The sequence below is a fragment of the Brachyistius frenatus genome, unplaced genomic scaffold, assembly GCF_029030835.1.
Source record: "Brachyistius frenatus isolate BFR_SWC_R1_liver_20210118 unplaced genomic scaffold, ASM2903083v1 Contig_131, whole genome shotgun sequence".
NCBI lineage: Eukaryota > Metazoa > Chordata > Actinopteri > Embiotocidae > Brachyistius > Brachyistius frenatus.
In genome coordinates, this window is record NW_027210730.1 from 30,001 (window position 1) to 160,000 (window position 130,000).

Genomic DNA, 130,000 nt, shown 5'->3' on the forward strand with positions numbered 1-130,000 from the left:
GGAATAAAAGATGAGAATGAAAAGAGGCAAAAATGAGTGTGGACTTGTTTCCCTTTGAGAAAATGGATTTATTTCCGAACGGCACTTCTCTCCATATTGTGATGAACATCGAGAAACATGAGGTCAGGTGTTGAACAAAGGAAGCATTGATTATTTTTATGTGGATTTAAGGAGAAAACCATGAAAGCTTCTGATCTGCCTTGATGATCGTTATATTTTATGTAGAATTTTACTAACATCACATGAAAATTATTCTGTTAAACCTAAAAAAAAACATTCACACACACAAAACAGAAAAAGGCTTGTATGAAGCTAACTATCTCAGTCACTCACACAGACTCTTTATAAAAGAGTTCGTAGCTTCAGGTCTGTAAAACGGTTCTGATCCAGAAGTGTCTTCAGCTGCAATACCAGCGAGTGCCACTAGAGGTCGGCTCCAAAAGGCCTCCGGCTCCATAGACTCCCATTCAACTTCTCTCATCAAATCCAAAGTGAATAAAATGTGTCCATCAGTTATCTCGGTGTTGTTAGCTAAAGTCACTCCTTCTTATTAGTTTTCTGGAGGTCCATCTGAAAATAATCCCTCATTCATTAGAAAAGAAGATTCAAGAAGACCTGTTTTTGGGGGCGTGTCTGTTTGATTGACAAGCCTGTGGTGCAGTCAGGTTACAGCTATTGGTCAGAGCCACCGCTGACTCCTCCCCCAGCTCATCCAAATATGGTCACTTCCTGCTCCAAACCGCTCCGAACGAGCAAGATGGTGACGGACAGAATCTGAACTGGAGGATTCATAACGTTCACAAACCAACGATGACATCACTGATGGTCTGAACACACTCACCTCTATGTTTCTCCTTCTGCTGTTTCTTTGACTTCATCTTCTGAGCTCTCCTCAGCATCAGGAGAGCTGTGTGGCTGTCTGTGAAGCCCCTGCAGACGACAGGGAAACTAATGTCAGGCAGAAAACCCCATTTGATAAAATAAGAACACATAAAAGGTCATCAGGAAGACAACATGCAGGATGAGACGGTTTACCATTCTTCCAGGATCTTCTCTGACCTCTCAGAGAGACGGCTGAGCACTGAGGTCGAAGCAGCAGATTTACCCCTGAAAACATTAAGAGATTATTGTTCTTAAAAATACTGTTTAATTTAAAATGCCACTAAACAAATTTATACACAATTATATTTATACAGCAGAAATGATATTAGCACGACATCAAGGAGATCAGCACAGAAAGCTTCTTATTGTGTCATATTCTTTCTCCTCCTGAACCCACTTACTGATGGCTAAAGGCTACATCACCTAAACTGAATGTGTGAATCAATGTTGTTGATCCAATCATAATGCAAGTATATTAAATATGGACATCATTTCAACATAACTGTTTTGTGCTTTAATATTATCTGACTGCGTGATGTTTGATGTTATATTTCACGCCTTTAGTGCAAGCAGCTCAGTACGTGTTTGACCCACAGTTACGTTTTACAGTTCAGCGACAAACAACAAGAAACTGCTGTGGCAGAGAAGGTAAATTTCATAATGTTTATTGTTGTCATGACGACAAAAAACTTAATGGAAGTGTTAACTTGAGATCTAAATCTAATTTGGAAAACACTCCTGTGGGTCGGTTTTCAGGGTAATTAAAAAACACCAAACAACAAAATACTACTTCATGCAAATCAGAATTACCAGTTGGTAAAATATATCACAAGTGAGAAGATGAGGAGCCCAGTGAGGCGAAGCTGGCAGCACATTCATTAAACTCTTACATCTCTTTGGGCTTCTGTTAGAGGCAGAATCATGTTGTGTTCCAGATGATAGACTTCCCTCAGCACACTAACAAATAGTGCTCTTCCATGTCAGGACTCTCACTATGTAGTACACCCTCCAAAACATCTGCAGCTTCAATTATTTTACCCAGAAATCAACGTGTTTTTGTGTCCTCTGTTTAACACTCAATAAACACACTGATTCTTCTGTCCAGCAGCAGCAAAGAAGAAACACTTCAGCTTCCTCAGACACTTCAATTTGAAAATTATTGTTGACCCTGCCCCTTCCACTACGTAGCCAAGATGGCGACTGTTCTGAGTGCATCGTCCTGGTACTTGTGGTGCACTGCATGTTTCTGTACTGACAGTGTGAACGCACAAAAAAAAAACGTACCAATGAACACTGTTTTACAACTGTGACTACTTGAATATGTTTTTTCTCTGTTTCTAATGTACTCAAATTATTATGTAAACCACATGAAGACGTGTTTTTCTACCTGTTGGGACTCTGTGGTGAAACTCTGTGTGCAGCCGAGGCCTCGTGTTGCTCCTCCATCCAGGCCTGCTTTGGGCTCCGTGGCAGCGGTGGTGGGAGTTTGTCCTGGGAGGAATGAAGAGAGCGTCCAGGAGGCTGAAATACACACACAGTATGAATCATTGTCAGCGTTAATTTACAACTATCATTGTATTCAACTAGATCTTTAATAGCTTGCTTTTAAGAAACACTATTGTCTTTATCTGCCGTGATGCTGGAGCTTTAAATGGAAGAAAAGTTGACGCTCCATCTCGAGAACATACGAGTCATCTGAAGACCTCAGGGAATATGAAATATAATGTACACAATGATATCCAGTCACATTTAACTCAAGTGCCTATTTTCATTTTAGGTATTTGGCCGACACCTTTAACTAAAGTGAGTTTTCACACTGGAGGAATGCTCATCTGTAAGTCAAACGAACAGCTTAACTGCTCTCCAGGTTCCCGTTTCTCTTTGTCCAAGCGCTAAATTGTTCATCCCCGCCTTTGATGTGCACCTCCGTGTCAACACATCGAGGCCGGCCACGCCAGCAGCTGCACCACATCAGCTGGCCTGAGCCGGCTACCATGATGTACAGCGCTGAGCACGCTCCAAAGAAAAGATCCAACGAGAGGTAAACGAAGGAAAAGAAACAGGACGACGGTCCCGCCGGCGTGAAAAATGACATCTGCTGGTGCTGAGCAACCCTCAGCCCTCCAGGAAGTAATCTTGTTTTTCCAGGGAATAAATTTAAAGATCAATTGGAGGGGGGAGGGGAAAATCCTGGAGGGGGCGATGAGTGAGCTCAGAAAGGGACACAGCAAGAAAATAACTCTTTGTTGACAAGACATAAACTGGTAAATCCAAAAATGTCATGTCCACTTTCACTATGACGACAGCCCACCAGGTCTGGAGAATATCTGGTGATATTCTGGGACTTCACCTCCGTCACAGGCCGACGTCTGGGAGGTGAGTCCTCACAGAGCGTCGCCGTCCAGCGCTTCTCCAGCGCCGCCTGTGTAAAATATAGGACTTTTAATATGTGCATCTGTGGACCGTAACAGCAAAGAAAGCTTCCTCAGAGTCAAACACATATATATTAATCGACATAATATATAATAGATAATGTTCTATACATACATACAGCAGTATCACTGATCGACCCTGAGTTTTTCCTGAGTTGCTCAGTCGTGACACAAAATCTTGAAAGTTTTGTGCAACAACAAATGGTGTATGATATCTTTTTGCACAAACATGACAACAAACAAAAATGCAAATATGCTTAAAAGCTCAGAAATAAAAAAAAGACATTTATGTGAAAATGCGGGTGTGTGAACTTTGAAATGTGAAAAAAGGCAGATTTATCCAATCCTGAATCGTTCACAAATGCTCGAATGGGAGCTCAATACTGATGTGACGTCATTATCTGGCAGCAAACAACTACTGCATCATAATGGAATAGCATGCTCTTCAAAATAAAAGCGCAGAAGTTCTGCAAATTCCAAAATATACGTTTGGCTTTTTTGCCACTCACTAAAAATGTCCCTGTGACCCAAAAGTAGGTCATTAAGACCAACTGACATACAATATATTATACAGTATAAAGTGATTATAAAACCTGATATTGAAGGTTATTCAGTGTTGACTGGCTTTAAATGACAACTCAAGTTTGTGAATGTGAGTTTAAAAATATGTGCATTATTCTTTGTATACTTCTTCTGTATTTGTGTGTAAACCTGTGTATTTTGGCACATGCACAGGTTTGTGCCTCTGATGGGGGTGTGTGTGGGAGGGGGGGGGGGGGTTACTGACCCAAGAAGGTGAAAAAACAGGAACTTGTGTGCATACCTCATCAAAGACAAATTCATCCACGTCCACCTCCTCCAAGGTGTCGTCCTCTCCGGCGTGGGTGTGTGTGACGGCAGCGAGAGCAGATGCGAGCCTCCTCCTCAGAGTGACGCCCCTCCAGAAGGCCTGGAGGTACCCCGGAAAAAAAAGAGAGAAACTCTCCATGAATCAATGAGCAAACGTAAATATTGTATGTTATCCCATTAGGGAGATAAAACATGTTAACCCCTCTTTTAATTGCTGAGTGCTCTGCTGTCTGAACTCTGCGTGACTCCGGGCTGCTCGGAGACAAATGGAGCTCCAGTGTGCCTCTAAATCCTCCAATTCCCAACGGGCCGGGGGGGCACACTTCACTTCAAGTCGAGCCGCGCAGGAATTCTACAACTCTTACTACCGCACAATCTGATTAATCACTGCACACCCCCACCCGCCCCCTCGGAGAGCCCTGAAGGACTCATCAAACACTCTCTGTGTTGAGCAGGGATTTGAGAGGGGTGTTGAGTAGCGTGTTTTTCAGAACAGCAGCTTACACCTCTGTGCACAGGATTAGCCCAGTAAGCCTCCGTAGCACGTAGGAGGCCTGAAGGTCAGCGTTCGAGACGGAAAACGGACATTTTCAGGCGTCCACTGAGACTGAGTGACTTCAGCCACACAGAATACGATGCCGTGTTCCAGATGACAGACTTCCCTCGGTACACTAACTAATACTGCTCTTCCATGGCAGGACTCTTACTGTGTGGTGCAGGAGTTTTGACAGAGTAGTGTTGTTTCAAACTGACAGGAAATGACCTCATTATGTGACCACATCAGCCTCCAAAATATCTGCAGCTTTAATTATTTTACCCAGAAATCAACGTGTTTTTGTGTCCTCTGTTTAACACTCAATAAACACTTTGATTCTTCTGTCCAGCAGCAGCAGACAAGAAACACGTTGTGTTCAGGAACAGCTGCAGCTTCATCACACGCTTTTAATTTGAAAATCCTTTATGGCCCCGCCCCTTCCTCTACGGAGCCAAGATGGACCGTTTAGGGTGAAAAGTGTTTCACACTTCTTCTTTGGAGCGTTCTGAGTGATTCATCCTGGTACTGGTAGTGTTCTGATGGTTCTGTACTGACAGAGAGAACACACTGATGCACTCAGAGTAGAGAGAGTTAGTACACAAGTACAACATCTGGAACACAAGAACAACATCTGGAACACAAGAACAACATCTGGAACACAAGTACAACATCTGAAACACAAGAACAACATCTGGAACACAAGTAGAACATCTGGATCACAAGAACAACATCTGGAACACAAGAACAACATCTGGATCACAAGAACAACATCTGGATCACAAGAACAACATCTGGAACACAAGAACAACATCTGGATCACAAGAACAACATCTGGAACACAAGTAGAGCATCTGGATCACAAGTACAACATCTGGATCACAAGAACAACATCTGGAACTGTTTGGAAAAGTTTGCTGTATTTTTTGAAACTATTTTCTGATCAATTAGATAATTGATGAAGCAAAATCCAACTGATCAGCTGTTTGATATTTAGTGTGAAATAGTTGCTGCTCTGTTGAACATAATGAACACGGAGACCCGACGGAGGGATTCACTGAACAGGAATGATCATTATCAGGATTTGATTGATTGAATTATTGCCAGCTGTCCTCGATGACAGTTTAAAAGTGGTAAAGTGAATGATTAAAGCATTAATTTGTAATTTAGTTATTGCTGGCCTCGTCTCCCTGAGGTTAACCTCCCACATGTTTTACCTGGATGACAGCGGCTGCGTCGTGTTGGCCGACAGCGTTCCTGCTAATAAAGGACGATCCCGACTCTGGCTCTCCTCCATCTCCTCCTCTTCCTCCTCTTCCTCCTCCCTTCTCTACGATGGAGGGTGCATTAATGTTCCCATATTTCTGTCTGTATTTCCTCCAGCGCTGTTGAATCACGACTGCTGCTGTGCTGCTCCAAAAAGGACACACACACACACACACACACACACACACACACACACACACACACATACACACACACACACACACACACACACACACACACACACACACACACACACACACACACACACACACACACACACACACACACACACACACACACACACTCAAAGTCAGGGATATACTCCACATGATGTCATAGCACCTTCATCTTTCAAAACATGAATTTATTAGTGAGCAGACATCTGGAGAGTTTCAGGCTGTGCAGAGCCGCCCTTCATATCAGAGATCGATGGCCCAGATACCATCATGCTAATGAAGAAGCTGCGTGTTAAAATGAAGAAGGTCTTCAACATCTTCTGCTGTAAATCAAACTGAGGAGGCTCCAATGATGACAAATTCTCTGCAGCAGAAACTAATAAAACGTGGAGCTCCTATAAAAAGAATGATACAAATTTTTTTGAGTGTTTGCTTTAAGGCAGCAGTGAGAAAAAAAAATCAGCTGATGGGTCGTTGCCAGTGTCGTGTTTAATGGATGTACAGAAGTCGACGTCATGGACTCAGATCAAACATCTGGTGACTTACTGTTCGAGGTCTTGACGGTTGGACGAAGTTTTCAGATTGAAGCCAGTTGTTTTTCCGTTTGTGCTGCTGGAGTCATCAGGGATGACCGTTGGCCTCGTCGTTGGTGCCACGGCAACGACGTCCAACGGGTCACTCCGACGCTCCTCACACCTCCCGTCGCTGCATCTGATGTCCTCCTTGCTTGTAAATCTTTGCTTGTTGGTCGACTCCATTTCTGGGTAATCAGAAACCCTCTTCGTGTCCGCTGTTTCCTCCGGCGTCGCTCGGTCATCGGGCACCGTGGTGTCACCGTATTCGTGGGCAAACCTCTGGTCCTCGGCCAGCTGCAGAGTCACAGTGAGGTGGTGGCAGAGGTCGCGCACAGCATCCGAGGGGGAGGAAGCATCGCTGTGGACACACACACACACACACACACACACACACACACACACACACACACACACACACACACACACACACACACACACACACACACACACACACACACACACACACACACACACACACACACACACACACACACAGACACGTTAGAGCTTCACACTTAAAACCAACTGCATCTTATTTGTTGAACATTTTAAACGTACATTGAAAACCCACCTCTTTTTAGACTTGTCTTAATTTTTCTATACTTCCTCTTCAAATTTCCTTTTGATCTATATGGTTTTATTTATTTATTTCATTCACACTTTCACACCTTCTATCATCCGTTTAGCTGCTTTTACATACTATACATAAATTAACTGTAACTTTTATCTTTTTAATGCATTGTCCTAATTTTTTTTTACCCGTTTTTAGTTCCTAGTTCTTATCTCACCCTATTTCATCACTCTTATTGTCACTCTAGCTTTTAATCTATATTCTACATTTCTTTTATCTCGTTGGTCTCAAAGTGTTTTTTAAATTGCCTTATTTTCCTTTTTAATTTGTTTTTAATTTGTTTTCAAACTGATTAGATTTTTCTGGAATACGACTGTCTGCTTTATTATTGGCCTGTCAATCATCTGTTAAGCCCTTTGAACTGCACTAAGATGTACGAAAAGTGCTATTTCCAGTTTACACGACTCCCACTCAAAGCTACTCATTGTAGATTCATGTGAACTGAATCTTGTGAGTCTGACATGTCCATCAAGTCCACAAACACATGACTTCTCTTTTAGGAGCCATCACCAAAGTAGCAGCACCGCTTAAATGTCAGGAAATTTGTGACCATGATCTAAATTTGTGGATTTTAATAAAGTTACTAAGAGCATCAGTTTTCCACTTTAATGTAAGTGGTTGGTGTCTGTGGTGCTGATTGGTCCAACACTGCGAAATTAGTAAACCGTCTTCAAGCTGTGGATCAATGGACCGTCTTACATACTGTACGGTTCAGTATTTAAACACAAACCTACAGAATGAAAAGTCACAAAATTGTTCTGTTTCAAATATAGAGTCTAAAAGCAAAGTTATATAACCAAGAAATCCCACTGAGGGAGACACCAGGTGGGTTTTTCCTAAAAGCGGTATATTTTCACATACTTTTGAACTATTATCACTACAGTATTAATTTTAATAAAAAAGCACTGTCTGCCATAAAAATTATCATCACCAAACATTGATAAAACAAAGCTTATAGTAAAGCTATAGTGGCTAAGGTGCTGTGAAAAAACGGAATACCTTCAATTAGAAGACTCTAAATAAACTTTGTTTAACAAAAAAAAAAAAAAGACGGAAAGAGATCTGTGATGTTATGAAATTAATCATTCAAAGAAAAATGATGGAGGCAGTTACAGTTTGAACTAAATGCTTGAAAGGTAATAAAGTTGAGGTTCAGAGTAATTTAGTTTAAAGCACACTGTTATAAAATAGAAGAAGAGAAGCTTAATTCAACATGATTAATTTAACCCATTATGCTGCAACACACATTCATCTAATCATGAATTAATGGGATATCATATCTTTTTATTTATTTTTATTAGCCAGGTTTTCTGAGGTATGTACTCGTGTGTGTGTGTGTGTGTGTGTGTGTGTGTGTGTGTGTGTGTGTGTGTGTGTGTGTGTGTGTGTGTGTGTGTGTGTGTGTGTGTGTGTGTGTGTGTGTGTGTGTGTGTGTGTGTGTGTGTGCTCTGTGTGTGCCCTAATACCATATAATGTCTCTTTCACTGAGGGATAAACTGACTACAAAGCCACCTCAATGGAGACTTAATTAATCCATTAGCACTGCTCCCCCCCCTTCCCTTCACCTCCCCTCGCCTCCCCTCCCCTCCCCTCCCCGTCCTCCACCCTGAGGGGGCCGAGACTCTCGGTCAGTCTGGAGGGATCGGCAGCCTGAAGTAGCACAGCCTCTTCTCTACAAAGACCCGGCTCTTCTCTCAGTGGGACGAGAGGGAGAGGAGTCGGGAGGTCCACCAGGACTGTGACCCCGGTGACCCCCCCTCCCTGTACCTGCTGGTTCACTGCAGGGTCACAAGAGAATCAACAAGAAAGCAGGAAATCATTATATAACATGACAGCTGCAGTATTCAGTGTTTGTGGCAGGAAAGTGAAAATTACAAAACCTCCACCAGTGAATTCAGTCAGCTCACCAAGATCAATAAAAAGTGCTCGAGTGTGAAACTTAAAAACTAAAAGCAAAAATATGGAAGTGTTTTGAAAATGAAAAGTTGATTTAGTTTTGAAATGCCCAAAAAACTCCTGTCCTCACTGGACACGAGGACGTCCTCTTGTAACATGAACCCAGAGATCGCAGACAGAATCCACAGCACACTCAGCTGATGCTAAAACGAGGCTTCAGGGGTCAGAGGTCAACCAATCAAGGACGCATCTTTCTTTTTAGTGAGTAAACTTTGTGCAACTCAGACTGCTAAAACCACTGCTGTTGGTTTTAGATAGATTTTTAAAAAAAATTAAATCATCTTTGAAGCAGCCCAAAGAGATGCATTCATATTTAATAATATGCAGCGTATGAATTTACATTCAGAGTGAGCGTTCAGTGCCAAAGCAGTGGATCTGACCGATCTGATTGGAAACCTGACGATACTACGTCCCGCCCACCGATAGCTGTAACCTGACTGCACCACAGGCCTGTCAATCAAACAGACACGCCCCCAAAAACAGGTCTTCTTGAATCTTCTTTTCTAATGAATGAGGGATTATTTTCAGATGGACCTCCAGAAACTAATAAGAAGGAGTGACTTTAGCTAACAACACCGAGATAACTGATGGACACATTTTATTCACTTTGGATTTGATGAGAGAAGTTGAATGGGAGTCTATGGAGCCGACCTCTAGTGGCACTCAGCGGTATTGCAGCTGAAGACACTTCTGGATCGGAACCATTTTACAGACCTGAAGAACTCTTTTATATCCAGTCTATAGTTGTTACTTGATTTTTGACTCTGCGGCAATTAAAGGTGACAAATAAACAAACAAACAAACAAACAAACAAACAAACAGTTACATCCAAAGACTTTAAGGTCGTTCTATTTTTCTGAAACTGTAACAAGACAAACACACAGACTGTATTTCTCAACAGATAATGAAAAGCTACTCTGTGCTGACCAGTCACCTCACTGCCTGTTGCTGTTGTTCCAGCGTCTCTGACTGCTGGATGACCGCGAGCGTGGCGCTCTCTGGTCACGAGGCCTTGACCCCGAGGGGGTGGAGGGTGGAGGCTGGAGAGTGGTGTGGAGGGTGGGGGGTGGAGGGTGGTGTGGTGGGTGGAGGCTGGATAGTGGAGAGTGGAGGGTGGGGTGGAGGATGGGGTGCAGAGGGAAGATGGAGGTATTGCAGCTGAAGACACTTCTGCATCTGCCTCATTTTTCAGACCTGGATGCTACGAACTCTTTTATATCCAGTCTGTGGATTTGTCCGAAGCCTTAGACCCTTAAGTTCCACACACCCACAAAATGTTTTGATTAAATGACATTTGAGGTGAGATTGAAGGATATTTCACGATGATTCATGGGTCTTAACCATGGAAACATGCAGAGGCACATTTCAGTCGCTCTAAACATTGTGAAATAGAGGCATATTGTTCGGAACATCGTCTCCAGCCTCCCTGTAAAATAGAGTTGTGAAACTATATCCCTGATACACCCCGTAGTTTCCACCGTACAGTCAGCGGTGGACTGGCGTGTGGCTCTCGGCTCACCTCCCCTAAACCTCCGTCTGACACCGGGTCAGGCCGGGGGTTAAATGGCTCTGTTGGCTCTCGCAAAGCCGCCAAAATGGCTCATTGTCCGGAGGCCGGGGGGGTAGAGGGCACACAGCGAGGGGTGAAAGGAGGGGAGCGCCCCCCGAGCCATAGGAGTCCTCGGTGTGACCCGCGCGAGCCGCCGCCGCCACGTTTCATCTTTTGTGCTGTGTAATTTGGAAAGGTCAGGAAGATAAGCAGAAAGTTGACCGCTGCTTTAAGCGCTGGTGGTCCGGTGCAGCGGAGTGTCAACGTGTGCGGAGGCCAGTGACACTGAAGGACTAGTGAAAATAGATGGACGTTGTCTTTAGGCTCACTACGCCCTCCGTATCAGACATAACAAGAAGATAGCTGACATTCCTCCCTGCCTGATGTCTGTGAGGCCGACAGGCTGAGCAGCACACGATCAGAAAGTGAAATATAACCTCCGGTAAACAGGTTTGAAGTCATTGATAGTGTCTCATCCTGTTCACGTTTATTCTGGTTTATTATCTGAGCCTGTTTGTCTTTTAAAGAGTTTAAAAAGTCCTTCAGTGTTTTGTTTTGTTTTTGCCTGCAAGTTTCTTTTTTCTTCTCCTGAGAAAAACTATCAATCAAAGAAACAGTATCTACTGGCCAAAATCATTTCAACACTTCCTGATAAAGACAGACACTAAACATACAGGAAGTAAAAAGTTAGATAACACAGAGAGGAAATACTATCTGTGAAAATGGGACGAGAGTACATCTCGCCAAAGTGTTTGATACACCCGTCAGTCAACTACAGGATACCGTGTCAGTGTCATGTTTTACCTGTGGAAAGGTGTGAAAAGCACACATATGTATGACCAGAGTCAATGAGGGAGGTCATGTGACAAGGTACCAACCAGCAACCATCAGTGAGGTCACTAACCGTAACCACATTGACCCAATCTATGATCTTTTGGGGTTTTAGTGCCTAAACCTAAAGCGTCTTCCACTTTTCACGCATAGGCGAGACAAAGCGTGACACTGACACGCTCCTCGAGGACCGATAGGTGTATCACAGAATTTACTGGGGTGCTATTAGGATACTGCAAACATAAATTTAAAAAAAAAAAAGACATCTGAGCTGAGCAGTTATCACTTTCCTCACCGTGAGCTGCTTCAGAAATCAGTACTGTAGACATTTTAATATACAAATACAGATGATATAAGTGTGTTATATACCTCATCTAAGAAGCTAAGCGAGCTGCTAGAAAAGGTAAACAGTAAATTTTGGACCCACATTCCCTGACTACTGGTGGGACCTGAACTCATCCACATTAGACTCAATGCACAGTGGCAGACAAGCAGCCGGTTGTGTCCTACCTGAGCTCCCTGCTGTGACGCTGCTGTAAGTCCCCAGTCTGCTGAAGCTGAGCCTGACAGAAGGTGAGGAAGCAGCCTGAGGCCGAGCTGACCTGCTGAACAGCAGGAGGCGAGAGGACGGAGTCCGTCTGCTGGCTGTCAGCGGCCCTCAGGCCAGGCAGCGCTTTCTGCAGAGCGGATCTGAAAAGGACAGCAAGCAGGATGAAATATCAAATATATCTGTATTATCAAAACAAAACAAAACTACTTGGCAAATTTTTCAGCCTTGACTCTATTTTTATGCATATTTCTTCCATTCTTACTAATATATTTAAACATGTCACATAACTATATTTCAGTCTACAACTGTACTATTGCTGCTACTTTATGTAATAGTCTGTAATGACAGTGATCACAGATAGTGGAGGCCTTTGGGAGCGTTCGTAATACATAAACAGGACTTTAAAAAAAGAGGTTGAAACTACAGAAACGTTTCACAATTAAACTGAAGTTCTTTACTTTCTTTACTTATCCTGTCAGAAACAGACAGCAGCACAATTAACAACGTACAATGAAAATAAAGAATCAATTACAGAATTGCAACATATCAATTATGTTAATCAATATTAATCAAAAGCCGTCAACATCAGGGATCGAGCAGAACAATACCGAAACATCTGGACCCAGATGTGGCTGCTTCCAAGTCACTTAGAGTTACTTTTATTTTGTAAAATTCAGTGGACAGTTACAGAGGTTCTGTCACGCCTACAGAATAAGACATGAGGCTTTTATTACAGGGCATCAGTGAATAAACCTTTTTTTCTAGTCAACAAAAAGTCTAACTTTTTTAGTCGCAGACATTTTTGTTCTGGTCAATTACATCACTTATTAAGGAACTGATAAATGTACCAAGTTGTCAGGTGATTATCGCCGTCTTACTGAAAGCTCCTATTTATATCTGTGTAACTCAGCAGGTGGGGCTCTGAAGGGTTGGAGCAACCATGTTTGGTGAAGTCACTCATGTTGCTGTTTACTGAACATCTTGTCCTGTGGTCCAACGACATGCGTGCACTCGATCCCCCGGTTTAAACGACGCTCTCAGCGATCTGGCTTCACAGTCTTGTTACATTGTGAGAAAGTTAACTATCACATTTATATTGTTTTCTGAAAGCGTAGCTGCAGGATGACAACCCTTCCAAAAGGAGTATGTGAGGTAGTATCAGCCCTCCACTGTGAGTCTGGGGGAGAGATGACCGCTGCCCGAGGTTAAGGATGTACAAGCGGAGGAATCTCAACTATCCGCCAGAGAAACAGGCTCCGAGCATCGAGCAGCGCAGCGCCGGCCAAATGTGGTCTGTGTTCAGTGGGAAAATGTGGAGCTGGAAACTCTACAGGACACCAGGGAACAGCCACAATAAAATCTGCAAAAAAATACAAGCCTTCAGGCTAGAAAGTCCAGTTTTTAAAACATTAAGAGCTGGGTTCTTCAAATTTGATTCCCAGAGTACCACATGCTCTTAAATCCTGCCGACCACGTCACCGGAGGAGGATAAAGCATGCTGGGGTCAAACTTTTCATTTACTGGTTCAGATGGATTCATAAAGAGTGCGTTTGTGAATGTGTGAGTTTGTCTTTACGTGTTTCTTGTTGTCCCACTTCATTGGTTTTGAATCTCACCAGAGGCCTGTAGGAAGCTGGTTAACACTGCTGTGTTAACAAAAGCAATGATTAGTGCTCACCGTCCTTAAACTAAAGAGGTTTTGTACAAATATAACTATTCTTTCCACTATAGATTCTGTTGGATTGCTTAAAACAAATAATTTGACATCATATTCTGTACCTCATGAATAAAGATGAAGAGGAGAGAATATATCGTAGAAGAAGTAAACAAAGAGTAATCCTTCTGGTTCAAGTTTAGTGAACTGATTCAGTTATGGACTGTGTTCTTCAGACCCGACTACCACCCTGAGACGAAGACATGTCCACAGAGGACGGGATGTGTGTGCTGTTACAGGGACGCAGGTTTGATGTGGGTCCCTCCAGCACACATTAGGATTCGGTTGCAGCCCTTTGGGCATGTTGTGTGGCTGGCTGTCTTCAAATGAAGCTCCAAACCCAAACAGGACCTTTTGTGGTGCAGGAGTGTAATTCAATTCAGAAACAGACGCCACTTAAACTCACTTATGAGAATGCAAAGGAGACGTATGTAGAAAATAAAAAGATGCCACGAGTTGTGGAGGTTTACAGCGGAGGATTTTAAGTTTTCTTTGTTTGAGCAACTTTCTGTACACTGATCATCTCTGCAATAACTTAACTTGCTCAAACTGTTTAAATTGTACATTTGTCAAGACCAATCATCAACCATCAGTGATGTCATTAACCATCAGTGATGTCATCAACCATCAGTGATGTCATTAACCATCAGTGATGTCATCGTTGGTTTGTGAACGTTATGAATCCTCCAGTTCAGATTCTGTCCGTCACCATCTTGTTAGTTCGGAGCGGTTTGGAGCAGGAAGTGACCATATTTGGACGAGCTGGGGGAGGAGCCAGCGGTGGATCTGACCGATCTGATTGGAAACCTGACGATACTACGTCCCGCCCACCGATAGCTGTAACCTGACTGCACCGCAGGCCTGTCAATCAAACAGACACGCCCCCAAAAACAGGTCTTCTTGAATCTTCTTTTCTAATGAATGAGGGATTATTTTCAGATGGACCTCCAGAAAACTAATAAGAAGGAGTGACTTTAGCTAACAACACCGAGATAACTGATGGACACATTTTATTCACTTTGGATTTGATGAGAGAAGTTGAATGGGAGTCTATGGAGCCGGAGGCTTTTTAGAGCCGACATCTAGTGGCACTCGCTGGTATTAAAGCTTAAAGCTCTTCTGCATCGACCTAATTTTCAGACCTGGAAGCTACGAACACTTTTTCTATCCAGTCTGCAGTCAAAACTGGTGATATGACTTTAATAAAGTAAAATAATTCACATTTTAGATGCTAGGAATCATTTACAGCTACATCAACTTGAATCTCTGCTAAATTGATATACATTTATTTCCCCTTTGTGAGGGAAACACTCTTCTCAGCTCACATTCCTTCATCCTCCTCCTGCCCATATTTCATTTAGTGAAGACTTCCTCCAAAACAACGGCCCTCAAAGTGGCCCTGATTAATCAGCTCCAGTGTTTTCTTCGTCTGCGTCTCCTGCATCACTGGCTGCTCTGCAGGGAGTGTCATTCTTAGCGCTCGCCTTTTGGTGCTTTAATTTAGCCGATGTTATCGCTGGCTCGGGATGAAAGAGGCCGGGGCAGGAGGGTGGAAATACTGGGGGTTAATTCCACTGTTGGCACTGCAGGTTAAGTAAAGTTCAATGAAATATTGAGGTAAAGTTTCAGTTCAGGCTTAAGACAGAAAGACCACAAGCAAGCTGTGTTTTATGGTTATTCTGGACAGAGAAAAGTCCACTAAAAAAGTAAATCTACAAATAAAAAATGGGATTTTACATTAAATTTGTCAGTATTATTGAACCCGGTGGACATTAGTACATAAGACATGAAAGTTTGACGCAATTTGACACTTGATTTTTCCCAGTTGTAATGTTTAAAGTTAAAGATGATCAAATCTGAATGTTCGGGCCTTTTAGAGGGGCGTGTATAGTTTTTCATATTTCAGATATTTTTCTGTTGCTAAATGGGTGTGAGTAACTCTGAGGAGCCAAAATAACTGTAATGCAAACCTGTGCCCGCTGACATCACTGCTCACGACAGCCCAAAAGAAGCTAGAGGAATATCATCGCATATCTTTCATATAAAATCACTGCGACTGTCTTAACGTGGGTGAAATATTCAGGCACTGTAAGTGAATGAGCAAATTGACAGTAAAAAGATAATTTATTTTTCTGCTGTATCAATATTTGGGGAATTAGAAGCACTTAAAGCTGCGTACGTACGCACAGATGTCGGTGGAACTGGGCGGTAATCTAATAGGCAGCACGGATCACAGTGGTAATCCTGGGAAGTGGACAGGGAGGCCTGTGTTGGGCTGGAATGTTTGGACTACCTGAGCCAACACAGCGAATGTGTGACAGAAACACCAGCTTTCTTCACCGGTATGTTCCTCTGAACATCCCTCACGGCGAGTGATATTTCAGAGTGCAGGAAACTGAAACTGAAACTTTTGTCCAAAGAATTTCCAGGAAGAACTGTGAAAATGTCTAATTACTTTATCTTGATGTGAAACAGTGTCGCAGGTAGTGCAGGAGGAGAAGTCTAATTACAGAGCGTTGGGTGCATTCAGATTAAACTAATGCAACAGCGCCGTGCAATGTGTCCTAAAGTCAGATGCATTCAGATTATTGGTAGCCTCCTGCACCCAGCCATCGCCTCACCTCCACCCACGCTCCTCCTGAAGAGGATTCCCCGTCAGGTGGACTTCACGCAGGAACCAACTTCCTTCCAGACGGTCGCACACGTCCTGCAGCTCTGAGAGAGAAACGGAGGAACAACTTTGTCGTGTTAATGTCTGTTTTTAAATCTATTCCTCAGTTCGGTCACGTGAGGCCACATTAATGTACGCAGCCGACATAAATACAGTCATCACATAAAACACATACAAAGGGAGTAAAGGGGCTGGAAAAGGAGAAGGAATGTGATGAGCAGTGGAAATGGAGGAATTTTAAAAAAGTCAACTACCATAGGAACAAAAATAATATGAATCTTAACTTAAAGTTGCAAAGTGGACAGCAAACAAATAAATAACATAAAATCAATGAATTGAGTATTCGTACACATGCATGCTAAACACTGAGATAGCTTTATGATGGACAGGGGACGAGACATCATGTTACCTGAGAGGCAGTTGAATCTAACATCCAGACTTTCAAGCGACACAAAATCAGACATGGAGGGCAGCTCAGTGATTCTAGGAAGGAAAGACACAGATTATAAAACCACGTTCAAAGCTCCTCACCGTTAAACATAGAAACTCTGAAATGTTTTGTGACTGGTTTTCAGGTTGGCGAGGTTGCACAAGTCACCTAAAAATCCCCAAAACATTACATTCAAAAAAGAAAAGAAAAGAAAAGAAAAGCCAAACATTGAGTATGCGTTATGTATCACATAAGAAACGGAGCCGTTACCGGTTGTGAGCGGCGGAGAGGTGCTGCATGAGCGGCAGCCAGCAGGCAGCGAGGCCCTGCAGGGAGGAGATGCTGTTGTCGTCCAGATGCAGCTCTCTGAGGAGGACCTGGTTGTTCAGACCCGGAGGCTGATGGAGAAACAGGGAGACGATGTCGGTGGACATCGGTCACACGGAGAGGTTAGACTAACTTTACACTGCTGCTGCTGCTCCAGCAGAGAGTTACCCCATCCATCACTGTCAGCTGTTCCAGTCCTGCTAGTCATCAGTGTCGGACACAAACGATTTACACTGTAACACCAACTACTTCTGTTCTTATGAGCTTTTATTTTGCGTGAATTATTTTCCTTCAGTTACCTGTGCATGAAAGATTTTCAATTTTAGATTTTGTCTTTGTATTTATTTATCATCACGTGTGAGATTTCATGATCTTAAATTCAAATTTAGAGAAATCTGGTGCGCACGTATTCCTAAACAGCACCCTGTCATTTGGCCGAGGTGGCAGCATCAGACTGGATTGTACATTATGACTGAAATTAAACCAGCTCATATGCATTTGTAACATTTTCTAGCTTTTATTTTGAAGGTTTGGCACCACTGCCAGATGTTTTTGATCTCTCTGACAATAAATCAAATGTTCTAGAAAAGACAGAAAATAAAAGAAGAGAGCAGAATGATGTGCACCAATCACAGAATGATGTGCACCAATCACAGAATGATGTGCACCATCAGATCCAGTAGTTCCTTTGGTCATCAGCTGTTTACCTCCGTGAGGCTGTTTCCTCTCAGGTCCAGAGTGTGCAGCAGAGCGCTGCTCTCCAGACCCTCCACGCTCACCAGGTGGTTGTGTGAGCAGTCCAGGTGGAGGAGCGTGTACACGTTCCTCAGCCCTTTGGTGCTGATCAGCTGGTTGTGATCCACCGACAGTCTCTGCAGCCTCCTCGCAGACTCCAGACCAGCTGTGGAGGAAACGAAACCGAGAAGCAGCTCAGGGTGAGACTCAATATGAGCAGAAAACAAAGACTGATCATGTCTAAAAAAAAATATATACTGTCCAAACTACTACAGTTTATAGCATATGTTTAACATGGGGTCATGTGAATCAAGTCCAGGGCTGAAAAGAAGACAGATGCTGCCCCCTTGTGGACTATAGCAGACATGAAGTCTATTTATCCAACTACAAACAGATGAAGAGCTCATATTTGACACAATCACACATCAAAAAGACAATTCTTTATATTTGATTTGTTTTCTTCCTTTCTGAAACTGAGTTCATGTTTAATGATGTATAATAAATGTTCTGGTTCTCACCGATGCGAGTGATGGAGTTGTGCGAGAGGTCGAGAACGTCCAGATTGTCGGCGCCACTTAAACCGTGGATGGATGTCAGTTTGTTGTAGGAAAGTCGAAGAACTCGTAAACTGCTCATGTCCTCACAGTCCACCGAGGAGATGTCGTTTTCCTACGACAGAACAAATGTCATCTTTAAAAAAGGTGTAGCTCAGCAGCAGTGAACTGATGATGCTCCGACTCCGTGTTCACCTGCAGATCGACGTAGCAGAGCTCTGCTAACCGGCTGAAGCCCTCCACGGACCGGAGGCCACAGCGTCTGAGGGTGAGGGACTGCAGCTGGAGACACTGGGCGAGAGTGGACAGGCTGCAGCCAGGCAGGCCCTCCAAGGTCACCGTGGTTACCTAAAAGAGAGACAAAGATGTTTCAGGGATCAAGAGTTACCTGGATTTAGGAGACAAGGTGTGACTTTTATTAATTTATCACTGATTTGCTGATATATTTGTTAATTTATCTAACGACGTATATTTCTGAACTCCTACATTTTTGAGCATGAGATGAAAAGACAGCTGATCTGAAATATTTGATATTAAATATGCTCCATCCGAGCATTCGTTACCTCTGTCAGGGACCTGCAGCCTGTCCTCTGCAGCAGAGTGTGTGTGCAGAGCGGAGGCAGCGTGCCGGCTCCGGCGGCTCTCCTCCGACTCCTGACGGACCCGTTCTGCTTCCTCCGGTTCTGGAGGGACAGTTCGGACCAGGAGACGCAGTCCTTCATCCAGGAGAGCCTCCTGTGCTCGGTGTGCTCTGGGAGGCTCGCCGGTAGAGAGCAGGAAGAAGAGGAGGAAGGCTTCCCTGCTGGATCCTGTTGGTCCGTAGTTTGGTACCCGGAGGCCTGACGGATGCTCTCCTGCTGTGGTCCAGTATCAGAGCCGCTGGCGCTGACGGTGGACGTGTCGGGTCGAGGACGAGGGCCCGAGGACATCCATGTGGAGCTGTCCTCTCCCTGCGAGGTCACTGAGATCCCAGTGCTGTCGGCATGCTGAGATTTCAAGCTGGTATTTTCTCTTTTCTCCTCCTGTTCAGTTTCCTGCTTCCTCTCTCGGTCTCTGTTTTCTTCTTTGTCTTTTCTCCCATGATGCAGCTCTTCTGCCTCTATATTTCTTGTCTCGTCCCCCTTTTCTCCCACGCCATCCTTCTCTTGGTATTTTGTCACCTGTTGTTCCAGCTTTCTGTTGTTTGCTTCATCACCTTTATCCCCCTCCATTTCTTCTTCTGTGTTTCTGTACTCCTCTTCTTCCTTCTGCCTCTGAATCGGCTCTTCCTCTTCAGTTTTCTTCTCCTCTTCCTTCCTCACGATGCTTTTATTGTCCACACTACGTCCCCTGTCTTCGTCCTTCTTTCTTTTTTCTTCAACTCCCTTTAGTTGCATTTTATCTTCTGCGTTTCTAGTTTCTTCTTCCTCTCTCCTCATCTGTTCATCCCTCCTCTTCTCCCTTTCCTTTCCTCTTTTTCCTTCCTCCTGCTTCATCCTCACCTCGAGCTCCTTAGATAGTCTCAACTCTTCCTCATCCCTCTTTTTCCTCTCCTCTTCTTCTGTCTTTCTCAGCTCATTGTTCAGCTTTATCTCTTCTTCATTTTTCCTCATTTTGTCTTCCATCATCTTCATCATGTCTTTCCTCTCCATTTCCTCCTCATCCTCTCTTTTCCAACTCTTCTCCCTCTCTTTCTGATTCTCCTCCTCTTCCTTCTTCCTTCTCTCCTCCTCTTCCTTAGATCGCATTTCTTTTATTTTTCTCTTTTCCTCCTTCTTTGTCATCTGTTCTATGTTCTTTTGTTCTTCTACTCTTTTCATCTTTTCCTTCATCCTCTGCTCCTCCTCCATCTTTCTCCTGTCCTCTTTTTCTTTAAGTCTCATTTCTACAATTTTTCTCTTTTCCTCTTCCTCACTTCTTTTCCTCTCTTCCTGTATTTTCATCTGGTCGTCCTCTTGCCTCTTCCTCTTGTCTTCCTCCTCCTTTTCCCTTTTGTCCTCCTCTTCCTTCTTCCTCTTTTCTTCTTCCTTCATCCTTTTCTCCTGCTCCTCCTTTTTCTTTTTCTCGTCCTCTTGCTTCCTCCTCTTCTCTTCCTCCTCCTTCCTTTTCTTATCCTCTTGCTTCCTCCTCTTCTCTTCCTCCTCTTCCCTCCTCCTCTTCTCTTCCTTCCTTTTCTCATCCTCTTCCTCCTTCTTAATTTTCCTTTCCTTTTCTTTTCTCCTCCTCTGCTCCTCTTCGATCATCCACCTCTCTTGCGCCACTCGTTTTTTTAAGTTACTGATCACCTCCTGATTGATAAAGATAATAATTCGATTATTATGTGCTTTGAAATACATCAAACAAACTACAAACAATACAAATATTCATCAGAGTGGAAGAAGAAGCTGGAACCAGACTTCTGCTATTTGAACTCTGTGATTTATCACCACAAATACCTAAACACGTTTCCACTGATTTCATTCTAAGTACTTTAAATATTGATTAATTCCTATAAATATAAAATCATAAATACTTCATTTACAGTGGGAACCTCTGCAGCATGTCCATCTGCAGGAAAATGTAAAAGCACCTTTCAGACGTACCTGCTGAAGCAGCAGCTCCTGCTCCAGCTTTTCCTGAGCTCTCCTCTCCATCACTTCAAGTTCCAGCTGATGAAGCTGAAAGCAAACAGGAGATTTATTTACTTTTAAACATCATCATACACGATGACCTTCAACGATCTCTTAGACTCCTTAGAAATAAATGGTGTGTTGCGTTCTGTTTTCTGCGTCATATCTGGTTCTCTGCGCACTTGACAAGTTGAAGCAGTTTTCCTGTTGTCTTTATTGACAGTCTCATTGTATGTTATTATACTTCTAGAAATGACAGGCAGAATGAGTCTCAGTAAAGAACACCGGAGGGCAGCAGTTTGCTCAGTGTCAGAGATGAATACTAGACATACCAGCTACTATCAGCCCTGTAAGAGATGAATCTCTATAGAGAGGATTACATACTCACCTGAAATGGGTACCAAAATGTATTCACTGCTACATAAAGTATTATCAGGACCAGTACAGAGTCACTGACCTTCTCCACCTCCATTATCTTCCTCAGCTCCTCCTGGAAGTCATTTTCTCTTCGTCTCCTCATCTCCTCACAGAGCTGCTTCTCCTGCTCGGCCTCACACTCGCTGATTTTCAATGTCGATGGATTCTCATTCTCCGAATATTCATCTGCTCCAGCTTCACCTGTGATGAGAACATGTGACATGAACTTTTGCAGTGGTAAGATAAGGAGGAGGAGAGCCATGCATATATGCAACTGTACGTTCAGATCTTTCCCTTCCTGCTCTGTTAACTTCCATTAAACACGAAACAGCAAAAGCAAACCAGCTCAAATAAATCCTCTCCCAGTAATGATGTGGGTATAGTAGAAATGATCACAGTCAATTAGTAACAACTATTACAGTCATGGTGTTCTCGTTGGCTCAAACACTCGACAGCTTCATCACCATCAACTTCAGGCTTTCACTTGTAAATTTAACTTTCAGTTCTCTGCTCTAAAATTGGGATTATGTGCTTCTCTGTGATATTGTTCCACATGGATGAGAACAAAAACAAGACAACAGTGACCTCTTGTGGACGGTTGTTCTGTTACCAGAGATGTTTCAGTGTATTATAGGATTTTGAACAAAGCCTTAACAGTGGAATAAAACATGTTGAATTTACATGTTGGCACTTTGTCATAAGAAAATACTCATAATGATTTTAAGTGCCAAAACCAATATTATTTGTCATGATTCATGCTGTTTATTATTTATAAGCGTTGTTGACAAGTCTTAACCAATATTTGATGCCATATTTAATGGAAATATGCACGTAAAAAAACAAAGGTGACCTATGACGAAGAAGGATTTCACCATTTGTAAATTCTTCTGTTGACACAATTTCAGTAGAATGAAATTAGATTTTTAGACAACACTTTATGAAACTTTGTTCTCTACCTTCATAGTTGGGACACACTCGTCTCCCTGTTGGACCGTCGTCAGTCTTCTTCTCTTCTTTCTTTGTTTTAAAAATAACCTGCATCAGTAAAACCAAACATCTTAGGTCGTGTGCATTTGTATTATGTATTATGTCCCACAGTAAAACACCTGAGATTAGATTGAGAGAGACACATCTACCTGCTCATTCAGTGGCATCACATCTTCATTGAGCTCACCGGGCAGATTCACCACACCGTCTGTGATGTGAACCAGTAAAGTCACAGAAAGCACAAATTCAATCCACCAAAATGAAATCATGAGATTGAATGACGATGTCATACCTTCAAGCTGTTCAAGGAGGAGTTTCTCACAAACTGCTGCTCTGCTTTTTGAGGCTGTAAAGTAGCTGAGTAGAGCTGCTGGGATCTGATCTGAGGCCTGCAGGTAAATCACAGGGTAAATATAATAATATTATTCACAAGGTAAATATAATAATATTATTCACAAGGTAAATATAATAAATATTATTCACAGGGTAAATATAATAATATTATTCACAAGGTAAATATAATAAATATTATTCACAGGGTAAATATAATAATATTATTCACAAGGTAAATATAATAATATTATTCACAAGGTGAATATAATAATATTATTCACAAGGTGAATATAATAATATTATTCACAGGGTGAATATAATAATATTATTCACAAGGTGAATATAATAATATTATTCACAGGGTGAATATAATAATATTATTCACAAGGTGAATATAATAATATTATTCACAAGGTAAATATAATAATATTATTCACAAGGTGAATATAAGAATATTATTCACAAGGTGAATATAAGAATATTATTCACAAGGTGAATATAAGAATATTATTCACAAGGTGAATATAAGAATATTATTCACAAGGTATATATAATAATATTATTCACAAGGTGAATATAAGAATATTATTCACAAGGTGAATATAATAATATTATTCACAAGGTGAATATAAGAATATTATTCACAAGGTGAATATAATAATATTATTCACAAGGTGAATATAATAATATTATTCACAAGGTGAATATAATAATATTATTCACAAGGTGAATATAATAATATTATTCACAAGGTGAATATAAGAATATTATTCACAAGGTGAATATAATAATATTATTCACAAGGTAAATATAATAATATTATTCACAAGGTGAATATAAGAATATTATTCACAAGGTGAATATAAGAATATTATTCACAAGGTATATATAATAATATTATTCACAAGGTGAATATAAGAATATTATTCACAAGGTGAATATAATAAATATTATTCACAAGGTGAATATAATAATATTATTCACAAGGTGAATATAAGAATATTATTCACAAGGTGAATATAAGAATATTATTCACAAGGTGAATATAAGAATATTATTCACAAGGTGAATATAAGAATATTATTCACAAGGTGAATATAATAATATTATTCACAAGGTGAATATAAGAATATTATTCACAAGGTGAATATAATAATATTATTCACAAGATGAATATAATAATATTATTCACAGTCCACCATGTTGTTTGATCCTGTTTGTTATGCAGTGGTGTGTGTCCACCACATACTTCACTCTCATGAATGTTCTTCATGTTTTGAATGTTCTTCATGTTTTGAATGTTCTTCATGTTTTGAATGAATGTTCTTCATGTTTTGAATGTTCTTCATGTTTTGAATGTTCTTCATGTTTTGAGAACCAAATAAAGACTGTCTGTGTGGAGGAGGAACGAACCACCTGACACTAACTGTAACGTTACTTTAAGGTCACAGAGTTCGTCACGAGCCTGTCGGACTCACCGCCGCCTCCTGACATGAACACGTGTCCTGCTCCCCTGCGGTTACATCAGATCCATCAGAACACGTGTCCTGCTCCCCTGCGGTTACATCAGATCCATCAGAACACGTGTCCTGCTCCCCTGCGGTTACGTCAGATCCATCAGAACACGTGTCCTGCTCCCCTGCGGTTACGTCAGAATCAGAGATGACGACATGATTCAGCTCCTCCGTGATCGACTCCATCTCATTAGCATCCGTCATGGTTAACGTTGAACCACCGCGACCGTTTACCGTCTGGGAGTTGCGTGAAGTCGGTTCTAAGTGCTGACACACTTCATGTTTGTGTGATAAATATTCCTCCTATGATCTGAAATGCTGACACACTTCATGTTTGTGTGATAAATATTCTTTATTCTATTCGTCGAGGCTAATTTAACACATCTGCTAACTACCTTAAAAAGACGGAAAGCGCGTCTCGAGGAACCTCAGTCTCCATGGAAACGGCACTGTGAACAACGTAGTCTCGTAAGGGACAAACTAAACAAAACGCAAAAGTGTTCTTATAGTGCGCACTTGCAAAGCAGCGTTTAATACTATTACAACTTATTTCTTTAACAGCTATCCATATCATTATTTTAATTGAAGTCAACTTGATTGATATTTGACATTAAATTTAAATCCTCCAGTCAGTAATATGTTGTTTTCTGTAGGCCAACGGTTAAAAGGCAAAAAGAAACACTTCGGTATTTAAATCATGAAGTAAACAGGCTTGGCCGACCTATTTTTTGGACACAGTGTTATTCAGATCTTGTAAATGAAAAGACTGGGTGTCATTATTCTCCCACAGAAGCTGTCAAATGTTCCCCACTTGCCAAGTGTGTCACACTTTGGCAAACTAAGCAACATGAGAACAGCAGAGCTGTTTGACTGCTGCGCTGCTCGGTGAAAATAAAATGTAGTGTCAATGACTTGTGTGGGCATTTGGTCAGCCGGCTAGAAGAGGTCAGTGAGCCTGAGAGCGTGGAGGTGAGTCACCGGACCACAGGGACAGAAATGTGTCGGGCTGCGAACAATGCACACGTTTTCATGGCATTTGTGATCACAAAGACCGGTTCCTCTCTCCCGCGGTGACTTGTGTTGTCCTTCTCTTTGAGGAGATTCCAGTGGCCCACACAGGTTTTCCCATACACATTCCTGACGACTCTCTAAAAAGGAACCCAGTCTCCTTCCTCAGAGTTTCAAAGAGGAACAGCTTGTCCTCCATCCCAAACTGTTTGGTCAGGAGTCAGTGAGGCCGACTCTCTGTTCTCCCGACGCTCCTGGATGGAAACAAAACAACACGACGGCGCCACATCGGACTCGTTTTTCCTTTAAAGGCTGAAACTGAATTCCACAGTAACAATGACTACAACCCTGATGTGGCACAAGGTCAACACCTCCAGAGTCTTCACAGACACACTTTTACGAAAGGTCACCGCGGGTCAGAGCACAGCTTCAGTCCCGAGGCTGACGCGCAGACCAGGACAGCTCGGTGCTGCCCCCGTTGTCGGAGTCAAACTGCCCATCCCTTATGTTTCATTAGGTCCTCTAAGATTCATTGACCAAGTTCAATTGCTCAAAAAGGCTCCATCAGCAAGCCTTGTCTGCTCCGATTAGTGCCAGGCCCTTTGTCGGTGGGCAAGGTGTCCGTCGCTTTTGTTCAAGTGCACGGAGCCCAGACAGCGACCAGACAGGACCGAGCTGCAGATTTACACAGCAGATTACGGCAGTCAATGGCGGCTCCAGCCCCAACGCAGCGGCGGTTTGGATAGCAGCCGCGTGTTTACACTGTCAAGGGGTTTTCTGTTACTGGTCTGTAGCCATTATCTTGGCACCCTATCGGGCCCATCGTGTCCATCTGGGGGCTTTGACGAAATAAGGGATTGGAGGGGGAAAATGCCCTTTAACTTTCTCTTATTCTGAAAGGTTTACATTCATTAATAAACCATCTATGCTGAAATAAACACAAACAAAATTAAAAATTAAATTTCCCCACCAGAAACAAACTCATATGTGAACTGAAGCTGACATTTCGACTCTTCTCCATGGACTGATCCAGATTAAAGGCGTCTGAGAGCAAAGCGACCTGTATAGACACCTGGTAGTTTAAACATATCATGCGCACGTGAGGAGGGGGGTATTTAAACTATAATCCTGCACAAATGCCACTGTAAACCGAATCACTCCTGTGAGGCATGCTGGTAACTACCAGCTGTAGAATCACATCTTTCTGGTGCGGTCGATACTCGGTGTCAGTTCTACCTGCAGGACAGCAGCTGAGACCGGTGCAGTTCACCCGGTTCATCCTCAACGTCCTGACGGAGATTATCAGTCCCTCAGAGGGCTGACAACAACGGTGAATCAGGCGGACTTGGATTGCCTTTCAAAGTGAATATCAGGCCGCCAGTGTGACCTTAGTACATCTAAATCTGCTTCAAACGACGGCAGGACTACTGGAATCAGAAGTGCCTGACGAGCGCTCTGCAGGGGGTTCGTTTACTCCACAGATGCACACTTCTACCAGCTTTTATTCATTACTTCATCTCACTTATTTGTTTAAAATTCCATATCTATGCAAGTGATATCACAAGTTTTTGCACACGTCTTCTTTGTCTAACAATCACATGCTGAGAACAATGTTCGTCCTCGTGGCTATCGGCGGTGTCACTGATAACCAGCGGCTCAATGAAACGTTTGCTCTTTTATTTCCTCCACTGGGCGACTGAATAGTGTTCATGTCTTCAGAGCTTCCCAGTATGAACTCAGAGTTTTGTGTGTGGAGTGAAACAGGCTCTCAGTGAACACAGAAATCAATACATGGGAATTTAAATAAAATAAAAAGATATGAAATAGAGATGAAGCTCTGATCTGGATTTCTGCAAATGTACAAGAACTATTAAATCTGATGTAAACAGTTACAAGATTGTTGTGTACAGGAGGTATTTTACTTTTATATCAGTGTTGTGAGGCTGTTGATGGAACTTTTCAAGAGCCAATAGCCTCGATTTTAAACTTTTCATTTATTTAATGTTATAAATAGAGTTTTTCAAGCTAGTAAATAATTTAATGTTGGATTTAGACTTGAGATTTAAATGTGTTTGTTTCTGCAGCCCACTGACGGGCCAACATTCACTGACCTGCATCTCTTTTACAGTCATTATTTTGTATATAATGTTGTGCATGAGTTTCAGTCCGGCTTTAGAGCACATAACAGCACTGAAACAGCACTTACTAAAATAATCAGTAACCTCCGACTGAACTCTGATGAAAATAAGGTCTCAGTTCTGATCCTGTTGGACCCGAGCGCAGCCTTTGATACAATTGGCCGCGATATAGATAGATAGATAGATAGATAGATAGATAGATAGATAGATAGATAGATAGATAGATAGATAGATAGATAGATAGATAGATAGATAGATAGATAGATAGATAGATAGGTAGATAGATAGATAGATAGATAGATAGATAGATAGATAGATAGATAGATAGATAGATAGATAGATAGATAGATAGATAGATAGATAGATAGATAGATAGTTCTATTAATCCCACAAGGGGAAATCTTTTCAAAATTTGATCGTGATCAATCATCTTGAGAAGTTGGTTGGTCTGTCCGACAGTGTCTTAAATTGGTTCAAAACATAGATCAGAGAGACAAAGTTTTATGTCAGCATTAGAGATCAAGAGTCAGAGAAACATGAGGGCTGCTGTGGGGTTCCACAGGGCAGCTGCCTCGGTCCTCTACTGTTCTCACTCTACATGCTGCCACTGGGGAACATCATCAGAGAGCACAAGGGTTGTTTTCATAGATATGCAGATGATACACAATATGCAGCTATGTGCTCCATCACTGAATGTCTTTAAGCAATAAATAAATGGATGAGCAATAATTTCCTAAAATTGAATGAGGATAAAACAGAAATCCTCCTCGTCGGCCCCAAAACAAAAAGAGACATCATAGAAAAGTATCTGGCCCAACTAACTCCGTGGGTACGATCAGAGGTAACTAGTCTGGGTGTAATCTTACACTCTGATCTAAGTTTTAAGGGAAACATTAACAAGGTGACCAAAACTTATTTCTTCCATCTTAGAAACATAAACAAGGTGCCGTTTATAAATCAGACAGATGTTGAAAAGTTGATTCATGCCTTCATTTCTAGCCGATTGGACTACTGTGATAAACTTTTTACTGGCCGACCAAAGAAAACAACAGAGAGACTTCAGCTCATCCAAAACTCTGCAGCTCAAGTGTTAACCAGAACCAAGAGGAGAGAACACATCAGTCCTGTTCTGGCTCCACTGCTTCATATCATAAATTGAATTGTAGAGAACGACCCAAATCAAGTCCACTTGCATTCATTTTTATGCATTTTATCTGTTTCTTATGCATTTTATCTGTTTTATCTCATTTCTTTTCTATATTTTTAAATGTTCCTTTATATTTGTTTTTATGTGAAACACTGCATGTAATTATTTTGCTGTGAAGCAACTTGGGCTGCATTTCTTGTATGAAAGGTGCTATACAAATAAAGTTTATTATTATTATCATTTATTGTTAACACCCCCCCACACACACACACACACACACACACACACACACACACACTGATAGACACACATGATGCCTGAGAGGGATGAAAGACCCATAGAGAGAGCAGCAGGTCCAAGTCTGACGGGCTCTGCAGGTCCCATGACTTGGCCTGGTGTCACAGGACAGTTACTGGGGGGGATGAGGAGGCTTTAATACAGTTAATCCTCACTTTCAAAAATCATCTCCACCTCCAGCCAACAGCCAACAGGCCGTGTGTGTGTGTGTGTGTGTGTGTGTGTGTGTGTGTGTGTGTGTGTGTGTGTGTGTGTGTGTGTGTGTGTGTGTGTGTGTGTGTGTGTGTGTGTGTGTGTGTGTGTGTGTGTGTGTGTGTGTGTGTGTGTGTGTGTGTGTGTAAATGTCTTGGTGGGCCTGGATGTTAGTACCTCTCAGGTTCAGAAGTTGGTGTGAAAAACACCTTGAGCTGACCGTGAGTTTAGTTCATTTTAAAATTACTCATCTCAAACGTGTCCAACCTTCTATCTGCTGCAGGAGTTTGAAGTCTGACCTCATAAGTCCTTAAAGCAGGGTTCATTTCTGACAGGTGGCCTCACCATTAAACAGCTAACACATAGGAAAGGACAGTCCTTCACACCTACAATCACACGAGAGGGCAGTTTAGAGTCTCCAAAAACCTGCAGGACTCAACAAGGAAAATATTACACCTGGTGGCAAATCCATCCATCCATCCATCCATCCATCCATCCATCATCTTCCACTTATCCGGGTCGGGTCACGGTGGCAAAAGGCCAAGCAAGCTGACCCAGACTTCCCTCTCCCCCACAACATTTTCCAGCTCATGCTGGGGGATCCCGAGGCGTTCCCAGGCCAGCCGGGAGATATAATCCCTCCAGGGTGTCCTGGGTCTTCCCCGGGGTCTCCAGCCAGTTGGGCGTGCCCGGTAAACCTCCAGATGGAGGCGCCCAGGAGGGTCCTGATCAGATGCTGAACCACCTCAGCTGACTCCTTTCGACGCAAAGGAGTAGCGCCTCAACTCCAAGTTCCCTCCTGATGTCCAGCTCCTTACCCGATCTCTAAGGCTGAGCCCGGCCTCCTACGGAGGAAACTCATTTCAGCCGCTTGTAGCCGCGACCGCGTTCTCGTGACCCAGAACCCAGACCCAGAGCTCATGACCATCGGTGAGGGTCGGAACGTAGATCGCCCGGTAAACTGAGAGATTTGCCATCCAGCTCAGCTCCCTTTTCACCAACACGGTCCAGTAGAGCGCCTATTGTACTGCTGCAGCTGCACCGATCCGGCGATCGATCTCCTGCTCCATCCTCCACCCTCCACCCTCCACCCTCCATCCTCCATCCTCCCCTCACTCGTGAACAAGACCACGAAATACTTAAACTCCTTCGCTTGAGGCAGGCACTCCGTCCCCACCTGGAGGGAGCAATCCATCGGTTTCCGGCAGAGAACCATGGCCTCAGATTTGGAGGTACCAACCTTCATCCTCGCCGCTTCACACTCGGCTGCAAACCGCCCCAGTGAGTGCTGGAGGTCCGAAGAGGCCAACAGGACGACATCATCTGCAAACAACAGAGATGTGATCCCGAGACCCCCAAACCCGACGTTCTCCTCCCCCCGGCTGCCCCTAGATATCCTGTCCATGAAGGTCACAAACAGGATCGGTGACAAAGGACAGCCCTGGCGGAGGCCACGCCCACTGGAAACGAGTCTGACTTATTGCAGAGAATACGAACACAGCTTCTACTGCGGTTGTACAGAGCCCGGATGGCCCGTTGCAACGGCCCGGCACCCGGTACTCCCGCAGCACAAAAACCCCCAAGGGACCCGGTCGAAAGCCTTCTCCAAGTCCACAAAACAGATGTAGACTGGATGGCTAAACTCCCAGGCCCCCTCCAGTAGTCCTGCGAGGGGAAAGCTCTGGTCCAGTGTTCCACGATGAGGACGGAATCCACGCTGCTCCTCTTGAATCTGAGGTTCAACAAACGGTCCGAGTCCTTTCCAGCACTCTGATATAAGCTTTGCTCGGGACGCTGAGTAGTGTGATACCCCGATAGTTGGAGCAACTCTCCGGGTCCCCCTTTTTGAAAATGGGAACCACCACCCCGGTCTGCCGGTCCATGGGCACTGTTCCCGACCCCCATGTGACATTGAAGAGGCGTGTCAGCCAAGACAGCCCAGCAATGTCCAGCGCCTTCATCATCTCAGGGCGGATCTCATCCACCCCCGGCGCCACCGAGGAGCTTTCTGACTCTCTCAGAGACCTCTGCCAGGGATATGGGTGCGACCCCCCCCCAAAAAAAAAAATCTTCAGACACTGCCTCCTCTCCAGAAGACATGGTGGCCGGGTTTAGGAGTTCCTCAAAGTGCTCTTTCCACCGCCCGACGATGTCCCCCGTCCGAGTCAGCAGTTCCCCCCTTCCCACCTCCACCCCCCTGCTGAGAACCGCTTTGGGTAGTCCCTGCTTTCCCTTCCTAAGTCGTCAGATGGTTTGCCAGAACTTCCTTGAGGCCAACCGAAAGTCCTTCTCCATGGCCTCCCCGAACTCCTCCCATGCCCGAGTTTTAGCATCTGCGACCACCGCAGCTGAAGCCCTTGTGGCCTGCCGGTACCTGTCAGCTGCTTCCGGAGACCCCTGAGCCAACCAGGCCCGAAAGGCCTCCTTTTTGAGCTTGACAGCTTCCCTCACCCCCGGTGTCCACCACCGGGTTCTCGGGTTGCCGCCGCGACGGGCACCGATGACCTTCCGACCACAACTCTTAGCGGCCGCGTCCACAATAGAGGCTTTGAACACGGTCCACTCGGACTCCATGTCCCCAACCTCCCTCGGGATGTGTGAGAAGTTCTTCCGGAGGTGAGAGTTGAAGATCTCCCGGATAGGTTCCTCGACCAGACGTTCCCAGCTCACCCTCACTACACGTTTGGGCTTGCCAGGTCTTTCCAGCTGACTTCCATCTGATCCAATTCACCACCAGGTGGTGATCAGCTGACATCTCTGCTCCTCTCTTCACCTGAGTGTCCAAGACATACGGCCGCAGATCCGATGATATGACTACAAAGCCGATCATTGATCTCCGGCCTAAGGTGTTCTGGTACCAGGTACACTTATGCTCAAACATGGTGTTTGTTGTGGCCAAACTGTGACTAGCACAGAATCCCAATAACAAAACACCACTGGGGTTCAGATCAGGCAGGCTGTTCCTCCCAATCACCCCCTGCCAGGTTTCTCCATCTGTGGTTGTATTTATGGTGGCAAATCAAATCAATAAATACAATCACAGGGAAACCATGAAAGATCCAACCTGCCAGTTCTGCAGTCTGACCACCAACCACTGCACCTGCATGCATGTTAGAATCTGGTATTAAAATAATGTTAAAACCAGACTGTATGTAAAAGTGTTTGTAGCTTCCAGGTCTGAAAAATTGGGCCAACTAAAAGTCTTTGTTTGGAAGGAATGGCCGGTGGTTAAATGTGTTCAATGGCACCAGACTTATAAATAATGTGTCTTTTATGTTCCTGTTAGACAGGTGTGAGATTTACGGTGTAGTGTGGAGGCGTTTCTTTCTCTCGCATGACGTTAAAATGTGAACACTGAAACTTTCCTCAGTACACCAACAAATAGTGTAATAATAACACAGACTGTTTATAAAAGAGTTCGTAGCTTCAGGTCTGTAAAATGGTTCCAATGCAAAAGTGTCTTCAGCTGCAATACCACCGAGTGCCACTAGAGGTCGTCTCCAAAAAGCCTCCGGCTCCATAGACTCCCATTCAACTTCTCTCATCAACTCCAAAGTGAATAAAATGTGTCCATCAGTTCTCTCGGTGTTGTTAGCTAAAGTCACTCCTTCTTATTAGTTTTCTGGAGGTCCATCTGAAAATAATCCCTCATTCATTAGAAAAGAAGATTCAAGAAGACCTGTTTTATTTGTTAGTTTTGATGGTTTTGTGGATCAGGCCTCCCTGCTGAATGGTAGAGCTGAGAATCAGTAGCGGTCTGTAAAAAGCTGCCAGGTTAACATTAAGGGCTGTTGTGCAATTGCACCATTGTTAAGGTGTATAATGTAGGCATGTTTTTTAGCGGTATACATGTCTATTTATGTTTATATGCTTATTAATGTTTGTTTTTGTGTTTGTACATTGAGAGAACAAGTTACATCGGGAGCCAAATTTATTGTCTGTGTAAACATACCTGACCAATAAAGCTGAGTCTCATTCTGATTAATAATGTTTCATGTTTGTTAACTCAACAGAATATCCAATGAAACCACCAGTACAGTGTGATGAGAGTGTTTCAATAACTGACTGTTCCTACATTGTTGGTCTTTGAGCCTGCAACACTAATCGTTCACAGGTTCATGAAAATACAAAGAAGTCTTAGAAGAATAAGAGCTGAAACAAAAGATGAAGCACCAGAAATGGACCATGAGATGACAGGTCATTAACAAGCATGACCCATCAGTGATGTCATCATCCATCAGTGATGTCAAAAACCATCAGTGATGCCATCGTTGATTTATGAACATTATGAATCCTCCAGTTCAGATTCTGTCCGTTACCATCTTTGCTAGCTCGGAGCGGTTTGGAGCAGGAAGTGACCATATTTGGACGAGCTGGGGGAGGAGCCAGCGGTGGATCTGACCGATCTGATCGGAAACCTGACGATACTACGTCCCGCCCACCGATAGCTGTAACCTGACTGCACCGCAGGCCTGTCAATCAAACAGACACGCCCCCAAAAACAGGTCTTCTTGAATCTTCTTTTCTAATGAATGAGGGATTATTTTCAGATGGACCTCCAGAAAACTAATAAGAAGGAGTGACTTTAGCTAACAACACCGAGATAACTGATGGACACATTTTATTCACTTTGGATTTGATGAGAGAAGTTGAATGGGAGTCTATGGAGCCGGAGGCTTTTTGGAGCCGACCTCTAGTGGCACTCGCTGGTATTGCAGCTGAAGACACTTCTGCATCGGAACCATTTTTCAGACCCAGAAACTACAAACACTTTTGTATCCAGACTGTGGTCGTTACTGATCTTTGGTCAGTTGCTCTACAAAAGAAAAGATACAGATTGGAAATAAATCCCTGAAGGGAGAGAAAACCATCCTCGACTAGCCCACCGTTAAAAACACTTCAACTCAGACAGACACAACACGGTGGGAACAGATAGCATTCATCACCGCTTTGTGTTTCCATTCTTCTGTTGGCCGTCTGAACTTCTCATGGCCTTCTCATGTTGACGCAGAAACACAAAACTGCATCAAGGCTGTTGCAGTGAACGTCACCGCTGACTGTTTTCTTTTGTTTTATCACATCAGTCTTTACACCGCCTATCACAGCCTACATTTGTGTCTGCCTTTCAAAGCAGCACATGATATACTGTATACTAAAAAAAACTTCTCCAGACAATAGCACAAATGGTTTGTAAGTGAAAGAGTTCAGTGTGTTGCTGTGATGTTACAATAAGCTAAATATAAATCTACATCACAGGGTTGGATAACAGTTGCAGGATGTTACGTCTTTATTTGTGGTCCACACACTCTGAAGTTTTATGTTTGATCGTCCTGACAGTTCAAAATTCAGCTTCCACTGAAACTGACCTGACTTTGGTTTCTTTTTGGTTTACTTAATATTCATATCAAAAGTAATAAAACATCCCATCTTTAGTTATATAGTTACTTGTTCAATGACAGGAATTGAGCCAAATTAAATAAGTTGAATTTCATATGTGAACATTTTGAACTCGGTATATCTCCATCATATAGCTGATGAGTTTTTACACTGTATAATTAAAAATTAATGAAAAATATGTAAATGAATAGTCACATGCACAGAACGGGGGGAAGCCTTTGTGAGAAAGTTTTCCAAGGTACTTCAGGACCTGAGTTACACACATTTGTTTGAGCAATAATATTTTCTTTTGCAGAAAAACCGAAACAAGGAGCTAAAAGACACAAAAACACAGCTAACTGCAAAGTCAAGTGATAACTGCCAAATCACTAAGAGTGGCTCTTTTCTCATACTGTCAGCTGATCCTTTGTTCATAATAGATATGTTAATTAATTTTGTATGTTTTTTTTTAACCACAAGTTTTAATGTTTCCAACCAAGATAAAAGCCCTGAGTGGGAAGAATCATCAAATCACTGATTCCCTCATTCATGCTGCCTCTGGTTGATCCCGATTGGCTGACAGCTTGTGAAAACAGATACACCTCAACTTTCCATCCGAGGTCTGGGAGGGATGAACCGGTGACGGCCGGCCGGCGTCGCCTTACCGAAGTCAGGGTCACTTCATGAAGAATTCAACAGGCGAGCCGCCATCTGTGACGGGCTCCGTGTTTACCATCAAATCACAACAGAGGAAGAGGAGGGAGCAACGCCTTCTTCATCACCTGCTGGAAAACAACCAGGATCAATCTGGGACTCATGCAGTATGAACAGATATTTTAAGAACAGGACAGAATGAATTGATGTGTCCTAAATATAAAGTCACAAAGGAAAAACCTGCAGATTACATAAATGTACCTGACATCTTACCAAGAAACCAGCGGTGACCGTGACGTCGATGTGGTTTACTTCACTTTCATCAGATTAATGTTGAACTCTGCTGATGAGGCCGTTTTATGCTGAAATAAAGCAATTTCAAGATAAATGTGATCAAGCTTAACAACTTTATAGATTCATTTTCTGTCGTTGTGTAACTTCAGCGGTTGTTTGGTCTCCTGAGGGACATTTGTTTTGGGCTACTTTACTTTTTTCTTTCTTCCATTGTTTTCCAAATTCCACATTTCAGAGGTCCAAAGTTGAGTTTAAAGGAACTGTACGTGATGTATATTTGGTTGCAGAGCCCTCATGGTGCAGCATCAAGTCTACAGACAAACTACAGTAAATGTTAAGTATCTTTATTTTGGCTTTTAAAGCAGCTGCATTCAATTAATGTTTGTTACAAAGGTTTTCTGTAATCAGTCTCTTTTCCAGCAGATAAAATGCTCAATAGATTTTATTGACTTCTGAGACCTTCCAGTCTCCGTCACTGATGAAAGCTTTGATGAATCGAGCGGTGTGTTTGGGTTTTATTGTCTTGTTGCAGGATGAAGATTCGATGAGACTGGAGGAAGTGACTGAAATATGTCTGTACATCTATAAATGTGTCCCCCATGTCTCGCTGATGACTCATTGGAACAGTTTCTTTCTCCATAGTTTGACTCTCCATTTCATCATAAAGGTCATTTTTTTTCTCTCATCTGTCCATAAAACGATGCTCCGGAACCTTTTGTGCTTGTTTTTGTATGTTTTGGTGAATCTGATCTCATCTGTTGTTTCCTGCTGCTGATGAGAAGTTTACATCTTTTTATAGTCTGCTCTTTAAGTCCTCCACAGACTTTAGACTGAGAAACTTTCACACCGTCTGCCTCTCGACTCGTGGTGATGTCAGTGAGAAGTCAGTCGGTTCAGTGTGAAAGCAGCAGCAGAGCGATGAACGACAATGACTGAACGCTGGGGTCAGGCACTTATACCAACTTCCTGTTTCATTTCCTACTCAGTTCACACATATGATGAAATATCTGCAAGTAGTTGCACGATGGTGACAACTGATTGGCAAATGTTAACATGCCAACACACTAAACTGAGGTATTGTACCTGGTAAATATTGTAACAGCATCCTGATGTTAGCTTTTAGCTCAAGCTTTTGCTCAAACACGCTGAAGAGGAGAAAAACCTGAGAAAAATCTGAATGCACCAACAGAATTAACGTGAGCATTGGTTTTCTATCTCTGCTCTCAGGGTTTGCTGATGAGATGGAGGCTATTAGCAGCGATCAATAAGTCTGCTCTCACTGAGCTCCAACACAGGGAGGGAAAACCGCAGTGAGCAGGCGATGCAGCGAGGACGACAGGATGACAGGATGTGTTCATGTCAGGACCCCACAGACACACAACGTCTGGTTCGTCCAACCGAGGAGGGTTGGAAACAGAAGTTTATGAACGGGTGGTAAAATAATTCAAAGACTTCTTGACAGCCACGGTGAGAGTTGTGTGATGATGCACCTGAAACGTTGTGTGTGGATACCATAGAGGCATCGCACGGGGCAGCTCAGGACACACCTGGTTTCCTTTCTGGGACAAAAAGAAAGCAGGTCAGAAATCAGATTAACCAAAGTTAGAAAACAGTCAGTAATTCATGAGATTCAGGTTATGACATCTTAAATTTGATTTCTCTTGGAAGTTAGGACTTGTTGTGCAACAAATGTCTAATAAATCGGTCAATATAACTTTGAGAGTGAAGCAGTGCGAGACATCCTCCCTTACGTTTCAAAAAACGTCATTTTATGTCACTTTCATTAATAATTTGGTCAAAAAAGCAGAGAAACCAAGTGGGGTGTGTTTCCTTTTTCTGTTTTTGATATTTAAAATAGAGAGAGGGTCCTTTCTGTTTGTAGGGAGGCTGATCCAGTTCTCTGCTTGGGAAAGGTCTTTTTCCATCGTCACATAAAACCTTTACAATAATGTTGAAGTCTGAGAATATAACAAACTGCTGTTATCAAGGATTTTAAGACCAAGTTTGGTAAATCTCAACACACGTCACATAATTCAGTGGGTGGAGCTCGTACCTTAATGTTCACATGAAAACATGTCACCTTTATTTTGTTCTATCATTTAGGGAGAAAATCATAATTATGCATAAACTATGAAAGACACACTGCCTTAAAAGTATATGTTGTAAAATATCATTCGGTGCTTTCTTTAGAAATTCAAAAGGTGCTCAGAGGAGCTGAAGGTGTCTGCAGTGAAGGTCTGAGAGAGCATCAGCGGAGGGTCCGAGACTTCAGACATTCACCCGAGAGAAGTTTCCACAAAACATGATAAAATATGATCACTTTGTTTGACCTTCAGGTGACATGTGTTAAAAGCGCTGCATAAAATGAAGTTCATTACTGCATACTGATAGAAACTTTAGCTGAGAGCACTTTGAGTATCACTTATTTTCTGTCAAATTAAAGGTGCTGATGGATCCTGAGGAGCAAAAGATGTAAACTGATATGAACAATGGCACTAAAGATTTCCATTGTATAAAATAGCTTGGATGACATGTGAAGGCACTTCTCTGAATTAAATAGAACATTTATTGATTATATCAATTGAATTAACTTGCATAATACTAAATATGTTTGAAATAAACTGTGGCCAAATTATAATATTTCGTGTTATTTCGCCCGATGTGCAGAGCTTATTTCTGTCTGGTCTACATATAAAACACGCTGGAAGATTGAGCCTCTGGATGATGACGAGCAAAATGCTGACCTTGAACCAAAACCTGCCTTTTTACAGGTTAAACAACAAAAAACAGTCTTTGTTCCGTCATTTAAAAATGTTAAGAAAATTAAACCGTATAAAGTCAAAATTATTTCAGGTCCAGTGATGAAATCAGCGTTTATAAACAGAGGCACATTGCATCTTCCGAGCCAGCCCCTTTCCTTGTTAGATGTGTAGTAGTGGAATGTACCAAATATCCAGGTAGGGGGGGTGGTTAGGGATCACAAAAAGATCATTTCAGCTAAAACCTCAAAAGTATAACAGTGTATAAAAAGCAGTGTCAGTTATATTGTATTTATGAGCGATATCTGATCAACTATTTTACGGTAAAGACTCGTTAACCGGCTGACGTTGGCGCGTCGGGGGGCGGAGAGGCCCCCGCAGGAGTTGCGCACTTCCAGCTTGAGGAGTCTGGCGCAGAAGTCTGAAGCCGCACTCACCGGCAGGAGAGCAGAAGGTGATGATGCCAGCTCCGTGCTCTCACAACTTCATTCCTTGAGACGCATCGTTTCAGAAGAGGACGCCTGGTTTTACGCCCAGGTGAGTCTCCTCCTCGGCGTCTCCAGCGGGGTGTGTGTGTGTGTGTGTGTGTGTGTGTGTGTGTGTGTGTGTGTGTGTGTGTGTGTGTGTGTGTGTGTGTGTGTGTGTGTGTGTGTGTGTGTGTGTGTGTGTGTGTGTGTGAAGGAGGGAGGGGGGTGACTGAGGTACCAGTGCGCAGGATGAAGCTGGCGAGTGAATGATGAAACACCTCACATGGATGTCATGAAGACGCAGCGGGAGGGAGGACGGTAATTTATGATTTATGCGCATTCTTTAGAGAACACATTGTGCCCCAATGGAACAACGAGCCACATAGCACGCGCTGTTTCTTTATTTCAACCTATCGCTCCGTTTGTGTCCCTGTAAAAGCACCGGCCTGCTTTATTTCACCAGCAGTCCTGAGTCATGTGCAGACAAATAACAAATAAAACCGCCCGGGTTTGTCTTTGTGCGTTGAGTCGGTTGAACCCAGTCAGACCTCAACTGCCGTTTTGTGCCTGAAGGTTACTCAGCATCTGCGCTCCTTTTGGCTGCTCGTGGTGCTGGATTATGAAACGGCGGCCTTTGCCTCATACGAACCGGGCTATTCTGGACACGGCAAAGGAAATCATTTAATCACTTCATCCGCCGCTGGGTGTAAGAAAGGGAGGCACGCCGAGGTTCGTGGTCGCATCCTAATATTAATGATGTAAATGTGTCTGTAACGTGAAATACAGACGCTCTGAGGGATGCTGAAATTTAGGAGACAAGGATGTGGCGCACCTCAATCCTCCGCGTGCCCACACCCTTCATTCTCTTCCGATGCTGCTGGTAGGATATATTAAACTATATAAATAGATAATTGGTCAAGTTGGTGGTTTCCACTCCCTGACAGCTGCAGGGGAAAAAGACTGTTTGGGTTTGTATGCAAATGTCTTTGTCCTCTCAATTATTCAGGGGCCGGAAACGTGATAGTCTCCACACCGACCTGACTCCGTCCAGTCAGCAGCCAGGCTGCTGCTTGTTGTAGTTGTTAGAACAATGACTGAGAATAAAAAGGATCCCCATTCATTGATTTTGCTGCCTGCCATGTGACTTCCATGTGAGAAATAACTCAGCTCTGTGGACTTATTCCCAATCAGCTGAGGTGTTTTGGAGTACAGAGTAAAATATGTGATTTATGTTTTATAAAATGAAAGTAGGATTAAATTTAGACACTCCACTGTTCAGGTTGTTTAGTTGAATTACGGTTTGTTCAGTAAAATGTCTGTTTCATCTGTCTTGACTTGGTTTTACAGTTAGAAACCGGTTTATAAAAATGTTTTGTATGTACGAATTCAACTCAGACAGAAATTCGTGAAGGAACTTCGAAGCTGAAACTGTCTTTTAAAGTTCTCACTTGTCCTGCCAGCGTACTCACCACCTGCTTTCTTCTCTGGCCCACAGATATCTGGTGATAATGAATGAATAAATCACTTCCTGCTCGCTGAACCTTTACAGACTGTCTCGAATCCCTACGGGCCCTGAACACCTTCCAGCTCGCCGCTTTGCGCCGTCAGAGTTTGTAACTTTTCACAGGCGCCTCCGCTGCCCTCCCAGCCCGCCAACCAGAAAGACGTTCCACCCCTCGCCGCCGTTTGCTTTATCAAATGCCCAAAAACAGCAAGGCCGTCAAGAGAGAGCTTGACGACGATGTCACAGAGTCTGTCAAGGACCTGCTTTCCAACGAGGACGCCTGCGACGATTCCTTCAAGAAGAGCTCGCTGATCGTCAACAACCATGAAGGTGACGGGAAAGAGTGCGACGTGGAGGAAGGCGGCTCGGACGGCGAGGAGGAGGAGCGCCCGGCCTGGAACAGCAAGCTCCAGTACATCCTGGCCCAGGTGGGCTTCTCTGTAGGCCTGGGCAACGTCTGGAGGTTCCCCTACCTGTGCCAGAAGAACGGAGGGGGTGAGTCACACACACACACACACACACACACACACACACACACACACACACACACACACACACACACACACACACACACACACACGAGGGGAAGAGCATCACCTTAGTGGTCATAAATGACCTCAGAACGGAAGCGAACAACACGCCGTAAATATCTCATGACTCTTGTGAATGAATCAAACAGAATCCAGCTGTTCTCCAGCTGCACGTATGACTGCTTTATTACATCATGTTCATCAGTGTAGTTCTGCAGGAACAAAGACACTCACAAATCCTTACAAATCTGCTCCAGTCAGCCCTGTTAAAGTTACTGCATTACACTGTTACTGCAAGCTAAACACTTCCTGTCTTTCAAAAATAAAAACCCTCTCGTGTTTCATTTAGGCAGAAACCTTTCATTTCTGAACAAGGCTTTTATTGTGAAAGGTTTGCAAAAACCCTTTGGATGAGATATCCAGGACAACTGATGAAAACAGCAGGGTTATATTGTTGGTTTATTCAATGAAAACAATAATAATATAGAGTAACTGGATGTAAACCTGCTACTGTAGGAACAGTATTCAGAAACAAAGCCTCACTTTCACACAGACGATCATGAGTTTTCCTAGTTTAGATCTGATAACATGTTAGTGACCAGAGTGAAATCCTGACCTCCGGAAACACGACACCATCGCTACGACGAGTCCAGCAGAGCGAGAGGACGAGTCAAACCGTCCACTTTCAGCTGAGATGTCAGGAAACCCGGCGCTGCTCAGGAGCAGCGAGCACGTAGAGGAGGCCGTGAGAGTCGACATGTTTAACTCACCGAGTCAGAGTTGACCCACACGGAGAGTTTTAAAGTTCACACAAGGTGCCACATTAACGCAGAACAACAACGTCAAGGGTTAACTGACTAATAGTGCTAAACTATTCCAGAAACAAGCAACAGACAGGATTGAAGTCATACGTGGGTGTAGAGGTGTGACATCAGACAGACTCACATGAACAGCCGTCAAATATTAATGACATCAGAATAACTGTGGCGGCAGGACATGTTTCTTCATGTCCACAGACGAAGCACAAAACATCACAACATGACACCAGCATCAAAAACAGGTCTGCACATCTGTGTGTTGCAGATGTTAACAAGATAAAACAGAGCAACTCTGAAACTATGCAGAAGACAAACAAGCTTTAAAGAAAAACTCTGTGATCTGCTTGTTTTTTTAAATATGCAAAGGTGGAACCCAGAAATAGAAATCTTTGCTGAGACACCAGAAGTACTCTTCTTTTAAAAAATGTCTGAACATGAGACGTTCAGGGACAGTAAGGAGTGTCTGACTTCATGCAGCTGTTATCGTGATGCCGTGTTTACCATGTGTTTACCATGTGTTCACCATGTGTTTACCATGTGTTCACCATGTGTTTACCATGTGTTTACCATGTGTTCACCATGTGTTTACCATGTGTTTACCATGTGTTCACCATGTGTTTACCATGTGTTTACCATGTGTTCACGATGTGTTCACCATGTGTTTACCATGTGTTTACCATGTGTTCACCATGTGTTTACCATGTGTTTACCATGTGTTCACCATGTGTTTACCATGTGTTTACCATGTGTTCACGATGTGTTCACCATGTGTTTACCATGTGTTTACCATGTGTTTACCATGTGTTTGCCATGTGTTTACCATGTGTTCACCATGTGTTTACCATGTGTTTACCATGTGTTTGCCATGTGTTTGCCATGTGTTTACCATGTGTTCACCATGTGTTTACCATGTGTTTGCCATGTGTTTACCATGTGTTCACCATGTGTTTACCATGTGTTTGCCATGTGTTTACGATGTGTTTACGATGAGCAGCAGCGTCCGTTTCATCTGGAAGTTCGTTGACGGAGGCTGAAAGTTGACACCTGAAAGAAACACATTGTTTAGAAAGACGAATCGGTCATCAGGTCACTGCGTCGACACGCTGTGTTCAAATGGCTGTCTGGAAACACACGTGCAACATACATGTACATTTTGATGACAGTCGTGACAACCTGCTGCCAACAAGCAAGAAGTCCTTCGTGCTTCCAATCCAACAACCACATTCAAATCAAAATCACATTTCCCATAATGCTGAGCATTGTTGTGTTTACACTCTGAGGTGTGTGTGTGTGTGTGTGTGTGTGTGTGTGTGTGTGTGTGTGTGTGTGTGTGTGTGTGTGTGTGTGTGTGTGTGTGTGTGTGTGTGTGTGTGTGTGTGTGTGTGTGTGTGTTTCCCTGGAAGGTGATGGGGTGTTGCACTTCCCACCTGCAGATTATGTAAAGCACCCGTCTGCCTCCGCAAAGCTGATTAAAGCAAACCGACTGACGTGTCGGCCAGACAGACGAGACTCGACACTCGTTAATCATCAGATCCTGTTATTATAGCTGAAATCACAAAGGAATCAGTCACAAGTCTTTTGTAAAGTGGATCAGTACAATTTAATGAAATATAATGTGACATATATGAGAGTTAAACTGTATTTCAACCAAAAATGCAGCAAAGTTGTTTTTAAGTGAACGTGAAGCTGTTTCGTGTCTTTGTTACACAACATGTGGTCTTCATGAACTCTGATAAAAGTTACACAAAAAAACAAGAAAGGAACATTTCAATATTTAAGTTTTTCAGTTGTTTGAAGGTAAAAGCTGCAGGTCAGTGGGAGAAGCTTCTGTGAGGGGGTGATGGATGAAGTCAGGTCGGGTGTGTGTGTGTGTGTGTGTGTGTGTGTGTGTGTGTGTGTGTGTGTGTGTGTGTGTGTGTGTGTGAGAACAGTCATGTTTTCAGTTCTGTTTAAACGGCTCTGGTCGCTGTAATTAGATTAAAGTGGCAGATCTGGGACTGGAACAGGTCTGTGTGTGTGTGTGTGTGTGTGTGTGTGTGTGTGTGTGTGTGTGTGTGTACTCGTGTGGCTTGTGAGGACATTCTGGACAGTTGTCCCTTCAGGGCTGCTGGAGGGTTCAGACTTGGTTTACTTGACACCACTGAATGTCCTCACAAACACTCTTAAATGTTTCTTTGGTATTAAATCATACATGTAGTTTATATTCCTGTGAGGTTAAACTGTGTAGAAACTTGCAGGTATCAACATTCTCCAATGATCCGAACCACCATGTTTCTGTGCACAGTGTCTCCGTCATTGAACTACAACATCGATTTCCTTGAAATTTGACAAATAATTTGAAACAGTGTTGGTTTAAAGGACTTTTCCTCCAGTGTCACCATCAGGTCAAAGTTTCAACTCCTCCATAATTTGGTTTACGACAAAAACAAACGACATTCCCCTCAACGAACGTTGTGTTTTGTGCCAATTAGCAAATATTAACAGCCAACTTGCTAAACTGAGGTAAAAAAAAAAAAAAAGCTCTAAAATGTTAACGTCGTACAAATATAAGTGTGGAACTCCGAGCTTGTTTTTGGACCTTCCCAGCAACACTTTTAGACCAAACCTGAGCTGGATTTTCTTTTTTTTTCATTAAAACTTTATTTACAAAACACAAGCAAAAAACGTTCGACATGCCGGAGTATGATTCCATGTTCAGTTTCACATTCTGTCCAAACTACATGTGGACGTTCTGATCTCGGTCCACACTTTTACAGGTTTAATTAATGTTAATCTTAAATCTGTCCAATAGAAGATTATTTATCTTCTATTCAATTGTTAACAACTCAAACATTTGTAAGTTGGACGGTGTGAATCATTTGTCTTTCAATGTGGCCGTTGCCACCTAAAGTGGAAGAACCAGATGTTTGTGTTCTGGAAGGGAAGAAAACCTGGAAACTAATTCAAGGAACAATGAAACAAGAATGAAGCGCGCTGTGTGTGTCTGAGGAAGCTAGAAGCTGCTGGACAGAAGAATCAGTGTGTTTATTGAGTGTTAAACAGAGGACACAAAAACACGTTGATTTCTGGGTAAAATAATTGAAGCTGCAGATGTTTTGGAGGCTGATGTGGTCACATGATGAGGTCATTTCCTGTCAGTTTGAAACAACACGACTCTGAAGCTGAAGACACTTCTGGATCAGAACCATTTTACAGACCTGAAGCTACGAACTCTTTTATATCCAGTCTGTGTTCTTATTACACTATTTGTTAGTGTACTGAGGAAAGTTTCAGCGTTCAATTTCACGTGAGACAAAGAAACGCCTCCACACTACATCGTAAATCTCACATCTGTCTAACAGGAACATAAAAGGAACATTATTTATAAGTTTGGTGCCATGAACACTTTTAACCACCTGCCGTTTCTTCCAAACAAAGACTTTTAGTTTCTCTTCATCATCATGTGTCTTCAGTCTCTCTGTTCAAACGTATTCCGACTGTCACAAGTCTTCGCTGTTTTATTGCACCGCATTATTACAGCTCGGCTTAATGTCAGTTATTCACCCTGAAGCTGTAACTCCAGAGAGGAGCAGCGTCTGCGTGATGTGCCCGCAAAGTAATCCCACTGTAATTTAGGTAATTTTATATCTTTCCTGTGATTGGACCACACATCACGAGAGGGGAAACATTATTAGAGACACACAGCAGATGTGTGCATTACAGAGGCTGCCGTCTCTTTTTAGGACCTTTGAAGGCATCTTGTTCAGGTCTGAGTTTGGATGAAGCGTGTTGCAGATAGAGAGATAAAAAAAAAAAACGGATGTGTGTTCTGCTTCTAGGAACTGAACCGGTTATCTGATGACGGTTTCTCCTCCTTCTCTTTCATCTGACTTTTTGTTTGGTGTTGTTCGGTTTACAGGAGCGTACCTGGTGCCATATCTCATCCTGCTCATCCTGATCGGCATCCCGCTGTTCTTCCTGGAGCTGGCGGTGGGCCAGCGGATCCGCCGGGGCAGCATCGGGGTCTGGAACTACATCAGCCCTCGTCTGGGGGGCATCGGCTTCGCCAGCTGTGTGGTGAGTTAATACATAATCACATGATCAAAATCACTTCGCATGGCCCGTTCTTCTTCTGTGGTATACTACGTCCCGCCCACCGATAGCTGTAACCTGACTGCACCACAGGCCTGTCAATCAAACAGACACGCCCCCAAAAACAGGTCTTCTTGAATCTTCTTTTCTAATGAATGAGGGATTATTTTCAGATGGACCTCCAGAAAACTAATAAGAAGGAGTGACTTTAGCTAACAACACCGAGAGAACTGATGGACACATTTTATTCACTTTGGATTTGATGAGAGAAGTTGAATGGGAGTCTATGGAGCCGGAGGCTTTTTGGAGCCGACCTCTAGTGGCACTCGCTGGTATTGCAGCTGAAGACACTTCTGGATCAGAACCATTTTACAAGCCAAATGAAAAAGAACGAAAAGGAGGCGTTCAAAGCTGCTTTTCTAGGTTTCCAGAGTTTCATGCCAATAAAAAGTTATTCTTCTTTGTAAGGTGTTTGTGTGCAGTTAAACTATGATCAGGCCTTTTTCTTTAATAGGTACATAAAGAGAACACAAGAAAACAATTAAATCACAATTAGGTTCAGTTCCAGGAGAAGGTTGGACCCAAAAGCACGGCTCGAAGTCAAAGAAAAGATTTATTAAACCAACAAAAGAGCAAAAAGAGAAGCAGGATGGGTTTGATCTAACAGGAACGAAAGGTTCAACTGAAGTAACAAAAGAAAAACAAACCAAGAGATGCAAATGAACTCACCCAGAAATGAACTAAAAATCCACAGAAGGGAAAAGGAAGGTAGCTGAATGAACACGAAGTAAAACCTGCAGAATAAATAGTGACCGAGGTGATTGGAGAGGGAGAGCAGCTGGGGACGATCAGGTGACGGCAGGTGAGGTGGGCGTGGCCTGCAGGTAACACAGCAGGGAGGGAGAGAGAGAGGACCACACTCAGAGACTTTCAAAATAAAAGAGGAAACGTTGGACTGGAAACAGAAGACAGGTGCAAACCACAACAAAAGTAACTTTAAAACTGAAATAATGAACAAAAAACGGATCAAATTGTACGAGATCATGATTATTAGTCGTTCCAGTGGTTAAACAGACTCGGTCTCCTCGGTTTTACATCCCTGAAATCTGGATAAAAGTATGCTATAAAAAACATTATGAATATTGAGAATTGTGAATCATGATGCGAATGTAACGAATTTTAGTTAATAATCAATAATAATAAAATCTTGAGTAAGATTAACAGAAATAAAACAGGCAATTTGTAAAAAAAATTGATTAAAATTTGTATTTAATAATGATTAAAAAAAAAGGAAAGTTTTTGTAACCTGAAACCACTTCACGGGATATTTGGTGTCTCTTATTCATTCATGAATATCTAAATGAGTAAAAAAAGAAAAAGGGAAGGAACATGTCCTCATTATTCGAAGGTTCATCGTCTCCTCGTGTCCAAACGTCATGTTTGCTTCTGTATGTGCTGATTTACACGCGTGTGGCGTTAACGCGACTCTCCCGCCTGCAGGTCTGCTTCTTCGTGGCGCTCTACTACAACGTCATCATCAGCTGGAGCCTCTTCTACTTCTCTCAGTCCTTCCAGCAGCCGCTGCCGTGGCACGAGTGTCCGCTGGTCAAGAACAGGACCAGCGCATGTAAGACAGGAAGTCACCTCTACGAGCCGGGAGTCGTTCGATCCCAGATAAATGTGCGTTCTGTCCGTAGATGTGGTGCCGGAGTGCGAGAAGAGCTCGGCCACGACGTACTACTGGTACCGCGAAGCGCTGAACATCTCCGACAGCATCTCCGAGGGCGGAGGACTCAACTGGAAGATGACGCTGTGCCTGCTGGCGGCCTGGTCCATGGTGTGCCTCGCCATGATCAAGGGGATCCAGTCGTCCGGGAAGGTAAGGACGGTCGGACGTCGTCCCGGAAGGAAGCGGGATGGAAATAAAAGGCATTTTCTGGCCGAGCGTTTTGGAAAATGTTCTCACACGTGATTGTCTCACTTCGGCCCGCCGTAACGGGACTTGACCCATTTCCCGATGAAGCGGTGTCAGATATGATTCTTGGAGCTCGTGTGATCTCGTGTGGGATTTTTCCGGCTCAGCTTACGTCGGCTTAGTGCCACAAAGCTGACAGCAGCGTGACGAGCGTCCGGAAGGATGAGTCCGCCGGCGAAAGGTTGTCGTTTGCTTGCAAACTCGCCGCGCTCCTCGTCTCTTTTAAACATCGTTTACAGATGATCTTTATCTTCACACACTTTCTGGTATCACATGTCGAGCATGAGCCTCCGACGTCAGAGTCAAGCCCGCGCTAACTGGAAAAGTGCTCGTACTTTTTGATCTTTCCCGAATCAGCTTTGATGTGGAAGTTATTTCATTTTGATATTAAGTCGGGCTGCAACAAAGAGTGCCGTCAAAATTAATACGCTAGATCTGATTGGATCCCATTTCTGTATGTGCAGCTGAGGAAGGTGCTGCAGGATTTCTTAGATGACTCATAAGATAGAAGGAACTGGACGCTGGTCTGCAGCCCAGCTGGTGTTTTAGCCTCTTCTAGCCCGTTGTTTTGGTTGTTGCTGCACATTTATTGAGTTTCTGTAGGAAACTGTGTGCACCAGGAAACGCTACGCCGAGCTGCCGAGGACCAAACGGTCGACAGGCTGCTGATTATTTGATTTGATTTGATTTCTTTGGTAGTGTTGGTTAGTGAGGCGGTGAGATGACTTCCTGTCTCCTACAAACCAGAAGTTATTTGTGACCCTGTAAGACTACAGGATGAAGGTCAATATGTATATCAGTGATAAGCCAGCTCGGTATGATGGCATCTCGTTGTTGTTTATTTTTTTGTTGGTTGTCGTCGCGGGTGGCGTGTTTCTGATCTTTGTTACCGGAAAACAGCTTTTAGGAGAATTACCGCCACCTACTGGTGGTAGTGACACATTACTACTGAACACCAGGGAAAAAACACCAGACGGTCACATGAAACCTCAGTTTAGTGTCCGACTGTGTTTTTATCATTCGGACACTAAAGTGCTTTTTTTTTTTTTACAGCATCTAAAGTGAACGAACAGAAATCTCTCGTCTCCAGGACGTCTGGTTTCCTTCGCTGTCACCAGCTAAATGAGTTTGTCCACCTTTGATGCGGACATTGTCCTCTGCTCAGCTGTTATCCCAGCAGCTGTCTCGCTGCTTCTTTGACTCGCCGTTCACCACGACGGCCACTTAACACAACAAGATGGATGTCTTCTGCCAACAGAGGCGCTTTAATCTCTGCGAGCCGCACCCTGCTGCAGGAAAACATCCTGAGAGCCACGAGGTTTGATCAGGATCTCTGGTTTTAACCAGGAAGATATAAAGAAACGCTGAGACAGATGTTTCTGGAGGCTGATCAGAAACCGGACGAGCCGCCGGTCGACGCTCCAGTTTGATCCAGATGGACGTCCTCCAGCTACCTGCTGGGTCTGGACGGACTTTTGAGTCGGGCCGAGTGGAGCCGGGCGTTAACTCTCCCCTTAGAGGGGGGGGCGTTAACTCTCCCCTCGGGGGGGGGGCGGGCGGGCGTTAACTCTCCCCTCGGATGGGGGGGGGCCGGGCGTTAAAGCGTTGAAGTTTAACCAGCAACGTGTGATACAAAAGAATATTAATGCCCTTTCTCACCCGCGTACACACAAAGGCCTTTCTGAGGAGTACCCCTCCTGCGATCTGCATTTCTATCCATGTGTGTGTGTGTGTGTGTGTGTGTGTGTGTGTGTGTGTGTGTGTGTGTGTGTGTGTGTGTGTGTGTGTGTGTGTGTGTGTGTGTGTGTGTGTGTGTGGGCATGAAAAGGGATCAGACCATTTGGTTGCCATGGTTATACGCACGCTCTTTCGGCTTGGCTTGATTGTCAAGTGTTAAATAAAAAGGGGTGTAGGAATGTTTTTGGCTTCTCATGTGGAACAGACTTGATTTTGTTGAAATTCAATACAAGTATATCCAATCTGCCGAAACCATTTAAATTGAAATCTTTTCTTTATCGTGCCAGATGAAGTTCGATCTTTTTAGATGTAAAATATCTGCAAACTTACCGACACACTGTGGATGAAAAAAATCACAACAAGCTCAGGAAAATCAGTTTATGACAATAACCGTTCAGTTTCCCAGAACGTGACCTTTGCGAGCAGCACCTGCCGTCTGCCACCACAGATAATCTTTCAAAATAAAAGCCCCATTTTTGATCAAATGTAAGACGGAGTCTGTTTGGTTTTGTGCTGACCAAGGCTACGAACGTGTTCTCAAACAAGAGCTGCAGCTGAAGACACGTTTTCTAATGATGACGTGGGAATTAATATTTCACTTGAAAAGTATTTCAGTTGAATTTATGTTCAGAGCAGTGTTTCAAAGCTGCGATGTATCATTTCACAATTAAAACAACCGATTTCTGGTCATCAAGTCTGAAACATCCCTTTGACAATGAAAGGAAGGAAACTGGTCGCTGCACCGCGGGAGCGTCCTCTGTCCGATTTCCTTCTGGATGTTTGGGTTTCAAAATAAAGCCCATTATCTAAAAACAAAGCTGGAGGACAATCCTCTCAAAATAAATGTTACAATAATCCGAATTACAAATTAGAAACGCCTTTTTTTTTTTTGCCTGGATGTTTCATTCATGCAAATCCATGAATGAAACACCGGTTCCCTCTCTGAATCACTCACCGGGCCGGTGACTCAACCCTCAACCATCTCCAGGCGTCTGCAGCCCCACCCTCCAGCGGCCCGCCAGCCGCAATGCAGCGGCTGAATGAAAGGGCGGGACGAGGAGGGAGGGGGGGGGAGGGAAGGGGGTGAGGGAGGGAAGGAAGGAGGGAGCAAGAAGAAGACAAGAGGCCCGGCCTGATCGGACAATGGGACAAAAGCTGATTTTTGTCCCACCTGTGAAAGACAGGCAGCGGATACCGGTTCTGACCCGGGACCTCTGGTTCTGACCCGGGACCTCCAGTTCTGACCTGGGACCTCTGGTTCTGACCCGGGACCTCCAGTTCTGACCTGGGACCTCTGGTTCTGACCTGGGACCTCCAGTTCTGACCCGGGACCTCAAACTTTGTCTTAACTGTCATTGTAAATGTGTCCTTTATAAACATTAAACTAAACGGAAGTGAGCCGGTTTCACTTCCTGTGAAATAATCAGAACTGACTTCCTGACAGCATGTTTGTCTGTGTGTGTGTGTGTGTGTGTGTGTGTGTGTGTGTGTGTGTGTGTGTGTGTGTGTGTGTGTGTGTGTGTGTGTGTGTGTGTGTGTGTGTGTGTGTGTGTGTGTGTGTGTGTGTGTGTGTGTGTGTGCTTACAGGTGATGTACTTCAGCTCCCTGTTCCCCTACGTGGTGCTGATCTGCTTCCTGGTCCGAGCTCTGCTCCTGAAGGGCTCCGTGGACGGGATCCGACACATGTTCACCCCGAAGGTACAACAACACGCATGAAGTTTCTAACAACACGTTCAGGGCAAACAAAGACTCGTTGTTGTGATCTTATTGTATGTTTCCACAAGATACATTTCCTGTTTACACTACGTTATACTTCCTGTTTACATTTCATAAGGAAAGTCTTTGACTTGTTTTCATTATTAGTCACTTAACATCCCAATATTTAACATTCGCTCTGACTTTACCAGCAGCAACATTACAATACTGCTTACATGGTATATTAATGAATAATAATAATAATAATAAATCTGCGCTGTAATTGGCCGGCTGCTTGCAGCAACCGACCAATGGCACCTCGGGCCTCAGAATCATGTCGCCATGGAAACAGGAGTTTTTATGTAACCGAGCAGCCAGACAGAGACGCGCGTCTTCGTCTGGTGACCGGCCGACATCCTAACGATTTCTAACGTCCCGCCGAGCTGCGCGACATGCGTGTGACATGCGTGTGACACAGAACCGGCACATAGACAACTGTCAGGAGGCAGGATGGTTCGCGGAGAGCCAGGAAAATATTATTGTGAAGATGTAGACGATAATAATGAGATGAAAAATATGCATCTTTAAAGTAATTTAGTCAGATTATCGGATCAAAATGAAAATGAACTTTCAGCTGTTCATCAGTTTTTGTGCTGCAGCTGGTTGAAGCACAGAAAGCAGACGAGATTCACTCAGTAAAATACATGAAACAAAAAGATCATACGGTCAACATAATAAAACTGCTCCCAGATTTAAACACACTTCTGTAATCTACAACCGTTACTGAATGTTTATGTTTTATCAGGCTGCAGTTTATAAGAATCAAAAAAAGATCAAATTATTGTGTTTAAAATGACATAAAACAGGAAGATAAGAGACTTGAATCTTTATTTGGTCGTGTGCTACATCTACCTGATTTCTGTGAATGTTTCACGTTCTTCTGAATAACGTGCTCTGAAACACGCGTGTGCTCGTCAGCTGGAGATCATGCTGGAGGCCAAAGTGTGGCGCGAGGCGGCCACGCAGGTGTTCTTCGCGCTCGGCCTCGGCTTCGGCGGCGTCATCGCCTTCTCCAGCTACAACAAGCGCGACAACAACTGCCACTTCGACGCCGTGTTGGTGTCCTTCATCAACTTCTTCACCTCCGTGCTGGCCACGCTGGTGGTGTTCGCCGTGCTCGGCTTCAAGGCCAACATCATGAACGGAAAATGTGTCGCTCTGTGAGTACGAGCCGCCGCACGCCGCAATCAGTCGATTCAGCCATCATTTCGTTGTGAGGAAAACAAATTGGTAACTAAATTCCTTAACTGGACAATCAGCTGTAAGTCAATATGAAACCTTCACGTGATGTCGGGGGTTTTCTACGTTACTGTAAATTTTATGTTTTGAAATTTGCGACCGTTCAATCAAAGAAATGGTGAAATGGTCTTCTGCTTCTGTAGCGAAAAAATGTCCCCTCGGGGATTAATAAAGTCACTACCTACCTACCTAACCTAAAATGATGAGATGAATTAATGATGAAAATAGTTGAATTATCTATAATTATATGGTTTAAACAATTCATGTTGTTTCTGAAGGATTATTGTTGAACCTCCTGATCAAAACTTTATTCTTTTGATCATTTATAACATCTTTATGTTCTCCAGGAACACCAACAAGATCGTGGCGTTGTTGGGGAACGGCGTCGAAGCGAGCCTCATCCCCCACCACATCAACCTCAGTCAGGTGGGTCAGGTGAGCGTGGAGGACTACCATCAGATGATCGAGGTCATCAGAGGAGTGAAGGAGGACGAGTACCAGAAACTGGGCCTGGAGTCCTGCAGCATCGAAGACGAGCTCAATAAGGTGAAACAGAAAGTCACCATAGAGTCGCTGATTTCAAAGAGTCCTGCGCTCCAGTATCCATAGTAACGCACTATTTAGATAGATAGCTGTAACCTGACTGCACCGCAGGCCTGTCATTCAAACAGACACGCCCCCAAAAACAGGTCTTCTTGAATCTTCTTTTCTAATGAATGAGGGATTATTTTCAGATGGACCTCCAGAAAACTAATAAGAAGGAGTGACTTTAGCTAACAACACCGAGATAACTGATGGACACATTTGATTCACTTTGGATTTGATGAGAGAAGTTGAATGGGAGTCTATGGAGCCGGAGGCTTTTTGGAGCCGACCTCTAGTGGCACTCGCTGGTATTGCAGCTGAAGACACTTCTGGATCAGAACCATTTTACAGACCTGAAGCTACGAACTCTTTAATATCCAGACTGTGTTATTATTACACTATTTGTTAGTGTACTGAGGAAAGTTTCAGTGTTCACACTTTAACGTCACGTGAGAGAAAGAAACGCCTCCACACCACATCGTAGATCTCACATCTCTCCAACAGGAACATAAAAGACACATTATTTATAAGTCTGGTGCCATTGAACACATTTAACCACCGGCTGTTTTTATGATGAAGTAGTAAAACATGCTACATGCAACAGTACATACTTTTTAAGGGTAGCTGCAGTCCGTACTAAAAGTTAAAAGAAATAGTATGAAATTTGGAACAAAGGGGATAAAAATCCATCTAGCAGCACGTCTGAATCTCCCTAAAGAACGTGTTTCATCTCGGCTGTTTGATTAACACAAAAACAGAAATCTAAAATGTTTAGTTTTACAGTAATATCATGTTGCTGTTTCACAATAAAAGCAGTCAAGGAAAGATGGAAGTATTTAAGTCTTCATCACATTTCTAAAAGGTGTCTGTCTCAGGTAAAAGCTCACCTGGTGAGTCTCTGGCTGTGTTAACTCTTCCTCCTCCTCCTCCTCACTAACAGGCGGTCCAGGGAACCGGCCTGGCCTTCATCGCCTTCACAGAGGCGATGACCCACTTCCCGGCGTCGCCCTTCTGGTCCGTCATGTTCTTCCTCATGCTGGTGAACTTGGGCCTCGGCAGCATGTTCGGCACCATCGAGGGCATCCTCACTCCACTCATAGACACCTTCAAGGTCCGCAAGGAGTTCCTCACAGGTGAGGAGGCGTCGACCTTGAACCCGAGTCAGGTCAGAGGAGACCGTCTGAAGCCTTTCTGTGTCTGTGCTGTCGGTTCAGAGGTATTTGTGTTGTGTAAAGGGACGGTGAGACCGTAACGCATGTCCCAACAAATGATGTAATACGTGAAAATAAATCCTCCATGTGGGTGAACGAGGGTTGCGACATGTAGCCTGGTTGTGTTGCATGTTGAGGTGAGTTCAGTTGAATGTCTAAGAACTGTGAAGCAACTCCTGCAGGAAACAGAGCGTCCATGAACTCCACAGATATTCATCAACACAAACTGAGGCAGTCTGCAGTCCAACGGTTCCCTCAGAGAGGAGGAGATGAATATTATACAAGTAGCTCCGCCCCAGAGATCTGATTGGTCAACTGTACATTTGGAACAAATCATCATGACATCACACACAGTAATTTAATGTCATATAATATGTAATATAATATAGTTTCTACTTGTTATAGTTCTATTAAATGACCCATTTGGTGAAGTCGGGTCTCTTTTGGTCCTTTTTGGTCGCTCCGAGCACCCGTACCGTAACACCACGGATAGTCACGCATTTACAGTCCTAGAGGAGGCTAGCTGGACCGGTTTGGTTTGAACACATGACACGGAGCTAAAATGTTAAAAACACATGAGAACATGGATATCTTTGTTCACCAGATATCTTTGTTCATCAGATATCTTTGTTCATCAGATATCTTTGTTCACCAGATATCTTTGTTCACCAGATATCTTTGTTCATCAGATATCTTTGTTCACCAGATATCTTTGTTCCAACCAGACTGAACTAGCTGATCAGTTTAGTGTTTCTATGTTCTGTATTTATTCAGTTGGAGACTAGAAATCCTCTCTGTTGCTAGGTGGTTGCTAAGGGTCCGACTACTTCCTGGAGTAGTAAACATTGCGTACGTTACATAAGAGTCTACTGATTGTTTTACAGTTGTTAGTCATACCCCGTGTTGCCATGGAAACGGAGATCGCAGTAACACAAAGTTTGTATATTTTGAGAGCGAATGGCTCCACGATGTGACAATAACGACGTTAAAGGACGTCCCAGGGTGTAATATTGCCTAATTTAAGGGAACGATTGGAGAGAAGTTGTAGAAGTTAACGGGTTTGATGAACGATCCTGTCGGCTCGGTGGACGAAGTCGTCCCGCTCTACTTCAATATACCAACTTTATCTCTGTACGTACATCAGATATGAAAGTATGTCCGTCCTCTGCCTCTCAGTGGGATGCTGCGTGTTGGCCTTCTCCATCGGCCTCCTGTTCGTTCAGCGCTCGGGGAACTACTTCGTCGCCATGTTCGACGACTACTCGGCCACGCTGCCTCTGCTCATCGTGGTCGTCCTGGAGAACGTGGCGGTCGCGTGGGTCTACGGCATCGACAAGTACGTACACAACGTCATCATCTGCATATTGGCATTAAAAAAAAAGTACATTAAATTCCCCACTTGTTGAATCAGACATCTTATTGGCAGTTCGAACTCATCGGTGTTTTTTTTTTTAAGGATTTAAAGGTAAAATATGAAGTCATCGTGTTTATAAAGCAGAAAAATGAAACTATGGTGAATTCTTGACCACAAACATGTGATCTCACCTCCCGCTGCTCGGCTTTGTTTTCCTCAGATTCTTTGAAGACCTGAAGGACATGCTGGGCTTCACGCCGTACCGCTTCTACTACTACATGTGGAAGTACATCACACCCATCCTGCTGCTGGTGCTGCTGTGCGCCAGCTTCATCCAGCTGTCCATGACGCCGCCGAGCTACAGTGCCTGGATACAGGAAGAGGTGAGATCACGTCTGGGGCGCGGCTCTCCCGGGACCGGGGATCAGTGGACGGGAGGAGTCCTCCGACTCGGTTGAACCTGGAACGAGTAGAAAGCAAATGAAAGGATTCAAAGTTCAAAGTTTTTGGAGGTTTCTGCTGATAAACATGTTTAGACGTCCTTTAGCTGGAGGACAATCAACAGGATGTGGTCGACCACGCAGACGCTGCAGCACCTCGGTGGTTATTTTAAAACCTTCATGATGTGGAGCAAAGGCCAAACCAGACAACATGCCTCCACATGTTCTCTTTAATGCGTCCAGTGAGGCTAAAACGACTCGGCTCAGCAGAGCAGATAATCAGGATCACCTGCAGCTGATTGAAGCTCCTGAGGGAGCTCAGTGATTGGTCACCAGTCTTTCAGGTAGACACCTGAAACTCAGTTAAAACAGTCCAAGGAACATCTCCGAGTTTTTATCAACCAGCAACCATCAGTGATGTCATCACCCATCAGTGATGTCATCAACCATCAGTGATGTCATTGTTGGTTTGTGAACGTTATGAATCCTCCAGTTCAGATTCTGTCCGTCACCATCTTTGTTAGTTCGGAGCGGTTTGGAGCAGGAAGTGACCATATTTGGACGAGCTGGGGGAGGAGCCAGTGGTGGATCTGACCTATCTGATCGGAAACCTGACGATACTACGTCCCGCCCACCGATAGCTGTAACCTGACTGCACCACAGGCCTGTCAATCAAACAGACACACCCCCATGAGAGTTGAATGGGAGTCTATGGAGCCGACCTCTAGTGGCACTCGGTGGTATTACAGCTGAAGACACTTCTGCATCGAAACCATTTTTCAGACCTGAAGCTACGAACTCTTTTTTATCCAGACTGTGATTACTACAAATAAGGGCTTTCATGAGACTAATTTAACAATAGACTTAACATCTATTTATTTAAATGAGATAATTACTTTCAGCAGTCTTGTATCTCCATGTTTTTATTAAGTAGTATTTAGGAGCTCAGGTGGGTCACGTCACCTGAAACTTCTGCTGACGTCATAAAAAAAGTGATTTCCTGAAGTTGTGACTCACCACGACTTCCTGTGTCTCCTCCAGGCCACAGAGAAGACGCTGAACTTCCCTCCGTGGGGCATCGTGGTGTGCATCTCCCTGGTGGTGATGGCCATCATGCCGGTGCCCGTCGTCTTCGGCCTGCGCTACTTCAATATCATCGACGAGAGCGCGAGCGGCCTCTCCACCGTGTCCTACAAGAAGGGCCGCATCATCAAGGAGAGCGCGCGGGCGGGAGAGGACGACGACACCAGCCTGATCCGGGGGAAGTCTCCCAGCGAGGCGCCCTCGCCGATGCCCGGCAACAGCATCTACCGCAAGCAGAGCGGCGGCGGCGAGGCGGACACGGCGCCCAACGGCCGCTACGGGATCGGCTACCTGATGGCCGACATGCCGGATATGCCCGAGTCGGACTTATAGACTGACTGTGGTTGTAAGGCCTCCCCCCCATCCCCCCTCCGGCTGGCCGCCTCCACCCTCCACCCTCCGCGTGCGTTTAGTCGGCCGTATCTTCAGTGTATTTTTCACCTGTTCTGTATATTCTCTGTAGATATAGTCTGCTCTCTTCTTTGTCGTCTCTGAACCTTATATGACTGTCTACCTTAAAAAGAAAAAAGGTTTGGGTATGAAATCCTTGTGTGATCCTTCACCCGTTTGCTTGGCTGTGTCCCCCCCCCCCTCCTCCATCCTTGGAGATCCTGCAGGAGAGAATAGGTGTAAGCAATAAGGTGGACCTACTGGAACAAGAGTCTGCAGAGGAGCAGGTCTGGGAGTCAGGAGGTGTGTGTGTGTGTGTGTGTGTGTGTGTGTGTGTGTGTGTGTGTGTGTGTGTGTGTGTGTGTGTGTGTGTGTGTGTGTGTGTGTGTGTGTGTGCACATCATGACCCCTGACCTCTGACTGCTGGCCAACAACAAGCACTGAGATTCAGTCTGTAGCAGTGAAGCCGCTCTGAAAGGAGACATGACGCGAGATCATTTTCCTGGAAAACGTTCAGGTCAAACTGAGAATGGCCTTTAAAAGAAAAACACCCCCGTGATTGTCTGAGACAAAAGTGTGCCTAAGTAATTTATATTTGTTTATAGAATACACCACGGATGTTGTATATTTAAAGTATTCTGTAAATATAATATAAATATTATAAATATATTTATCTGAATAGTTTGGATATCAGATTGCAGTGTTTTTAAGGTTCAGACGTACTTCAAATCCTTTAACTCTCGTCTCTTTGTTTTTTACTAATGTGCTGTCAGTGTTGGTAAGGATTGAGTAAATAATGTAAATAATTTTTTCCATGAAATGGCTTCAAATGCAAATGTCTTTTTCCCCAAATTAAAGATCAAATATGGTCCAAACCCTCAGACTGATGTTTTCATTGAAGCAGATTTTTGTCTCTTTGATTGACAGTTCTTCTCAGGCTGTATTTCAGGTTAAATAAGATGTACGCCAACATTACTCTAAAATTAGACATCAAATGTACAATATTCATTTTTAGAAATAAAACTGGAAACAAAACTTTGCAAAGAAAATCACTTAAACGTTTACACTTCTTCCTCTGCTATTGTTTGTTTGGTAAACATAAACAACATAAACAAACAAAGAGCCTCGGTACATAAAATAGTTTTTACTGACTTGTTCTGTTTGACATGATGACAAATGGTGACTTTAGAAAACAGGACATGGAAACACGTAGAGAGCAGGCAGCATTATGAGAAGTCCTTCATCCTGTTCACTGGTGTGGAGTGATCAAGCTCACTGGTAAACAAACAAACAAACACAAATACTCATGGAAATAAATAATCAACACTTTTTTTCTTTTGGCTTTTTTTTTTTTTTTTTCCCAGTTTCTGTTTGTCTTCATAATCCAAGTAAACAAATGTGTATTTATCCTGAGCAGGACGTAGTGGATTTGAACATCTGACCTTCCTCTCAGCCCTGATAACAATAACAACAACAATAACAATAACAACAACAACACAAATCAAACGTCTTTGTCCCTTTTAGAAAAATGTCTCTTGTCAAAAATTAAACTGAGATTGTCTTCATGCAGTGAAACATGGTTCAGGATATATTTAGTGTTCATTGTCAACAAAATAAAATAAAACATGTTGATTGGTTGCCGTGGGTTTCTGTCATCAGGGAACTGAAACGTTTCTGAAACTGTCCCGTCAGCGTGTCACAGCGACGCGTTGATTCCTTTTCACTCTGGAAAGAAACTTAAAAATCAAAATGATGCAATTAACTGTGTTCAACTTGCAAACTCGTTGTATGTTTGTAAAACAGTTTAAAGAACTTCATCTTGTCTTGTAAAATGACAACGTGATGAGACCATCTCACCACACGGCTTCACTAACATCAGATACGTGCTCCTAATAAACAGAGTGGCCTGTGTGTTGTTTTGCTGGCTGATAATCAGCGTCTCCTGAGCGGCTGTCAGAGCGGAGACATGAAAGGAGTGAACTCGAGAGCAGAGACAGGAAATGAGACGGCAGGCGACAGGTGGAGTCCTTCGGTGTGTTTTATCGGAAACGTGGGTGAAGCTGAAGGAAACTAAAGAGAGCTGAAGTGGTCGAGGGCTCCTTCAGTGTGGTTGCCATGGTGATGCCTGCAGTAGTGTCTCTTTCTCTGCTCTGACAGTACAAATGAACATATATGATGATCTCCGTGTCACTCATACAAACAGGTAGCATGTTTACAGTGCTGCTGTTACTACGACAACCACATCTATTTCTACTTGTAATGTAACATTGAATGCAAATATGCATCACTTCATTTTTTTATTTGGAACAAAAGGTACAGTCGTGTAGTTTGTATTTGGTCTGGTTTTTATATTTAAATACAAACCAAAAAAAACCCTATTCTTATTGATACCATTTATACCCACACGTATAGACACTGCTCTGTCTAAAAACACACACACACACACACACACACACACACACACACACACACACACACACACACACACACACACACACACACACACACACACACACACACACACACACACACACACACACACACACACACACGTGAAAATGTATAACTATGATTATTAATATTGTAATATACAACATTCATTTATATATTATAGTATACATAAATGAATATATATATGTTTTTGTGCATATGAGTGTGAATGTGTGAATATACATCATGTGTATAGTTGAAGTTTAGTTGACTTTAACCACTAAAAGTCACTAAAATACTTCATACTTCATAGTTCTGCATTCCTGCCTCTCCAAGTTAAATGTTGTACTTTAATAGTTTCGGCAAAGACACAAACATAAACCCTTCATACAGTGTAATGCATGTTATGCTATATATTTAAAGGAACCTAAATAGTTGCTGAAAAGCATTTAAAATTCTGCTTGCATGTAAATTAGCAGGCTAATCAAAGCTTAGCTATCATATATTTATATATATATATATATATATTTCCCTTCCTGCTCCTCTTCTTTTCCCTCTCCGTGCTCTCGTTTGTCTTTGCATCACGTCAATAACCATATTTTGCTGTTTATGTCATTTTTGTGCTCACGTGTTTTGTTTTGGAAAAATATATCCAAAATACTAATAATGACAATAATATCTGAAGAGATAATAACACCTAATAACAGTAGCTCAAGAAATGAGGGGACTTTAAGAATCTGTTACAGTCCATCAGATCAGTGTGCTGTGATTTGACCTGATTTGATTCTGATCACTTTATTTCAAAATCCTGATTGGTGCACAGGAGTGTGTGATGTCATGTATTTAAGAAAAAGGGTTTTCACATACAATTACACAATGAAATGCAGCTCACTATTGTCCTACCACTTTAAAACAATGACCTTTAACAAGTTATTTGCAGCGTTGCTATAAAAAGAGCCAAATGAGCAGATGTGCGTTGCGGTGAAGAGATTGAACATACGGACCGGCGGACTCAGAGCTGGTGGAGCTGCTCTCTCATCCTGGCTGCGATCTGCTCTCTCTTGGCGCAGTGCTTCTTCAGGTCTTTGACCTCCATCGGCAGCGTGCTGTTCCACACCATCAGCACGGACTCCTCATCTGAGAGCCGGCACACAAACACACACTTCGGACCGGTCCAGAAGAAAAAGTCACGCGACTGTTTTTATACAAGTGTGTCACAAACAACGAACCGTCACACTCACCATCGTGACTCTTGTCCTGTGGGAGTCTGCGGCCCAAAGCCAGCACCACGTTCTTCCAGTTTAGTGTTTCTGTTCATGAGATAGAAATAGAAACGTTAATAAGAGAGTTCGTAGTTAAAGGTTAGTACACAAACTAATACAAAGAGAGAGCAAACTGTGAGCGGCATGCTGAGTCGCTTCAGCACAAAAACACCATGAATCCAAAACAAAACAGAAACCAGCTGTTTAAAAGCTTTTTGTTTTCATCCACTCACAACTCTGAGCTGGAACACTTCAGTATATAACCAGAGGAACAACAGCACATATTTGCTATTTCAGATTTTTAGACCAAAAAGAAAAGTTGTACCGTAACGAATACGAAGCAGATCAGTGAGAGCGTCCAGGAAACACCACTCACATCTCTTAATGTCCTGTGACTGTCAGCGTTTCACATTAAACATCAACAGGTGATGTGTAACAGTCGGTTGCATTAGACAGCACAGGTCTCAACATCCAGTATGAAGCTCTAATCTGAAGTGGAAGCTCAACTAAATCTTTTTTCCTTTGTAATATTGATACGTGGGCAACATGGTGACATCCCTGAGTGTATGAGGTCAGCCTGTGGTGTAAGAAGGAGGTTTTCTGTTGGTGTTGTCATAACAACACTACATCCACAAGATGCATGAAGACCTGAGGACCAGATCAAAGTAACACTGAGTAACATGTGAGGACCCACGTATGAGTGCAGAGGCGATGCAGCGGACCGAGTCGCAGTGCGGTCCCATGACCTGCAGCGTCTGGTGCTTGGAGAGCTCCAGCAGCAGCAGGTGGCCCCCCCTAGTGCCGATCCAGAGAGCTGCAGCGCTCTGCACCAGCAGGGCCTTCACCGTGGCCCAGGAGGGCGACGCCTCGGAGGGCAGCTCCGCCCCGCCGCCCTGCCGGCCTCTGCGGCCGGAGTCGTGTCTGCAGGGAGAGGACATGTTAACACACTGCGTATGAAACATGCCAAAAAAAAAAAGACAATGTGTGTGTGTGTGTGTGTGTGTGTGTGTGTGTGTGTGTGTGTGTGTGTGTGTGTGTGTGTGTGTGTGTGTGTGTGTGTGTGTGTGTGTGTGTGTGTCTGTGTGAGACCTGATAATCTGAGCACAGTTGATGCAGTCCACCATCCTCTCGCTCCTCTTGTCCCAAACCTCCACGGTCGGCGTCCCGGCTTTACTCAGGTACACGTATTTATCCACAACCATCCGGGACACACACGCCTCACTGCCCTGGGACCGCTGCTGCCTGGACACACACACACACACACACACACACACACACACACACACACACACACACACACACACACACACACACACACACACACACACACACACAAAGACCTTTTTCAGCTGCGTCCAACAACCTTCTCCTCTCCAACCTGCATGTGAACTAAATCTTCTTCGCCGCCTCGTATTTCCACGTGACTCCGACTCACTGGGAGACGAGGCTCGGCCTCGTGTCGACGGTCTTGACGACGTCGTAGTCGACGGCGAAGGACAGGATCTTGGTCCCGCAGCCGGCCCACACCGACCGGCTGTCCAGCGAGTGCCCCGACTGACCCAGACACATGACGGGCGTGTTGACGGTGCCCACGGTCACAGTTTTCACCGGCTGGCCGTTCTCCTGCTGGGAGGAGCAGAACGAAACCAACGTGAGGTCCAAAAACTGCAGAAATCATCTGAACGCAATATCAGAATATAAAAAAAAGAAGACAAAAGAAGCAAAATGCTTCTCTGAGAACAAACACCGTGGCTCCTATATTTATTACTTATGTATTTAAGAGATACGACTTTATTAATCCTGCAGAGGGGAAATTTAAGTTTAAGAATACAGGTAGGAAGAGATAAGTACACAGAAAGAAAAATTACAAATACAGATGGAATAAAAAGAAAATAATTTTCTGAAATTTTTTTAAATAATAAAAACCAATGCATAAATAAACACACGCAAGCAAGTTACGTATACAAAATAAATGAAACACCTTGATTATTTATTGTTATATTTATCCGTGTTTATTTACCTTGAGAACAGAGTCCTCATAAACACTGAGGATTCCATCTGCTGTTCCAACCAGCAAATAATTCTTTCTTTGGCTGGAAAGGAATCAGGAAGAAGCAAAACCATCCTGTTACACACTATAATATACGCACTATAATATACACATTATAATATACGCACTATAATATACACACTATAATATACGCACTATAATATACGCACTATAATATACACATTATAATATACGCACTATAATATACACACTATAATATACGCACTATAATATACACATTATAATATACACATTATAATATACGCACTATAATATACACACTATAATATACACACTATAATATACACATTATAATATACGCACTATAATATACACATTATAATATACGCACTATAATATACACATTATAATATACGCACTATAATATACACATTATAATATACGCACTATAATATACACATTATAATATACGCACTATAATATACGCACTATAATATACGCACTATAATATACACATTATAATATACGCACTATAATATACACACTACAATATACGCACTACAATATACGCATTATAATATACGCACTATAATATACGCACTATAATATACGCACTATAATATACACACTATAATATACGCATTATAATATACGCACTATTCACTGCATATATAACTGTCACATTTTAATCTGACTTTCTGGATGTTCCCTCACATAAATAATCATTTAACACATTGTACTTACATAAGAAATTCAAATAGGTAAAAATGACGTATCAAAATTACATTACTATGTATTTACAAAAAATAGGAGGAATAGACGTAAGCTCCTTTTGATCAGTGATCTGTCATCAGTCATCAGTGATCTGTCATCAGTCATCAGTGATCTGTCATCAGTGATCAGTGATCTGTCATCAGTCATCAGTGATCTGTCATCAGTCATCAGTGATCTGTCATCAGTCATCAGTGATCTGTCATCAGTTATCAGTGATCTGTCATCAGTGATCTGTCATCAGTGATCAGTGATCTGTCATCATCAGTGATCTGTCATCAGTGATCAGTGATCAGTCATCAGTGATCTGTTATCAGTGATCTGTCATCAGTGATCTGTCATCATTGATCTGTCATCAGTGATCTGTCATCAGTGATCTGTCATCTGTCATCAGTGATCTGTCATCAGTGATCTGTCATCAGTGATCTGTCATCTGTCATCAGTGATCTGTCATCAGTGATCTGTCATCAGTGATCTGTCATCTGTCATCAGTGATCTGTCATCAGTGATCTGTCATCAGTTATCTGTCATCAGTGATCTGTCATCAGTGATCTGTCATCAGTGATCTGTCATCTGTCATCAGTGATCTGTCATCAGTGATCTGTCATCAGTTATCTGTCATCAGTGATCTGTCATCAGTGATCAGTGATCTGTCATCAGTGATCAGTGATCAGTCATCAGTGATCTGTCATCAGTGATCTGTCATCAGTGATCTGTCATCAGTGATCAGTGATCAGTCATCAGTGATCTGTTATCAGTGATCTGTCATCAGTGATCTGTCATCATTGATCTGTCATCAGTGATCTGTCATCAGTGATCTGTCATCAGTGATCAGTGATCAGTCATCAGTGATCTGTTATCAGTGATCTGTCATCAGTGATCTGTCATCATTGATCTGTCATCATTGATCTGTCATCAGTGATCTGTCATCAGTGATCTGTCATCTGTCATCAGTGATCTGTCATCTGTCATCAGTCATCTGTCATCAGTCATCAGTGATCTGTCATCTGTCATCAGTGATCTGTCATCAGTGATCTGTCATCAGTGATATGTCATCAGTGATCTGTCATCAGTCATCAGTGATCTGTCATCAGTGATCTGTTATCAGTGATCTGTCATCAGTGATCTGTCATCAGTGATCAGTGATCAGTCATCAGTGATCTCTTATCAGTGATCTGTCATCAGTGATCTGTCATCAGTGATCTGTCATCAGTGATCAGTGATCTGTCATCAGTGATCTGTCATCATTGATCTGTCATCAGTGATCTGTCATCAGTGATCAGTGATCAGTCATCAGTGATCTGTTATCAGTGATCTGTCATCAGTGATCTGTCATCATTGATCTGTCATCATTGATCTGTCATCAGTGATCTGTCATCAGTGATCTGTCATCTGTCATCAGTGATCTGTCATCTGTCATCAGTCATCTGTCATCAGTCATCAGTGATCTGTCATCTGTCATCAGTGATCTGTCATCAGTGATCTGTCATCAGTGATCTGTCATCAGTGATATGTCATCAGTGATCTGTCATCAGTCATCAGTGATCTGTCATCAGTCATCAGTGATATGTCATCAGTCATCACTGATCTGTCATCAGTGATCAGTGATCAGTGATCTGTCATCTGTCATCAGTGATCTGTCATCAGTGATCTGTCATCAGTGATTAGTGATCTGTCATCAGTGATCAGGCAGCAGTTTGTTTCACACATGCTTACGTGCCGTGAGGGTGCACATGGAAGTACAGCGAGGTGACGGAGTCGGTGACGCTCTGCAGATGGTGCCAGGTCCACGTGTCCCGCGTGCTGATGACCACCAAGGAGCCGGACTGGGTGCCCGCCACCAGCCAATCACAGGCCTCGTTTGGGATTTGAACCGTCACCAGGCCCAGGACGGGACTGGTGTCGACTTCCTGTTTGAAAGGAGAGAAGGCGAACTGTTAGGTGTGCTCGTTATAATAATATTCTTTATTGTCCCGAGAGGTTTTCTAGTGAGGGTTTTCCCAGTGGAGGTTTTTCCAGTGGAGGTTTTCTCAGATGAGGTTTTTTTTTAGTGGAGGGTTGTCCAGAGGAGGTTTTTTTGAGTGGAGGGTTGTCCAGAGGAGGTTTTTTTGAGTGGAGGGTTGTCCAGAGGAGGTTTTTGCAGTGAAGGTTTTCCCAATGGAGGTTTTCCAGTGGAGGTTTTTCAGTGGAGATGTTCCCAGATGAGGGTTTTTTGAGTGGAGGGTTGTCCAGAGGAGGTTTTCCAGTGGAGGTTTTCCCAGACAAGGTTTTTTCCAGCTGGGGAGATGGATGTCTGGGCTAACGAGTTAAACCTGCTGCCACCTTGACACGACACCGGAGTCTTATTCCATTCGTCATTGAACAAAAAATCGAAGCAAACATGAAAATGAGCAGATATCGAGTCCTGAGGTTAAACAATATGTCAGTACCTGCGTGGTGGACGTGTTGGTGTCCAGGTCCACAGCTGTGATGGAGCCCAGCCTCTTGGTGCTGCTGCCGCCACCGAGCCAGGCAGTGTGACTGGACGACACATCACTGCTGCCGGAGCTCAGCGTGAAGCACTCAGCGTTGAACACCCGCGGGACCACCAGCTCCCTCATTAGACACAACATCTCACCTGTGTTCAGCCGATCAAACACCTGCACACAAAAATAACTCATAAAACGCTCTCTTTAAAGCTGCATTCTGGTCTGTTACATCGTGTCTGTGTGTTACCACCACTGGGGGACGCTTTGCCCCAGCTCATCTCTCCACTACTCTGTCCTCTGTGAACTACTTGACCTTTCTCAGAATAAATGAGAGCATTAGCAGCATCGGTTAGTGTTCAGGTCCTGACCTGAGCGGATGTGGGTCGATCCTGTGGGCTCTCCCTCAGGCAGTCCTTCATCAGTGCCTGAAAGCCGGGCCAAGGTGAGCAGCCGTAGTGTTTCACTGGATCTGTGCACAAAGCAATGGACAGTTCAGAAAATGCTCTTTAACTTAATTATCTATTAATAAATATATGAAAAAAGCACATAAAAGTAAAATAAGAGATACAATAAAAGCACAATCCCGGATTCAAGAGGACGACCCTGACAACAACATTTTAGACACAATGACACAGTGTCAGGACAATCATGGAGACAGCTGTTTAATGTTGTAAAAACTTGATATGGTTTTGTCCCACAGACTGTATGTAAGTGTTCGTAGCTTCCGGCTCTGCAAAATCAGGCCGATGCAGAAGTGTCTTCAGCTGCAATACCAGCGAGTGCCACTAGAGGTCGGCTCCAAAAAGCCTCCGGCTCCATAGACTCCCATTCAACTTCTCTCATCAAATCCAAAGTGAATCAAATGTGTCCATCAGTTATCTCGGTGTTGTTAGCTAAAGTCACTCCTTCTTATTAGTTTTCTGGAGGTCCATCTGAAAATAATCCCTCATTCATTAGAAAAGAAGATTCAAGAAGACCTGTTTTTGGGGGCGTGTCTGTTTGATTGACAGGCCTGTGGTGCAGTCAGGTGACAGCTATCGGTGGGCGGGACGTAGTATCGTCAGGTTTCCAATCAGATCGGTCCGATCCCAAACTCTGTTCAAATATGGTCACTTCCTGCTCCAACCGCTCTGAACTAGCAAAGATGGTGACGGACAGAATCTGAACTGGAGGATTCATAATGTTCACAAACCAACGATGACATCACTGATGGTTGATGACATCACTGCTGGTTGATGACATCACTGATGGTTGTTTTGTTCTCATATTACTATAATTTGGCTTTGAATGATGCCTGATGATTTAATCCAGCATCAAGTTAATGAATACCAACTGTAACACAAACGATTTAAAAAATTTGACCTTAATCATCTCTAAAAACATTATGAGCATCAGCACAGAACATTAACAGCAGCATCAGTCCTCCGTCGGACAGAAAGACATCGTCGGTGTCTCCCGGTGAACTCTTGAATTATTACCTGGCAGTTTTCCCTGCACAGCAACTTCATCAAACTCGCTGGGGAACTTCATGCCGTCGGAAATGCGCTCGCCGCAGGTCAGGAGGTCGTAGAGCAGCAGGCCGAACGAGAACATGTCGGCCTGCTGGTTGTAGATGACGTTACCGCGGGCGACCTCTGGTGCTCGGAAACCTGCCAGATACACAGAAATCAATATAGAGCAGCGTTATCGAAAGTGTTACACCACACTTTTATTAATGTTTCATAAAACTGCCAGATCTAATGGAAAAAATACACGACTTTCACTGAGAAATCTGATTTGTAAGGGTAACTTCAGAGAATTACGTCGAGCTACTGTTAAACATGTTTAACGACTCATCAGCAGGCATCTGACCTGGTGTGCCCTCGGAGCTCCTCACTCCCATGCTGCAGCAGTACTGAGCGATGCCAAAGTCCGTGATCTTGGCAATGATCTCCGAGTCGGTCTTCAGGTTGAACAGCAGGACGTTGTGGGGCTTCAGGTCCCGATAGATGATCATGGCCGAGTGAAGGTACCTGATTCCACACATCCACCAACGACACAGTGGGGTTAGTTTTCAAAGTCCTTCATTTTACCCATCATGTCTGTCCATCTTGAACAGAAAAATCAGCTTCATCAGGAAAGATGAACACGGACCTTAATTTGTGTTAGGGAATTCCTGCTTGATTTTTTTTAGCGGTGGATCTGACTGATCTGATTGGAAACCTGACGATACTACGTCCCGCCCACCGATAGCTGTAACCTGACTGCACCACAGGCCTGTCAATCAAACAGACACGCCCCCAAAAACAGGTCTTCTTGAATCTTCTTTTCTAATGAATGAGGGATTATTTTCAGATGGACCTCCAGAAAACTGATAAGAAGGAGTGACTTTAGCTAACAACACCGAGAGAACTGATGGACACATTTTATTCACTTTGGATTTGATGAGAGAAGTTGAATGGGAGTCTATGGAGCCGGAGGCTTTTTGGAGCCGACCTCTAGTGGCACTCGCTGGTATTGCAGCTGAAGACACTTCTGCATCGGAACAATTTTTCAGACCCGGAAGCTACGAACACTTTTATATCCAGTCTGTGTTCAAAACTACAACCCTGTTTCCAAAAAAGTTGGAAAGCTGTAAATAAAACGTGAATAAAAGCAGAATGGGATGACTAAACTTTCTACCTGAGTCCGTCTGCCACCTGCAGGGCGATCCTGTGCTGCAGCTTCTGGTTGAGGCTGCCGTTCTCATGTTGGAAAAGGGAATCCAGGGACCCTCGCAGAGCCAGCTCCATCACCAGGACCTGAGGAGCTGAGCCGGCCGCCAGCAGGCCCACCAGGCTGGGGTGACGCAGACGACCCAACACGGCCAGTTCCTGGAACACAGCCAGGGAGATATGTGAGGAGGTGAAGGAAAGATGCACTGAAGAGCAGAGTCGGGACAGTTTCACAGGTTAAAATAATCGACAATATTTCAGAAGTTGTCATCCTGTTAAATATGTGGTTGAGCCGTGAGGAGAATAAAAACATCTGCATGAGGGAGCGGAGAGTTTCTGAGGCACATTTACCTGTCTGAGGAGTCTGTAGATGTAAAGCTCAGACGCATGCTTGTTGAATATTTTTACAGCTACTTCTTCATTTTTATAGACACCTCGATACACAGTTCCAAAGCCACCGTCCCCTGTAAACAAAATATGTATTTATTTTTGCATTTCATTTAACAATATGAAAGGATTCCAAAAAAAAACTTGATCCGAAAAGTAAACCATTAAACTGTTTGTTCTAATAATATGGTATCTGATAAAAACCACGTACCCAGACGGTTTTCTTTAGACAGATCTATATCCAGCTCTTCACTGTCCAGTACTGTCCCTGCAGGCTGGTCACTGAGCACCAAGTCGGGGGCAATCTGAGAGATGGGAAGTGTGTAGCGCGGATTCTCCAGGTTCACCAGCAGAAAATCTGGAATCAATACTTTAATTACTGATATTATCATTTTCATGGAATAAAAAAAGGATTCATGTCTCAGTACAGGCATTGATCTTCTGCTGTGATCTGCAGAACGTACCGTTGTCGAAGTAGGTGAAGAGGTCTTCCAGCAGGATCTTGCTCCACTCCTGGCCGTCCTCAAAGCTGAACAGGGCCCACTTCTTCAGCAGAGCCTCTCCGCTGCCGTGCATGTCGGTGTTGAGCAGGCCGGGGAACCACTCCTCCAGCAGGGAGTCGATGTGATCCACCACCTGACCCAGCAGCACGCGGCCTGGGGGAAGAGAAGGGAGATGGCGGGTCAGGTTAAAAAAAAGAAAGCAAAACCTGAATACGGTCCTTTAGGTTTACATACTCTGTTAGAACCAAACTACATTTGTTCTGGCATCTAGTTTCTCAATTTTCTTTCATTCTTCCGAGTCTAAAGATCATTTCTAGATATCTGAATAAACTGCAGCACCTTTACATGAAGAGGGAACGGTTATCCTGACAAAGCTGGAGGGGTTGTGCTCCACCGAGGTGGCCTCCACCAGACAGTACGCCTCCGGAGACCAGTTCAGGTAGATGCCTCTCCTCCAGTAGATCCGGTTGGGTCGGACCGTTTTTTCTGGACAGGAGAAAGACTTTATTCATCTTCCTTCTTTAGATCTGTAGCAGTAGCATTGAGTGTGCGCTCAGTTCACCTCTTCCACAGAGCAGGTAGGAGGAGAACTCTAGCAGGCGGCTGATCTGCCGAGACCAGTAATCCATGGGGAAGTAGGGCATCTCGTACAGACGCACGATCACCTCCGAGTTCTCGCAGTGAGGCAGCTCTATCACCGGCCTGTGCTTGGACAAACTGTGGATGATTGGATGACAGGTTAGACTGACAGTTGTTGGTGTTCTTGTTCTGTCTTTCTGAACAAAGACACGATACCTGCTGGGTATCAGCAGCTGTTCGTCGCCGAAGGGAAGCGCGATCTGAAACTTCTCTAGCAGCTTGAAGAACTGCGTCAGGTGGCTTTTTGGGAAACATTTGGTCTCAAACAGAAACTTTTCCACCACCGAGCGCTGAACGACTCCTTTAGGATGCTCCCGGAAGCCACAGCTCTTCAACGTCAGCTTCTGCACAGAGGACAGAGGAGACATGCGTCTGTGGACCTGAAACTAACCGACCGGTCTGGTGACAAAATCAGGCCTTTGGATCTCGGCAAGAATAACCTAGTTTTGATAAAGATGTAAACTTGTCATTCTAAAAAAGATGTTATGAAAAGTTGTGAAAAGTTATGAAAAATACTTTAAGAGGAATCAGAACATCTTGATCTTTCCTGGATCTGAGAAGACCAGGTCAAAACATTATGTCCAGCTGGAGCAGGTTTATGATGCTACACAGCTTTTAATTAGAAAAATCGACCAATGGCGTCCTACCTGGGAGAGGATGTTGCACAACCACTGAGGGTTGATGAAGTAGAGCTCCTGAAGCTGGAGTGCAGGATCATCAAAGTGCAGCAGAACTCCTGTAAAACATTACAAATAAAGTGTTGCTCCATGGATCCAATATCACTGGATATATAAATTGAAAACTATTTATCCTCCCACCAATATCTTAACAAACTGAAATTTATACAATAAGAAATCAGTCAACCAGTTTTCTGTCTGCAACATCCGACGCTGCAGAACTCAGTCCCTCTGAGATGTCGGTGATTGTTTTGATCAAAATGTTTGATTTTATGGTGGATTTTCTCCAAAATTGTGATGTAATTTGTGGAGTATTAAGTTAGTTTTTTTTGCATAAAATTGGGGAAAGTCGAGATAGAAAAATAATATTTTTTTTTAATCACTACCTGATAAAGGAATAAATCTGTCATCACTTCCTGTGATAATAATCATGCTGCACATCACAGAAATATTTTAGTTCTCATCTTTTTTATGTATTTATTGAACTTAGAGAACCGTGGAGATAAAAGCTCCTAAAAGGTCCTAAAAGGTCCTAAAAGTTCCTAAAAGGTCCTATAAGCTGCGTATGTTTCCAGAACAGACCGTCTGTGACTGGAATATAGAAACAAGGACTACATCAGCCTTTCAAAATAAGAGCTTTAGATGCTGTTTAATTCATGTTCATTCAACACATAGACCTGCTGGATGAAACCAACAAAGAGACGTCTCTGACAACTGGACGTGTGGAGAAAACTCATTTAACATCCAGTAATATGGAATCACTTCCTCTGATCACAAACATTTAATCACATCAATTTAATGTGAAGACCACATTTCACTTCCTGTTTCTCCTCTTGTTCCTGTTTCTGCGGTGAACAGAGTTTTATTTGGAGATGAAAACAGGAACAGAGACTTTCTGGTTGGGAATGAGGAGTTATTGTTAATAAAGTTATTTATCTTTTTTAAAAGACTGGATTACGAGGCTGTGACTCAAAGAGAATCGAGGCTGTACCAGATTTGATCATGATGGTACTGTGAGTGCTGAGGTTGATATTTATGAATTAGGATACTTTAAAATAAAACTACATTCGTCTTTTTCAAAGCCAAACATTAACTAAAATATTTTTTGGAGGCTTTTTCATGTAAAAACTAGCAGCAGTGTTTTTGAGCGACTGACCAACTTCGCTGAGGAAGTGGATGGCGTGAGGCAGCTCGGCCTCGTCAAGCTGCAGCTGACTCTCCTGGATGAGCTGCAGCAGCTCGTGGTGCCTGAGGACGGGGAACTCCGGGGGAACTCTGGTCCTCTCTGCCAGAACCCGGCGCTCCAGCTCCACGTAGCTGTCCGGCACCAGCTGACCCATCACCGGCTGGCCCTGGATCTGTGACGGGGGACAGGGGGCGGCGAGGTGAAGCCAGGAGAAGAACTGAAACACCTCATCACCTGCTGGCGTCCTCCTACCTTGAAGTTGGTGACCTCCCGGGCGATGGCCTTGCGGAGTTTGGCCACGGTGTCCGAGTCCTCGCAGACAGAAACCATGTGATAATCCCGGATGGTGGGGAAGCCCTGATGGTTCAGCAGCTCCGCTCTGATTTTACTCAGGCAGGCCTGCAGCTGCTGCTCCTCACTCACATCTGTGTGGGTTCCCACCAGAATGACTGGAGACAGCGGAGCCACTGCCTAAAAGAACACACATACACATGCATTTCATTTTCTATCGCCCAGCTCAGTCGGCACCACAGTGAACTATTGGTACCAACAATTCTTCTTTCAAAATGAGCCCCAAAATTTAATTTTTTTTCTTAATCATGAAAACTTTTATCCATAAGAAATCTCTCAGGAGAAAATGGATGAGAGCAGAAAGTCCCACAGTTGAAGACTGGATTCATGTGATCAATGACAGTTTTGTGATGCAGAAACTAACTTTTGTTCTAGGACTTGAACAAGAAAAGTTTGAAAGCCATTTCAAATCTTGGATTGATTCTGCATCCTCATTTAGATTTTACGTATTCCAAAATGCTTCTTTCAGCCACTCCTCTGTTCAATGTTCATATTTTTTGTATGTATTATTTACAAGGTGTACTTTTAAGTTGGTTTACTTTATTCTTTTTCCCCTTGTTAAGAGTATGTAAACGTGTTTTTCAAGCTAATGTTTCAGTTCTGTTCCAAATAAACATTTTAATTAAAAGAAACCAACAACAAAAAAACTTTTATCCACTTTACAAAAAGTCTTCCAGTGATGTGAAAGTTCTTTGAGCATTTTACCAAAAAAACTGATTTACAAATGAAGCAGTCGACGCCTCTACTGTATGATGGTGATTCAGACCAATTTATCAATTAATCAGTTTACCAGATAAATATCAACTAAATTATAGATTTTTGGGGGGGATAAAAACAATCAAAACAAAATTTACTTTAAACTAAATTACTTTGTTGGATGGTTACATTTGCTGTGCTTTTAACAGTAAATAAGGCAGTATTGTCGGACATGTTTCACATATATAGTCCCATATAAACACCCAGACTTCTATTCTTCTTTTATTATAAATAACATATTGTGCTATTTGTTTCTTGAAACACTGGTTTGAAAAGTATTACATCATAGTGTCTGGTGTTCGATGTTAAAATGATGCTTTAGTGAAGTTTGACTAACTCATATTCAGGTTAAAGTGTGGTTGGTGCCTCACCTTGATGTTGAAGAGCCACGGTTTGAGAGCGTCCACCTGACTGGCTCCTTTGCTGAGGTTGTACACCACCAGGTAGAGAGCTCTGGATGTCAGGAAGTGAGGGTGAGAACCGCTCAGCTCTTCTCCACCTGTGGAATATAGAAGCATTACGAGTCATAGGATATCCAATATATCTGAAATATATAATATAATAGCACTCATCTTTAAAAAATGCTGTGTTTTCATGGTTATCTAACAGCATGCAGCAGTAAATCCCTTTAGACGAGGCTCACTAAGATTCTCCGTGATCATGTGGTCGGTGAAGAAATGAGGTCAACATTTAGACATGGTAATAAACATTACTTTTATAACAGCTGACAAGTCGATGTGTTGTAACTTTTTTTTTTTTTTTAAATGCAGTAGAGATATTCATCCAGCTGTTCTGATGACACTGTTTGAATCCACTATTTTATAAGTTGGATTCAAATCTATTTATTAAGGTCACTTTTTCAAAAGAATCTTACATGAAAAATATGAATCAGTATGAGCTGATTGACGAGGTGCAGCTGAGGCACAAAGGCTGACTTTATATGTTTAAGATGTTACGTACTAATTTGACCCTAAAACACTGGATCCCATTCACCAAGAAATTTCTTCTTAAAACCAATTAATGAAGTTTGAAGCATGAAGATTTTAGCGTTCACCACGGTTTTCTTATTTGGGATTTTTTTCTTGGGTAATAACAAAATTTACACACATTCATTACTTTAACAAGCTTTATGGTTTTGAATAAACACTACAAGGATCAGACAACAGACAGCTGTGAACTGCTTGTTTGTAAATTAAAATTAATTTGACTTTTACAATGTGATTCTTTAAATAATACAATTAATCTCAAGAAGGAAACACATCAGTAAAAAAACCCCGAGGTTTCAGTGTATCCAGGAGCATCTGGGATCAGACAGTTAAACAGGATGTGGATGCAGGTCTGGAGGTGCTGCTGCAGGGCGGTTCAGTCTGCAAGCTGCAGGTTCTTTTTATATCATTGCTTTTGCGCCTGAACGAACAATCGCATCCCATGCATCTTTTATTTTTGAATTATTTTACATCCAGTACTTGCGCTACTCTTTTAAATATGACTGCTCTTTTTCTGTTCACTTCCTACAGTCTCATGCCCTTTTATGGGCATTGGCAGGGTGTTTACTTATGCTATTTAGGAACAAATGAAGCGCTTTTTACTCATGAGGACCGAGGGATTCATCAGTAGAAGACACAAATGTGTGGTTTTCAGAACACGTCGTGAATCTGACGAAGACTTTTTCAAATTTAAGAGAAATCTTTGTGAATGAGGCCCGGTGCCATCCAAACATACACGTTCTGAAAATGAGTCTACCTGAAAAGTCCCAGACGTTCAGCTCCATCTTCCTGTCCCGCTCCCTGATGGTCCAGTCCCGGACGTCGATGCCGGCAGCGGTCTGCTTCGACTTCAGCTGGGAGCGCTTCATCTTCATCAGCTGCTGGATCAGGGAGGTCTTCCCGCTGCCCGCATTCCCGACCACGATGAGCTTCATGCGGTGGTACGGCACCGCTTTCTTCAGCCGCTGCTGCAGGAACCTGACAGAAGAAGAAGAAGAGGGGTGGAACAGACACTGCATGTTTAAGTATGAATTTCTTCTTCTTCCATAAAAACAGGACTGAACTGAGGGAGGTGAACATTGCACAAATAGACTTTCTGATGATGTAAGGTGGCATTCAAAGAATATTTAACTCTATCGTCTACATAAAGCTTGCAGACCTGATGATGTCTTTGGTCTTGCTGCCGATGAGCTTGAGGTCCAGCTGCAGCCGAAGGCCGTCCAGCGGCAGGTCCCACAGCCGGCCCAGTTTTCCCATCTCGTCCGGGAAGGAGCGCAGGTTGGTGTTCCGACTGACGTCCAGGGAGGTCAGGCTGTCCAGCAGGCCGATCTGTGGAGGGATCTGGAGGCAAAGGACACAACCATCACAGCTGCTTCATCATTTCATCATCCTCATTTTCATTCATGAGCCGACCTCCTGTCCTTTACCTCGGTGAGCTTGTTGTCACTCAGGTGGAGTTTCTCCAGTCTGACCCACTTGTAGATCGACCCGCTCAGGTCCAGATCTCTGATGCAGTTCTGACTGAACATCAGCTCTCTGATGTTGTTGGACGCCCAGAATCCCGGGCCGGGCAGAACAGAGATGTTGTTGTTCCTCATGTCCACTGACTGCAGGCTGGACAGACAGAAGCATTAAAAGGTGAAATCTGTGAAGATTATTATCACGAAACCTACTGACAGGCAGAAGCGGAGGATCTGACTTACTTCAGGAGGTCGAGGATCGCCTCGGAGATGAAGGTGAAGCTGTTATTTGCTAGTTTCAGTGTTGTGATCTTGGAGGGCAGATGTGACAGAGAACCTGGAGAGGACAGTCAACATCTTTTCATGTTTTTACATCATATAATATGAAGGCAGAACAACTGATGCTGAATAAGTTCAAATCACATAGATCTCCTCGGACCTGTCTCCCTCTGTTAGTGTGAATAAAAAACACTCACAATGGTCAGGTTTGCTCACATATGTTCTATCCTGTTTTGAAATGAAACTTTTTTACAAAGTAGGCAGATGAAAAAAGCACAATGCATTTTTTTATGGCATCTTTTGGCTTTGATTATGAGCTGATGGTACTCACAGATTTTGTTCGTGGAGGCATTAAAGTTTTCCAGTTTGGGGCAGCCGGTCAGGAAGTCCGGAGAAATGTTGTCCACGCTGTTCTTGCTCACGTCGAGCAGCTTGATCTCGGGCAGACACAGAGGCGTGGACAGCTCTGTGATACTGTTCCTGGAAAGAGAAAACCCTGCAGTTAAACACAGATACTGAAAATAAAACGGTTATTTGTGTTCAAACATCTGATGTAACATTAAGAATAAAAAAGAGTGAAACTGGTTCAAATATTTTTACATTTTCTCATGAAGAAAAGTGATAACTCGAAAAGAAATCTGTTACATATTCCTCATGATTAATATTCAACAAAACATTCTCTTTCTAGTAATCTTTTACCATAATCTTGACCCATTTAACTGAACTCCCTCTAATCACTGCAGATGTACGCTGCTTTCTGTTAATATGTAAGCAATTGTTGACATTTTTATTCACTTCCTTCTTTCGAGAAAAAAAGTCCAGAGAACTTTGTTATGTTGCTTTGTTGTTGTCATAGAAATGAGCACATCAAAACAATACAAGTGACATTAATGTGAATTCACTTCCTGAATGCCAGAATGAAGACAGTTTCTTCTCAGAATATCAGAACTGGTGGCACAACCAAGCATCAACCATCAGTGATGTCATCAACCATCAGTGATGTCATCAACCATCAGTGATGTCATCGTTGGTTTGTGAACGTTATGAATCCTCCAGTTCAGATTCTGTCCGTCACCATCTTTGCTAGTTCGGAGCGGTTTGGAGCAGGAAGTGACCATATTTGGATGAGCTGGGGGAGGAGCCAGTGGTGGATCTGATTGGAAACGTGATTATACTACGTGATTATCTTATTGCTTCTGTATGCTGCTGTAGCGAAAAAATTTCCCCTCGGGGATTAATAAAGTAAATACCTACCTACCTACCTACCTACCACCGATAGCTGTAACCTGACTGCACCACAGGCCTGTCAATCAAACAGACACGCCCCCAAAAACAGGTCTTCTTGAATCTTCTTTTCTAATGAATGAGGGATTATTTTCAGATGGACCTCCAGAAAACTAATAAGAAGGAGTGACTTTAGCTTACAACACCGAGATAACTGATGGACACATTTTATTCACTTTGGATTTGATGAGAGAAGTTGAATGGGAGTCTATGGAGCCGGAGGCTTTTTGGAGCCGACCTCTAGTGGCACTCGCTGGTATTGCAGCTGAAGACACTTCTGCATCGGAACCATTTTTCAGACTAAGTCCTCTTTTAAATACAGTCTGTGGCCAGAAGGTGTAAAAGGAATTCATTTCCTAGCAGCCTACCCTTCCATAAACAGCTCCTCCAGCTGGTCCACGATGCGGCCTAGCTCGTGAGGGAACGTGGCGATTTTGTTGAAGGAAAGGTTGAGCTGCCTCAGAGACGGGCAGGTGACAGCGGGGTCGAAGGTCAGCAGGGGGCCGACGTAGTTACGGGAGACGTTGAGCGTGCTCAGAGACGGCAGAGACAGCAGCTCCTCGGGCAGCGACTGGAGCTGGTTCCCCTGCAGGTCCAGTCGGGTCAGACTCTTCAGACTCTGTGACAAGAAAAAAATAAAAAGCTGCAGCGTACATTTCCTTCTATCCTTCGAGTCTCTCGGCGACTGGTGTAATGATCAGATATGTTACCTGGCAGAGCGCAGAGGGGAACTCCAGCAGACTGTTGTGGCTCAGGTCCAGACGGAGGAGATGCCACAGCTGCTGCTGGACAAAGTCGTCGTCCAGCAGACAGGACAGAGACACCAACTCGTTCCCGGACAAGTCCAGTAGGCGGATCCTCTCCTTCGGCAGAGCGGCGGAGGTCTCAGACGGCCGCACTGAGGCGGAGAAACCAGAGCACAATCATTAGTTATTACTTCAACTTAAACCAATTATATAAGACTAATGTGTAAATATCAGGAAAACAGAAGTGTGTTCTGAAACATATTCCACAAATTTCAACAACTACTTAGCATTTATCATTATGTTTCCTACCATATATCACTACATAGATAAGATAAGACTTTAGGTAGGAAAGATAAGTACACAGACAGAAAAAACTACAAATAAGCATACAGAAATATGAATACAATAAAAATAAATCTGTTTTTGGAGAATTTTTTTTAAAAACCCACAAAAAACACGTGTAAATACACACACAAGCAAGCTATATATAAACACGTAAAAAATAAATTCACCTATACAGTGAAATGTAAAGAAAAAAATAAGTCTGAAAAAAGTCATCTACTAACAAACAGCAAGTAAGAAGAGAAAAAGTTGATATCAAGGTGTCCACGAATTTGAATTCAATTTCTTTACAATGTAAAAATCCCTTAATACACTTTACAATTACAGGGAATAGAAAAACAGACATCACACAATAAATGATCAATGTTAAACTATCAATATCCATGTTCAGGAAGTGTTAAAACAACATGCAGTGAATAGCAGAGGGGTTATTTTAACTAAAAAAACAAAACAAATAAATGATAAAAAAGGAAATAAGCTTCAAACATTAAGGAAAGTTACACAACAATCAACATCTGTAGAGTCTGTCAAATTAAAAGTAAAGTTTTACCTTTTTGGCTCGAGCCGTTCCTTCCGTATCTTCGGTGTATCGGCTCGCTGTGCTCATTCTCAGTCTGAAAACTCTGGACATGAAGACGGGAGGACGAAGGACAGTCAGAGCGAACAGTGAGGGAACTTGGATTACATTTATAGTTGTGTTTACATGAGAGTTTGTGTTTCACCTCTGCGCTGGCATGTCTGCGACGTCCCGGCTTCCTCTTGACGGACTCCCCCCTCAGCTCCTCGGATGAATTGTTGTGCGGCTTTGGAGACAGAGCGCCAGACAATGAATCGCTTCCTACCAAAGGAAGAACACAATAAAGAGGTGAGCACTTCAAATCAGAAACCACACTTGAGGTACAACAATATTCTTACAGCTCCCAAATATATTTCATGCCATTTTTCAGCTTTTCTCACCAAAGCACCATTTTATCATTTTTGTTTTTCTAGGATTTTGCTACCACTATAAACCCTATATATTGTATTTTTTAGAATTAATTTACTGATATGAAAATGCTAAGCAAAAACAAAAAAATCTTCAGAGAATTTCATATGATGATGAATCCATTTAAAACGGTGAAAACAGCACGCTGCCTGCATTGTGTGTAGATGGTGACGTAGCTGTTTAATGTGAGATTAATTCATTATCAACTTTAAGATGTTTTTGATAATAAACAGATGTGAGTCACTGAGATGAAAAACGTACTTTTGAAGTACAACCCTGTTTCACAAAGATGTTGGGACGCTGTGCAAAATGTAAATAAAAACACAATGCAAGGATTTGAAAATCACCTAAACGCATATTTAATTGCAAATAGACCAAAGACAACATATACAATGTTGAAACTGAGAAATTTGTATTGTTTTATGAAATATATCTGATTATTTTGAAGTGTTCCTGAGCCCATGCAGTGATTTCCACTCCAGAATAGTGTGTTTTTAATGCAGTGCTGCCTGAGGGCCCGAAGATCACCACCATCCAATATTGGTTTCCAGCCTTGTCCCTTGTGTTCAGAGATTTCTCCAGATTCTCTGAATCTTTTAATGATATTATGAACCGTAGACGATGAAATCCACTAATTCTTTGTAGTTTTACGTTGAGGAACATTATTCTTAGATTGTTGAACTATTTTCCAACACAGTCTTTCAGAGTGGTGAACCTCTCCCCATCTTCACTGCTGAGAGACTCTGTCTCTCTGAAATCATCTTTTATACCCAATCATGTTACTGATCTGTTGCCATGGTAACCTGATTAATTGTGAGATGCTCCACCAGGTGTTTTTTTTTTTTTTTTTTTTTAATCTTTATACAACTTTTCCATCTTTGCTGATCCTGTCCCAACTTTTTTGAGACGTGTTGCTGCCATCAAATTCAAAATAAGCAGATATTTTTCATAAAACAATAACATTTCTCAGTTTCAACATTTGATATGTTGTCTTTGATCTATTTTCAATTAAATATTGGTTTATGTGATTTGCAAATCTTCACATTCTGTTTTTATTTGCATTTTACACAGCGTCCCAACTTTTCTGGAAACAGGGTTATAAAAGGTCACGTGCCAACTGAACATATTGATTTATTAATAGTGAGACTAATCACAAGTAAAAAAAAAAAACATCTCAAGACACTTTACCGTCACTCTCCAGGTCGTCGTTAAGAAACAAGCTGTCTTCTGTGGAGACGAAGCTGAAGCTGGAGTCGTCACTCTCGTCAGAGATGTAGCCCGAGGTCAGACACGGGTCGGCCATCGACCTCGTGGGACCGTTCACGCTCTTGGACTTCTGGATGGACTGGACGTACCTCGCCAAGCTCATGCCTTTACCTTGAAGACAGAGAACAGGCACACTCAAATCAGGAGTTCATTTCATTATCAGTTAAGAAATCAAATAATTCTTTCAAAGGACTTCTTGAAGAATAACGTGAACTCTTCAAATTGATTGTCTAACACCAGGAGGTCATTTATAGTCATATAAAGGAAATGTTCCTCACTGCTGCTGCAGCGTGGATTATAAGTTCTGCCTCTGTCGGCCAGCAGGGGGCTCAGCCAGCCGGCGTTCAGGCGGCCCAGCCTGAAGCCGCCCAGGCAGACGGCGCTGTTCTGGAGGTCCAGACCCAGACGGCCCAGCAGCTGGATGACCGTCGGCCCGTCACCCCTCTTCACGCTCACAGCCAGAGCCCTGCGGAGCTGCTGCTCGTGGGCACCGCGGCTGAGCAGCAGCTCCACCAGCTCCAGAGGTCCACCCCTCTCACACACCTGAAGAAGATCTCAGTATCATTATCATCACCATAACTGTTGGTTCTTCTGTCAATGAGAAGGACCGGGAATCAAAACTGAATTCCTGAAGTATCATATTGGCATTCAAACAACTCCCACTCTTCTCTATCGGACTATAAAACATCTACATGTGGCCACATGCCCATCACAAGTTACCAGAACCAAAAGTCATGTTTTCAAAATTTCAAAATCAAAAATGCCTCTTTTGTTTAACAAACAGAAAAGAAGCAGGAAGTATTTAGTATTTCTATTTGATAAATGACAAACAACTTAATTTGGTTAATTGACCAATAAAGTGATCTTCTATATTTTTCAGCATTATCCTAAAATACAAGTTTGTTGTCAGAATGTTATTCAGTATATTAAAAGATTTTTTTCCAGGGTTTGTAATCCAAAGAAATGTCCCCCTTCCTTCGGCATCAGTGTTATTTTGATTTTCAAACTCCATTTTTGGTTTGTGTTATTGTATTTTTTAAGAAACTGTGACGGTCTTGCGTAGATTTCCTAATTGTCACGTTCTCGGAGCCAGTTTGTGATGAACGTGGTGATATTTAGGCGACATGACGTTTCCAATTTTTACAGTCTTTAGTTTAGCATCTTAGCATGCTGGAATAAGTGCAGCTAAAGATAATGGGAATTCATTTTGTAGATATTTGGTCATAAGCCAAAGTGAAGGACAAAATTTTAAATTTGACCAGCTGGTGATGCTAAATTAAAAGTTATTACAAGACATCCTGTATATGACTTGTGGGGTTCCTCCTCTGGGGAACATGAATATCTTTCAAATTTCATGGCATCATCAGTCTGGACTGAAGTGATGGACCAACAAAGATGGTACCGTTCTGGATGTTTTGGAGATAATAAGCTAAAAGAACGCAGACTGATGGGAGTGAAAACACAACAGGACATGATTTAAAACGTATTTCCTGTCTCGTGTCCGGAAATGATCGTTGTGACCTCAGACCTGGTAAATGAGAGATTCCGTTTTTGTCTTCCTGTTGATGTCGGCGCCCATCTCGATCAGACACTCGGCCATCGTCGTGTTTCCGTCCCTGCAGGCCTTTTCCAGCATGCTGTAGTGTAGCTCGGAGTCGCACCACATCTTGGACAGAGCCAGGCACACCGACTTCCGCAGCTGACAGAGCAGGGAAAAACAAAGAGGTTAGCGAGGGCAGTAAGTGTCCTTCCTAAGCAGTGATTTTCCAAGAAACTTCACAACTAACAGATCAGTGACTTGTGTGGTGAATCTAAACAATCTTCAAGGATGACTGGTATGTCCTATAGTCCCACTGCGGTCGATGTTCCTGTGTGTTCACAGAGGACATGACTGCCTCCTTATCGACGGATAGAAAACACAACCCTGGATCTTTTGGAAAATAGCAACTAATATTCCTCAATAAGATTATTTAAGTTTTTCATGTTCACCATGTTACCTTGTTACCATCAGCAAATTAAGACTAAACACGCAGTCTGGATATAAAAGAGTTCGTAGCTTCCGGGTCTGTACACTTTTAATCTGAAAATCCTTTACGTCGGAGGGTCGGTGACTCACTGATGTTGTGTTGAAACCTGTTATTGTTTCTACAGTAAGTTTCATCCGTTTCACCAGGTTTCCCGTTTCCGATCCGTTCCAGAGGAGTTTGTGTTTGTAAGATTCCCTCACTGGTTTCTGATATCAAAACATTCACCCAGTTGATTCTGGGAATCGAAGCCTGACATCATTGTTGTTTTATTGCTTCCTTGAAATAGTTTCCAACCAACAGGTGATGTCACTGCTGGTTGCTGATTGGTCAAATGGACGGTAGTGTTAAAACTTACAGGGTTGATGATTTGGTCCGTCTCCTCTCTGAGGTGTTGGAAGATCTGCCTGTCAAAATCTTCCCTCTGCAGCTCAGCAGCTGCTCCCGAACAGGCGTCCAGCATCCTCAACGCCACCTGAAAACACTGTGACACGGACGGACGGGTAGACGGACGGACAGACAGACAGAGGCAGGTCCAACAGAGTAAATTAATTAATGCTGCTATGACTGGAACTAGAAAGAAGAATATGTTGGCTGACAGACATCGGTTCGATTCCCATCCACGGCTGATCTGCCCTTTGGATGTCGAGCACAACAGCTGCGTTTCAAGACTCGTGGATGGTTTCAATGCAGAGGTTAAATTCGTCGCTGTGTCACACAGTAACCAAGCTAAAGATGCTGCTTCTTCAATATATGAGGTGCAATCATGTTTCGTGACCATTGTCACGCTTGTATTCGCAGTTTCACCGAGGACCTGAAACCTGAGCAGAGAGCGCACATCAAACTTTTGGGGAACAGAAAGAAGTTGAAGGGAGCCAAATCGGTTGAGTAGGGGAAGCGGAGAGCTGCGATCGAGCTGCTGCCTGCAGGAAACGTTCACATTTTCAAAGCACTGTGTCATGTTGGAGAACCGGAGTACCACGGCGCCACACGTTGGTGCTGACAGTCTGACTCTTGGGGACCAGTTCACGGTGCACAACCCTGAAAATGTCAAAGAAAACTCCCGACCTGATCCACCAGGACGTTCTGCCCCAACACTGCCTCTAAAAACACCTCCTGGCTCACTGCTTCATTAACATTGGCTGTCTGAAAGCGTTGTCAGAGACCATATTAACAAATTTAATGCAAAATCTGATGTTTCTTCTCAGCATTTCAATTTATGTCAAGGAGCTTAGCCTAAAATAATGTACATGGGTTTCAGTGTGACGTCCAGTCATCTTTCTGCTCATTCTTTGTAAGCTGTCAAGGATGAACAGTAGATGCTAGAATAAACTGCAAGTTCAAATAAAATGAAATGTCAACTGTAAGAAACTGCAGCAGATTTAAGATTTGAAGACATTATATGTAAAACAGTCAGGTCACCTTCAGCAGCATCTCCGAGTCTTCTCTGTACTGAGTGAGCGAGGCGACCACCACGGAGGCCAGGACCGGCACGATCATCCTCGACAGCTTCTTCTTGGATACGAGGTAGTTGAGCAGGGTCAGACCCCAGTAGTGTATCTCTGGACACGTTAGTGGAAGCACAGTTCGTCCTCTTTAACACATTTTACACAATCCCAACGATGCACACGCAAGTTTGTGTACAATTTTTGTCAAACAAATGTTTCATTTTGTTTTATTTCGGTAGTTAGAGGCAGAACGATCCGATCTAATGAGCAGCGTCGGTGCAAATCAGTGTAAAGCAAATATTTCCTTTCCAATGTCATTTTAAAACAGAAACAAAAAAAAATCTAATTTGGGTTTATTGAGGTTATGAATGACAACTGTGTACCTCGTTCCTGCGGGAACATTTGTAGTGTGTGCAGCACTGTGTCTATCGCCCCCTGCTGGCACAGAAGGTCCACGGCACCGGAGCAGTCGGCCAGAGCGGACAGCACCTTCAGACCACACTTCTGGATGGTGGAGCTGCTGATGAACTGCACGCGCACGCACGCACACACACACACACACACACACACACACACACACACACACACACACACACACACACACACACACACACACACACACACACACAGCTCAATATCACATATGTATTACTGAAATGGGCCAAATATTAGGAACACCTCTCAAAATTATACGTTATCATAAAATTTTATGACTGCTCTAAAACTTTTTAAACAAAAAACAAAGTAAGGTGAATTTTACTGTATTACTTTTAGCTCAGTACATCCAATGATCTGCTATTTGAGGGTGCAGAAATGTCCATTTCTACTAAAACTGAGAATTATTTTTGACATCATAAGATAAATTAAATGGATCATCTTTTTTTTGAATAACAGAAAAAATATTCTTCATGCTTTACAGCAGCAAATAATGTAAAACTACATAAAGACTTGCTGTCCGCAGTTTACAATATACAGACGTCGTGGTGTCTGACAACACTGCTGTTATTTCTTTTCTTGTTTTTGACACAAAATATTGTCAAATAATATTGGACCTGAACAGCGACAGTGAAAAATCTCAAAAATGAATCACTGGTATTGACATTTTTTTTCTCTGAAAAATAAAACACAATCATTAATAATCTTTTATAATTGTATTTTATTCTGATATCTATTGCATTATTATGTGTTTTTCAATGTCAATCTTCAGATTTTTTTTTTCCCTTCATTTTTGTCTTTTTGTCGTTGTTCAGTTTCTGCCATAAAATTTAAGTAAAAAAAGAAAAACATGTATGTGCTGTTAAAACTTGAAGCAATTACACTTGACTGACGTGATGCCTTCTTTAGACTTTTTTAAGAGGTTGTTTTGGTCCGTGTTTCGGCAGAAGAGTACCAACGACCACATGGTTAAAAAAAACGACAACATACTTACCATTCAGTCATACCATCAACTGGCAAATTCTTTTCTGAAATTTAATTAAATGCTTCAGATTTTCTGCCTGCAGAACAACCTACTGTACAACGTCTGCAATGAATGGACGAACTGTTGTTTAATTAATGTCATGAATGAGAACTATATATACTGGAGGATTTGTACCGGGAGGATATTCTCCTTACTGAACAAAACACAGTGTCTTTGTGTTGTTTTTCAAGGTTTACCATCATTAAAATGCCCCCAAATAAGAGGAAAAGAGAAGATGTAGAGAGTTTTTCTGAACGTGTTGGTGTTGTTCGTACCCTGTTGAGAACCTCCAGGTAGAGGGTGTGAGCTCCTTCCAGCACACACTGGTTTTTCAGGACCTTCAGCGACACGTCGGCCATGTCGGGGTCTGCAACCGAGAGGCCGTGTTCCCTTAGACTTCTGTCTGGGATTTCACACACACACACACACACACACACACACACACACACACACACACACACACACACACACACACACACACACACACACACACACACACACACACACACACACACACACACACACACACACACACACAAGAAACAAGTGAAGACAAAGAGGCAAGCAGACCCGGCCGCCCTGGTTATCAATGACTAATCTGATTTCAACGGTTGGTACGCTGCTGCAGGGGCAGAGGACACTATAACCTCATTTTGATAGAAATGAAAACAGAACAAGCAGCTCCACTGAACCGGCCTCGCATTCCCCTGCTGAGCGAGAGAAGTGCGTCATTGCTCTTCATACAGCGAAAGAGAAAAGTCACGAGTGAGCAGCGGAGCAAGGAATGTGTTTCTGCCTGTGTGTGTTTGTACATTAAATATAGTGCAGGATGTTGGTGTTCACAGAGTTCTAAATACTGTAATATATATAATATATTCAGAATCTGATCATTGTCACTGGCTTTCCCGAAAGCGAGAAAAGGCGAGAAAAACTATATGTACTTTCCCTGAGATTCAATTCAATGCAAATTAGCTGCTTTTTAACCGCTGCAGAGAGCAGATTAGTTTGAGATACAGACCGTCTCATTTACTGTAAGTAAATCAGTGACATGTGGCAAGAAACCTAAAACAGTGAGCTAAATCTTAAAGCTTAGAGCTTAAATCTTACATACTGCATCATTTAAAAAAAATAAATAAATAAATTAAAAAAAAAATCCATGTAGAATTAATATTGATTGGCAGGTGATCTGTGTGATGAACATAACCCCACAGGAGGGACTCAGAAAAGACCCCTGAGTGTACCTGGGCACAGGAAGACCAAGCTGGCCTGCAGAGCCTCCAGCTGAACCTCCGGCTGGAAGTTGTGGATCTTCATGGTGCTGAGGATCTGACTCATGGCCATGTTCAACTCATCCAGACTGGCTGTCCTGCAAATACAGGAAGACTGGTTTTAATCCAACATGAAACATAAGCGAATCCACAAACACAATTATTTGGTGGAGTAATATCATATTTGAAAGGAACTTCTATAAATAGCTGGTGTTTTTACTTCTGTTCTAAAAATACAGATTTTAAAGCTTTGATTTTCTAAAACCAACAAAAATGGAAAGCGTGTTTGTCCCAACCTTCCCTGGAAGAGCAGATTTAAGAGTCTGCAGGCGCTGATGGAAACTTCCACTGAGGTTGAATGTCTCTTCATCATCTCCACCAAATTAACATGGAGGCCACTGGACAGCAGCAGAGAACGCATTTTACCTGCAAGCGAAGCAGACCCACAACATACTGTTGTTTAAGACCTTCAGCATAAACCGTCGAACACTCTACACCATCTTTTTGATGAACAATTATTTAAGCAGATATTTGCATTTAAATCTAAATAGACCAAGGTGAGAGTGAGCGTTTCTTTAGTCTCTGCACACCAGGTGTGAACACGTGCTGCTGGAGACTCACCGTTGTTTGCGAGGAGTGTGGCGATGGCGCTGGTAGCAGCTTTAAAGACACTGGGAGAGGAGGAGTGCAGCAGCATGGCCGCCATCAGCTGTCTATGAACGGGAGTCCTGAGAAACAAACCACCGTCACTACATTCGATTGTTGTCGAGTCGAATGTGTAGGAAACACGTGTGAGGTTTCATCGCTACCTTTCGTCCTGCTCCTCCTCTGATTGGTCCGCTCCAGCTCCGTGCACTAACAGACTGTGGATGGCCCAGCTCGCAGCTTCCTGAGGGCAGAGGAAGTGATTCGTACCCGTTTAAAGACTCCAAAGATTAAAACAGTAAACGGGGCTAAAAGACGATGGACTGACCTGAACTGCAGGCTCGGCAGCGTGCAGCTCCAGCGCTGTGCAGCAGTCCTCCATCCAGGCCAGACCCATGTCCTCCACCTCGCCCTTCCCCCTGTCCTCCTCCTCCTCGCCTTCCTCCAGACCCTGCTCGGCCACCGCTTTGTTCTGCACGATGGTTGCAGCTGACAGACGGAGACAGCATGGAGTCACTGCTGTGACTGCTCTGATCTAACCGTCAGCCATTTGAGGTGATGGAGGCTGTTTGAGGTCTCTTGTTGTTGAACACGACATTGTTCATTTCTGTGCTGTCTGCTAGTGATCTGGCCAAAAGCATCGTACGAGGGTAAATCAGTAGCTTCTGAGACTACTGCTCGTGGTCGTACACGGAGCAGCAGAAAGAGAACACCCTGACGAGTAACAGGTACAAATCTAAACTTCTGATCATCATCAGTTCCTGAGTTCCTGGTGTCGGTTCAGAGTTCTAGTTCTGATTTCTCCGTGAACATGACCAGAAGCTTCACGTCAGGTTTACTATCAAACTCTGGAAATCATCAACGGAGACTCTGACGATGCTTCAGGAGGTCTGAGACCACGAAGACACCATCCAGGAGACGTGTCCTTGGAGACGTTCAGGACGTCTCTGTCCAGCTCTGGAAGAAGACATCAGGACAACCAGCTGGTTTTCTTTGAGGGTCAGAGTGAAACCACAAAGCTCTGCTGGACGTTCTGAGGCGTCTGAGGACAAACGCTCACTTCTAATGACCCAAACTGTGTCGACGGCACCTGAAAACGCACAAGTTTCTCTCCCACAACAACACAATTGTCGCTCCAGCAGGTTCGTTTCCCAGAAATGTTTCACAAACTTTGATGTTCGCTCTGATAAAGTTTCAGGTGTAAAACATCCGAACGCTGCTCACAAACACGAGTGGAACTGATGATGATCAAGAGAGGACGTTTGATCCAATTCCTCGTCGGGGTTTTATCTTCCTGCTGCTCCGACCACGTCACGCTGCTGCGCTGTGATTCGTTGAAATCGGTATGCAAGTAATTATAGTTAGCATGTCGAGAATGTGCCGTTTTTACATTATTGATGTTGTGTATAAAGTTGCTATGTGAATATAGTGTGTGTGTGTGTGTGTGTGTGTGTGTGTGTGTGTGTGTGTGTGTGTGTGTGTGTGTGTGTGTGTGTGTGTGTGTGTGTGTGTGGCCTCACTGAGGTCAGCCAGGCAGGAGAGGGCGGCGGCCTGCAGCGCGGCGTTGTCGGGGAAAGTCTGACAGGCTCTCAGCGCGACTCTCTGGACGCCGTTCAGCACCAGGATGTTGTAGTAACTCTCTGTACGACGACATGAAAGAAGCACCAAACTGTTACATTTTACTCTGGTTTCCACTGTATATCCACCAAAGACGGAGTTTATTTCCTAAATTTTGAAAAAGGAAGTTACACCAACAAGCTAACTGTATTCCTTTTGTGCTCATTTTCTTTTTCTTCTCTAGTCGAATTTCAGGACCGTCTCGTATTTGACACGATGCCTCGGTCTGACCTGATGTAAACCTCCTGAACAGGCAGCAGGCCATCTCCTGCAGCTCCTCCACCTCGGGGAAGGCGTCCATGGCGGCGATGGTCGTGCTGTAGCACCGAGTGCCTCCTGACATCAACACCTCCACGTTGCTGCCTGCAGGAGGAACAGAACGGTAACTCCACCTTCGTGTTTTAGTCAGCAAAGTAAATGCTGATATTTCTAGTTTACATAACAGGAACAATAAAAAGATGTGTGGTGTGACAAGATATGATGGAAGTAGCATTCACCAAAAATAGCAATAAAAACATGAAGATAAAAATAAGCAGGGTGTCAGAGAAAGTCCGTCACAGATGAAAGAGACTGACATCTCCAAACAGCCGTGATAAATCACACAGATTGAAGTGGAAAAGATGGTCGTGACCGAGGCGTTGTCATGTCCCCTTTCCCCTTTTCATGTCCAGTTCTGCTTTCTGAGAATAAATCATGCCGCTAATTCAGACTCTCACTTCTTTGTGGTATATTTGTACTTTCATCCTTTTAATAATAATACAAAAAGTAATATGTCAGCTGCTCTATTTGGCCTGATAGTAGAGATCTCTTGTGCTTGTTGTTTTTAGAGTTTGCATCAACTTCATAGCAACAACATGTATATTTGAAGCATCGTCTGCCGTCGTGGCTGCAATTTATTGGACAAATTCCTCCAAAATCTTCACTCCAGTAATGATAGAAGTCCCGACAGACGTGGATGTAAACTGCAGCCTGACCGGTCGGCGGAGACGTTCATTTATTATGAATACGAAGATTAAAATAATGACAAATATTTCATAATGTTAGATTTTACACAGCTAATATGCCGGTATTGTGTGTGATATCTTTCCTCCCTTTTAATGTATTCCATCTTAGATGATGGGACAAACTCACATTCAGCCTTTTTGTCCTAATTTTGACAGACTGTAATTTTTCTGATAAACTTCCTGCATTCGGGTAATTCCATTTGGTGTTCCCAAAAAAACATTAAAAGTACATTTTCATGGAAATGTCTGCAGACGCCAACGCAATTATCTGTTGCATGTATAACAGCAAACACAAAACATAGAGCGTTCAGTCAAGGGGCTGCTGTGTTCCTCACTACGAGGGACTTTCCATGAAGAGCTGTATTCCTGTCGCACAAACAACTGTTGTGACAACACCTTTCTTGCCGTTTGAGGTATAATCTGATTGATATTACAGTGACATCATTTTCAGCCACACCACCAGACCATGTGAGATCAATAAGAGGTCGTCATGTTGTGTGTGCTGCCTTCGTGGTCACCAAGCTTGAAGCTTTAGTAGCATTAGTGGAGTGAAAGCACGCATTCACGATCCCCTCGACAGAAAGACACAGACATCCATCAGGATTCAAACCAAACCTCTTTTACTGCTCCCTCACTGTACCAGTTACCTTTAAAGACATGGAAGTGACATAGTAATGATATGAAATAAGAGATTAGTTGGATTCAGAGCATCACTAATCAGGTTTTAGGAACACTTTACAGGGTGCAATCAGACCGACCAGCGATAATGAACCTTTGTGACTAATTATTCTGAGTTATGTTGCTTTATCAACATCAGCAAGATCTGCAATTTCAACATTGACTTGCAAGTTGAGCAGAAAAGAGTGCAACCAGGAGGCTTTTCTTTGACATTCAACACCAATGTAACAAACGACACCTTTTCTTTACCTTTTCTACGTTATAAACATGCTTGTTGTGTAATCAGGTCTTACTGGGACGAGCCAGAGGCAGCAGCACTTTCAGAACCTGCACCAGCAGCTCCGAGCTGTCGGGGAACTTCTGCAGAGCTGCCAGAACCACAACATGATCCTGGTTCTCCACAAACTCCACAAGGTGCTCATCACTCACTGGAAACACAGATACAGGAAAAGAGAAGATCAGAAACTTTGTGAGCAGAATGAGATGGTTAACATGCTGAAATGACGTGTGCATGCTCAGGTAGATGCTAACGGCACCATTAGTCTGAACCCGAGTGCAGCCGAGGTTAAACACATGAAAGTTGAGTCAAATCTGAACCTTGTGGAGCCATGAAGCTGAAAAAAAAAATCGAATAAACTGCCAATTTACAGATGATAAACCAAAGATAAACTGTTTCTGTTCAGGGAACAACGTGGACTTTACTCTTGAATCACACTCATCACAAACGTTATACCATTTCCGTGCTAGACGTAAGAAAATAAATATAGTAGAACTTCCGAGCCTCAGAGGAGCAGAAATAGACCGTTAAGCTACTGTACAGTATATTTTCTAGAGTGAAAGTTATGACACAGAACCAGAAATACATAAAACACGCTGCATTAGGACAGCAGAGGCTGCAGCTGCCTTCGAATGTTTAGCAAAAAAGAGAATTGATATTTCTCTACATGCCGGTATTCGGTCAGTGTGTCTTCTTCTCACCTTGCTCCAGAAGCAGCTGCAGAGCTGCACAGCCTTGGAGCTGCAGCTCCTCACTGGTGGGAAACGTCTTCATCGCCTGCACCACCAGGCCAAACACGTCCTCGTCCTCCTCCAGCACCAACAAAGGAGTCATGTCTACGTCGCAAAGCACACAAATACAAAAGTAAAGTACAATCTAATGTTTTGCATCCAGTAATTTTATCTTATACCTGATGATTCTAGCTCATATAACGTATTAATACGGAAGATTTTAATTTGAATAAATGTGTTTGGATTTTTGAGAAGACTAAAAAGCTGCAGTTGCTGCTTCTCGCCGTAGGTGGCGCCAAAGAGAACAAAACGGAGATCCTCAAGATTTTACCTTCAATTCAACACACTTTTCTTATCAGTCAAGTAAATCAACTAAAGTAAATGGGTGAGGCAATATTCAATACTTTAGAACATAATTTCATATTCTTTTTAAACTCATGTATTTTGGTGCCACCTATGGATAATTGTGATATTTACAGATTTTTTTTTTGTTACATAACTGCATATTTGATAAGTGACTGTATTCTAACAAATGCTGATATGATATTATGTAAACATTTTCTCATGAATGTTTCGTCACTATCAGAAGCAGGAAGTCTTTGGCTTTCTTTGATTCCTGTTCCTGGTGGTGCACTGAGTCCACCGACTCCACTCTCAGACAAACGCAGATTCTTTTCTCAGCAGCGTCACATCACGCAAAGCAAACACGACTAATGTTAGATTAGAAGTGAGAGTACGCAGAGAGGTCATTTAAAGAAAGAGCTCTAAAAATAGAGGTTTGGAAGAGGGAACCCCCAAATACCAGACGAGGAGGACACATCCACACACAAAAACGATTTATAGTCGGTTAATGAAACCCTACTGGGTTTTTTTTGTTTTACTTTATAGATTTTTATTTTAATATATATACTTTTGAAGCCTTGCTGTCCTGATCAAATACTCTAATAAGATGTAGAATCACTGTTAATATCACAAACTGTGACCAGGACTTTAGTATAAAGTCACAATAAGGGAATTAAATTGACTCTACGAGATCTTTTGTTCCCGGTGTACCTGATCTGAGCAGCAGCGCCAGGGCTCGCAGTCCAACCATGCTCACTCGACAGTCGGCGCTGTACTGAGACAACACCTTCAGGATCTGCCTGGAGAAACACACCAGGACGAGCCAAAGTTTAACCAGAGCATCAGCCAAGTCAGTTCAAGAGTTTTACCATCTGCAAGCAACGAAAAAAACCTCACAGAAAGTGGGTTCAGATATTGAATATTTCTGAATATTTTCAGAGTAGTCGCTGATTTAGTGACTTGAATGTCATTAGGATAAAAAAAAACTATTTCTAACACACACACACACTAGAAATTAGATTTATTTATTTTTTATTCTTGGGGTCTGTGACGATCTCAAGGAGTAAAAAACATTCCCTCCATATACGCCGAATATACGGTATATGACATTTTTTTGTTAATGATGCCCAAAATGTGCTTATCAAACACTTTTGACAATTGTGACAAAGGAGGATATTTTACAGTTTACTGTCCGCAATGAAACAGAATTTAATAATTATAAATAACTAATATAAAATCAACACTCACAAATAGAACAATTTCTAATTCCCATAATTCCCATATCAGCCAACTTATACACTGATACTGATTCATCATTCAAACTGAAATCTGGATTGTTTGGACAGATGTTAGCCAGTCGTTAAAACTAATATTTTGTGATCCGATATTTTGTGTCGAGGTCTTTGACACGTGGTCGTTAAAATCTATAAACTAGAGGAGAAATGGTCCAAATTCACGATGAACACATGAATGCAACCTTACTGAGTTTCCACTCAACATAAAGCTGTGACATGTATTCAAAGAAATTCTTACTACTAAAGATTATGCCATTAAATTACTATACAAATTCTTATGATTTTTGTTATTAAAATATCAAATGTTTTGTAGTTCTTTAAACTGCTGAGGTTTTTAATCGTATTTTAGGGACAACTGTAACAGCACCATTTTTTTGTAAAGTATAAAAATGTTGGTTTTAATAAATGACTTCATGCTTTCTGCTTTATGTAATCTGGACAACTATACTGGTGTGATGAAGTCATCAACTCCCGGAGTATGACATGACAATATTCATTTATTTACGCTCAACCAATCAGAGAGCATTAACCCCTCGCCTGCACCTACTGGTGCACCGCCAGCACCTCCCACTCCTTAGCTGCCTGCAGAGGTCGGGTCAGCTGCTCCAGCGTTTTGGGGCATATCTCAATCAGCTGACAGAGCAACGACCAGCCCACCTGTGGGAAGAAGAACACGTCATTTATTTAAAAACAGTCAATCGATGAGCATAAACCAGAAAATTAACAATTCCTCCATATGTAAAACAGAACAAAGAGACCGAGCTGCGGTCCAACTCCTTGTGAAAATGCACTTTAACCTGCAGATGCTTTGGGTTACATGTGAAAACGAGTCTGTTATGACCGAGTCTCACAATCGGACCGTCGGCGTGTGTCATGCTACAACCTGAAACTGATAAAGCTGCAATATACAGCAGTCACAAGACGCTATAAACACGCTGAGCCGGGCGAGGACATGCCAGCCGTGGAGGACTTTTTAACTGCACAGAGCTGCAAAAAATGAAAGCTCACGATGGCCGCTTTTGTTGCATAGAACAACACGATGCTGATGCAAAATGAAAAGCAAAGCAAATGAAAAGGTACCTGCTGGACTCCTCTGCTGCTGATGTAGGATGACAGCACCAACATGAGGGGGACGTGCACGTCTTTGTCTTCAAACAGTTCGGCTGCTGCAACAAAGAGCGACAGAGAAGAAGACGTTTTCACCCTAGTTTCTATTTTTAAATGTACAACAATGCTCGGAGAGCAGAAGCAGCAACGATCCCGTTGTAGCTGCAAGGCTGGTTGTGTTTCACTGATTTCCAAAGGCCGTCAAAATGAGTCGGAGAGATGAAAACACGTGAATAAGAGAGGGAAAAGAAATCAAATGAATTTAATAGACACATTTAATTCTGTGGAGACATGAAGAGGAATACGAGTTCGGATAAATCACTCAGATATTCCATCGCATAAAACAAAGCAAATCCTTTTTTTCTCTTGATTAATTAATAAATCAAGTGTGTATTCAGGTAGAAGAAGGAAGCGTTAACGATGCATTGAGAGTAGTTCAGGTGCATCATAATCTACAATATAACAGTTTGCATGCGTTTCATATCTTTAGCAGCAAAGAAAAGAAGCACAATAAATAACATGACATTTGTTCATGAATAGAGTGTAACGGGATATTTTCTCACTGTGGTACTATTTTAGACATTTAATTTTAGACATGGTCAAAGGATCGTATGCCTGTTGACGGTGGGGAATGTACATTTACAACATTTAAGTATTTGTACTTTACTTGCGTATTTCCAATTTATGTAACTTCATAAGTTAAATCTCAGTGGGAAAATCTTGTAATTGGTGATTTTGAATTGGAATTTTTCTGATAAACTGAAGGATCAAATGTTCCTTATAATATCAATACTGTTTAAGCTAAATAAACTACTTTAAAACCCACATGGAGTCACTGGAAAATGATTTTTTTGGAGCTTGTAAACTTTTTAGTGGTTCTTCTAGAACAGAAACAATACAGACACATGATAATGTTATAGAAAATGATGCATTACTGGAGATTAAAGTAACAAACAGTGCATAATGTAGTTCAAAGTAAAAGTATATACTAAAATGCAGATGAGTAAATATATAACAGTAAAACACTGCATAGTGTGTACTTCAACTTTTGACACTTAAAGTACATTTCGTTATTAATAAAACGTGCTTTTACTTTTAAATGCAGGACTTTAGTTGAAGGAGTGTCCCCATGCTGGTCCTTCACCGGCACCGCGGCCTCGTCTGAAGGACCAGCAGGGGGACAGCAGTGTTTCCTACCGTAGTCGGTGTGCGCCAGGAACAGCAGGTCCTGGATGATCTGAATCAGGGTGCACAGCTGTCGGTCCTCCTGAGGAGTCCTCAGCCTCACCAGCAGCTTCCTCAGCCTCTCCTCCAGCTCCTCTCTGTGAACCATGATCTCCGAACGGCTGTTTTCCAGCTGACGACCCGACGTGCGCGGAGGTTAGCCGGCGGAGGGCTTCGAGCGGCCGCGCTGCGAGCTACGGTCCTACGGGGAGACACGACCTAACTTCCGCGGTCATATCTCGACACAACATGACCGAGTCTGATCATTCACACCATGACAGGAGCTCCGGTAGTCAGAGGAAGGTGTCCGATTAGGGAAGCTGTCGGGTGTCGCGCAGCTTCGGTTCCGGCGTTGACATCACGGTCCTCGGCTAACTCTTCCTCCGGCTGACGCGCTGTTCCTGTTTGCGGAGTCGAGAAGACTTTCGGTTGTTTGTGTGTGAAACAGCCGGCGGGTCCTCGGGCAGGCAGGTCCTCTGACGGGCGGGTCCTCGGGCAGGTCCTCTGACAGGCGGGTCCTCTGACCGGTAGGTCCTCTGACGGGCAGGTCCTCTGACAGGCAGGTCCTCTGACGGGCGGCTCGCTGCTTCTCTCCGGTCACATCACGTGACTTCGGCCGGAGAAACAAAACAAACTTCCGTTGAAGAGAAGTGGAGCTGGAGGAAGATGCGCGCGCAGCACGACGACTCAACGTGCGCAGCGCGTGCGCGTCATGTCGTCGGTACAGTTAACGCAGATTAAATGATCTCAAACTAGACTTTGAAGTGTCGAGTGGCTCCTCCTCCTCCACCACCTCCTCCTCCACCTCCTCCTCCTCCCACCTCCACCACCTCCACCACCACCTCCACCACCTCCTCCTCCACCACCGACCTGAACTGTGCTCCTCCTCCTGCACCAGTTCAAGGAGCTGGTTGTCACCGACCTGAACTGTGCTCCTCCTCCTGCACCAGTTCAAGGAGCTGGTTGTCACCGACCTGAACTGTGCTCCTCCTCCTCCTCCAGTTCACGGAGCTGGTTGTCACCGGCCTGAACTGTGCTCCTCCTCCTGCACCAGTTCAAGGAGCTGGTTGTGACCGACCTGAACTGTGCTCCTCCTCCTGCACCAGTTCACGGAGCTGGTTGTCACCGACCTGAACTGTGCTCCTCCTCCTGCACCAGTTCAAGGAGCTGGTTGTGACCGACCTGAACTGTGCTCCTCCTCCTGCACCAGTTCAAGGAGCTGGTTGTCACCGACCTGAACTGTGCTCCTCCTCCTGCACCAGTTCAAGGAGCTGGTTGTCACAGACCGACCTGAACTGTGCTCCTCCTCCTGCACCAGTTCACGGAGCTGGTTGTCACCTCCTCCTCCTGCACCTGAACTGTGCTCCTCCTCCTGCACCAGCACCAGTTCACGGAGCTGGTTGTGTCACCGGCCTGAACTGTGCTCCTCCTCCTGCTCCAGTTCACGGAGCTGGTTGAGCTGTGTTGTTCACGGAGCTGGTTGACCGACCTGAACTGTGCTCCTCCTCCTGCACCAGTTCACTGGTTGAGCTGGTTGTGACCGACCTGAACTGTGCTCCTCCTCCTGCACCAGTTCAAGGAGCTGGTTGTCACCGACCTGAACTGTGCTCCTCCTCCTGCACCAGTTCAAGCTGGGAGCTGGTCCTGTCAAGGACTGGTTGTGACCGACCTGAACGACCGACCTGAACTGTGCTCCTCCTCCTGCACCAGTTCAAGGACTGGTTGTGCTGAACCTCCTCCTGCACCAGTTCAAGGAGCTGGTTGTGACCGACCTGAACTGTGCTCCTCCTCCTGCACCAGTTCACCGACCTGAACTGTGCTCCTCCTCCTGCACCAGTTGTGGTTGTCACCGGCCTGAACTGTGCTCCTCCTCCTGCACCAGTTCAAGGAGCTGGTTGTGACTGACCTGAACTGTGCTCCTCCTCCTGCACCAGTTCACGGAGCTGGTTGTGACCGACCTGAACTGTGCTCCTCCTCCTGCACCAGTTCAAGGAGCTGGTTGTCACCGGCCTGAACTGTGCTCCTCCTCCTGCACCAGTTCAAGGAGCTGGTTGTCACCGACCTGAACTGTGCTCCTCCTCCTCCTCCAGTTCACGGAGCTGGTTGTGACCGACCTGAACTGTGCTCCTCCTCCTGCACCAGTTCAAGGAGCTGGTTGTCACCGGCCTGAACTGTGCTCCTCCTCCTGCACCAGTTCAAGGAGCTGGTTGTCACCGACCTGAACTGTGCTCCTCCTCCTCCTCCAGTTCACGGAGCTGGTTGTGACCGACCTGAACTGTGCTCCTCCTCCTCCTCCAGTTCACGGAGCTGGTTGTGACCGACCTGAACTGTGCTCCTCCTCCTCCTGCTGCGCATCTATCTTTGTAGTTACGGTGTCTGCGCTGTGAGCGGGACGTCCTGCAGGCGGTCTGTCGCAGACAATAAGTGACTTTAATTATATGACCATTCATCTCATTCAGAAAATGAACAGTCCGGATACGAAGTGAAGTGTTTACACTTTGTTTAATTTCTCAAGATGCGAAAAATTTAAGAAATAGAAAAGTATAGATTTGAGGTTTATTTGCTCTTTATTTGTCTGTTTGTGACATGTGTCTGTTTATTCTCGCAAATATGCATATGGAAAACTTGCAAAATAACATTGCAAAAAACGTTTAACATCTATCTACCTACCTAGTTTGTCAGAAGGATTGCTGTACAGTTTAAACAATGGTTTTAAATGCAAATGCCTGCTGTTTTAGGAGGACCACTGTAAACTAAACTAAATGGGCGTGTTCCTCCTTTCCTGCGGCAAATTTGGTCCAACACAAACTTCCTCCTTATCGAAGGACCTCAGATGCAGCAGTCGTCCACAATATGCTTTTTGTAATGTATAGTTGGTTTTAGTTTGCCCATTTTGAACCGATAGTTAAGATAAGGTAAAGTACCTTCCGGTATGGTGGCTTGATAAATAATGTAACCGATGGAAAATTGCAAACAGATGAATGAGTGTATCGCACTGATTATGCAGCTATATTAGGATGAGGCTATTTCATACATTTAAAAACATCTTCGGGATAAAAAATGTGTCGGTGACGTGTTTGCCGAGTTGACGCAGAGACGCAACAGATGTCCTGGATTTATGTTTTAACGGTGTCAAATATGCCGATAAACACCGATTCTTTAAAATGATAGATTTTTGAATGGAGTTTGGTGCTGCGCTCCACAACACGGTGAACTGCCCTTCGGTCAGGTGACGTCACACCAACATGGCCGCACCCGCAGCACGGGTTTCCGGTCCCGTGAGCAGTAAACAAACATTTTGAGCCAGCCTGGAGGGACCGGAGGACGCCGTGTTAGGCGACATGACTTCACAGTTAACAAGACGAGCTTCGAGCGACGTGTTGTCGTCAGCTGAGAGCAGCTTTTAGCACCTGGACGCGTTTCTTGGACGACTAAACGTGCACAGGTCTGACGTCACAGCTGCAGATTACGTCTGCTGGTGAACATTAATTCAACTGTTCTCTCCTTCTGTATGGACCGCCTTTTAAAACTCAATGCCTTGAAGCTGCTTCATTAATACTTCCTGTACGTCACTAAATGTGTCCCCCAGCCCAGTTAGTGCAGGGGGAACCAGCTGTCTGTCAAACTCACCTGCTGTCTGTTAAACTCACCTGCTGTCTGTTAAACTCACCTGCTGTCTGTTAAACTCACCAGCTGTCTGTTAAACTCACCTGCTGTCTGTCAAACTCACCTGCTGTCTGTCAAACTCACCTGCTGTCTGTCAAACTCACCAGCTGCTTTCTCCTCCGTCCAGCAGCCACGATCAATACAGCTTGAAGCACACACGTGACGTTATGGGCAGCAGGAGGTCGAGAGCAGCGGAAGATGGAGAGCGGCGTCTCATCGGTTCTCCATCGGAGGATCCCGGAGTCGCCTCCACGCCCACTTTTGTCTACGTGTTGGCGTTTTTCTCGGCCTTGGGAGGCTTCCTCTTCGGGTACGACACCGGGGTGGTCTCCGGGGCCATGCTGCTCCTGAAGAGGGAGATGAACCTGAGCACCATGTGGCAGGAGCTGCTGGTCTCCAGCACCGTCGGCGCCGCCATGCTCTCCGCCCTGAGCGGAGGCGCCCTGAACGGCCGGCTGGGACGCAGGATCTGCATCCTGCTGTCCAGCTTCATCTTCAGCGTCGGCGGCGTCATCTTGAGCGTGGCCCCGGGCAAGGAGGTCCTTCTAGTTGGCAGAGTCACCGTGGGTTTGGGCATAGGTGAGTTGGGGTTTGGAAATCCTAAAAAAGTTGTGGCAGAGTTAGAAGTCATTGTCCTCCGTGTGTATGCCAACATGAAACCCTTTTTTCCCATCAGGCATTGCTTCCATGACCGTTCCTGTGTACATCGCCGAGGTTTCCCCCCCTCACATGCGAGGTCAGCTGGTCACCGTTAACTCCCTCTTCATCACGGGCGGCCAGTTCATCGCCAGCGTGATCGACGGGGCCTTCAGCTACCGGGGCCACGATGGCTGGAGGTGCACATCTTTTTCCCGATGGTCACCATGACGACGGTTTACTTCAGACATCGTAGTTGTTTGTAAGATGCAGCTGTCTCCTCTCCGTGCCGTAGGTACATGTTGGGTCTGTCCATCGTCCCGGCCGCGCTGCAGTTCTTCGGCTTCATCTTCCTGCCGGAGAGCCCCCGTTGGCTCCTCCAGAAGGGGCGGAGCCAGGAGGCCCTTGACGTTCTCAGCCAGATACGAGGCGGCCGGAGCGTCGGCGAGGAGTACGACAGCATCCGAGCCAGCATGGAGGAAGAGGAGAAACAGGCGGGTGGAGGTGAAAGAGTGAAAAACAGAAAACCAACATGACACAATGAGTTTTGTGAAGAATTAGAGTTAAAGTTTAAATTTTTGTTGGCTGGTTTTGTAGGAGGCCTCGTTATCGTGCGCATCCTCAGCCACGGGCCGACCCGCAGGGCTCTCATCGTTGGCTGCGGCCTCCAGATGTTTCAGCAGCTGTCTGGGATAAACACCGTCATGTAGGTCAACAGCTTATCTTCTGATAGCGCCCCTCGTTATTATCTCCCCGCCGCCTGATAGCGTTGCTCCCTGATTGTGATAAATCGGAGCCTGTTTCTTTTTACTGTCCGACTGCAAACGTTTGTGGCGGCTTCTCTCGTAGGTACTACAGTGCAACCATCCTGCAGATGGGCGGGGTGCGGGACGATAAACAGGCCATCTGGTTGGCCGCGGCGACCTCCGCCACCAACTTTGTGTTCACCTTGGTTGGAGTGCTGCTCGTGGAGCGAGTGGGCCGCAGGAAGCTGACGCTGGGCAGCCTGCTGGGTTCGTAATAACAATATTAACACAGTTAGTTAGTGGTTGACAGATGATTGAGTTTATTTGTGACAAATGTAATTAAACATTTCTAAAGGCAAATTGTGACTGACATTTTTTTTTTTTCATTTTTAGTTTAGTTTAGTTTTAGTCAGTGAAACTCTTAAACTGTTTGTGTATAAATCCATATTAAAATAGAATAACTATTGCATTATTCAACATTTTCATTTTTGAATAAATTGTATGGACAACATACAGATATGTGAGTATCAGTATGTATGTTGATTTGTGAGGACATGAAAAGTCTTTCAATGAACAGAATGCAAGAAAAGTTGCTCGTGGTAAATTAAAAAATGTTCCTTTTGTGTGTTTCTTCTATTGTTATTTATAATGATTATATTCTCAATGAAATTTACTGTTTCAGAATTGTTTGATAATCATATTTTAGGGATAATTGCAAACAATATGTGTTTATATAAGCTGATATATCAATATCAGAATGTTTTTCTTTCTTTTGGCTTTATTGGCCTCAAAAGCATCAGTCGGGCTCTGGATGTTATTTATAGACAAACACAATGAAATATAGACATATGTGTTGGCTTTAGTTATTTATAGTTGATGTGGACTTCCTTCTCAGAGCTTTATTTATTGTCTGTTTGTCTCTTATTCAGGTACCAGTCTGAGTCTGGCTGTGCTGGCAGTCGGGTTCTTGCTGTCTGCCCTGAACTCTCCGCCCGTAACGCTCCACCCAGTCGACCCTCACAACTCCACCTGCAGACTATACGGGTAAAAACAAAATCATCGATCAGACACTTATCGATATTTAAAGTGCAGCATCCTCCTGGTGGGATTGTCAGTGATGCAGCTTTTGCTCACTCTCCCAAAGAGTGAAAGCGTCTTTCTAGTCGCGCAGTTTTGTATCCGTGCGACTGATTTCTACGCTAACGGTGTGTTTAAATATACTTTAAATATGGTATGACTCGGTTTTTCTCTAACCTGACACAGCAGATGGTTTGTTACACAGACGTCGTCCTCGGAAACCGTTTGGAAAAGTTCAGGCACTTTGAAAAATAACTTGGCATGTGATTGGATGAACCGTCTGTCAATCACGATCTTATTGTTTTTGAGCTAACAGCCAAATCTTTCATTGCACAGATGTGAATTGTAATATTTCTCAGTTATTTCCTATTTTGTTCCACATTCTTCAAATAGATGATTTGATGAATTAACAATGTCTGTGAAATTAATCTCCCAACGAGTCTAATTTCTGTTTTATAATTATAGCTATAAAAGGGTTTTTTGAGGGACTGGTTTAATTGAAATGCATAAAGAGAAGACATAAATAAAGCTAAATTCAACTCTTAACTCCAAATGTTAAATTCCATTCACTTGTGTGAGGATTTAACTGAAGAATATGACTCCACCTCATCCTTCTTCCTGTCTTTGACAGCGTTGTTTTCCGCTTCATCTGTATCTGTGTTTTTATCGCAAGCTTCATTCATCACAGCTGACAGGGCGGTACGAGCCGGCCGCTCTGCAGATAGTGTCTGAGGTTTTGACATTCAGCTCTGTCCCGCAGGTCCTGTGAGCGCTGCATGTTGGATCCGGGTTGTGGATTTTGTTACCGTGACAACGGCACCAGAGTGTTCGACTCCTCCTGCGTCCCTGTCGATCAAACCTTCACAGATTACCCGGCCTGGGGAAGGTCAGACTCCGGCTTTCTAAGATGTATATGAAGTGTCGTCACACAGTTACGCAACTTTTTCTGCAGCCCAGTGATGCACAGAGCGGAGCAGTAACCTTCGTTCGTGAGGATGCCCGTTTACGTCAGCACCTGAGTTACACGCATCTTTGTGCATTTCCTATTTAACCGTGGACCTGAGCAGAGAACACATTTCATTTTGTGTCAAACTTTGGAAGTCTGGAGTCGAGACCCTTGAAATGTTTGAATGTTTCAGAAAACCTGCGGCATCGAAGCAAAGAGCCCGAGAGGTTGTTGGAGTGACACTTGCAGTTGAAAAGAGGCAGAACGTCTTCATAATTTTTTCAAAATTGTCAGAGTCTATAAAATCAGCTGCATCAAACTAACAGATGTCGCATTCCCATCAATGTCTCCGCGGTTTGAGGTTTGATTGTTTGACCGCCTTCTGCTGTGGTTTAAAGGCACATAAGTAGAGAATTAGCGCCACCTACAGTCTATCTGGAGGTGCTCAACTTCAGTATTCAACCAAGGACACTTCAATCAGCTTCTGTTGACACAAGCTTAACAGATTTGTTTGCAAAGCCAAACACTGCAGGCAGTGAATAGCTCCTGTTCTCCATAAACTGTATTTTTAAACTATGATCGAGTGAATACTGTAACGGGCATAAAATGAGCAGTAGAAGTTAGTGAAACCAGTTCATGGTCACTTTTCTGACAGCCATCATCCTCCAGAGTCAGACTGACTTCTACTGTGATGTTCGGAGGCAGATGAGGGAAAACATTCACTGCAAAACCACCTGAACTGTGGCGCCATGGCAACATGCTTCTCCAACATGACAACGTGCCTTCACAGTGCGTTGAAACGCAATCTTTGCTCTCCACTCGCCACGTTCGGCTTCCTTCGGCAACTTTCTGTTCCCTAAAAGTTTGACACGAGTTTCGCTGGTCACAAAGACGTGTGTAACTCAGAAACCAGTTTACATCCTACTCATGTGGCTCTCATCATCACAAGTCGCCTCTGTCTGGACGTGTACTTACAGTAATAGATCAAAGATGCAGGCTTCTCTTGCTGGATAATTGAGATTGAATTGAAACGGCCTCGTCAGCAGTTTCTTTCATTTCCTACATGTAGGTGTTGGAACCAGACAGAAGCAGCTGGCGGACCGATGTGGGCGTACAACTACTGTCCCACATCGTACTCCTGGATCGTCCTGATGGGCCTCATCCTCTACCTGGCCTTCTTTGCTCCAGGTCTGAAAGCAGCTTCTCTCCTTTTCTGAACATCCATCACTTATCCTGTCATCCAGAGATGAGTCATGTCCATCTTGACCATTGTTCTGAGATAGTTTCTAAAACCCCGTTTCCCAAAAGGTTGGGACGCTGTGTCAAATGTAAATAAAACACATTGCAATGATTTGCAAATCACATAAACCCATATTTGAATGATTGTCTGTACTGCAGCTCCAAAAAATGCCTCGACCAAAAAACAAACGTGTGCGATGATGATGATGATGATGATGATGATGAAGAAGAAGAAGAACCAACAGTTGATGTTTTATTACATCCCTGACTTGAGTAAATGACACCCGTGCTTCTTGTTGTAGGTATGGGCACCACGCCGTGGACCGTGAACTCGGAGATATACCCACTGTGGGCTCGCAGCACCGGCAACGCCTGCTCAGCTGGAGTCAACTGGATCTTCAACGTCCTGGTGTCTCTCACCTTCCTGCACGTCGCCCAGTTTCTGACCTACTACGGTAAAAGGGATGGATGGATGGATGGATGGGTTTTAAATAGACATGTAAGAATATGTTGTTGGTGGAAGTAACTTCTTCAACCTCAGTCTGAGGACTTTTCTTCAGTCTGATCTTAAAATTCCTCAAAAGTTTACATCAAGTTTTAACAAAATACAATAATAATAATTATAATTATAATAATAATTGCAGAAACCCAAAGAAAGCAACCAGACAGCGATTCTAAATGAACAAAGTGTTCTCATGCTGTGTGACCTTTGACCCCAGTAATCCTGCAGCCCTGATTGGTTCAGAACCTGATAATATAAAGGACTCGTGGATCTCCCTCTTCCAGGTGCCTTCTTCATGTACGCGGGCCTGGTGCTGCTGGGTCTCCTCTTCGTGCTCGGTTGCCTCCCGGAGACTCGCGGCCTGCAGCTGGAGGACATGGAGAACCTGTTCACCGGTCAGCTCTGCCACTGCGGAGGCTCCTCCCCCGGTGACAGCAGCCACGCCCACTACACCCGGGTAAAAGGAAACAACTTCCTCCCCTCTGATGACGAGGTCTCCGACATAGAGTAGACCATCTGTTGGTTTCTCTTTCTTTCTGTTGGAGAGTGGGAAGACCGCTCATGTAGGAGGAGAAGGGATCACGTCGCCCTCTGGTGGCTGTGATCAGACATGAGCAGAAACAGGCTGATTGACTAGAACTGGAGTTTTCTAATCTGTCAATCATCTTTTTTTTTTTTTTTTCCATCTGCCTTTATCTCACCTGAAAGTTGGGCTGCCTTACTTTTTTTTTTCTGTTGTGCTTTCTCCTCATTTCCCATCATCCTCTCTGTCGTGATAAAAGCTAACATGGAAGCTACACTGGCCAGTATTAGTGTGGATGGGATGATAAAAATCATAAAGTACCTGAAACTGGAACCGATGATCTGGAACTCTTTCAAGAAAACTCTGATCTGATTGAAGGATTTTTGTTTCAGCAGAAAGTTTTATTTGACCCATATTTTGAACACACTGCGACTACACACTTAATAAACCAGCAAGAATGTGTTTGTGTTCAAGCCTTAAAGATCTGTCGCTTAATATTAATCCACTTTCAGACCGTGTCAGATGCTTTAATTGATTTCATAGATTTATATTTGGACTTTTCCAGGTCTGCTTGTTGTGGAAAACTTTGTGGGAACCGGTTCTTGTTCAACTCACGAACGTGGGTCCGGAGCTGATTGTGTGTTGCTGCTGTTGGGGGAAAGATTGCACTTTAAAAGCACCAAGGTGTCTCATACGAATATGCCAGATGCTTCAATACTTTCTTTTCATGTCCTTGTTCTTACAGCTCAGATAATCGTGACCAACAGCACCTTCGTGCTGAATGTCCTTTTTGCACCGGCCCACTTTGTTAATTGCTGATTTCCTTCTGCGGTACTGTGAGCATTGAGAAATAGTTTTCTTATGCTGCCCTGTTTTTAAGATTAAGCACAGGCTATGAAATGTTTGGAAATTGCATAAAACTTCCTCATGGGAACACAAAAATACTTTATATTTATATTTAATGCTTCCAGATCTGACATTCTTTCACACGCTGGGTCGTACTGGTTGTAAAAAATCATGCACTTATGTCAGCCATCCACTATTTATGTAAAACTAACTGATTTCCATCCTGTGTGGGAAATTAAAAAGGCAGGGTATTTAAATTTATATAGGAAAATTTGCTAATGTTCAGAATACAGACATTTTGTACAAGAGAAATAATTTACCTTCAGGAAGAAGATGCGTTCTGTCGTCAACATTTTGTATGGGATGCTCATATTGTTTGTGAAGTCTCTTTTTTATTTAATTTCTTCATTAATGTGATATTTTTGGAAACAACTTTTTAGGGCCCGACCACCGATGGTGCGAAAGCCCTATTGTTATTCGAGAAGTTATTATTTTTTTCATTTCGAATTTTGTTGCCATTTTGGGCAACTCGCACATGTACTTTAACGAACTCCTCCTAGGGATTTTGTCGGACCAACTTGAAATATTTTCTGTGCACAGTTAACATGTTTGGGATTAAAAGTTATCAAAAGAATTTGTTTTCCTCGATGCGTGTGCCCGTAGCATGGTGGCCATTTTGAGCGTCTCGCCATGAAACTACGGGTTGCTTTAAATCTTGTGTACATGGACCAACCTTCTCCAAACATCACAGGTATGATAACAGCCCCGCCCTGAAGACCCCTGTGTGGTAATATTCGCTCATAGTCATAGCGCCCCCTGTTGGCCACTGGAAATGACACTTTTCATACTTTCACATGCTACGTCGAGCTGGTTGATCCCATGAACCTAAAGTTGGGTCACAATAACCTAAACAGGTAGTTGATGATATATTGAGACATTCGTTCGACTGTCAATGGGCGTCGCCATGATGATGCGGCAAACTTTGATGTCTTGCCGTGACACAGGAAGTTGATGTTTAAGGTCAAAGGATGCTTGAAACCTCACGAAACGTGTCACATACATCCAACGCAGTGAGACGATACATGTTTTGTGAGTGGGCGTGGCCAAACAGCTCACCAGCACCCCCTAAAGTGCAGCCCCGGCACCTAGTTTCACCTACATGCACCAAATTTGTTGGACACATGTATCACACCGAGATGTAGAAAAAAAGTCTCTTGGCATCATGAATTTGTTTTTGTCAATCAGTGTGCATGTGGCTTGACGGCCATTTTGAGCATCTCGCCATGAAACTACAAGTGACTAACTTTTATGTACATATTCCGATCTTCCTCAAACAATACATCTTTGATAACAGTCCCGCCCTGAAGACACCAGTATGGTAATATTCACTCAGTCGTACCGCCCCCTCCTGTAGACTGAAAACAATATCTCTAGAACCCCTCGAGGGAATTACTTCAAACTTGGCAAAAAGATTCACTTGACCTCAGGGATGACCTGATTCTAGTCAGGTAGTGAAAAGGTTAAAGTTCAAGGTCACTATGACCTCAGCCCTCTCATCCATCCCATTCTTATAAACACAAAACACCTAAAGGGGGATTTTCCAAACTTTGTAAAAGATTCACTTGGTAGCAACAATGAATTGATGAGGTTCTGCTGGTCAAAGGTCATTGGACCTTATATCCTTCCCTTTCTTGGTAATATATCAGGGACCTTCTCCAAATCTGGCCCAAATGTTCACTTGAACTAATGGATGGACTGACTCCATTTTGGTGATCAAAGTTCAATGGTTAAGGTCAATGGGACCTCGTGTCCATCCTGTCCACACACTCCATTCTTTAGAACGGAATCACTCGGGAAGACCTGGAGGGACCTTTTCAAATTTGGGACAGAAGTTAACTTCGACTCAACAATTAACATCACATATTAAACCATGCTTATGAGCACAATACCTGGGGAACACATGAAGGCAATGTCTTCAAATTTGGCACAAAGGTTTACTTGGCTTTAACAATGAAGTGATTGTTGGTCACCTCACATTTATCAGTCTTATCAGCAATACAAGGAATGCCTTGAGGTCATTTCTTAAAATTTGGCACAGGCATTCACTTGGACTCTGGGATGAACCAATTAAAATTGGTTGGTCAAAGGTAACAGACATAGGGGGGGGAAGTAGTTTGTATAGATATGAATTTAAACTACAACTGGAGTAGTTAAGGAGACACACAACCACTAGTCAGTAGTTTTAGTTTTCCCCGCAACGTTCCGATAACTTGACTGACCTGATCAGTAAACTTTACAGTGTTCATGGAAATAAGGTACATTTCTCCCAACAGTTGGAACCTGATTCAAAAGAAACATCAACTTTGGAAAATCAGACACCAAATACATGGGTTTTAAATTTCAACATGAGCTTTATTGGCTACCGTTTTAAAATGGGCACAAAACACAGTGACATGAGTCATAATGATTCACGGACAGATAAAAACAGCAGTGAAACCTCTGCACCATGGAGACCTGCAAGACAAAAGACCAGAATCAGTGAACCGTCATCAGATACCGAGTGAAGTGATCCTCAGAAGACTCCTTTAACTGGACCTTTAGGACCTTGGCTTTGCGTGGAGGTCTTGCTGGTGTACTGGAACACTGGCACTGGTTGGAACAAAGCCTCTGGTTTTAGCAGGTTTGCCCACCCAAGCGGCTGCTGTACTCTGAAGAGCTGCCAGGACCAATGGAAACTCCAGAATCATGGGAGCTGGCGCTCTGGTCAGAGCTCCCCGGTCCCCCGGACACATACTGCCACATGCTCGGTGGAGCAGCTGAGGAGAAACAAGTGGAGGAAGAAGCAGCGGTCATGTCGAGCTCAGCTTTAACAGCTCATCTCACTGCTTCATTGGTGTCTTACCCTTTTCATAAGGACGGCAGGTGATGCTTCCAATCAGCAGACAGGAAATCCACAACAGCCTGCAGACACATGGTGGTTTCAGAGAATCCAGTTTAACACCAGTGGTTCTGACCCATTGAACCCAGCAGTCACCATGAGCCGTCCTGTTTCCTACAATAAAGTACTCACCTCATTCTGCTGCAGTTGGTTGTGGGTAGAGTTAAAGCTGACTGTGACTTGCCTCTGATCCACTGCACAGTTTTTCCTCAGTGCTGCTTCAACCTGCAGCAGCTGCTTTTACATGATCCTCAGTGTGGAGGAACTGATTGATCAGTGGAAACAGCTGCTGCTGGACGACACAAAGGTGTAGTTCATTAGAACCGGAGGATTGACGAGGGCAGCTTCTACTTGGTTCTCACTGGATCTCCTCATAGGTGGCTGTGGCTCAGATGGTAGAGCGGGTTGCCCCATAACTGAAAGTTTGGTGGTTCAATTCCTTTCTCTTCCTGTCCACATGCCAAAGAGTTCTTGGACAAGACCATGAGTTTCTCCTGATGGTGTAAAATTGGTGAGTAGGAAACAGTGTAAAGTGCATTGAGACCATGAAGATGATCAAGAGTTTTAAAAGTACAGACCATTTACCATTTGGGCATAGAGCAGATAAAGGTTCCATTTCATTGTTTTTGTACACTGATATCACACTACAACAGACCCTAACCCTAAGCACTAAAGCCTTGGATTTGTACTCTACTTACGACAGTAAACCTACCCACTTATTAGGGCCTGAGCACCGATGGTGCGAAAGCCCTATTGTTATTCGTAAAGTTATTATTCTTTTATTCCTGAAAGTTTAAATGCAGTTTTGGAGGCTTTATCATATTCAAAAACTCATGAAAGTTTTTACACATCTCCCCTGGTGAAAAATTTCGTATTCTAGTGGAGTCACGAGTGGGCGTGGCCAAATGGCTCGCTAGCGCCCCCTAAAGAGATGCCTTGGCGGCCACATTCACCTACATGTACGAAATCCAGTGGACATGTGTATCACACCTAGACGTACAAAAAAGTTACATTGCACCGTTATGTCAACTTGACAGGAAGTCCGCCATTTTGAATTTAGTCGCCATTTTGGGCGATTTCACACATGTTGTACTTTAACAAACTCCTCCGAGGGATTTTGTCAGACGGACTTGAATTTTTTTCTGTACACAGTTAACATGTTTGGGATTAAAAGTTATCAAAAATAATTAGTTTTCGTCGATGCGTGTGCCCATAGCATGGCGTCCATTTTGAAGGTCTTAGCATGAAACTACGAGCTGCTTTAAATCTTATGTACATGGACCGACCTTCTCCAAACATCACAGGTATGATAACAGCCCCGCCCTGAAGACCCCTGTGGGGTAATATTCGCTCATAGTCATAGCGCCCCCTGTTGGCAACTGGAAATTACACTTTTCATACTTTCACATGCCACGTCGAGCTGGTTAATCCCATGAACCTAAAGTCGTGTCAGAATAGTGTAAACATGAAGTTGATGATATATTGAGAAATTTCGTTCGACTTTGTCTAAGGGCATCACCGTGGCGATGCGGCAAACTTTGATGTCTCGCCGTGACACAGGAAGTTGATGTTTAAGGTCAAAGGATGCTTGAAACCTCACGAAATGTGTCACATGCATCCCATATTCACTCATAGTCGTAGCGCCGCCTGCTGGAGACAGGCAACGAGACAAAAATTGCAACTTTAAGGAGGGAAATGCGTTCCCTTGCGCAGTGCATGTCAGGGAGCCGATGTCGGGGAGCCGACACGCAACGTGTGAGGGCCCGGTATCACTGCTTGCAGTTTTAATTTAATTTGCTTCTTTCATCTAACAAACAGTCCAAAGCCCAAAGATATTCACTTCTCCATCATACATGACTAATCTGCAGGTTTTAGAGACTGAAACCAGCAAAATCTTTGTTTTTTATTATTTGAAAAATACTCAACAAGAGTTCATCATTTTAGTTTTTAAAGGTTTTTTTCTGTTTTACTTCCCTCTTGTTTCTAGCCAGGCAGTTATTTCTTTTTACACAGGTTTTAAGATTTAATTTGAAGTGCTCACAACATTAAAAAAAAAAAAAAAAATCACATTTAAATTCCCCATCATTGTTCTGGAAATCTTGTATCCCAAAACTTGAAAAAAGTAAAAACCAAAACTTCTTGCATGGTGATTTCCACAAATATTTTTTTAACATAAATTGTGTGAACTGGCCCTTTAAATTCCGCTAATCTGCATATTAACATTCAAAGAACCTTTTGGACAGCCGGTCACATTCTCCCTTCATGCAGCTTCTGATTTGTCTTCATTATAACATGCACTGAGCGTGTCTGTTCATCAGTCATTTATTAAATCAAACTATGTATTAAAATCCTCATTGATGCATGTTTTTACCTACGCTACATGCTCAGCAGACGTTTAACATTTAAACTCTAACAGGAAGCTCATCATCTGTTAACTTAACAACTGGGATGTAACAAAATAAGCTGTGCTGACAGCAATGTTGAGAAACAAGTTCAATGTTTGGAGCCATTGGTTACAGATCAGCTCTTTATTGTAAAATTAAAAAGGTAAAACTGGCAATTTTTTATTTGAATCCTATTGTTGACAAATCAAAAAGAAAAATATGATTTCATTGTATTAGTAAGGTTTGTGTTTGGTTTCTCCACATTTCAAACATTGTAAAACATTTTGAAGAACAATATAAGAAGATAGAAGATGTTGATTGATGATGTGATAAAATTCAGTCTTCAGGTCTCCGTTATATTTTAAACTTGTGTAGCTGACCTGGTTATGGTTCCATGTTATGTTTTATTGCTATAAAATGAACCAAAGTAGAGTCATTTGAATTTACTTAACTAAACGTGTGTGGAAATTGTTGACATAATCAGGTTAAGGTAGGTAGGTAGGTAGGTAGGTATATACTTTATTAATCCCCGAGGGGAAATTTTTTCACCACAGCAGCATACATACAGGAGCAATAATAGAAACAATAGAATAAAATAATAATAGAATAGAATAATATTAAGTTGAAACTACAAATTATAGTTTTGTTGGTCTCAATAAATAATGTGAAAAAAGTCAGTAAAATGAAAAGTGAAGTGCAGTAAAATGACATCAAGAAACTGTAAACAGAAAATCAATAGTTTTTAATTTACCTGTATTAATTTGTAAAACTCTGAACAAAACTGCAATTCAAAAAAATATACAGCAGTTAAAATGAAACAATAAAGTTTTTTCATGTTATACTTTACAGTTCAGAATTTAAAGTACTGTAAAAGTACAGTAAAATGATATAAAATTGAGAGTTTTTAAATCAGGTGAGGCGACCTTCCTTCAAAGATGCTGTAAAGTAGAAATGAAAATTAGTTTTAAGTTCATCACACCACTGAAGTATGGGTTGTTAACTACCCATCCAAATTTGAATGAAAAAAACTACCGACAAGTTTGTTAAATTAGGCTTTGAAATTTTGAAATAGTGAGAAAATCATCAGTCTTCTCTGCTCTGAGACTGGGGGGGCGTGTCCTGAAGGAGCTGAAGCTCCGCCCCCTCGCTGGAAGGTGTTCAGTGTTCAGTAGGACAGTCCTGTGGCTGCAGTTCTTTTCCCCACTAAGTCTGACATCCAACCTCTCAGTGACTTTATACGTGATGTCCCACTGGTCCTCTGTCTCTCTGGTGGACGGAGCAGCCTGCTTTATGAAAACAATAGAATCAGAATTTATTTGTCCAATGACTGAAACATACAGATGCATATAAATGAAGCTTGTCCCCCTGATCTGTAACACAGGAGTCAAACTGGACACCAGAGACAGAAGACAGTGAGTCTCCAACTACTTCTAACGACCTGCATTACAATAGTGGAGATAATAAGAGAGGAGGAGTTGATTTAGTTCTGTAACGACTGCAACATGAACAACGCTGCATTATATCACATCAATTCATTATATCACATGTCAATTCATTATATCACATGCTAATTCATTATATCACATCAATTCATTATATCACATGTCAATTCATTATATCACATCAATTCAATTCATTATATCACATCAATTCATTATATCACATCAATTCATTACATCACATCAATTCATTACATCACATCAATTCATTATATCACATCAATTCATTACATCACATCAATTCATTACATCACATCAATTCATTACATCACATCAATTCATTATATCACATCAATTCATTATATCACATCAAATCAATTCATTATATCACATCAATTCATTATATCACATCAATTCATCACATCAATTAATTACATCACATCAATTCATTATATCACATCAATTCATTATATCACATCAATTCAATTCATTATATCACATCAATTCATTATATCACATCAATTCATTACATCACATCAATTCATTACATCACATCAATTCATTATATCACATCAATTCATTACATCACATCAATTCATTACATCACATCAATTCATTATATCACATCAATTCATTACATCACATCAATTCATTACATCACATCAATTCATTACATCACATCAATTCATTATATCACATCAATTCATTATATCACATCAAATCAATTCATTATATCACATCAATTCATTATATCACATCAATTCATCACATCAATTCATTATATCACATCAATTCATTATATCACATCAAATCAATTCATTATATCACATCAATTCATTATATCAAATCAATTCATTATATCACATCAATTCATTATATCACATCAAATCAATTCATTATATCAAATTAATTCATTATATCACATCAATTCATCACATCACATCAATTCATTATATCAAATCAATTCATTATATCACATCAATTCATCACATCACATCAATTCATTATATCACATCAATTCATTATATCACATCAATTCATTATATCACATCAATTCATTATATCACACGTTAATTCATTACACTGCCACTGATGTCCCTCCACCTCCTCCTCCTCCACTTTCACCTCCTCTTCCTCCACCTCCACCTCCACCTGCAGCCTCCTCCACATGTAGTCGGGTTCGTTTATCCGGACCGGTACCGGTACATGTAACCGAGAGGGTCGGTGATCGTAACGTTACACCGGAGTACAACAACAACAACCCTCATTAATGTGAGGACTACATGTCCTCTGGTCCATGTTCACCATCACCCCGACATGTAAAATACAGAGTTACATATATTATAGTTCTTATCGGAGCTTTATTGAGACGCATAAAATAATCCGCGGTTATCGTAACATTTTCCTCTGAACTCTGCTACGAGCTCAATAGAAGCTAATTAGCACGTTAGCTCCCATTTCATGAAAATAAAGTTATTCTACACCGAATAAAATCACGTTAGAGGTTTGAACCGCAGATTAAATATAGCAGAGTTACTGTGGACAAGTTATCTAGTATAATTATAACAAGCACATAGAACTTAGGCTGAGTGGTGGACTGGCGGCAGTGGACACTCGGACACTCTGGGACACTCTGGGACACTCGGCCAGCGGCGGATACTCGGACACTCTGGGACACTCGGCTGGCGTGGGACACTCTGTCAGCGGGGGACACTCGGACACTCGGCCGGCGGGGGACACTCGGACACTCTGGGCCACTTGGCCAGCGGGGACACTCGGCCGGCGGCGGACACTCTGGGACACTCTGGGACACTCTGCCAGCAGCGGACGGTGCCGGTGCGACCGGGAGATGAACGGCCGGGAGGGTGAAGCTCGGTTCGGCTCGGCGCTGCAGGAGGAGCGGTGCGTCCGTGAACTCCGTCCGTCTCCGGTGGAAGTTGGTGAAACTATCCACCATGAAATGATCCCTGCAGACGCCTGTTGGTCTTCATCCTAAAGTCTCCTTTAGACCTTCATGAAATCAATCCACCTCTTTTTCCTTCATCAGTAGGACATTTAAATAGAGATGCAGCGCTGCTTTGGAGGGTCTTGCTTCCTGGAAAGATGGACGTGCAGGTGGAGGGAGACATCCTGTAGCAGCTAGCTGATGTACAATAACAATCTGACTACGTCAGGACGAGAACTGAAGTCCAGTGGGATGACCTCTTATGTAAATGAGCTGCAGGCTTTTATAGCGTTTCACCGTGAGAGGAGGAGCCATGCAGAAGGTTCTAGAAACCGGCTGTGAGAACGCTGGTGACGCACCGCTGCTATCTTTTAGCTCCGCCTTAAAAAACCTGAGCTGAAGACGGGTGAGAAACTGTTCAACAGTTTAACTCCACAATTCAGTGAGACAAAGTTTTCCAGCTTTGCAGAAGCTTTCAGCGACTCTTTTCACACGTATATAATGTACTGAGAAGCAAATCATGGAATTTGCTTTACAGCATCTTTAATTGAAATTGAACTAAAGAGATGTTTCAAACGCACGTCTAACTTCACCTGGGAAAGATGCGGTCAAAAGGTTATTCTGAAAGAAGGTGTTGAAATGATTCAGTACAGTTTGGGATGCAGGCAAATTAGAAACAGTCAGTTTAGTTCCCATTTCAAAACGTAAACTGCCGACCTGCTGCGTAGAAGCGTCCTGCTCTTCTGTTTGAACAACTGTCCGAGCACCTTATCGTCTGGTATCATGATGACTCAAGCCACAAGGGGGCAGTAAAACTTCAGTGACTTTAACCAGTATTGTCCAGAGGTCCTGACATCAAATCTTGCTTGTAATTTGCAGGTGTTTGATGGACATAAGAATGCAGCTCAAGCAGAAATTGCACTTATTTAGTCTTCAGTTGATCTTCTTATCCTTTTGTCCAACAGACATTGGAAGCACTTTTAATTACATGCCATGACTTTCAGAATAAACTAAAACTGCATTGGAAGGATAGTCTGCCAATATAAAAAGAGGTACAAAGACATGCTCAGTCAGTCTCAAGAGCAGATTCATGATCTTTAATAACATTTAGTATTAAAATAAGAAATGTACATGTCATTTTACTACTTACTTTAGGTTTATGTTAATTTCACCATGAGAGAAATCAAAAAGTAATCAAAGGAGCACAGATGTCAGGATGTGTGCATTTTACAACAATAACTAAAAAAAAACAACGACAAACTAATCCAGACTTATTAAGAAAGACTTGATTAGTTGATGGCATGTAAAACATCATTAGAACATGAAGTTAGTAAATGGACCTTTGGATATGGATTTGTTTTTAAACTCTTTTGGGAACCTCAGGTGAACGACACTAAAAGAAAATTTGTCAATCCATCAATATACTGAAATACAAGAAATTACATTAAAGTAAAAATGAATCTTACAAAAAAAGAAGAATATCTAAACAAATGTAGGGAACTCTTTTCCACAGAAATATTCCACAGATATTTAAAATACATTTGGCAGTGAAATTTCCATGTGGTCAAACAGTCAAAACTTTTTTTTTTTTACTGGCTAGAATCAGAAATTAGATTCATGCATAATTGTATCATTAAATCAATCACATTTTTAAGTTCTAAGGACCCAACTCAAAGAAAGCACCAAACCTTGATCTTAAACCTTGATGTCTGTTTCAAACTTCTCCACTGATGTTACCCAACAAAACACAACCTACCAATTAAGAAAGGACATTCATACTAATTTCTCTTTCTGTGGAATTGATATTGAAACTACCTTACATTTATTCTGGAACTGCCCCCATATTATTATATTTTGGAAAGACTTCACCCATTATATTCATTGTAACATTCCTGAAAATTAGCTTTTACTGTTCAAAGATGTACTTTTAGTTTTTTATGATATCAGCGGGCCAAAGTAAAAGCCATACATCATAAATATGATCATATTTTTGATAATATTGGCAAAATTCCATATTCACAAAAGTACATTTTCCAGCAGAAAACCTCTAATTAAAATGTTTATAAATGAAATGTCACAATATAAACTATACTTAAAATCCCTAAACAGTCTTAAAATATTGAAACTTTTTAATACCCTAAACTGCTTAATTTATCTTTTAGTTATTTATTGAGTTTAAATTTTATTTTGTCATTTATTTATCTTATTTACCCCTAGCAGATATTATCGTTAAGGAATGAATTAATTTGTTCTATTTGCACTGACACATGCAAAAAAGTTTGTTTGGAAAAAAAAAAAAATCACAATTCATCCTTTCAATTTCTGTAAAATTAAAGCGACTTTTTTTTTTATCTTGTTGATAACATTTTTATACCCTTTTTATGACGTAATCTCGCAGCCGTTTTTCCCAGGAGAGGGCGTGGCTTGCTGACGCATTGCGGCTCCCTCCCCAGTGCGTAAACGCAGAAAGAGAGGGGCACGGCGGCGCGCGCGTGCGCGCGTTTGGGCATGTGTGTGTGCGTACTTCTGTGCGCGCGCGCGCGTTTTCTCCGGCTCACCTCGCAGCAGCAGCCGGAGCGGCAGTGTGCGTGTGGGCTCGAGCCGGAGCTGAAGCATCCGGGCCGTGCTGTGACGGCAGAGATGCGGCGCAGGTAGACGCGACATGCGGACACAGCGGCTCGTCTCCTCGCTGATAACATGCTGAAAAGATCGGGTTTTGTGTTTGTTTTGAAATGGCGGCGCTGAGGTGAGCAGCTCCGGGCTCCGTCCGCTCGCCTGCCGGCGTAGTGCGCACTCTTTTCTCGCTGGTCTGCCAGGGCAGAGAGCCAACAGAAGACACACAAAATAAATCCGCTTTTTGTTCTTTTTTTCTACCGATTATTGTTGGAGGGATCATGACGACGGGGCAGGACGAGAGCTCAGTCCGCGTGGCGCTGAGGTAAGTCTCTTCACGTGTCTGTTAATTTGACCATAAAGCGCTAAATGCGGAGCTATCTTAATTGCCCGGTGCCACCTGTCAGTCAGCGCCGCGGGCCGCGAACACCTGCAGCTCATCACAGACACTGAATGGACCACATCAGATCAGCCTCGTTTGCAGTGACCCACTTCCTCCCGGCACCACTTGCTGCTGCTGCTGCTGCTTGGGAGGTCACATTTTTGGTGTGTTTGATGTTCACGTGCGTTTGGACAGAGATGGTGAAAATCCCAAAGCATCACAGCCACCGCTCAGGTGCATCTTCAGCACGCACAGAAAGACGGAAAACGAGGGTGTGAGAGGGAGACAGTCAGCCTGTGTTTCCACCTCCTGCAGAGCGACACTTAATCAATGAGAGCAGAGCTTCACTGACAGCCAGGGTTCAAGGAAAGCACAGCGGAGCGTTCAGAGCAGCTCCTTCTCTTTGTGTCTGATCCCAGCCCGGTCCGATCAATCCAGGCCTGGAACAGAACCAGAACCAGGCTCCCTCTCCTCTGATTTCATGTAGATAAAGAGTGCTGTGATGCTGAAGGAGGCCGCTCCCACCCAGCTGGTGAGGTGGCACAGAGGCATGATGGGACGCCGAGTCGCTCCCTCAAAGCCTCTTTTGTATCTCCTCTTAAAGATTTGATTGACGAACCTTGAAAGTGATCCACAGCTGCAACAGTGTTGCTCATATGTTGTCTCTTTCCTTTGTGTAGTTTTACATTTGCTCGTGATATTATTCAAACCTGTTCACAAAAGTGCATCATCACTGTGAGTGCACATGATGCACAGCGTCCTGATGCATTTAGATGCTGCATTTGATAAATAGATAAATAAGGAAGTGACCATATGAACCACACAGTTCCTTTGTCCTTCTGTTTTGATAAGTACACATCTAAGATGGACCACAGACACTGAATAGCCGACGCCCACTAAATAAATACAGGAATGGGCTTTGAATGCCAGTGCCGTTAATCAGAACAATATTGGTCCAAGTCTCCGTGCCTCCGTCTGATAGGTCACATTTCACAGGAAGTCATCTGCGATGTGTTTATTTTGCACGTTCGTGTGGTGATGATGATGAAAATATGATTTATTGATCGGCACTAATGCTTGTGTGGTTTCACTGGTGGTTTGTTTTAAACTCGGAGGATATGATGTCATGTTAAGACCAAGCATCAACCATCAGTGATGTCATCAACCATCAGTGATGTCATCAACCATCAATGATGTCATCGTTGGTTTGTGAACGTTATGAATCCTCCAGTTCAGATTCTGTCCGTCACCATCTTGCTAGTTCGGAGCAGTGTGGAGCAGGAAGTGACCATATTTGGACGAGCTGGGGGAGGAGCCAGCGGTGGATCTGACCGATCTGATCGGAAACCTGACGATACTACGTCCCGCCCACCGATAGCTGTAACCTGACTGCACCACAGGCCTGTCAATCAAACAGACACGCCCCCAAAAACAGGTGTTCTTGAATCTTCTTTTCTAATGAATGAGGGATTATTTTCAGATGGACCTCCAGAAAACTAAGAAGAAGGAGTGACTTTAGCTAACAACACCGAGATAACTGATGGACACATTTTATTCACTTTGGATTTGATGAGAGAAGTTGAATGGGAGTCTATGGAGCCGGAGGCTTTTTGGAGCCGACCTCTAGTGGCACTCGCTGGGATTGCAGCTGAAGACACTTCTGGATCGGAACCATTTTCAGAGCCAGAAGCTACGAACTCTTTTTTTTCTTCAAGTTTTAAGACATTTTCCTGCAGCAGTTTGTTTTAGCAGAGACCCACAGCTGCTTTCTAATGATGCTGTTTCATACCAACATTTCCTGAAGCTGCACTGTTAGAATAAACACCTGCTGCTTGGTGCTGAACAATAAAAAAAAAGATACTGCAGTTTTACCTCAAATCTGTGGTACCATTAGTACTATTATTGTCCTGGAGGGGAGGAAATACATATAAATATGACAATAGATGCAATAGACTCTTGCACTGTTGTGTTGGATTTTTATTTATATATACTGAACATTTTTACATTTTTATCTATCTAAACACATTTGATATCAAATAGCAACAGTTTGCACAAAAACTGAACATTACATCTGATCAAAGCACGTAACCTTGTTTCTAATTTCACACACGTGTGTAAAAAAAAGTATAATTGTCATGGATGCTGTTTCCGACTACACTTCTCTCAATTATGGCACAGAGCAAAAATGTAAGTGGGAGTATAAATACATGCTTCGGCTGTAAGTATGTGTTTGAGATGACTTGCACTTTCTAAGAGAGTCCGTCTGAAAGCGTGCAAGAAGTCCGGAGAGCGTTCATTCAGCGAGAGGTGGATGTTTCGTGTTGTGGTTCCAGGAACTAAAATTACAGCTCTGATTTTAGCGAACTACATTACATACAGTCTGTAAAACCAGTTATTTGTAAAAAAAAAAAAAAAAAACTCCCCAGAAAAGCCCAGTTAATCTCTCTCGCGAAGTAATGATGCCTGTAAAACCAGCACGGAGAGGTTTCCTGTTGTCGTCGGTGACACGCAGCCCGTCTGATCGGAGTTTTAACCGCCACCGAATTATTTGTTGACAAGTCTCCCACTGGAGAGTTCATTCGCTCACAGACCCAACTAGCCTCCACATATTTGGGTGTGCTCACGCAGTGTGTGTGTGTGTGTGTGTGTGTGTGTGTGTGTGTGTGTGTGTGTGTGTGTGTGTGTGTGTGTGTGTGTGAGAGAACAAAAGGCCTGAATGGAAACAGCGTTGAGCTTATCTTGCTCGCCAGCGGTTTCAAAGTGTAGTTTAAGCCCTAATGTTTGAATCCCGATTGCGTGCTCCTCTAACGGGGGTTGCTTTAGGGACCGAGGGTTCCACTTGAGGGGTTTTTACTCGGTTTAAGACCCCCCCGAGCTTATCTGAACAGAGGCTGTCCTGTTCCTTCAGACTCCCACAAAGGATCTCAAAGCTCAAAACATTTGCTTTTATGGTGCGCGTGTGTCAGCAGTGTGTGTTTGCCGGTTTGCAGAGCTGCAGAGCTGCAGAGTCCACATCAGTGTATGGATCCAACTGTATACTCGGCTTATTTGCACAGTGAGACGTCACAATAGTTGTTGAGTGGAAGGTGTAGGTTGAGGGGAAGGGCTCGGTTGAACTGAGGACTTACTGAACCTGCCTGCTGAGGCTCTTGACTACAATATGACAAACAGAAAGCACCTATCAATGGTTTTCTAGGTGGTGACAGACGTGTGTGCTGCATTTGAACTGTTGCCAAGCAAAATAATGAGACGCATCAAGAATGTTTTCCGTCTCCCTGTAAGGACTTGTTTATAATGACGTGTAGCTGAAGGGCACAACAATGACGATAATGACATTAAATAGGTCCCGAAACCTCTTAAGGCTTAAGTTACAGGCGCACTTTAATGTAATGACGTGGAGGCATGCAGCGACTGGTATAAGTGGCTCAGTCTAAGCCCCCCAGGTCGGAGCTACCGCGTCGGCAGGGTTGAAAAATCTTGTTAAAATGAGCTGCATGATTAGAGCAGATATCTACTATTACTTAACGACCAGAACGGGCCTCGAGTCAGCTGACGAGACACAACAGCTGACAATAGCTGGAGGAGGAGGAGGAGGGGAGTGAGGGGTGTGTGACAGAGGCGAAGGGGGCCTCTGGAGTGGGAGGAGGAGTGAGGTGAAAAACTGCTAAAAGAGAGAATAGACGAGGCCACCGGCAAAGTACAGAATCATCTGTTGGAGTTGTGCAGATATTCTCCCTATGCTTGTTTTAAAGTCTTACATCAAAGTTCTTTCAGGATTTATATCCCAAAATGTCCTTTTCTGAACAAAAAACATGGAGAAATGTTGTAATCCAGTTCAACAGGACGGTGTTTGTTGGGGCAGAAAGTGCCGGCAGGCCGGGCCCGGCCGTGAGGGCTGGCGGAGGACCGGTGGGAGCTCAGATCGTAGACGTTCAGATGCGTGCTCGTCGCCCATGGCAACACCGTGCAAACACAAAAAAACCTCAGACGGGTTTAAAGCCTCCGGACCTCCTGCTTTGTTCGCGTCCACTGAGCCGAGCCGGTCTGTCGGGAGGTAGCCGCCGACCCACGGGCCTGGGAATCTGTCTGTGGATGAATCTCCCGTTGTTCAGAGGACTGTGAGCTTCTTACAGCTCAACACTTCATATGAAACACACAATAAAGCTTTCATGTGGTCAGATATTCAACCTGAACATGAATCCTTCTGTCAGTGAAAATAAGTGAGAGGCTGGATGTAACTTTAATGTATAACTTATTCTCTGCAGGTGAAAATCTATCTATCATGATATGATACCAGAATGTGATGGTGTGGTTGTGTTTTCCCATCAGCCACCATTCTGACAATAAGTTAAAGGTTTTTGTCGTCTTTTAACAGAAACACTTTAGTGTTTAGTTTTAACTTCTCGAACATTAGGTTTTACTCCTTTTTATTTGTTCTGAGTAAAAAAAAAATGCTTTAGCAAGGAGTGACTTTAGCTAACAACACCGAGATAACTGATGGACACATTTGATTCACTTTGGATTTGATGAGAGAAGTTGAATGGGAGTCTATGGAGCCGGAGGCTTTTTGGAGCCGACCTCTAGTGGCACTCGCTGGTATTGCAGCTGAAGACACTTCTGGATCGGAACCATTTTACAGACCCGGAAGCTACGAACACTTTTATATCCAGTCGGTGGTCCAAAATGTAAAATGTAAACCTCTGCTTGGATGCTTCTGTACGGTGAGCAGCAGTCGATTGTCTGCAGGTTAAATCTTCCTCGCTGCCTCCGGGGAGTCTGGATGAGTCTCTCCTGCTTTGTGTAGCGCGATGAAGACTGTTGTGCTGCGACCTGCGTGCCCTCCGTGCAGATCCACATGCTTTTATTAAAGAAAGACCCTGAAGGGAACTTTCATCGCGCTGTATTACATCTCCTCACATGCCACTTGTCTTCTCAAGTGTTAGCCAAAGTGTGAAAGTGCTATCCAAGTCAGCCAGACAGAAGCTTTGAATAACACCTACTTTGCCTGCAGCGCTGGTTGAAGGAGGCGTGCGCTCTGAGCGAGGAAGCTGCAGCTCTGAATAGACTCGGGTCATTACAGGCGAACACAACAGGCCCACATCACTGGGTTTTTATGGTTGTACTGTGAGTGAGTGAGTGTCCTCAGGCCAGTACGACTTCATACTGCTGATAAAGTCCACTCATAGTGTCAAACACTCTTCTAAGTGCAGCACTTAACTAAGATTACAGTCGCTGGTTAGTCAGTGAAACGTCAACAGATCGGGACAAACAAGTTTCCAGAACTTGACGTGACGTCTTTGAATTGTTTCTTTTGTCCAAAAATGTGGTCTGAAGGTCTTCACACACGGGGACGTTGTTTTCTTTTGTTTTTTAAACTTCAATATCTTTATTGTCATTGTTGCTGTTTTTGTCATCAGTACTTTGATGCAGGATGCAAATATAAAATTCCCTTTTTTTCCCCAGAAGAAAGTCAGTTCTTCTGAGTTCATCAAATTTTTTCTGTTGTTCACTGGCCATGCCCCCAATGTACCCAAAGACATTTAATTCAAACAACACAGAAAATAAATGCTTCCAACGAGTGTTCAACATTTCTGATGGATGAATGACTTCATGATGAATCACTGTTTCTCAGAATTGTTGCTGACTTTTTTTTTCAGCCCTTTATGTCCATTCTTTCCTTTTTGTCCATTTTTCATCTCCAGACTTGATCATTTTATTAATGGTTTAAGTCAGTTATCAAGCAAACATGATCAGCATTATTTCATTCCAGCTTCAGACACATGAAGAGTCATTTTTCTCTTATATCATTGTGAATTAAATATCTTTGGGGTTTTGGTCCAACAAAACAAGCAGTTTAAAGACTTCCCCTCCAGGAAAAATCTGCAGATTATGAGATAAATGTGAAGTTGTTGCAGCTCCGACAGTCATCCAACGTTTTGTCATCGGACTCAAGACCGTCTCTGCAGCAGGACTACAATTATTACACTTTCAAATGATCGTTAATAAGTGGTTTCCATGGCGACAGGCTGTCCTGTAACCCAGTAATTTGAGTGTAACCCAGATAGATTTCCAGGGTTTTGGCCACCGTGACCTCCCTCTATAGACAGAAGGCTCTTCCACTCCAAGATGATACTAAGCTTAGCCGCCACTGAAGCTCAACTTGCCCCAGAATAGCCTCCCCACCGGCCGGCCGCAACATTTCTGGAAGACCTCAGTTATCTTTAACGCGACCCGAGGAGTCAGCGCATTTCTGCCAGATGCATGTGCAGCGCTGCAGCGTGCCGTCGGGAGGGGGGTGGGGGGTCCACATGTTTGTGACAGGGAACCTACTACCTACTGTACTTCCTCCTCTCTGTCCTTCATTACGAGGCTCTCAGGAAACGAGCTGCTCACGCAGGAGAAAGTGGATGTAATTATAGAGCAGCGCAGCGTCCACACCCTTCAAACCGGCTCTGATGTCGGCCTCTGCTGCACTTTACTGTCCTCCATTTTAGGGCCCGAGCACCGAGTGGTGTGAAGACCCTATTATCATGCAAGGATATTATTATTATTCCGCGTGTGGGCGTGGCCAAGTGGCACGCTTAACTGCAGCCCCCGCAGCTACTTTTTCCCGCATGTACGAAATTTGGTGGACATGTGTATCAATCCTAGATCTACAAAAAAGTCTCTTGGCACCATGACCTCAACGCAACAGGAAGTCGGCCATTTTTAATTTAGTGGCCACTTTTGGGGATTTGCACGTGTTGTACGTTAACAAACTCGTCTTACAAAATTCCTCAGACCGGCTTCCAATTTGGGATGAAAAGTTATTATAGAAAATGTTTTTCCGTCAGACGGTGTGCCCGTGCTGCGGCGGCCATTTTGAGCATTTTTGCCATAAAACTATATGTTGCTGTAACGTTAATGTACGTTGTCAGATCATCCGCAAATTTTTAATGTTTGATAAAAGTGCCGGACGGAAGACATGTGCACGGTCATATTCAGTCACAGTGATAGCGCCACCTAGTGGCAGCAGGTTAAACGGATCCACCTCAAATCAGGTCTCGTACACCGACGTCTCGCTGGCTCCCCGACGGGTCTGCGTATCACTGCTTGGAGTTTTAATTTGTTCTTTTATTTTCCTCCTCGTCACTTTAGTTTACCCTCCAGTCTCCCACAGTCTGATGATGATGATGATGATGGTGGCTCTTCCTCGCCGTGCAGATCTGTCCAGTTAAGGGCTCGGCTCAAACCGATGATGTCTAAATGTGGAACCGGTGCCACAAATAGGACGTGGATGTAACTTAACTTCCATCATCAAACTGCCAACAGAGCGTCACAAATAGGAGTCAGACGGTCACAAATAGCTGTGTTTGCATAGCGAGCTGCCAACTTGTTATTTATGTCAGCAGACTATCTGTACGGTTGATGGGGGCAGATGTGTTGTCACTATAAAGAGAGCTGTTTTTTATTCATGTCAGTTGTGATCTGAAAGCTTACATCGAAAATGAATCAGATGTCACTGCTCTAATTTGGATGATTCATGTTTCACCTCCACTTTTTTTCAGTTGAGCATTCAGCTCAGTGTTTTTTTTTTTTTTTAAAAATCTAAAATGTGTATATTATATATTTGATAACATAAGTTAGTAACCATGAATGTAAATTATCAAGGCTGATGTTCCAGTTTTACTTCCCGCCGGTTTTGTCATGTCGCTGTTCAACCCGGTATCACGGCAAAACGTAAAATAGACACGCCGGTCACACTGTAGCAAAACGTGACATGGCCACGCTTTGCCTTGTCTCGGCGTGACTGTTTCACATTTTGCTGTAGCGGACGAAAATGAAATGAAAAACATAGGTCACATGATCCTTTGTTACGTTACTTTTACGTGCGTGACAGTTTCACGCTTACAAAATGTGAAACTGTCACGCCTAGAGAGGCCAAAGCGTGGCTATCTCATGTTTTGTGTGTTTATTTCACGCTTAATCATTTAAAAGCAGAACCAGAGCATGAAAATTAAAAAAACAGCCACCCAGAGTGTATATCGGACAATATGCAGTCTGGATACAGCTGGAGGTGCCAACAGAAGTAAAGACTGACATGTAGTTACCTCAGCTGCCTTGACCCTCCTCCTAAAAAGGCACAAATAGTTTTCCAGGTCAGATTTTCACCTCTGGAAGCCAGAAGGTCTCACAGGAAGAAGTCAGCTGCTGAAACCACAGCTGGAGAAAAGGAGCCACGACTTCCTGAACGGGACCGATTCTCCAAAAGTCTTCAGTTTTATTCTGAATCACTTGAGCTGGAATCTGATCAGTGATTATTGATCTGACTGATTGATCTGCCCGTGTGCAGGATAAGACGGTATAAACGATCCATTTACACTCAGAAACATTCATACATTTACAAAGAAGACATCGATACATAATTGTAAATATTCATAAATGACAAAACACATTTGTCATGTTAGTTATTTTTAATAGTACGTTTGAAACTATTACAAGCAACATGACTTCATTTGACTCCTGTTCTTGCCGAGTTGCAGTATGTGAAACCGCCTCAGGCATTCGAGAGTTAAACAGCTTTTCAGTTTATTAAAAGTGTGATCGGCCTACTGCAGGTTGTGTAACAAAAATGTCACACTCCACATCTGTCAGTCATCTTTATGGTCAGTCCTTTTTACTCTGTGATGTCAGAAAATGGTGCAAAATTGCCTTTTTATTTTTCAGGGTGATGACTTACCTTAGAGAAATGACTCCCACTCAGGTTGGACTAATACAACTATAAATTCTGACTTTAAATCTTTAAAAAAAAGAGCTGCAACAATTAGTTCTGGATCAGATGATCTGTCGACGCTCCTTCCTGTCAGACAGTCTTTCACCTGAAACTCAGGCACTGTGTAGATGAGCTCCACCGCCCGCCGGCATCAGGCAGCAGCTGTCTAAATCTACATATTCATGAGCTGGCGGTAATTTGAAATCTTGCCACAGGTGTGAACACCCAGAGTGGGCAGAGTCTTTGTGTTGATTGGCCCCCTGCTGGCAAATAATGTCAGAGATGGAGATGCAAACAGTTAACTGGAGCTGAGGCGGCTTCCACTGCTTCAAGAACGCTGTGTTTACCCAACCTGTTATCTTCTTTCTGGATTGAACCGACACACACACACACACACACACACACACACACACACACACACACACACACACACACACACACACACACACACACACGTTCCTCGGGGAGCTTTGTGCCGGCGGTTGACACAGAGATGGATTCCTGTGTCAACACACAGTTCAATGACACGACAGTCGAGGCTTCATTATGTAGCAGTTGAATGGAGGTTGTTGTTGTTTTTAACAAACTGTTATTAATTTCCTTCTCTAGAAAATTGTATGAAATCACATTTATTTTTCTGTCCATGTGCTCAGTTGTCTGGTTTGAAAAGGTTGAGACTGGTTTCACAGTCACGGTTGATATCACTCAGTCTTTGCATCCTGGATGGAGAGACTTCTTCATGCCACAGCATAAATCAAATGCTGCCTGCTATACTGCACACAATCCATTACAAATAACATTTTTGTGAGTCTTGGAAAGCTTTTGAAAAAGCATTTAAACATTTTTTACAGTATTTGCATGCTATCTGGTCCTTTATGCAACAATCAAACAGCAATCAAACAATTCTAAATAAATTATGCACTAAAACACGTTTCTGATGTTTAATTCTGCAGCTTCGGCATCACTTTTAATGAAGTAATATTACACGAGAGGGTGATGTTTTAAAGTCTTCGCTGTTGTGCCAATAACGACGTTAAAGCATCACCCTCCAGTGTAATACTGCGATCATACAACAAGTTACCAACTAAATAAACATGTAATCTAAATGTTTTCACATTGTGGAGCAACTCACTCTAAAATATAAAACTTTTTGTTTGTGCGATGACCGTTTCCATGGCAACACATAGGGTATGACTAACAACTGGAGGACAATCAGTCCCTTCAGTAGACTCTTATGTAACCTACGCAATCACTACTCCAGGAAGTAGTCGGACCCTTAGCAACCACCTAGCAACAGAGAGGATTTCTAGTCTCCAACTGAATAAATACAGAACACAGAAACACTAAACTGATCAGCTAGTTCAGTCTGGTTGGAACAAAGATATCTGATGAACAAAGATATCTGATGAACAAAGATATCTGGTGAACAAAGATATCCATGGACGAGCACCGTGTTGTGTGTTCAAACCAAACTGGTCCAGCTAGCCGCCGCTAGGATTTGACCAAATGTGTCATTTAATAGACCTATAACAAGTAGAAACTACATTATATTACATATATGACATTATATTCTAATTCTATTTTCCCATTGAGGAGGTGGAGTGATGTTTGTAGTGATGAGCACGGTGTGATGTCGTGATGATTTGTTCCAGATGTTCAGTTGACCAATCAGATCTCTGGGGCGGAGCTACTTATTATTTTATAATGTGTATCATGTCTATGGAGATGATGACAGTTAAACTGCTCATCATTGTAACCTGTTTTTTTTTTTTTAAAGATCAGCTGATGTCACACGAGACGCTCGGCATCATTACTGTTCCAGATCTATATTAGTGATGCTTTAAGTGTACGGTAAGAGTTTATTTGTTGTGCTCGATGATCCAAATTTAATTAAACACGTCTTATATTAGGTGTGTGTGTGTGTGTGTGTGTGTGTGTGTGTGTGTGTGTGTGTGTGTGTGTGTGTGTGTGTGTTAGTGTTTCCACTCCTGAAAAGGATGCATCCTTCATAGCTGACTAGTGAGACCAGATGGAGTCTGAACCAGGTCAGAAAAACAAGGAGGCATTAAAAACATGGTCAGGTTTCGTTTACGGGATAATCAGGAGGGAAAAGGATCCACTTTCTTCTCTGTGGCCGAGTTCACAGCAGACTAACTCTTCAGTCAGATTTGTTGTGGTGGATGTGAGCAGACAGATTTCAGAGTTTACAGCGATGAGGTGACGGACAGAAAGGTTTGACTGTCTTGGCAACGTGACTCTAAATGAACCTGCAGCTCAGCTTTACAGAGTTTTTTTTACACCTTGTTGTCGTGGAAACGTAGCAAGCTGCTGAATTCATTGCTGCCGACGGCCACTAATAATTTCACCACGTTTCCCTGCTGTTCAGTGTGAATAACATCGTCATCAGAATCTGCTGAAAGTATTAACATCATAAAGTAAGTGTTTAAAAAAACCCCGACTTTATTAGCAATAACTCCTCATTTACAGTCAGAAAGTCTCTGCTCCTGTTTTCATCTCCAAATAAAACTCTGTTCACCGGAGAAACAGGAACAAGAGGAGAAACAGGAAGTGAAATGTGTTCTTCACATTAAATTGATGTGATTAAATGTTTATGATCAGAGGAAGTGATTCCATATTACTGGATGTTAAATGAGTTTTCTCCACACGTCCAGTTGTCAGAGACGTCTCTTTGTTTGTTTCATCCAGCAGGTCTATGTGTTGAATGAACATGAATTAAACAGCATCTAAAGCTCTTATTTTGACAGCTGATGTAGTCCTTGTTTCTATATTCCAGTCACAGACGGTCTGTTCTGGAAACATACGCAGTTTATAGGACCTTTTAGGACCTTTTAGGACCTTTTAGCAGCTTTTAGGAGCTTTTAGGAGCTTTTATCTCCACGGTTCTTTAAGTTCAATAAATACATAAAAAAAGATGAGAACTAAAATATTTCTGTGATGTGCAGCAGGATTATTATCACAGGAAGTGATGACAGATTTATTCCTCTATCAGGTAGTGCTAAGAAAGCAATTACATTTTTTTGTCTTGCAATTTTTTCTAATTCCCGCGATTTTACGTAAAAAAAAATCTGTCGCAGAAACAAATATTTTTGATCACAAAAATCACAAAAAAACTCCCGGAGGGATGAAATAGAAGAACAGGTCGACATCCGTCCAGCAGTCACGGTTTTCCTCTCCATGTCGACAGCTCCAGATGATCCCTGACTGACACCTCCTGTTGCCTA

At 43.2% G+C, this 130,000-nt stretch overlaps 5 protein-coding genes across 19 annotated transcripts in view; 3 read left to right on the forward strand and 2 right to left on the reverse strand.

The window, feature by feature from the left end:
• The window catches only part of lrriq1 (leucine-rich repeats and IQ motif containing 1), a 37,330-nt gene extending 12,537 nt beyond the window's left edge, over window positions 1-24,793 (reverse strand). Inside the window, exons 1-21 of the mRNA XM_069714486.1 lie at window positions 24,464-24,793; window positions 22,945-23,041; window positions 22,802-22,860; window positions 22,622-22,700; window positions 21,706-21,866; window positions 21,222-21,296; window positions 19,224-20,927; window positions 18,856-19,008; window positions 18,625-18,775; window positions 18,079-18,272; window positions 17,315-17,442; window positions 17,024-17,097; window positions 16,565-16,658; window positions 12,190-12,369; window positions 6,684-7,070; window positions 5,913-6,105; window positions 4,138-4,263; window positions 3,194-3,304; window positions 2,270-2,403; window positions 1,036-1,107; window positions 842-930 (exon numbers count right to left, since the gene is read on the reverse strand). Of these exons, the coding sequence (XP_069570587.1) occupies window positions 842-930; window positions 1,036-1,107; window positions 2,270-2,403; window positions 3,194-3,304; window positions 4,138-4,263; window positions 5,913-6,105; window positions 6,684-7,070; window positions 12,190-12,369; window positions 16,565-16,658; window positions 17,024-17,097; window positions 17,315-17,442; window positions 18,079-18,272; window positions 18,625-18,775; window positions 18,856-19,008; window positions 19,224-20,927; window positions 21,222-21,296; window positions 21,706-21,866; window positions 22,622-22,700; window positions 22,802-22,860; window positions 22,945-23,041; window positions 24,464-24,703 (4,501 nt within the window). The 5' untranslated portion in view covers window positions 24,704-24,793. The remainder of the gene's footprint in view (window positions 1-841; window positions 931-1,035; window positions 1,108-2,269; window positions 2,404-3,193; window positions 3,305-4,137; window positions 4,264-5,912; window positions 6,106-6,683; window positions 7,071-12,189; window positions 12,370-16,564; window positions 16,659-17,023; window positions 17,098-17,314; window positions 17,443-18,078; window positions 18,273-18,624; window positions 18,776-18,855; window positions 19,009-19,223; window positions 20,928-21,221; window positions 21,297-21,705; window positions 21,867-22,621; window positions 22,701-22,801; window positions 22,861-22,944; window positions 23,042-24,463) is intronic.
• Window positions 24,794-38,782: 13,989 nt separating this feature from the next.
• Window positions 38,783-58,398, forward strand: slc6a15 (solute carrier family 6 member 15). Its single transcript, XM_069714484.1, has 12 exons — window positions 38,783-38,901; window positions 40,327-40,830; window positions 45,582-45,739; window positions 47,255-47,381; window positions 47,452-47,633; window positions 51,054-51,164; window positions 52,140-52,381; window positions 52,808-53,006; window positions 53,986-54,178; window positions 55,433-55,592; window positions 55,831-55,993; window positions 57,092-58,398. Exons 2-12 carry the CDS (start codon window positions 40,530-40,532, stop codon window positions 57,464-57,466), a joined length of 2,211 nt encoding a protein of 736 aa, XP_069570585.1. The 5' UTR covers window positions 38,783-38,901; window positions 40,327-40,529; the 3' UTR covers window positions 57,467-58,398.
• Window positions 58,399-58,647: 249 nt separating this feature from the next.
• Window positions 58,648-96,558, reverse strand: lrrk2 (leucine-rich repeat kinase 2). 4 transcript variants are annotated; one of them, XM_069714475.1, is made up of 52 exons: window positions 96,098-96,558; window positions 94,874-94,956; window positions 94,341-94,450; window positions 93,210-93,298; window positions 92,127-92,261; window positions 91,442-91,576; window positions 89,698-89,829; window positions 89,370-89,489; window positions 88,178-88,338; window positions 88,014-88,093; window positions 87,826-87,932; window positions 87,501-87,630; window positions 87,178-87,302; window positions 86,212-86,339; window positions 84,861-85,005; window positions 84,452-84,591; window positions 83,388-83,513; window positions 82,534-82,704; window positions 81,284-81,548; window positions 80,928-81,116; window positions 79,477-79,592; window positions 79,305-79,377; window positions 78,377-78,564; window positions 78,035-78,285; window positions 76,714-76,862; window positions 76,347-76,440; window positions 76,071-76,257; window positions 75,803-75,984; window positions 75,401-75,621; window positions 74,029-74,156; window positions 72,803-73,021; window positions 72,521-72,722; window positions 71,335-71,423; window positions 70,844-71,031; window positions 70,611-70,765; window positions 70,388-70,534; window positions 70,010-70,201; window positions 69,757-69,903; window positions 69,510-69,622; window positions 69,127-69,317; window positions 68,317-68,477; window positions 67,944-68,114; window positions 66,834-66,934; window positions 66,427-66,636; window positions 65,714-65,907; window positions 63,236-63,308; window positions 62,651-62,841; window positions 62,305-62,457; window positions 61,910-62,136; window positions 61,195-61,263; window positions 60,958-61,090; window positions 58,648-59,673 (listed from the first exon to the last, which is right to left on the reverse strand). In XM_069714475.1, exons 1-51 carry the CDS (start codon window positions 96,231-96,233, stop codon window positions 60,966-60,968), a joined length of 7,614 nt encoding a protein of 2,537 aa, XP_069570576.1. In that variant the 5' UTR covers window positions 96,234-96,558; the 3' UTR covers window positions 58,648-59,673; window positions 60,958-60,965. The 4 variants fall into 4 exon arrangements, with proteins under 4 accessions (XP_069570576.1, XP_069570575.1, XP_069570574.1 ...); XM_069714474.1 differs by having other exon boundaries at window positions 58,648-59,248; window positions 94,874-94,959; XM_069714473.1 differs by having other exon boundaries at window positions 58,648-59,668; window positions 94,874-94,959.
• A 2,276-nt stretch (window positions 96,559-98,834) lies between these two features.
• Window positions 98,835-105,753, forward strand: slc2a13b (solute carrier family 2 member 13b). 6 transcript variants are annotated; one of them, XM_069714489.1, is made up of 11 exons: window positions 98,835-99,039; window positions 99,918-100,369; window positions 100,467-100,626; window positions 100,722-100,930; window positions 101,024-101,132; window positions 101,276-101,439; window positions 102,102-102,216; window positions 103,010-103,135; window positions 104,265-104,383; window positions 104,737-104,889; window positions 105,221-105,753. In XM_069714489.1, exons 2-11 carry the CDS (start codon window positions 99,958-99,960, stop codon window positions 105,445-105,447), a joined length of 1,794 nt encoding a protein of 597 aa, XP_069570590.1. In that variant the 5' UTR covers window positions 98,835-99,039; window positions 99,918-99,957; the 3' UTR covers window positions 105,448-105,753. The 6 variants fall into 6 exon arrangements, with proteins under 6 accessions (XP_069570590.1, XP_069570592.1, XP_069570589.1 ...); XM_069714491.1 differs by having other exon boundaries at window positions 99,921-100,369; XM_069714488.1 differs by lacking the exon at window positions 98,835-99,039 and adding an exon at window positions 99,355-99,602.
• Window positions 105,754-117,587: 11,834 nt separating this feature from the next.
• Window positions 117,588-130,000, forward strand: part of kif21a (kinesin family member 21A) — a 57,589-nt gene continuing 45,176 nt past the window's right edge. For all 7 annotated transcript variants that reach the window (XM_069714477.1, XM_069714482.1, XM_069714479.1 and 4 more), the window contains exon 1: window positions 117,588-117,949. In XM_069714477.1, the coding sequence (XP_069570578.1) occupies window positions 117,906-117,949 (44 nt within the window). In that variant the 5' untranslated portion in view covers window positions 117,588-117,905. The remainder of the gene's footprint in view (window positions 117,950-130,000) is intronic.

Bases quoted from the DNA above. Each gene is read 5' to 3' on its own strand.
- slc6a15 (XM_069714484.1), top strand. From the start codon at position 40,530: ATGCCCAAAAACAGCAAGGCCGTCAAGAGAGAGCTTGACGACGATGTC. The intron at 53,007-53,985 runs GTGAAACAGAAA...CCTCACTAACAG, and splicing joins TCGAAGACGAGCTCAATAAG to GCGGTCCAGGGAACCGGCCT. The intron at 55,593-55,830 runs GTACGTACACAA...TGTTTTCCTCAG, and splicing joins TGGGTCTACGGCATCGACAA to ATTCTTTGAAGACCTGAAGG.
- lrrk2 (XM_069714474.1), bottom strand. From the start codon at position 96,233: ATGGTTCACAGAGAGGAGCTGGAGGAGAGGCTGAGGAAGCTGCTGGTG. The intron at 78,286-78,376 runs GTAACATATCTG...TTCTTGTCACAG, and splicing joins TCCCCTCTGCGCTCTGCCAG to AGTCTGAAGAGTCTGACCCG. The intron at 75,985-76,070 runs GTAAAGGACAGG...CTTTGCCTCCAG, and splicing joins GTGACAACAAGCTCACCGAG to ATCCCTCCACAGATCGGCCT.
- slc2a13b (XM_069714489.1), top strand. From the start codon at position 99,958: ATGGGCAGCAGGAGGTCGAGAGCAGCGGAAGATGGAGAGCGGCGTCTC. The intron at 100,627-100,721 runs GTGCACATCTTT...TCCGTGCCGTAG, and splicing joins CGGGGCCACGATGGCTGGAG to GTACATGTTGGGTCTGTCCA. The intron at 104,890-105,220 runs GTAAAAGGGATG...TCCCTCTTCCAG, and splicing joins CCAGTTTCTGACCTACTACG to GTGCCTTCTTCATGTACGCG.